At 34.5% G+C, this 144,179-nt stretch overlaps 8 protein-coding genes and 1 long non-coding RNA gene across 15 annotated transcripts; 7 read left to right on the forward strand and 2 right to left on the reverse strand.

Annotated features, from left to right (window-relative positions):
• Positions 1-3,431: 3,431 nt before the first annotated feature.
• Positions 3,432-4,508, forward strand: LOC114174095 (uncharacterized). The gene is made up of 2 exons (XR_003602657.2): positions 3,432-3,737; positions 3,812-4,508. It is a non-coding gene; the product is annotated as an uncharacterized LOC114174095 (long non-coding RNA).
• A 4,672-nt stretch (positions 4,509-9,180) lies between these two features.
• On the forward strand, positions 9,181-14,164 carry URH2 (uridine-ribohydrolase 2). The gene is made up of 9 exons (XM_028059491.2): positions 9,181-9,448; positions 9,665-9,780; positions 9,888-9,947; positions 10,369-10,554; positions 10,644-10,748; positions 10,851-10,947; positions 11,627-11,734; positions 11,810-11,945; positions 13,805-14,164. Exons 1-9 carry the CDS (start codon positions 9,394-9,396, stop codon positions 13,911-13,913), a joined length of 972 nt encoding a protein of 323 aa, XP_027915292.1. The 5' UTR covers positions 9,181-9,393; the 3' UTR covers positions 13,914-14,164.
• Positions 14,165-43,428: 29,264 nt separating this feature from the next.
• LOC114166364 (ribosomal RNA small subunit methyltransferase J) lies at positions 43,429-49,169 on the forward strand. Its single transcript, XM_028051086.2, has 6 exons — positions 43,429-43,981; positions 44,075-44,173; positions 44,805-44,982; positions 47,594-47,691; positions 48,392-48,453; positions 48,697-49,169. The coding sequence occupies exons 1-6, from the start codon at positions 43,526-43,528 to the stop codon at positions 48,806-48,808; spliced, it is 1,005 nt and encodes a 334-aa protein (XP_027906887.1). The 5' UTR covers positions 43,429-43,525; the 3' UTR covers positions 48,809-49,169.
• Positions 49,170-54,544: 5,375 nt separating this feature from the next.
• Positions 54,545-55,000, forward strand: LOC146888229 (uncharacterized). Its single transcript, XM_085670017.1, has one exon. The coding sequence runs from the start codon at positions 54,545-54,547 to the stop codon at positions 54,998-55,000; it is 456 nt and encodes a 151-aa protein (XP_085526143.1).
• Positions 55,001-58,977: 3,977 nt separating this feature from the next.
• On the forward strand, positions 58,978-60,934 carry LOC114173079 (Pentatricopeptide repeat (PPR) superfamily protein). 2 transcript variants are annotated; one of them, XM_085669690.1, is made up of 2 exons: positions 58,978-59,205; positions 59,294-60,934. In XM_085669690.1, the coding sequence occupies exons 1-2, from the start codon at positions 59,072-59,074 to the stop codon at positions 60,681-60,683; spliced, it is 1,524 nt and encodes a 507-aa protein (XP_085525816.1). In that variant the 5' UTR covers positions 58,978-59,071; the 3' UTR covers positions 60,684-60,934. The 2 variants fall into 2 exon arrangements, with proteins under 2 accessions (XP_085525816.1, XP_027913100.1); XM_028057299.2 differs by having other exon boundaries at positions 58,978-60,934.
• Positions 60,935-65,555: 4,621 nt separating this feature from the next.
• Positions 65,556-72,324, forward strand: LOC114173061 (PKS-NRPS hybrid synthetase cheA-like). 5 transcript variants are annotated; one of them, XM_028057270.2, is made up of 7 exons: positions 65,556-65,753; positions 65,887-65,943; positions 68,680-68,783; positions 68,846-70,041; positions 70,197-71,355; positions 71,442-71,640; positions 71,794-72,324. In XM_028057270.2, the coding sequence occupies exons 3-6, from the start codon at positions 68,721-68,723 to the stop codon at positions 71,589-71,591; spliced, it is 2,568 nt and encodes an 855-aa protein (XP_027913071.1). In that variant the 5' UTR covers positions 65,556-65,753; positions 65,887-65,943; positions 68,680-68,720; the 3' UTR covers positions 71,592-71,640; positions 71,794-72,324. The 5 variants fall into 5 exon arrangements, with proteins under 5 accessions (XP_027913071.1, XP_027913076.1, XP_027913079.1 ...); XM_028057278.2 differs by having other exon boundaries at positions 65,557-65,943; positions 68,846-69,688; positions 69,794-70,041; XM_028057272.2 differs by having other exon boundaries at positions 65,588-65,666.
• Positions 72,325-73,912: 1,588 nt separating this feature from the next.
• LOC114173350 (uncharacterized) lies at positions 73,913-102,912 on the reverse strand. 2 transcript variants are annotated; one of them, XM_028057675.2, is made up of 8 exons: positions 102,715-102,912; positions 102,320-102,601; positions 100,956-101,099; positions 98,634-98,703; positions 87,444-87,700; positions 75,727-75,843; positions 75,153-75,204; positions 73,913-74,498 (listed from the first exon to the last, which is right to left on the reverse strand). In XM_028057675.2, exons 3-8 carry the CDS (start codon positions 101,040-101,042, stop codon positions 74,083-74,085), a joined length of 999 nt encoding a protein of 332 aa, XP_027913476.1. In that variant the 5' UTR covers positions 101,043-101,099; positions 102,320-102,601; positions 102,715-102,912; the 3' UTR covers positions 73,913-74,082. The 2 variants fall into 2 exon arrangements, with proteins under 2 accessions (XP_027913476.1, XP_027913477.1); XM_028057676.2 differs by lacking the exon at positions 102,320-102,601 and having other exon boundaries at positions 102,715-102,910.
• A 10,800-nt stretch (positions 102,913-113,712) lies between these two features.
• Positions 113,713-116,698, reverse strand: LOC146888230 (DNA-directed RNA polymerase III subunit 1-like). The gene is made up of 6 exons (XM_085670018.1): positions 116,573-116,698; positions 115,762-115,975; positions 115,545-115,632; positions 115,298-115,451; positions 114,286-114,396; positions 113,713-113,811 (listed from the first exon to the last, which is right to left on the reverse strand). Exons 1-6 carry the CDS (start codon positions 116,696-116,698, stop codon positions 113,713-113,715), a joined length of 792 nt encoding a protein of 263 aa, XP_085526144.1.
• A 24,846-nt stretch (positions 116,699-141,544) lies between these two features.
• LOC114173007 (uncharacterized) lies at positions 141,545-142,751 on the forward strand. The gene has a single exon (XM_028057189.2). The coding sequence runs from the start codon at positions 141,610-141,612 to the stop codon at positions 142,393-142,395; it is 786 nt and encodes a 261-aa protein (XP_027912990.1). The 5' UTR covers positions 141,545-141,609; the 3' UTR covers positions 142,396-142,751.
• The last annotated feature ends 1,428 nt before the right edge of the window (positions 142,752-144,179 follow it).

Genomic DNA, 144,179 nt, shown 5'->3' on the forward strand with positions numbered 1-144,179 from the left:
ATATAATTTATAAGTTACTAAATTATCAATTCATATTATTTGCGATATTCTTATGATAAAGTCTAGAACTGTTCTATTTTCTTTATTTGTATATAAATTTATTACTATTATTTGACATGTGTTTTTTTAGATATCAAAGAAATATATAAAGAAAGGGATAGTGTATTATTATGTGTGTATAAAATGTTACAGGAGTCGTGTTATATATACATACAAAACTAACCTTAAGAGTCACAAGTAAATGGACTGAAAACATAGGTCTATGCTAACATTCCCTTAAACTCACAGTGATATGACTAAATGCATTGAAACTTTGTCAAATACAAATCAAAAGCGTAAAATGGAGTGTGATTTGGTAAATATATTTGCAATCTATAGAGCCGGAGGAACAAATGGTAAAGATATAGTATGACGTTGAAGATGATGACGAATAAAATGACAATCTGTTTCGATATTATTGGTTGGTTCATGAAAAATAGAGTTGCGAGCAATATGAATAACATTGTTATTGTCAGAATGTAGAGGTGTATGATCTTTCAAATAGACACCCATATTTGCATGTAACTAACGCAACCAAATAACCTCATAGGTAGTCAACGCCATGGCGCGATACTTAGCTTCTATGGACGATCAAGACGTAACATCTTGTTTCTTACTCTTTCATGATATAAGTGAATCACCAAGAGAAAATACACCCCCCCAATAGTGGATTTTCGATTACAATCTGCATCACTATAGGCACGCAAGTCTAAAGATGATGTAGAAGAAAGCAAAAGAGACTAAAATAGAGTGCTCTGAACATACCTAAGAATACGAAGAATAAAACCCTAATAAACTATTGTGGGAGCTGAAACAAACTGACTAACAACATAAACAACATGTGCAATGTTTAGACAAGTCACAATGAGATAAACCATACTCCCAACAATAGTTTGATATAATGTAGAATTAGTCAAGGGAACACCATTAGATGGGGAATATCGTACACTTGTCTCAAGAGGAGTATCAACAATCTTGTTGTTAGTAAGCCGAGCATGCTCAAATAGGTTAATAATATACTTGGATTGAGACAGAAAATAACCTTTAGGAGAAGAAACAACCTCAATACCCAAAATGTAACACAATACACCTAAATCGTTCATAGCAAAACGATTTGATATTGTAGTTTTTAAATATGCAATTCCATTAAAATCATCACCAGTAATAATCATATCATCAACATATAAGGATAGAAAAATACATCATGCATTGGTTTCCCTGACAAATAATGTAGAATCATGATTACTAGTAACAAAACCAAGAGAGACAATTATTGTAGAAAACTTTTGAAACCAAGCACGGGGTACTTGATTAAGACCATAAAGTGTTTTTTGAAGTTTGCAAACTTCACTAGATTTATGAGAGACACCTGGTGGTGGAATGATGTAGACTTCCTCATGTAGATCCCCTTCCAAAAGGCATTATTCACATCCATTTGAAAAATCTACCATCGAAAAATAGAAGTGACAATCAAGGTATAATAGTCATCTTTGCCACATGAGCAAATGTTTTCTCATAATTCATGCCATACTCTTGGGTATATCCTTTAGCAACAAGTCTAGCTTTATACCTTTCAATTGAACCATTTGATTTTGTCTTGATTCGGTATACCCAACGAGATCCTATAGGACATTTTCCTAGTGGCAATGGAACTAGGTCCCATGTATGAGTCTGGTGTAGAGCAGTAAGTTCCTCAACCACAGCATTATGTCAAAGTTGATCACAAACAACCTCTCTATAAGGTGAAGACTCATGAAGACGATGAATAAAGACAATAAAAGCAGCAAATGAACCAAATTAAGAGGAATAAACAAAATTTGGTAGTTGAGTAGACTTACGATTATGACTAGGTCGAACAAGTGGCAGAGGAACTACAACCTCAAGAGATGATTGAGTAGGCGTAGTAAGGGAATCAACAAGTACAACCTCTGGTGTTGTGTCTGTAATTGGTGTTAAGACAGGTTCTAAAGTTGGTGCATAAGTAGGTGTAGTGTCATCAATATAAAAAGGATCAATTTTAATGACATCAAATTTATTCAAATAACGTGAGCTATCTGAAATAGAAAAGAATGTACTATGTTCTAAAAATACAACATGACGTGAGACATACAATTTTTGACTAACTAGATCAAAGCAATGATATCTCTTTGGAGCAAGACCATATCCCAAAAAGACACACAAAGCAAACTTAGCTGATAATTTAGTACACTCAACATATGGTTTTATAACAAAACAGGTGCATCCAAAAACACACAAATCAAAGTAATCAAGTGCAAGACCATTCAATTTTTCAAAAGAAGACAAACAAAAATTATATGAAGTCAGGATCTGATTCACAACATGAGTTGCAGTAAGAATAGCTTTCCTTAGAAGACACTTGGAACATCGACAGATAACAAGAATGATCTTGCAGTCTCAACAAGATCACAATGTTTTCTTTTAGCAACGTCATTTTGTTTAGTGTTAGAAGTCTGATGTATAATTCTAATAGAGGCAAGTAAAGTGGTAAAATCATTAGAAGTGTATTCACCCTCCAAGTCACAACGAAAGGTTTTAATGGTAACAAAGTGTTAGGTCTTTATAAGAGCACTAAATTTTTGAAAATTGTGAGATAATCATACCAACGTTTCATAAGATAGATCTAAGTGAAACGAGTAAAATCATCAATGAAATAGACATAATATCTAGAACCTTCTTTGATGGATTGGTAACATTGTCGTTGACGTGATCAAATTACCACTACTTAATTATAGCAACTTCAATATTGGCAAGATAGTAATGAACAAACTAGATAGGGTTAAGCTAACCCTAAGTCGTCTCCTAACGAACACATAATTAATTTTCAATATTTGATTATAGTAAAAATTCTTAGACTCATATGATTGTTATGTTATATAGATTTAATAGTGTACTAACTTACTACAATGTAAAAATCATTGCTTTTACTAGATTAAGAATCAAAAGACATAGATGAAAATAAATCACAACAAGAATCAAAAGAACACAAAATTTATTCATCTAACCTCAAAACTCAGTTAAGAAATTATAGTAGAATCAACCTTTGAAGCTTAGACCTCCATGGATGAAGTGGAATACATGATAGATGAAAAGAAATATATGAAAAAGGGAATCGAAAGAAAGAATGATGTGACGGATGGTAACGACAAAAACTAGAGAGATGCTAAGTAGTGTCTTTCTTATGCTCTTATGGATTTCTTTATATAAACCTTGATTAAGACTTTATTTTCCCTATTAAAATATTTTATTTTTTGATATAATATCTTTCAAATAATTAACAAATTTTATTGATTTTGAAAATATCTAAAAGATATTCTTAGTTGATATTATTTAATTAATTATCTAAAAATACCTAAATAATTATCGATAACTAAATCTTGTTCAAAATTCCAATTCAATCCTTGTGACCTTGTTACAATACAAATTTGTTGAAAAATTCAAAAATATCAATGTTTGTGGTTTAACCTCTCTTCCTTTAATTAACTTTGACGAGAATTTGAAATCTGAACCAAACTTTGACGGACTTTAGAATTTTATACTTTGATCATCCAATGTGAATCTGCCACGTGGCAACTCTTTCTATATCTCCCTCGAGGTTTCCACGTGGTGGGTGGACGTTGCTGATTGAAGGTATAGGTTGAAGACGCGGTTGACGACGTGGTTTGGGTTCGCAAGGGCTTGTGGGTTGCTCGTTTTATGTTTTTGGTTCTTCGATGTTGTGTTTCTTGCGCGTTTGATGGTTGATTTTGTGCAGATCTGCGAATGGTGATGGATTCACAATGCATGTGGTTTACGTCAAGGTGCAGATGTTGGTAGCGCTGTTCAGGATTCGCGAGGGCTACCATCATGGTTGTTGTGATTTGCGTTTAGGGTTTCATGTGGAAAGGTCACGTTCTGTTCTGCTCCAGATGCAGGCACTAGTGGATTCCAACATTGAACTACACTTCATCGCAGGTACATGTCTGTGTTGTGGATGAAGTGTTGCTTCCATGGTGGCTGCTGCTTCAGGCGCGCAGTAGGTGTTGAATGGTTAACGTGTGGGTTCGAACACAGGTGCGTTGTTGTTGGCGTCATTCTTGCTGATTGCGATGGCTGTCCTGTACATGATTATGTCTTCAGCGTCGTCGGTGGCGGCGAGGTCTGATGGAGGCACTGGATTTCTCGTGGTATTATGGTTGCAGGTGGCATGGTGGCTAGGGTTCAAAATTTGCAGGTTGTGTTGGGAGATCGAAGATGATGATATGCCATGATGTGATTGGTTCATATATTTGAGTGACGACTGATGATATGGTGGGTTTTGATTGGACAATTTATTGAGTGGAGGATACACAGGTTGAGTTTAAGTGATAGGAGGGGTGAAAGTTAGTAATTTAGGGAGTATAATAGTGAAAGCTAATTGTATGACCCAATTATGAAAAAATGAACGTATATGTAATTTAGAAGTGCATTTAGCTCATGATTTATTTCTTTTCAAAATTTATTAATTTTGGTTTTATTTTGCAACTTGAAACAATTTAATTTCACACCAAATTACTTCAGCTACATCAACAAACGTTAAAATATCTAAGAATATTTTATGCAACTAAATCACTTTATAATTCATTTTTATCTCACAAACTCAATAAGTCCAATTATTACAAATCCTCATTAAATCAATCTTTTAAGCACAAAAAATTAATTAAATTTCCAAATTTAAACATTAAATGAGGTCAAGAGTAGGTCACACATCAGAATGCACAACATTAAAAGGAGCAAGCGAAGAATAAACAATTTTATTAAAAGGTAAAGTGGAAAAATTTTCCAGTTTACAACCACTACAATAAGAAATATCAACTTTCTAAACTTTCTAGCGTATCCAAGACGTATACGCTAAAAATTTTAAACGAAATGTAGAAACATGACCCAAACCAGAATGCAACAAATAAAAAGGTGAATAAGAAAAAAACAAATGAAACAAAGATAAATCCATATTAGATGTTGTAACTATTGATTTCTTGAACTGATTCAAGACATAGAGTTTATCTTCCCTATAGTCTATCTCAATCACCTTCTGAGATGTGTGGTCATGTACAAAACATTTAGATGGAGAGAAACACACATTATATCCAGAATCACATATTTTCCAAACAAAAGAAAGATTCATAACAAAACCAAGTATATAGTAAACATCTGACAGAGACAAAGATGTGCGATAATGGAACCAATACTAGATAATGGAACTGAATCACCGTTAGCAATTGCAATTGACATGGATGAGTTAGGTGATAACGAAACAAAAAAAAAAAAGACAAATGATGTGACATATGATTAGTGACATTTGAGTCAATGATCCATTTGTCAAATGATATATTTGGTGATGACGTACCTTGATATTGCAAGGCTACGTTGGCATATGGTTGGGAAGCAAATCTAATTTCCTATGCTAATAATAAGTGATATCATACCTCATTTGCTCATTTGTAGTATGATATTTTGTCAATTGAGCGCCAATCAAGTGTGTGACAAAATTATTGACCAGAATTATCAACTTCCAATACCTCTAAAGTAGTAGCATAATCATCGGCTTTGGTGTCAATCGGTTTTGCCTTAACAACTGAAATATAATCACATACAAACCTAATATTATGATGCAGAACCTCCAAAATTGCCTCAAAGCAGAAAACAAAATTGCGATCTTGAAAAATTGTGAAAGAGGCCTAAGGCTTAGAGCTTAGGAAAGAGGAACTATGACAAGAATTTCTTCTCAATCATAAAATTTGAAAAAAGAAGAGTCTTAGAGCTTAAGAAAAATGAACTACTACAAGAATGCCTTCTCAATCATGGATTGTTTGGAGTCTTGATACCATGTAGAAAACACAAAGAAATATATGAAGAAGGGGATTGTGTATCGTTGAGTGTTTGTTTGGACTCTTGATACCATGTAGAAAACACAAAGAAATATATGAAGAAGAGGATTGTGTATCATTGAGTGGGTATAAAATGTTATAAGAGATATGTTATATATACACAGAAAGCTAACCCTAAAAATCACAAAAAAATGGGCCTAAAACATTGGTATATGGTAACAATTTTTACTTCTCCTTTCTATAACATGAATAAGATTGTCTACGAAACGATTTTGTTAAGAAGTCAAATTTACATTATAAAGTTAATGATAATAATAATTTTGGTAGATATCACATGTATCTTGGTATCCCTATGAAAAATGAGTATGTATTTCTATACTATTTTATTATATTTTATTAAGTTAAATAGTTAATTCTGTTATGAATTAATGGCCGTCCATTGATTTGATACAATTACTCATATGATTGGTATGATTGATACTCATATGATTCATTACTCTTTATGTAATATTTTGTATTAACTATTTGATTTATATCTTTTCTGGGTTACTATGTTGTATCTATAAATAAGACTCGTTCTATCAGTAATAAGACACACATACAAACAGAAATTGCTCCCCCTACCCTCTCACTCTCTATTCTTCCTCTCCTTCTTCTCTCTCTTATTAGTTTTATTTTATAACAAATTCTACATAATAATAGTAGGCGTATGTTATTCTTAATATAATAAAAAAATATTATTAATACAATGATTTTAATTCTGTTAATAATACTTAAAATTTAATTCATTAGTAATGAATATAATTAAGTACAGTTTGATATTTAATATTTACTAATGCCAATATTTTAAATTTATAAAGAAGAAAAAATAAAAAGTAAAATATTTTTCTTAATGTTAATTATATATTAAAATTAATTTTTTTCCTTAATAAAAACGATAATTATTAAATATAAAATACATATGTAGTTGCTTTAATTATTAATAATGTTTAAATAAAATTTAAAAAATTAACATTTTTGTCTTAAGAGAGCGATTACAAATTAAATATGTTAAGATTGCTATTTGTAACACCCCATTTAATTTATAATCATAATTAAAGGAAGCGTCACACAGAATAATATAGAAACACAGTCGAGGAGTTTAAGCCTTACTCCTTACAATTATCCAAAGGAAATTCGAATGGGAAAATGGCACACCACGATGCCAATAACAAGTACAATGATAAAACAACAGTGTTTGGAAATAAATCCCAAGGGGCAGAATCACATGGGCCATAGCTCTAGAGAAGGGCCCAACTAACAGAATCCACCCCAACAAGTTATGCAGCGGAACCATTACCTCCCTATTGACCACGGGTGTTCCTCGCATCTGCTCACATCAACGAGTTGATGATCATCACAAGAAGAGAAAACCACACAACAGAACACACACAAACAAAAGGGTAAGCTAGAGTAGAAAAACAGTTTGACACCCAGTTACATGCTAATTCACAATCCATGAAATATAAGTCACCCAAACATGTTATGACTTTTCAAGCAATACACTAAGACTCAGACTCGACTCATCCGGATACATATAATTTAGTCGGATTCAGTGGATGCTTGCACTTGTGGTGGATTTCCTTGCTCACCCCCGAGCTATGTGTTGTAGTGTCTCAATCCCCCACACACAAGGTTAGCCCTTAATGAGTTTCAGGCCTCCTGCTACTCTCACCACAAGAGTCAGTCCGCTCTATATGAGACTAACTGACTCCTTAGAGTGTTAGGATGCAACCTTACCTTGAATCCTTACTAAATTATATAGATGGGGCACCACCATGACTCCCACTAACAGGAGTCATGGAATTACGTCCCGACCAACTGAGGCACCACCCTGAAATCTCACCTAGAGATTTCAAGGAATTACGCCTAACCACACATAAATCATATTCAACTAACCGAGTAATATTTATCATGCATATACATCTCATGCCAACCTTTATATCCAACCTTCAATCATTTCCCATTCCAAAACCATACCAAAGTTCATCATTTTTAGTCCATGAATCATCTCATACGTACGTCATACCCAAATCAAGTTAAACTCATAAGCCACAAATCATAATTCATCTTATTCATACAAAGTCACTCAATTCATACTTTAAAAGGCATAATCAGTCTAAACATATGATCAATATCCAAAAACAAAGAAACCAAAGAGCAACTCAGCCCCTCGCTCAAGCATAAGGGCCTCGCTCAGGCGAGCTTGCTTCGCCTAGGCAAGGGCTCGAATCAGAAATAGTGGCGCTGTCGCGCCCTCTCGCTTAGGCGAGACCTCCTCGCCTAAGCGAGATGGGCTCTCGCTCAAAGCAAGAGCTCGTCGCCTGAGCGACAGCTCGCGCAAGTAGCCTAGGCGAGTTGTTGCTAATCTCGCCTAGGCGAGACACACTCGCTTGGGCGAAAAAACTAGAACCCTCCACTGTTTGCGCAGGCACATGCATCCAAATCGAACCAAACCATATTTTTAACAGCTCCCGGACAATTATAATGGCAACCAAACATCAAACTCACGAGACAAAACCCAAGTAGGTGGGAAAAACGCAATAAAACAGTAAACCCTAACTTCCCCTTACCTGGAAAGGGCTAGAAGAAGAGTTCGACTCCAACAGCGGAACACAATAGCTCTAGGGACAAATTAACGAGCTGGAAAAGAATAGCGAAGCGAGTTTTAACATAAGCTCACGACAAAACCCTAACTAGAAATCTGAACATACGAACGGAAAGGAGAGGTATGAGTTGTAGGAAACTTACACGAAGCTAAAAGACGAAACTGAGCTCATTGGATCGAGATTGGGATTAAACCCTAACAGAGCTTTGTGGAGAAAGGGAGAGTGTGAGGGAACTGTTTTTGCAAGAATAGGGTTTGGCTGCCTTAGGAGCCTTGAACACCCTATGCGCCAACCCTTAGGCCCATTACCTTTGGGGCAACCCCTTAAATATTAGGGCCGAAAAAGAGGGCCTTATACTATTTATCTATTTTATTAATAATCTATTTGGTTAAAATTCTTCTGTTTGTTTGCCTAATAAAGGAAGATTACTTTGGTTGGATAGGTGACATAAATAAAAGTTTGGTACATAGGCATTTGAGAAAGTACAAAGGGCAAAGTTTGAGTCCTTTTCTCTCACTACCTTAATTTTCACTACAAAACAAAACAAGACCCAACCCAACATATCACCAAAGGTTAATCTCTTTTGATTTTTAATATTTGTGTTGATTGCTCATTGCAGTGTACGATATTATTTTATGTTTTTGAGACCAAACAAACACATTACATTCCCGTAACATCATGCTTCTTTACCCATCGCATGTGGATTACCTTGGTAATTAGAATAAATAATCATTGGCATGTTTATCTTTGTATTCTCCACTCCAATAAGAGATAATAGCATCAATTTCAATTCTGAATCTGATTTGGCTCTGAAACATCTCAAGTAATTAGTTCTGACAGACATGGCACCTGATATGGAACCAAAGAAGATCATAATTGATACCGACCCTGGCATCGGTAACGTAACACACATATCTGTCTTTCAATTTGTTTCTTTTTTCCTTTTAACTTTGTTGTATTTTTGCTAATCCAAACCAATTTGAAGTCGTGAGTTTCCGTTTCTCCGCTCTGATCTCAGAACAAACTTTGACTCTTCTTTTATCAATTGGGCACTTTGTCTGCTTGGTTTATGCAATTCCTTGTTTCTCTGAGAATTGCCACCGGTTTGTGTAGATGATGCCATGGCAATATTCGTTGCTCTACAGTCACCAGAGGTTGAAGTTATTGGACTCACAACCATCTATGGAAATGTTTACACCACTCTGGCAACCAGAAATGCCTTGCATTTGGTAAGAACATTGGTACCGTTTCTCAAAAGGGTTTGTTCTCTGTGGTGAATGAAATTGACCCTTAACTTATTAATGGTAAAAGCCTCCTACTCTACTTGCATATGCAGTTGGAGGTTGCTGGAAGAACAGATATACCCGTGGCAGAAGGATCACATCTGACATTAACTGTAAGTCTGTCATACTTTGATCTTTATCGCTTTTGTTTTGGAATTGCTTTGAATGTTATATGAGCATTTAGAACTAATATGTATTTTGATCTTTAATTGAATGCCTATACAATAATCGTATAATTTGGGTACTTTATACTATTTGTATTATATTGTCAGCACACTTGAAATTTTCAGTGAAGAACAAATGCGTATTACTAATTTGTTTACAGTTTTATCACTTTGCTTACTTACTACGGATAAATAAACTATTTTTGCTGTCTTTCGATATCTGTTTTCTTTATTTTGGAATGCACTGTAGTTTATCGCCTCACTGAAAAAGTAGAACCATGTTAGCAGTATGAAATTAAAAGTTCTTCTTCTGCAGTATTTCATTGCACTTGACTCTGCTAACTGTTGTCATCCATGTCTCTTTATGCAGAAAGGAACAAAACTTCGTATTGCAGATTTTGTCCACGGTGCAGATGGACTTGGCAACCAAAATTTTCCTCCACCAAAGGGGAAGCCCATTGAAGAATCAGGTCCTGCTTTTTTGGTTCGTCAAGCAAAACTTAATCCTGGGAAAGTCACTGTGGTGGCATTGGGCCCGCTTACAAATATTGCTTTGGTATGATATATCTACAATTTCCCAATAAGGCATTTTCATGTTACTCATCATTCTGTGTTTCATTTCATGACAATATTATATTTTTGCAGGCTGTGCAGCTGGATCCAGAATTTGCAAAGAACATTGCCCAGATTGTTATTCTTGGGGGAGCTTTTGCAGTAAATGGCAATGTGAATCCAGCAGCTGAAGCCAATGTTAGTGTTCCATCCTGTATTCAAATTCTTAATAATTTCCATAAAAATATTATATCATTCACAACTCAATCTGTCTAACTCATTGGTTTGATTTGGTTCTAGATATTTGGTGATCCAGATGCTGCAGATGTTGTATTTACAAGTGGGGCAGATATACTTGCAGTGGGGATAAATGTTACCCATCAAGTTATACTGACAAGTACCCCTTTCACAAATTCCCTTGCTCGTATTTTCTATACTTGTGTAGTCATTTTATCCAAGTCAAAGAAATAACTTAATAAGTTTTCTCATATAAACTTTAGCTTAGCCTAACCTAGAGAAATGTGCTGGATAAATAGTGAAATAGATTACTGTATAGTACATTTACTTTCTATCACACCCCAAAATTTTTTTGAGAATAAGTTTTTTTCTATTGAAGCATGTTGTGTTTTCCCCAGGCATCGGAGGGAGTCCTATATTTAAAGTATGAGATTCTAGTATGGGGTTTATAAGGCCTTAGGCCCTTGAACTATGATAGCTAGGTTTTGTGGTGTGGTTCTCCTAAGGTTCTTATGACATTCCAAAAGCTGTGACTAAGTTCAACAACCTCTTTTTCTCCTTTGATAGTCATCAATGGCCATCTCTTACAAAGTTTAAACTTTTTGGTGAAGGTTTATGAATGATATCCATCCACAATATTTGGAAATCATGGTTTTGTGAAACCTACTCTGAAATTTGCTGTTCTGTTACTTACACATTTTAGTATTGATTAAAAGCTAACATAGGATAAACAGCATCAGCATGGTTCTATTTTAATTATGTTGTATGTCATTTAACTTTCTGTGGCAGCAGACTGACCATTGTTCTGGTTCACTCATCGAAAAAACAAAAATTGCCAGGTTCTGATAGAGAAATTTTGGCAAATTCAAAAGGAAAATATGCTCAATACCTGCACAAAATCTTAGATGTATATTTCTCTTACCATCTGGAGTCATACAATACCAAAGGTTTGTCTTCATACTGCTTGCAGAATTGGTAGAGATCTAATAATCTGTTACTAATTATTGTTACTTTGTATACAGGGGTTTACCTTCATGATCCAACTGTGGTTCTTGCAGCTGTTGATCCTTCACTTGTAACTTGTATAGAAGGTGTTGTCAGAGTCCAAACGAGTGGCATTACAAGGGGACTCACAGTACTCTTCAACAAACAGAAAAGGTAGAAACCACATGAAAATGGATCAAGTTCCTATAGAACTAAGTCTAATTTTCATGCGTTTTGTTTTGTTATTTCTTTATACGGGTTTCATGTGTGTTGCAAAATGATTGATACGTGCTAAGATGCTGACTTAGTTAAGATCTTAGACTTGTGTAGTGATGTTTTTGCACACCTTTTTGTTATGGAAAAAAGTATAATTTAAGTTATTTGTGTTCGTCTGCTTGCTAACTTTGACTTTGTTGATAGCTCTAATACTTAAATCATGCAAAATAGCTTGTTAAGTTAGTATTAGATTTCTTATTGTTCAGAATGTTTTTCTCAAGAACATCAAAATAGTGCAGAAATGAACTTTTCTATATGTTCCCTTCTCATCTTTCATCAGGATTCTTGGGCTCGTAGCATTACCTTTTGAGCTTCTATTCTTAGTTTCAAAAGAACTCTTCAGTCCTCTCATGTTTTAAGCCTTTGTTCTAATATTTCTTATCTTGCACTTATCAGTTTACTCTTAATCCTTCTCATTTCAAGCCAAGGATCTGCACTTCAAAGCATAACATAAACTCACAAGACTAAGCCAAAAAAACATCATCTCTGTGACAGCAAAACTTCAATAATTTGTTAATCTTCATAACAGCATTCAAAACCATTAATCATAAGGGTTTTGGACCTTAGGGTATTAACATTTCCAATTATGTTTCTAATTTGTCAGATTTATGCACTTGATATTATGCTTTTGATGTCCAAAATTTTTTTAAGAGTATCCCTCCATTTTAGATATCTATAGAAAACCCCTTTGTAATTTTCAATGAATTATACTGATACTACTCATACATTACACAAATCTCCCTTAATTATTACAATGTGTACTCCTATAAGAATATTTGTTTTAAACATTAAAAAACATGAGCATTATGTGCAATTCAATAATTATGAAGAGGTGTTATTGTAATTTGTTTGAAATTTATGTTGCTACAATGAACTAAGGTCAAGAAAACTTGTTGGTCCCAAATGGTGTAAATCATCAGTAAAGATTTATTTTCCCACATAATCTAATTTTCTTTATTTGTTTCATGTAGAACATAGCTTTGTTGAGGATTGCTTGAAAATTATATTTATTAAAAGGGTTTATAAGATTAAGTAGTTATCTGTAATGACCCTTATACTTGTCCCATCAATATACATGTGCAAGTGGTAATGTTCATACAATTAATATAATATCTGTACTATTAATTCACCTTTCAATTAGTATATGGAAAATTATTTTTTAACAAATTTTTGTTGACAAACTTTTGACTATGTATACTTGACAGCGCCTCAATGAATGAAAGAAATGTTTGATGTGATTTGGAAAGAGAAGAAAAAGCTTTATTGTGTGCTAAAAAGCTAATTTTGTCAAATTTTGTCAAAAAAAAGTTTGTTAAAGTATTAGAGTCCGAGAAATAAATTCTCCTTTGCTCTTCTCTCTTCCATTTGGCCCAGAAAATATCTTCCTTTCCTTTTCCTTTATACTCTGTTAATTCTCTGAATGAACCCTTTACTTGATCATCCGAAGATTAAGCCGTCACCATATTGGTACTTTGTGTCACCAATTCAGTCTTCACAAGGATGAACACAGTGGTTTTTTAGATTTTTTAGGGAATAATTTAGTGACAAACACTTCAAAGAAATAATGAGGAGGCATGCTAACCTTTGGAGTACCTTGTAGAAGGTCTTTTTGATTAAAGGCTTTCAACAATGAAAAGAACAATGTAATGGATGGTTAATGAAATGGAGTTACACAATCATTTTTTGTGAATGTTTTTTTCTTCACCATGTACTACAAACTCAGTTAATTTTTTCATCTTTATTCCTTTCATTGCCAGGTTTGGTGAAATCCATGAATGGTCGAATAAGCCAACAGTAAAGGTAGCTGTGACAGTTGATGCTCCTAGAGTTATGAAACTGGTAATGGATCGCCTTTTGGACTCTTGAAGTAGCCATGAAGCATTCAAAAAGCTCTTTAGTTTATCCTTCATATTATATTTGTGTTTTATAGCTCTTGAGCTCTACTTTGCATTTCATTTCAATTTCAGTGTGAAAGGGAAAGTTCTATTACTTCATTGGTTAAATTTTCATTTGACTTTCAATTATAATATATGAGCAGCACTTGTATTTTACTTATTGAAAACAGATAAGAACAGAATGAGGAAACTCTTTTAAATGTACCAGTCCAATTAGTCCTAGTCACAGAATCTTTTCATCAGAACACCAGGTTAATTTTCATAATATCTCATTGTTGCACCAACCAAGGTCCAAAGCTATATGACGTAATTCAAAGAAAATGATCATTTTTTACTTTTAGTAGTTGAACTTTTTACCTTATGCAAAGGTGGTTTTGTTGGTGGCTTGCTCTTCATTTTCCATCGTGATGTTGGATCGATTTCTCATGTTCTACAAAGAACTAACTGTAAGTGGTTAACTCTGATATCAAATGAAATAAAAAGTTATCTCCAAAAGGGGGGTTGAATACAACTTGTAAGTCATTTATTAGACACTCAAATGAGGTTGTCTAATAGTTTGAAAAAGGTTCACAAATATTTTTACAGAGCATTTATAAAAGCCAAATAAGAGCTTGTGCACGAACCATAGAAACAGCAATGTAACACTTCTATTTTTATTCACTTGAGTTACATTATATCTAGTTCTTTTGTAGAAACTGTAAATAATTCCACTAATCAAATTGATTAAAAGTACACAAAGTTAATCTTGGTAATTTGCTTTGTCTTGCCAAAGATAAAATGTGACTACTACGTCAACTATTGGTTGAATACACAATGTAATTCTTGGTAATACAATAAAAGTTGTTTAAAGATTAGAAGAAAATTCTCACAAAAAGTATTGCTCCTTGTTCACGAGGCTGATTTAGAATTTACAAAGAAAACTTTCTCTGTTAAAGCCGTGCAATAGACTATTATATTTCAAGACTTAGAAGTTTTTTTTATTCTTTTACATGTAACAAATTCAATTCACATAGAATCATGCGTAGAACATTAGTCTTTTATGCATGGAATGTCTTCTATTTATGAACGTCCATTAAAGGATCTTTTGGAGCTTGTATGATTGTTCATTTGTCCTTGTGCAATGCTTTTCAAAGCATGTTTGCCTCTATGTCAACACATTTTCTATAACATTCAACATATTAGGCGCAAACAAATTTGGAAATTACTTCGTGCATCCCATCATTTTCTTCCTATATCTCATCACTTTCGGAATTTATTTTCTCGATAAGTACTTTTGGAAAATTTGTTTAGGAAGTCAAACATCCCCTCCTTTAATGGAAAGCATTTTTCGAAAGTTTTTGATAGGGTGGGAGAAGAAATTCTATGAGGTGGAGAAATCAATTGCCAACAAATTTCTCTCCAAAAATTATTTTGTAGTATTGACAACACTAAAATGATTATAAAAAGTCAAAAAGATGATTTGTTATACAGTGCCATCTTTAGGATGTGAGTCAATACATATATACGAAGATTAGACGATCTCACAGTTCAAAGTGTTATGTGAAAACAACATGTATAACGTGTCTACTTCACTTGTTCTTGTCGTTTGATCTTTTTGTAAAGTCCATTTTTACTTTATACTTGTAGTGTGTCTAGCGCTCTTATTTTCATCTAACGTTTTGTTTGGCTTTGTCTAATGCTTTACACTTATATTCTTTTCACACTTCTCTTGACTTTTTCCAATGTTTCATGCTTATCTTTGTATAATGCTTCAAATATGTTCATACAAGCTTTAAGTGGTCATCTAACTCTTTCCGTAGTTTCATTTAGTGCTTTGGTAAACTTCATTTATGTTTTTCCTAATACACATTTTAGAATTTTAGAGTTAGACTGTCATCTATTCATGTGAAATCTCATATGTGCCTTAACACTACTTACTTATTATTTTGTTATTAAATTGAAGCTACGTCTTCATTTATGAATATGTATAATTATTATTTTGTAATTAAGTTGAAATAACTTCTTCATATTATTAATATGTATTAATTTTTTGTATTGAAATTTTTTAAAGAATACTCAAATTATGATACACAATAACATACTATTGATCAATAATTTTATTGAATTTAGTTGTTAAAATATAATGTTAAATTTTAATAAAAACATCCAATTTATGATAATGTCCATGAGTATCTTTCTCATTCTTTTCAAAATTTTATGGTTTTTCATGACATTCTTCATCAAACCTCTTGTGCATACACCTAAATAAAAATGGGGAGGCTGAGCACAAGAATGAACATCTTGTTAAAATAACTCGCAAAATGTCAATCCATAGTGAGTATTTTTGGGATGATGCTATTCTTAGTGCATGTTATCTCACTAATCGCATGTCATATTTGGTCTTAGATAATAAAGTTACTCAATTTATTTTATTTCCTCATAAACCTCTCCACCCTTTACCACTTAAATTTTTTTTGGATCTACATGTTTTGTTCATAATTTTAGTCCTGATTTTGATAAATTATCCCCTAGGTCACACAAATGTGTCTTTTCGAGATTCATTATATCATAAAAAGGATATAAATGCTTCTCTACCCTTAATTATTATTTTATTTCAATGTTTGTCACCTTCGATGAATCTTCCCTTTACAATAAGTCTCTTTCTTCTCCTCATATGTATCCATATGCTATAGTCATCATCTCTATTATTTGTGATCCTCTTATGTCTAGTGCACCTTTGGATTCTTCACCTCTACAAAATGACTAATTTCAAGTCAGGGGCGGACCATTGTATTGACAAGGGGGAGCCACGACTCCCCCAACGTTTTTTTATTTATTTTATTTTTTATATATTTTTTAAATATATATATATATATATATATATTATTTATATTAATTTAGTTTAAAAGACTTTTTTATAATTTAAAAATCACGTTTTATATAATTTCTTCTACTTTTTAATTAATTTCTCTCTTTTTCGTGCTTCCATCTCTTTCTCTCCTCTTATTTCTATCTCAATTTTCACCATCAATTTCTTATTATTTCTAAAATCAAATTGCACCACGAAAAAATTAAGGAGTTAAGGATCATTTAGACCAAACAATTTCTTCTTTTGAGTAAGTTTATTTTTTACCTTTTTTTTAAGCAATATGTTTTTCTCTTGTATGTGACTTTTCTACACTCTAGGCATATCTCTATCTATTAGAGATCATAAAATCATGTTTTAATTGTTGATCAAACTCTTCTTTGTGTAGATAGAGTTATTTTAGGCTTTGAAGTTGTGTAAGGTAAGAGCAAGATTAGGAATCTACTCTAAGGTAAGGGAAGCTAATCATTTAGAAGTTATTAGTTTTCTTAAAATATTGAGTCTTAGTTTTAAAATTTAATTTGGGGTAGTCATAATTTTATCTTTTTCTAGAGAGTTGACAAATTTATATTAGAAAAATTATGGTAAAGAGTAAAAGAATTGATTCTTTTTTCAAGAGGAAGGCTAGTGATGAAGATGGAAAAAATGCATCTATGTCATCAATGGCGGAACTTAAACAAAAATTACTATAGCTACAACTAAAGGATCTACCGCTACAAGTAAAAGATCTTTTCTGTAATAAAAATAATCAAGAACAGGTTGAGAAATAAGATGAAGACTGAATTTTTAGCAAGCACTATGATAATCTATATTGAAAGAGATATTGAAACAAGCTTCAGTTCTGATTCAATTATTGAAGATTTTAAATCATTCAAAGAGCGTAGAGGAGCATCTGACTAAAGGTAACTTTTGCCTTTTTGAATATGAGTGCTTGTTTTGAATAGAGAAAATAATTTGAGGAAATGAAACCCTTTTTTAATTAGAAAATAATTTATATATAATAATATAATTTGTCCCCCCTAAAATTTTAGTTCAAGTTTCGCCACTATTTCTAGTGCCAACTACTCTATCTCTTTCGACTTCGACAACCGAGTATAAACTTCCAATTGCCTTTCGTAAAGGTATACACTCTAAGCATAATCCATCAAATCATTACACTGCATTGAGTTACCACAATTTATTTTCAACTTTTTGTACCTTCCTTTCATCTATTTCTTCTGTGTCAACTCTAAAATTTGTAGGTGATGCCTTAGCCCATCTTGGTTAGCATTAAACCATGCTTGATGAAATAAGTCTTCTTTATAATAGTTAAACTTGAGAGTTCATCCCATTACCATCTGGTAAATTTGTTGTTGGTTGTATGTGGACATTTTCTATCAAAGTTGGTCTTGATGGTACTATTGATCGTCTTAAATCTTGTCTTGTGGCCAAAGGTTACACACAAATTTTTAGTTTACATTATGGTGATACTTTTTCTCTAGTGGAAAAAATAGTTTTGTTCACTTATTTATAGCCATGGATGCTCTCAACAATTTCCTTTTTACCAACTAGAGGTAAAAAAATGCTTTTCTCAATGGGGATTTGCAGGAAAAAAATCATATAGAGAAACCTTTAGGTTTTGTTACTCAAGGGGGGTCTTATGGATTAATATGTCATCCACGCAAAAATTTATATGGTTTGAAACAGTCTCTTAGGGCTTGACTTGAAACAATTTGGTATGACTCATACTGAGATAATCATTCAGTCTTTTTCCATCACTCAAGTGTTGGGTATATCAATTTAATAATATGTTGATGACATTGTTCTTGCATGCAGTGACCACCACGACATCTCCCAAATAAAACAACATCTTTGTCATTACTTTGCGACCTAAGATATTGGCAAACTCAGATATTTTTTGGGGATTGGGGTAGCATAATCCAACAATGATATTGTTATATCTCAAAGAAAATATGCATAAGATATTTTGGAGGAAACTGAATTGATGAACTCAAAATCTGTTGACACATCTATGGATACAAATACTAATCTCCTACCTAATCAAAGTGAGCCTTTATGAAATCATGTGGAGTACAAAAGATTATTTGGAAAATTGAACTATCTTATTAGTATTTGTCCTAACATCTTCTTTGCAGTTAGTGTGGTGAGCAAGTTTCTCAATTCCCTATGTGTAGATCATTGAATTGGAATCATTCGTATATAAAAGTACATTAAAGGATCTTCTGAAATAAAGTTTGTTATATGGTCATAATAAACATACTAAAGTTGTTGATTATTTAGATGCTAATTAGGTAAGATTTTCTTGTAATAGAAACTCAATTTTTGGATATTGTGTCTCTATTGGTAATAGAGCTATCAAAACGGGCCACTCGGCCCGGCCTGACCCACCACGGGTTGGCCACTTAGTGAGCCAATCCAACCCGACTCACTTATTAACGAGCCAAAAAAATTCGAACTCATCCTGACCCACCACGGGTTGGTGGGCTAAACGGGTTGGCTCACTAGCTCACCTAATTAAAAAAATACAATTTATTGTCTTCAGTCCCTAAAAAACTAAATTATAGTTGTGATTAAAATCTAAATAAAATTTTATACAATCCAAATATAATCCAAAATAATCAACTGCAAATACAAACCAAAATCACAAAAATATTAGATTTGCATTTGTCAACTCAATATGTTGGCAAAAAAAAGTGCCCAACCCAACCTAAACACAAAAATATTGTGTGGCCCTTTATCTGCGGGTGGGTTGGTGAGCCTACCTGGCTCACCACGGGTTCAACTTGGGTGAGTCAAGTTCTTGATGGGCCAGGTCAAAAATTGACTCGTACTGAAATTTGTAAAACAATTTCAACCCAACCTGACCCATCACGGGTTCGGGCCGAGTTGGCCCACGGGTTTTGACCCACTTTGATAGCTCTAATTTGTGATAACTTGATCTCTTGGAAGAGTATCAAGAAACAAAGTGTTGTGATAAGATCTAATGCAGAAACAAAGTATAGAACTATGATCTCAACCATTTGTGAATTTATTTGGCTTAAACAATTATTTAAAGAATCGCAATATGAAGATCTCATTCAAATTACACTTATATGTGACAATCAAATTGCTCTTCATATTAGCTTTTATCCTATTTTTTCATGAAAAGGACTAAACACATTAAGGTTAATTATCATTTTATTCGATAAAAGATGTATATGGAGACATCAAGACTGAATTTGTTAGCCCAGGTGATTAATTAGTAGACCTATCAAATTGGCCCTTCTCATAGTACTTGACCTTGGCCCATATGGTCTGGGGCCAAAAAAGCCCACATGGCCAAAAAATTCCTTATTAAAAAATCTAATAGGGCTAAAATATCCATAAAGCCCCATGGGTTAAGGCTAGTCCATGGGCCTTCCTTGAAATAATACATTTATAGTCTAAACTATAAATTTAAGGTTTCTTGTGATGACACACATAACAAAATTACAAAATATTCAAGAACAACAAATGAAACAATAGGAGAGTTATATAAGATGAAACTATTTTGCCCTAAGTTAGTGAAATTAACATAAGGTTTCCCATTGCACAATATAATTAACACAAAATTAAAACATGTGTGCTTCCAACTCTTTTGTATCACTCCACATGATAAAAATAGCCTAAAAAACATAAAATAGTTTATCCATTGCTTCCAATTTAGCCTCACTGTTTCTTTTCTGCAAACTTGTCCAAGAATTCAATTGTGATAATTTGAAAAACAGTGCAATTTTATGTCAACATTAGACATATTTCAAACAGCGTATAAATAAGTTTATCACAAAGAATTAAACACCATAAATATGGATTTAAAAAGTAAAAGTTGAGTGATATTCAAGGAATTTGTCTTTTTAAGACAATTAAATTTTGAAAGTGATTTCTCAACTTCCAATCTTAATAGGGCTCCTACTTTTCTTTCCATGTGACACTCACCTTATATCCAACTTCCTTTCATTTTTCTTGTCTTACCTCTTGTGAATATGTTTGGGGAAGATCCTCAACAACTCCTTATATTAATCTATTTTAAAAAATGAAATGTTTGACTTAAAGAAATAAACACCAAATATATTGAGATAATGGACTAAGTATATAATAGAATCGAAAAAAAGTGTCATTGTTGGTGACTTTCAACATCTTCAAGAAGTTTAGACTCATTAATGATTCCTTCATGACCAAAAATATCTTTAACAACTCCATCTATCACATAACCAATTGAAATACAATCAAATCACTAGTTTAGAGTTAATTATTTAATGTAAAGTGATTTTAAAACTAACAACGAACTTACCACTTTGATTTTCAAAAAATCCATGTAACCAATTTTGAGTACAAATAAACATTTGCACATCATTAGGAAGAATGAAGCTTCTATATTTAGACAGTACACACCCACCTTTACTGAAAGCTGACTTTGATGCCATTGTAGTAATGGGAATACTAAACACATCTCGAGCCATTATAGACAATATAGGAAATTTTTTCTCTTTAGTCTTCAATATTTGAGCACATCAAAATCTTCACTGTCTTTATCATTTTCTATTGTTAGTTCATCTAAATAAGCATCTATCTCATTCTTGCCAACGATAGATTTTGATTCATTCTGATACATTTTAAAATCATGCAATGCATTACATATTCATTATCAAAACGAAACCAAATAAAAAATGAAAACAATGAACACTAGGTATAAAATGCTTATGAAAATAATCCTTAATCTCTTCAACTTTTTCCCTTCGGTATTGGATTGAGACATCGAGATGGATTCAATAGGTGATTAGGAAAGAGAAACACTAGGAATAGACAAGTTCTTTATGTTGACATGTGAAGCCAAGGTGGTATGCTTCTTGAAGATTTGATGAAGGTTTAATGAAGCCCTTTTGAACTATCTTGAAGTCATTACCATTGGAATGAAGCCTACATTGATGAAGGAAAGAAGATTTAACGATATCCATGTTGATCAAGGCTAGAAAGTGTGCTCTCCACATGGTTACATCATTAAGAAAGTGTACTTGAAGTTTATAATTCATATTGTAGACCTTGCAACATTAATTAGATGTATTTGGTCTTTGTTATGTTTTTTAATCTGTTGAATGGTTTTTCAACAGGTTAAAATGTCTCTTTTAATCTATTGAATGGTTTTTGAACAAGTTAAAAGGTTGGTTGCAGTAGTCTTAAACTTCAACAAATTTAATCAGTTGATTTATTTTTTAATCGACTGATTTCACCTAAGTCAAGTGAAATCAACCGATTGATTTGAAAATCAACTTGTTGAATTTCGTAACAGTTTGACTATATAAGTTATGATCTTCGAAAAAGAGGTTTGTTGATCATTTTTTAGCGCGAAATTGTTCTGGAAACTTGTGGAAACTCTCTCATTCATGATCATACAGTTTGCAATAGTTGAATATTGATCTTGGATAAATTCTTGGAGCCTTTGGCTTGGTTTGAAGCTTGGAGAAAGTGGTTTGTGGTAGGCTAGGCTGTGCTACCACTCAGCTTTGATCTTTCTCAAGCTTTGTGTGTGTCTGCAAGAGGGTTCTTGCTGTGTTGGTGTGACTCTGGTGTGATTCAAGAGTCTTTTGTGTGGTTTTTGCATATTTTGAAAGTGTAAAGGTAGATACTTTGTAAATCTTTTGAAATAGTGCAAAGTCAAGCTCAGGTTGTCTTGACAAACTAGATGTACCTCAGGTTTCAGTGAACCAATATAAAAATCTTGTGGTCTCCTCTCTTCTCTAACCTTTCTCTCTTGCATATTCATTTTAAAGTTTAAAGAACTTGTGCTTTAATCATCTTTTTCATGTTCTTGCATGTTTTCATGACATCTGCAACATTGAGCATGTTTTCATAATCATTTAGTACCTGTCTTGATCATTCTTGTGCATTGTTCCTGGTTTAAAACTCAAATCTGCATTTCTGCATTTTTCCTAGTATTTCAGTCGACTGTTTTTCTGTTTCAATCGATTGATTATACCATAACAGAATCTGTTTAGTAAAATCACTCTGTTAACTCTGTTTTTTATCAACTGAAGGGGGTTGATCAGCACCTTTTGCATCCTAACTTGGTGATCTAATTGATTCAATTAAAGGTGGTTTTTAGCTTTCAAAGATAGCCTAAATTTTTAACTAGCTAATTCAACCCCCTCCCCCTTCTTGGCATTTCAACCATTTCAAAACTAACACTTTACATATTCTTTAAAAACCTCTTGAACTTCTCTAACACTTTCTTTGTTTTCTCTCTTTACGTTAAAGGATCCAATTTTTTATAACAATACATTACAAAATCAACCTTTAGTCGTGGGTCTAGAATAGCTCCAAAAGCTAACACAATACTATACTCCTTCCAATATTTTTGAAACTTATCTTTCATATTCAAAGCCATTTCCTTTAAGGTGACATCTTCATTCAAGAAATTCTCTTCAATAAGATGAATTTTCCAAATTTGCATAAAATACAAGTTTGAAGTGGGATAAGATGAATCAGACATCATGTTTATAATCTCATAAAATGGTTCTAAGAATTGACACATTTTCTCTCCCCTATTCCATTCCTCAAAAGATGGCCAATTTTTATAATTTCTATCAACCATTTTGAGAATTTCAAAAGCTTTCTTATATTTGATTGCACTTTCAAGCATAAAATAAGTCGAATTCCACCTTGTAGTTACATCTAATCTCAAACAAATGCTCATATTTATGCCAACATCACTAGAACATTCTTTAAATTTGAGAGTTCTTCCATCTGATGATTTAACATACTTAACACTCTCTCTAATATTATGAAGTGCTTTGTCAATGACCTTTAAACTATCTTGAACTATCAAATTAAGGATGTGAACAAACATTGTACATAGAAAAACTCACCATCACATAATAAATTTCTATGAACACATAAATGGCTTTTTAAAAATGTCTTGCAAGATATTATTAGCAGAATCATTGTCTAAGGTAATTGAGATAATTTTCTTATCAATACCTCATTGCTTTAGGCAATCAAATACAACATTGTCTAGTTCAACACCCGTGTGTGGTGGTTTCATTCGACAAAAGTTAAGAATCTTGTAAATTTCCAGTTGTTATCAACAAAGTGTGCAGTTAGGCAAATATAGCCCTCAAAAGTAATTATAGTCCAAACATCAAAGGTTAAACAAATTCTATAAGGAAACCTAGACATGTTTTGCTTAACTTTATCCATCTCTTCCATGTATTCCTTTTCCACATTTAAAAAATTAGTGTTCCTACATTTCATGTCAACATTAGGATTAATGTATTTTATCCACTCTCTACTTTTTTCATATTCAACAAAGTTATAAGGAAGACCATGTTTAATTATGGCTCTTACAAGTGACTTACGATGAATCTTTTGATTGATTTTGTGTCCCAAACTTTCTTTCTTGATAAAGATTTAGATCCACATTTAAGTTTGGAATACTTTTACACACATTGACATACTGACTTAAAGGTGAAGTCCCATAATTGTTTTTAGCAATAAGGGTTTTTCCAACGTTGTAGTTATTGTCACAATACTTACAAGCCTCCTTTTCAATACCATCCTTGTCTTTTCCTATTTTTATGAAAAATTTTCAAACATTTGAGACTCATTTTTTATTTGGGGTTGCACTTTCAAATGGACCAGGAGTTTCAAATACAAGATCATCAACCAAAATTAAAGGGCTACTCTTAGAGTGGCCCACATTTAAAAGTTATTGCACACAACTACATAGATAAATGAATAATAATTTTAATAGGTATTTCTTCTATAGATCATCAATCAAAGCATTATCCATTTGCAATTTAAGGAGCAATCAAGGAGAAAAAAGTCCAGGATACGAGTTTTCTTTTCAAACCACAACAATTCTTTTCTATATATACACTTAACAATACTTATTTAAACTCAAAATTGTTAGAGAAAATAAGAACTCTTCAACCTACTGTCTAAAACTCGAATAAAAATTGAAACGTGAGGTCACACAGGAAATGTAACAAGTAGGTAAGCATTTGAAACAATAAACAAATTATCATTACTTTGGTATCTATTAACCCAACCAAGGACAGAAGGAATAAATAAATAAATCTACAACAGTAATGTGCATGAAGCAAAACAAAATAATTTACTGCCACGAAAATAAAAGAATAATTATATGGTAAAAATATGCTTCAAAATTTTCAGCATACCTTAAAATATGCTTGCTCGCATGACCTTTTGTCCTCAAATTTTATCACAATGAGTACATATAAGAGGTGGTTAATTACATGAAAACAAAAAGAGATCATTCATTTTCCAATTACAGAGTAGGTTTTTATCTGGAAACTAAGAAATAAATCAATCTTAAGATTAGCCATTACAACTTTTTCCTCCTATCGTCTCTGACCAAACCCCTACTCATTTTCCCTTAAATTGGATGTTTCAAATTGGATTTTATCAAGTTTGGCCTTTAATAGGAAATGGCAGACTTAGAGAAAAGCATAAGGTAAATCATATGAGAAGCCTAATAAGTTGTGTTAGTAGTTGAATGTTACCTAGTTAAACTATCTCTCTTTGGAATTGTTACTGAACTAGTTTAATTGCTCCTTGGTAAAAGAGGTGAATAACCTAGCCACTTTCATCTCACCCTATTCAATACCAACTCCTTTCAAAAATGAAGATAACATAAGGCCTCGTCCTCATTCATTTTTCTTTTCTAGAAAAGAAAAAATTAAAAAAGGAAAAAAATTGTTGCCTCATTCCTCCCATCTTTCCACAATAACTCCATTCCAATCAATGTATATATGACTTTCCCAATAGGTAAAGAAGGAAATTAACAGAGGAAAATAATGTGTTTCGGGTCCATCATTTACACACTTGTGCATCACTGAAAGTAATGCGTTTATGATACAAGCCATTAAGAACACGCCAAATTACTGGAGTGTACTTCTTGGTGGAGAGAAGCAACACCCTAAGAAACTTTGTCATTGTGCTAAATTGGTCTAGACTATTCAAGTTGATTCGCTTGAAAACCTTGGCAAGTGTTCTTGAATGGAAGCCTTCAAATTCTTAGCAACCAAATGTCTATTGTACTCCACCAAAGAACCTATTTCATTCTCCTTCTAAGAAAATACAAAAACCCTAGGAGCTTTTAGTGGATATATGTCAAGCTCTATACACAACGAGACTTCCTTATAATAGTTAATGCTTCCAACCTATCACACAAATAGATATATAAGCGATGCTGACTGATGAGAAGCCTCAAGCCAAGGGACCTACAACAAGAGCCATGGCTAGGAAAATACAAGAGGAATGGGCCTTAAATGCGCATGCAAGGCCCAAGATGAACTTCACATGGGCCAAGGAAGATGTGAAGACCTAGCCTAGGACATTTTGCTTGTAAATACTAGATTAGGATTTTATTTTGGGCTTTGTATTTTGGGCCCAGTAGAATAGGATTTTCTTTGGGCCATGTATTGGGCCTTGGAGGAAATTGGGCTTTAGAAGTAATTTTGGACCAAAAAGGGGAATTGGGCCAAATGGGCCAAGAGTAGTGTGTCTACTCTAGAAAAGCCTAGAAGCTTCTCAAACTTGCTCTCCAAGGATGAGAGTTAGCTTCCCATGGCAAGACAAGTGTGACTTGCTTAGGTGGCAAGTCACACCTCCCACATGCTCCTTTTTGGCTCCAAAATTCAACTTTCTAGACTCCTTTTTCCCTCCACTTTTTGGAGACCCCTTGGTCTCATTTTAGCCTATAAATAGAAGGCTTAGGAGATGTATTTTTCAGCTTGAAATTGAGTAATGAATTGCTGCCCAAATTTGTGCACAAATCTCTTTTGAGCTCACCTTAGAGTAAACTTTTCTCTAGTTTACTCTAGTCTTCTTCCTTAGGAGTTGGCCTCACCTCTCTTAAGAATCCTTTCACCTACACCAAACTAAACACCTTAAGCTTCTTTCCTTCATGCTTCCGCATCCAACACCATCCATGGAGCCTCCATTCTTCATGCAAGCTTCAATGGAGACAAGAAGAAGCCATCATGTGGTATCATGAGCCTTGGTTTTAGTGAGTTAAGTGCTTCTTCTCCATTTTTTTTTTCAATTCCGTGTTGTTCATCACTTCTCCTACTTGTCTTGCTGTTTTTGTTCATTTTATTTTGAGTATTAATGTCTTTTTACTTTGGTTCATCTTCATTTGCTTCATCTTGAACCATCCTTGTGTGTTTTAGGTGTTCTATTTGGTTTCTACCATTTACTTTTCATTTTAATTGAGTATTTGTTTTTTTTTGTTCAGTTCATTCTCTTGATTCTTGAGTTTATTTTGATTTTAAGATCCATATGTTTTGTCTAGAGTCATGTTTAGTCCATATATGTCATTAATTCCTTGTTTAGCTTTTAATTTTCTTTGAATTTGTTGGTGATGTGTTGCTGAATTTTTTTTCAGATTTGAGTGCAGTTTTTAATCCTTAAAAATTAACACTCTCTTCTCTCTTTGAGCCTTGGAAATGAACCTTCACATCTAGATAACCTTAGTTATCTTAATGTCCAGTGGGAATTTTCCTTGTGCTTGCTTAAAATCACCATAAATCACACTAAATTTCCTTTCAATTAATTGTGCTTTGGTGCTTTTTCATTTCTGTTTTTGAGTTCAGATTGCTATTTAGATCTTAGCAATGTCTCAGAGTCAATTTCCATTGTGTTTCATTGTGTTTCATGATCTTCTTTTGATTCCTTTAAGTTTCCTTCTCCTTTGTGCTTTTTGTTTCCATTAAAATGCAAATGATCAAGCATAGTGTGGTGGTGATTCTGTTTTGTGGTGGAAACTAGCTGTTGTAAGAGCTATAAAAAGAAAGAAAAAGAGCACAAAAAGAATACAAGCAAGTGCCAAAAAGAATCAAAAGAAAAGATCAAAAGAAAGTGGCAAAAGAAGTACACTAGAATCACTACCATCACTTGAGTTTGAGAGCATTATTTTGTTGCATTTTACTGCTGTTCCAGTTTCTGTCTGACTGCACACTGTTTGTATTTGATTTATCATAAAAAATTGGCCGGTGCAAATCCAAATCTAATTTTTGCCTCTTTTAGCTAAGACATAGACGAAAAAGTGAAAAAAAGAATCATTGAAAAATGTTGAGAAATGAAAAAATGAAAAATATCTGAAGCAGAGGCCTGAATTCACGTTTTTGGACTGGCAGTGAGTGAAAAATCAAATTTCAGTGCAGTTTTCTAGCTTATTTTGGTTGTTTTTCATCTATTCTAGTGCCATTCATTAGGTAATTCATTTGAGTGCTTATCTTGTTTCTTTACCTTATTTCTAGTTTGTCATTTCTTTGGTAATCCTTTGAGTTTGTCATGGCATTATTCACTTTTGGTTTAGCAATTATAATTTTGTGCTTTTCTTGCTTTATTTCTTGACCTCTTTTGGTTTGGTTTCTATATTTGGTGCATACTTCTTTTTGGAGGTGATCTAATTTTCCTAAGGTAGCATCCTAGGAGGTGGAGTACCTAGTCCCGAAAGAGAATCCTCTTTGGTGAGATCAAGAGGAAGTGCAAGAGTGAAACACTTGTGAGGACCAAGCCAAGAAGACAAAGCCAAGAAGACCTTTTACATTTTGCGCACTTTGATTGTATTCAAATTGAGTTGTAAAATTGTAATGCTTTCCTTCTTGTGTTCATGGCCTAGTTAGGTGTCTTGGGGGAGTCTTAGGTACTCAATCCTAGGGATGGCAACGGGGCGGGGCGGGTACGGGTATCATGATCCCATCCCCATCCCCATAATAAAAATTCATCCCCATCCCCATCCCCATCCCCAAACCCAACGGGTATACAACTTTTGACCCATCCCCATCCCCACCGGGTAACGGGTATTTTCTTATACCCATACCCATACCCATTTTTTTATTGTTCCATATATCATTAAATATTTTTTATAAAAAAAATTTAAAAATCACACCAACGGAATCATGATACTATCAAAATATTCAATATTAAAATAACATACTCTTTTTGATTTTCATGATGTCAAATATTAAGAAAAATATTATAATAGTATAAATCTCAAATTAAAGTATCAAATAACAACTAAATAAAATTCAAATAATTATATAAAAGCTAAAAAATTACACATTACTAAAATTTTATAATAACCAAAATATTTATTAATTTTACAAATGATCAGTGGTTTCATTTGCATTCGATCCACCTACACATAGAAAAAAAATGAAAAATTAGATATGATATAATAATTGAAATTGAAAATTTTAATTACTAGAATATAATGTACCTTCTTCATCAGATTCATTTTCACTCATGAGAACATCTTTTCCTTTTAATTTTTTAACACCTACAAACACCAAATGTAGAATATTAGATGAGAATTCACAAAAAATACTAACAAAAAATATTAATAAATTTGAGTAACTTACCTAGATGGTTTGAGTTCCATATCCAACTTCTTGTACACATCAAAGCCTCTATAGTAATATGATGAAGTCGACTACGGTGAGAAGTTAATATCTGACCACCAGTACTAAAAGCAGATTCAGAAGCTACAGTTGTTATTGGAATAGCTAAAACATCCCTTGCAATTGCTTGAAGGGTTGGAAACTTTAACCCATTTGTTTTCCACCATGATAGGATATCAAATTCTTGTGTAACCGACAAATTATCTTCTTCCAAGTAATAATCCAACTCTGTTTTCATAACTGTAGTTCTAGATTTTTTCTTTTTTGCCATAAACTCTAAAAATTCATTCGCATCATTATCAACATCCTTTCCCAACTCCAATGATGTAGCTCTATAAGAAGAAGTTTCATTCTTTTTTGATTGATATTCCAAAACCAAATCATAGCACATTTGACGAATCCTACTAAGTTTCAGATCAAAATCATTACCATACAATTTATAAAAATAATATTCTAACATGTCCATCTTGTACCTTGGATCTAAAACTGAAGCAATTGTCAATATGTTATATAACAAAAAACAAAGAGAATGAGAAATATGTTATATATATATATATATATATATATATATATTATATTATATTATATTATATTATATATTATATTACTATGTATATATATATTATATGTGTGGATATCTTATGTTTATATATATATAATTATTTATATATATTATATTATATTATATATTATATTATTATTACTATGTATATATATTATATGTGTGGATATCTTATGTTTATATATATATATATATATTTTATAGATATATATTTATTTTAAGTATATATTATATTATATCTATAACTATATATAAAGGGGATTCTCTCTTTTGTGTCCATATTTCATAATTCCAATTTTACCCTTTACAATTTAATTATTTATTAAATTTTTAAAAATTAACGGTTAATTTTACAAGTTTTTATAAAACTATTTATTTATCTCCTTTTTCTTTTTTCTCATACTATTCATCAACAATTATTTTTTTCATATTTTCTCCATACATTTCACTTTAATTTTTATAAATATACTTTTATTTTGTTCATTAACTTAATAACATTACAATATCATCAATTATAAATATAATTCGAAAAATGCATACACGCAGGCGCTATGGCGCCTGTGTTTACACTAGTTATATAATAATATAAATATAATAATATATATTATATTATTATGTATATATATTATATGTATATGCGTAGATATTTTATGCTTTTATATATATATATATATATATATTTCTTTTAAATTTTTATAAATTTGTTTATAAAAAATCTCACTAGTTAAATGATTAATTTGTTTTATACGTATATATTATATATATTATATTATATTATTATGTATATATATTATATGTATATTATATTATATTATATTATATTATATTATATTACATGTATATGTGTAAATATATATATATATATATATATATATATATATATATATATATATATATATAAATATATATATATAAAAGTATATTTTATTTATATGTATATATACTATATTATATTATATTATATTATATTATATTATATTATATTATATTATATTTTATGTGTAAATATATTATTTATTTATATATATTTTTTAGATTATTTAATAAATTATAAATAGTTTAGTAATTTAAGCGGGGACGGGTATTTTGGCGGGTATATATATATCCCCATCCCCATCCCCATCCCCAGTTGAAAATTTCGGGTATTACCCATACCCATACCCATACCCAGTCAAAGCGGGGATTCCCCGTCAAAACGGGGACGGGTTCGGGTGATACCCACGGGCACGGGTTTATTTGCCATCTCTACTCAATCCCATCTCCTAACTAGAACCTCTTCTATACATTAGTGAAGCGCTTTTAGTGGTGAAGTTTGAAGGTTCCAAGTGCCTTCTACTTCTACCAAAACTTAGGCCGCATATAGCTTATAATCTTTCTTGTTTTTAATTTTCTTGTTTGATAGTTTAGTGTGTGTCAACTTAGTCTTTGAATTAATTTCATTTAAGAAGTTTTGTACAAAAGTTTCAAGTTCCCTTGGCTAGGAAAGACTTGGTATGTAAGCAATCCAAGTGATTCACCTCTCTTTCCTGGAGGAGAACTAAAAGCTTTTGCTATCTACTTCTTCTTTGAAATTTTCTTTTAAAGATCAAAATCTTAAAAAAAAAATGTCTCAACCTCCTTCTCAATGTATAAGTGCTTCAAATGAAGAAGAAATAAGTTTGAAACGAATTGCCTTTGATTTGAGAGCACTACTACGTTGGAAGGAAGATGAAATAATTGCAAGGGAAAGGGAAAAACAAGAAAGAGATAGATTTCATCAACTTTTAGATGAAGAGAGGAGGGGAACAAGAAATATGGAAAGGTTGCATGAGAGGATGAGTAATAGGAGTCAACATTTGTACTCCCACACTCCAACACTAGTCACACACTATGAAGAAGATAGTAGACTAGTTGACAACTTCTATCAACCTCCTCCTCCTCTAAGAAGAGAAAGAAGAGAGCCTAGGGAACCAAGAGCCATTAGAATAGACCTCCCTCACTTTTATGGGAAAGATGATGTTGAAGCTTATCTTGATTGGGAAATGAAGGTTGAGCAACTCTTTGCTTGCCATCAAATAAGTGAGGAGAGGAAAGTACCCTTAGCTACCCTTAGCTTCCAGGGCAATGCTATGTATTGGTGGACTGCCCTCGAAAGAGATAGGAGAATCAATCAAAGTCCCGAGGTCAAATATTGGAATGACCTCAAAGGAGCCCTTAGGAGAAGACATATTCCCTCTTATTATCATAGAGAGCTAATGGATAAGCTCCAAAGACTCCATCAAAATAAAATGAAAGTGGAAGAATATAGACAAAAGATGGAGTTATATATGATGAGGGCTGGGATTAGGGAGTCCGAGGATACCACCATTGCAAGGTTTCTTAGTGGTTTAAGTCTTGAGATAAGAAATAGAGTAGAATTGTTGCCCTACCAAGACTTAAATGACTTGGTTCAACTTTGTATAAAGGTAGAGCAACAAATTCTAAGGAAAAATTTTCGAAATGACTACTCTAACTCTTATACCAAGAAAGAATTCAAGAGGGAGGGTAAACAAGTCAAAGAGGAACCCTCCAAAAGTTTCAAGGAAAAGGACAAACCAAGGGTAGGCACATCTTCACACACTCGCACTAGTGAAATCAAATGTTTCAAGTGTCTTGGTAGAGGTCATGTTGCATCTCAATGCCCCACCAAAAAGACCATGATCTTAAGGGGTGTTGACCACTATAGTAGCCAAGATGAGCAAGAAAGTGAGAGTGAGACTTCTAGTGAGGAGTCTAATGATGAGGCTAAGGAAATTGCCTATCCTTGTGAAGGAGACCTTCTAATGATTAGAAGACTTCTTAGCAACCAACCCATTCCAAAAGAGCCAACACAAAAAGAGAACATCTTTCATACAAGATGTAAAATTTTAGAAAACACTTGTTCTCTCATTGTTGATAGTGGTTCATGTTACAATTGTTGTAGTACAAGGTTGGTTGATAAGTTGGCTTTGACTATCATTCCCCATCCAAAACCTTACAAATTGCATTAGCTTAATGAAAGTGGGGATTTGACAGTCCAACATCAAGTGAAGGTCAAGTTATCCATAGGGAAATATGAAGATAGTGTGTTATGTGATGTAGTACCTATGGAAGCTTGCCATGTTTTATTGGGAAGACCTTGGCAATTTGACAAGAAAACCATGCATAATGGTCTTACCAATGAAATCACCTTCACTCACAAGGATAGAAAATTTGTCTTGCATCCTTTATCACCATCCCAAGTGGTAGAGGATCAAATCCAAATGAGAAAGAAGTTGGAAAAGGAGAGAAAAGAGGATAAAAAAAAAAAAGTCCTCCCTCTCTCCCAAAAAAAAGTAACTAAAGATGAATCTGAGGTGGGAGAGATTGGTGTTCCTTCTCCCAAGGTCATTCAACATGAGAACATTTTGACTATAAAATCTTTGAACCAAGTTCTCAATGATGAACAACCTTCATGCCTCTTGTTGTGTAAAGGAACACTCACATGTATTGCCACAACTCTTGAACGTAAGAATCTACCTCCTAAAATTGAAAATCTTTTGAAAGAGTTTGAGGATATATTCCCTAAGGAAGGGCCTATTGGGCTTCCTCCCTTTAGAGGAATTGAACATCAAATAGATTTAGTGCCTGGGGCTAGTCTACCAAATAGACTAGCCTATAGGAAAAATCCTCAAGAAACAAAGGAGATAGAGTCTCAAGTCCAAGAGTTGTTGGAGAAGGGTTGGGTTCAAAAGAGCCTTAGCCGTTGTGTTGTGCCTGTTTTGTTAGTACCTAAAAAGGATGGGAAATGGAGAATGTGCTGTGATTGTAGAGCCATAAATAACATCACCATTAAATATAGGCATCCAATCCCTAGGCTTGATGACATGCTTGATGAGTTGCATGGGTCCCTCATGTTTTCTAAAATTGATCTAAAGAGTGGTTATCACCAAATAAGAATCAAAGAAGGTGATGAGTGGAAAACCGCTTTTAAGACCAAATTTGGACTATATGAGTGGTTAGTGATGCCCTTTGGGCTTACTAATGCACCTAGCACATTCATGAGGCTAATGAACCATGTCCTTAGAGAGTGCATAGGAAAGTTTGTGGTTGTCTATTTTGATGATATCTTGATTTATAGCAAGAGCTTGCATGAGCACATAGACCATCTAAGGTCTGTCCTTACCATCCTTAGGGTAAATAGTTTGTTTGTTAATAAAGAGAAATGTACTTTCTGTGTAGATAGTGTAATTTTCTTAGGTTTTTTTGTGAACAAAAATGGGGTCCATGTTGACCCTACAAAAATAAAGGCCATCCAAGAATGGCCTACTCCTAAAAATGTTGGAGAGGTTAGGAGCTTCCATGGTTTGGCAAGCTTTTATAGGAGGTTTGTTCCTAACTTCTCTACTTTGGCTTCACCTCTCAATGAACTTGTCAAGAAAGATGTATCTTTTAATTGGGGTGAAAAACAAGATTCTGCTTTTCAACAACTCAAGGAAAATCTCACCAATGCACCCATTCTAGCTTTACCAAACTTTTCAAAAACCTTTGAGCTAGAGTGTGATGCATCCGGTGTAGGAATAGGTGCTGTGTTGTTGCAAGGAGGGCACCCAATTGCTTATTTCAGTGAAAACTTGGGAACACTACCTTGTGTTAGGGCCCTTCAAACTTGGGAACACTACCTTGTGTCCAAAGAGTTTGTCATTCATAGTGACCATGAGTCGCTAAAATATTTGAAGGGCCAACATAAGCTGAATAAAAGACATGCTAAGTGGATGGAATTCTTGGAACAATTTCCTTATGTGATAAAGTACAAGAAGGGCAAAAGTAATGTGGTGGCTGATGCCTTGTCTAGAAGGCACACCTTGTTTTCAAAATTGGGAGCCCAAATTCTTGGATTTGATCACATTCCAGAAATGTATAATCAAGATTCTGAGTTTTCCTCTACTTATGCTGAATGTATGGAAAGACCTCAAGGAGGTTTCTATGTGAATGAGGGGTATTTGTTTAAAGAAGGAAAAATTTGTATTCCCCAATGTTCACAAAGAAAACTCCTTGTTCAAGAAACACATGAAGGGGGATTAATGGGTCATTTTGGGGTAGAAAAAACCCTAGGTCTTTTAAAAGAGAAATTCTTTTGGACCCATATGAGGAAGGATGTCCAAAGGCATTGTAATAGATGTATTTCATGCTTACAATCTAAGTCTAAAATAATGCCTCATGGATTATACACCCCCTTGCCTGTTGCTTCAGCCCCTTGGGAAGATATAAGTATGGATTTTGTCTTAGGACTCCCAAGAACACAAAGGGGTTTTGATTCCATTTTTGTGGTGGTAGATCGTTTTAGCAAAATGACACACTTTATACCCTGCCACAAAGTGGATGATGCTAGCAACATTGCTAGGCTTTTCTTTAGAGACGTGGTCAAGCTTCATGGTATACCCCGCACCATAGTTTCTGATAGAGACACCAAGTTCCTTAGCCACTTTTGGAAAACACTTTGGTCAAGGTTAGGAACTAAGCTTAATTTCTCTACTTCATGTCACCCACAAACTGATGGGCAAACTGAAGTTGTTAATAGGTCTCTGTCTACTATGTTAAGGGCAATTTTGAAAGGGAACCACAAATCTTGGGATGAATGCCTTCCCCATATTGAGTTTGCCTACAATAGAGTAGTTCATAGGACTACTAAAATCTCTCCATTTGAAGCTGTTTATGGCTTTAATCCTCTCACTCCCATGGACTTGCTACCACTTCCTACATCTTTTGATTTTATTCATAAAGAAGGGGTGGCAAAATCTGATTTTGTTAAAAAAATGCATGAAAAGATTAAAAGCCAAATCCAGCAACAAACAGAGAGGTATGCTAAGTACAACAATAAGGGGAAGAGGGAAATGATTTTTGAAGAAGGGGATTGGGTGTGGCTACACCTTAGAAAAGATAGATTTCCTAAGCAAAGGAAGTCTAAACTTAGTCCTCGAGGTGATGGTCCCTTTAAAGTGCTGAAAAGAGTAAATGATAATGCGTATAGGCTAGAGTTGCCTGAAGGCTATGACGTGCATGCCACCTTTAATGTTGCTGACTTAATACCTTTTGCAGGTGGTACAGATGATGAGGCAGAGACTACAGATTTGAGGACAAATCCTTCTCAAGAGGGAGGGGATGATGAGAAGCCTCAAGCCAAGGGACCTACAACAAGAGCCATGGCTAGGAAAATACAAGAGGAATGGGCCTTAAATGCGCATGCAAGGCCCAAGATGAACTTCACATGGGCCAAGGAAGATGTGAAGACCTAGCCTAGGACATTTTGCTTGTAAATACTAGATTAGGATTTTATTTTGGGCTTTGTATTTTGGGCCCAGTAGAATAGGATTTTCTTTGGGCCATGTATTGGGCCTTGGAGGAAATTGGGCTTTAGAAGTAATTTTGGACCAAAAAGGGGAATTGGGCCAAATGGGCCAAGAGTAGTGTGTCTACTCTAGAAAAGCCTAGAAGCTTCTCAAACTTGCTCTCCAAGGATGAGAGTTAGCTTCCCATGGCAAGACAAGTGTGACTTGCTTAGGTGGCAAGTCACACCTCCCACATGCTCCTTTTTGGCTCCAAAATTCAACTTTCTAGACTCCTTTTTCCCTCCACTTTTTGGAGACCCCTTGGTCTCATTTTAGCCTATAAATAGAAGGCTTAGGAGATGTATTTTTCAGCTTGAAATTGAGTAATGAATTGCTGCCCAAATTTGTGCACAAATCTCTTTTGAGCTCACCTTAGAGTAAACTTTTCTCTAGTTTACTCTAGTCTTCTTCCTTAGGAGTTGGCCTCACCTCTCTTAAGAATCCTTTCACCTACACCAAACTAAACACCTTAAGCTTCTTTCCTTCATGCTTCCGCATCCAACACCATCCATGGAGCCTCCATTCTTCATGCAAGCTTCAATGGAGACAAGAAGAAGCCATCACTGACTTAAAAGAATCAATAAAATAGGATCATGGCTAAACGTGACTTTAGACACACTTTGATGTCATATCTATATAAGTTATCTGAAAATTACTACTAACTTAACACATGTATATAGGGGTGTCAAGCCAACATTGTCAAGTGATTCTAATCATTTTCAAAAGTTCAAAAATTAATGAGGAACATAACTAACAAAATATTTCTTAAACTATAACCAAACATATTTATGTCTACAGGTACCAAAAATATATCCAAGCCAATTAGAAGTTAAGTAAGAACCTTTACAACTCCCTGTAATGTATTGACAACTTCCTCTATAGTGGACTCAAAGTATTGGATATTCTATGATGCACTTAAAGGTCTATAAGACAACAAAATCCAAGCAACTTTTCCCTCCACCTAATCGTAGAAAGAAGAAAAATTACAATAACATATACCATTATTCTACTATTGATTTGTAGTCAAAGTTATAGTTTCCCTCAGTCAACACCCCCCAAGAAGAAAATTCATCAAACAACAATTGCATATTGTAATAATAAAAGTCTAAATCTGATAAGAAAAAGTAAGATATTTTGCATACTGATAAAAAGAAACAAGATGGGGTAGAATTTAACGAACCCATTTAAGCAAGGATCATATGAATTGGAGCAATAGGTTAAGGAGAAAACATCATTGAGGTCAACCTTGCACTTTTTGGAAGCACAGTCACTACTCAAAGATGATGAAGAAAAGAAGAAAAAGGAGTCCACAACACTCAAAGATGATGGAGGAGGTGTGCCCCTTCGTGCCGTCGTGGAAGAGAGAATCAAAATTTGGACGAGTGAAACGAAAGAGAGAGAACAAATTAATTTAGTTTTAGGGCCAGCCCCACCTTAACCCTATCCCAACCCACTTTACATGGGGTTTAAGGGGTTGGGGCTTTAGAAAATACCCCTTTTGAGTGGGTTAAAAATATAGGGTTTAGTTTCGAAGAGGGTCAAGGCCAACATGTGGGTGAAGGGCTCAAATGACATACGTATCAATTAGCATATATTTTCATTGAGTCTTTATGAAGATCTAAAATTAATTATATTTGTAACAAACTTGATACATATCATTTATATGGATTAACTTGAGGGTGAATGTTAGACATAGTTAAGATATCATTAGATATTATTAGTTACAATATTATGCATTTGTTTTGAATGTAATCAACTTAGGCCTAATTTTTTGTGTTTCTTAGTTATAAATGCATGATCATATATGCTTAAGAACATTATGGATTCATCCTATGTTTTTTTTTTCTTTTAACATAATGTATTGATTTTAAATTATAAGCTTAAATACCTATTTGGTCCCCATTTTCATAGTGTTTATTGTCGTTGGTCCTATTTTTTTCAAATGTTTAAAATGGTCCTCATTTTTGCAATTTGTGTTTAATTTGGTCATTTTGTGTCACGACGTTTAAATGAGTAACGGAGCACCGTACAAGTGGCAATGTTTATATTACGTCTTCCATTTTGTTTATTACGTGTATAGTGAAGTGGAGAAATTAGTTTTAATTTAGGGATTAGGGATTTGGGGAAACCCTGTAATTAGGGATTTGGGATTGAAACCATGTCTCTCCTCACCTTCTTCTTCTTCCTCTTCAATCTTCAACCCTTTTTCTCCCAACATCAATTCTCATCCTTCAACATCTCAAACTCTTCATGGCAATCATCTCAAAACAGAACCATTTTCTCTCCCAACAAAAACTTCATTGTAGGCTTCTCTCTCGTGCCAAACTCCAACAACCTTTTCATCTTTTCCATTTGGTATTTCAAAGTCCCTAAAATTGCTAACAATCTTACAGATTGACATGGACACAATAGAGAACAACCTTACTGTATATAGGCTTTGGTCTATTACGAATTTTTCCATGTCTCTTCATTAGACAAGGCTAATTCAATGTTATACCTAAATACATGGATGAAAATTTTCCTTCTGTATTAATCAGTGTCTTCATCTTTCCTATAGTCAAATGCATCCTCTACATTTTCTGAGGAGATAGCACCATCACTTCATCGAACATTCAAGTTGTTACCAACATGCAGAAGTAGCAACTATGAAGAGAATTTGTTCCTCTCCTACTCCCAAAATCCCTAATTATAGGGTTTTCCCCAAATCCCTAATTATAAAACTCATTTGTCCACGTCACTCTGTTCACAAACAGTCCACGTAATTAAAAAATGGTAGATGTAATGTAAACAGTGTCACCTGTACAGTGCTCCGTTACTTATTTAAATGACGTCACATAAAAGAACCAAATTAAACACAAATTTCAAAAATGAGAACCATTTTAAACATTCCAAAAAAATGAGGATCAACCGCAACAAACTATGTGAAAATGTGGACCAAAGAGGTATTTAAGTCTTAGATTAAAAGATTAAAAGGTTTCTTCATTACATTCAATGCACTGAATGCAAGGAACATAAAGGGAGCATTTGTAGTAGCTACCCTTGTTCAACAACTGTCTAGGTCAAAAAACAAAATATTACAACTGGCAAGACAGAATCCCATTTTGTTATAATAGAAGGAGAAAAATCAAAATAGAAATATATTCTATTCTAATATCCCCCCTCAAACTCAAGGTGGAGGGTTGGAAGATAAACATTGCATAGTGAGTTTGCCTTGAAGAAAAGAAAATCTGGCTTGAGAGAGAGGCTTTGTCAAAATGTCTGCCCATTGATCTAAAGCTGGAATATGATAAACAAGAAGCTGCTTGGACAAAACCTTTTATCTGACAAAGAAGACATTGATCTCCATATGTTTGGTGTGATTGTGGAAAACAGGATTATGCGCAATGGCGACAACACTTTGATTATCACAAAGAAGACGAGGAGGAGAGAAAGGAACCTGAAGTTCCTATAACAGAGCTTGAATCCAAGTTAGTTCAGCGGTGGTTTGAGCTAAACTGCGATATTCAACCTCGGTATTAGATCTAGCTATTACCGGTTGCTTGCGAGACCACCATGAGATCAAATTAGAGCCTAAGAAAATGGCAGAGCCAGATGTGGAGCGTCGATCATTAATATCAGAAGCCCAATCAACATCACACAGAGCTGTGATAATGAAAGGTTGCCCAATAGTAACAGGTTTCATGAGAAGGCCGTGAGACAAAGTACCTTTGAGATATATGAGGTTTCTTTTAACTGCCATCCAATGAGTATCAAGAGGGTTGGCCATAAATTGACAAACTTTATTAACCGCAAAGCAGATATCAGGCCTAGTAAGAGTTACATACTGTAAAGCCCCAACTATAGATCTAGAAATAAGTCACTAGTGGTTTTAGAGAGTTTGTAGGAAGAGGCCATAGGTGAAGAAATAGGATGAGCTGCAGCCATATTGGTCTTGTGAAGAAGGTCGCGAATGTATTTGCTTTGAGTGAGGAGAAGGGACCTGTCAGGTAAGTGCTTAAGCTCAATTCCCAAGAAATACTCCAGCTGACCAAGGTCTTTGAGAGGGAAGGTAGAATGAAGCTGAGTAATAAGTTGTTGGATGAGAGAAGAAGTGTTATCGGTGATGATGATATCATCCACATAAACCAGAAGAGAAACAATTTGAGAGTGCTGCTTGTAGATGAACAAGGATGGATCACATTTACTAGCCTGAAAACCAAACTGAGTGAGAGTAGTTTTGAGTTTGTCAAACCATTGGCGTGCTGCTTGCTTCAATCTATAAAGAGCTTTATTCAATTTGCACACAAGAGATTTATCAGCAACCTCAAATCCAGGATGTTGAATCATATAAATTGTCTCTTCGAGAAGGCCATTGAGAAAAGGATTGTTGACATCTAACTGAAACAACTCCTAATGATTAGATAGAGCAAGAGCAATGACAATTCTAATAGTAATAGGCTTAACAACTAGAGAGAATGTGTCATGAAAATCAAAGCAAGGGACTTGATGAAAACCCTTAGCAACTAACTGAGCCTTGTACTTGTTGATGGATCCATCTACATTTTCTTTTATTTTAAACACCCATTTACACCCTATTGCTTGTCGAGCAGGGGGCAAGGGAACTAAATCCCAAGTGTGATTTTTTAATAATGCAAAATACTCTTGTTGCACAGCAGAAAACCAAGTTGGATCAGATAGAGCTTGTTTAATTCCTTTGGGTTCAGTATGAGCCAACAATAAAGAAGGATGAATCCGAGGACAATGAATGCTTGATTTGAATATAGTTTGCATAAGGTGATTATTAATAATGTTGGGAACTGGTTCAATATGAGCACTGGACTCAGGAGAAGGGGGAGTAGGGGGTGTAGGTTGTGACACAATAGGTGACACAAACAAATCAGGATTTGGATTAGGAGGGGGACCAGTATGAGAAGATACAGGAGACTGGTGTGAGGAACCTACAGCTGAAACAAAAGTTGGAGGCATAAGAGGGGTGGGGGACAGAGGTGATAGATCTAGATTAAGGGTAAAGTATTGTGAGAGAGAAGAGACGAGTATAGGTTGTTGTTGAAAAATATCATAATAAGGAAATCTGTGTTCATTGAAAATCACATCCTTGGAAATATAGATTTTACCCAAAGAGGAGAGACATTTATAACCTTTGTGAGATGAAGAATATCCAAGAAAAACAAACTCCTATGATCTAAAGTTAAGTTTGTGAGCATTGTAAGGACGGAGAAATGGAAAACAAGCACACCTAAAGGTTCTCAAGAACATGTAATCAGGTTGTTTTTGAAATAAAATAGTAAAAGGAGTATTAAAATTTAATGATGCAGTAGGTAATCTATTGATGAGATAAACTGTAGTAAGAAAGGCAAAGTCCAAAAAGGCAAGAGGCAAAGATGCATGATGAAGGAGGGTAAGTCCCAAATCGACAATACGTCTATGTTTCCGTTCAACCACATTGTTTTGGTGGTAAGTATGAGGGCAAATTAACCTATGAGTGATGCCAAAGGTATTTAGGAAAGCAATAAATGGTTTGAATTCCCCTCCCTAATCAGATTGGACACTTTTAATTTTTGAGTTTAATTAAAGTTCAACCATAGCTTTAAATTGTTGAAAAATAGTAAGTGTCTCAACTTTCGATTTTAAGGGATAAATCCAGGTGAATCGTGAATATGCATCAATAAATGAAACATAGTAGAGATATCCAGAATGGGAAGGAATGTGAGAGGGATCCCATAAGTCTGTAAAAAATAATTCCAATGGCGTAGTATAAACAGTGGTAGAAACAGAGGAAGGAAGTCGATGAGACTTTCCTACACAACAGGACGAACAAAACTCAGGAACATTTTTATTGGAAGAGGAAACATTACACTGATGTAAAACAAGTTTAAGAACATGAGAGTGAAGATGGCCCAATCTAGAATGCCACAAAGAGGGGAGACTAGGGGTCATCACTACATTATTTACATCATTAGTCTTAAAAGCAGAAGGAGAACTAAAGGACAACTCTGCAGAAGTGGAAGGTGGTGCAGCAGAAGAGGACAACAAGGTAGACAGTGGATGGAGCTTGAGGTTGGGAAAGCAATATAGCCCATCAACACCAACAACACCTTGAAGTAAAACTTCATTTGTTCCCTGAGATTTAACAAGACAATGATCATAGTGAAATTCAAAGAAAACACAATTGTCTTGGGCAAACTTGCTAACACTCAATAAATTTTTGGTAAGAGAAGGAACATGAAGTAAATTGTTTAATTTTAAAGCAACAGTGGAGTTAAGAGGGGACAAGAAGGAGGAAACACCAGAATCAGTAATAGGCAAACCTTGACCATTTCCAATAAAAATTTGGTCTGGCCCGTCAAAATGACCCAACTGATGGATATTCTGAGATTCACCAGTAACATGAAACGAGGCATCGAAATCAGGGATCCAGGTAGAATTGGTAGCATTCTGAGATGAAGTAAGTAAGGCAATTTAAAGCCATTTAAAAAAAAGTTTGGGTATCCAACCGGAAAAGAAGGCTCTGATACCATCTTAGATTAAAAGATTAAAAGGTATTCAATGCATCGAATGCAAGGAACATAAAGGGAATATTTATAGTAGCTACCTTTGTTCAACAGTTGTCTAGGTCAAAAAGCAAAATATTACAGCTGGCAAGACAGAATCCCATTCTGTTATAACAGAGGGAAAAAATCAAAACAGAAATATATTCTATTCTAATATTAAGCCTAAATTATAATATGAAAAATATAAAAGAATGTATATCTAATAAAAAGAATGTCTATTAAAGAATATCTAATAATGTTAAGTTTAATTAGACCTTCTAGTGTCTAGAACATATAGAATGTAGAGTACTTTTGTCTTAATCATTTTAGTAATATTTTGTTATTCATTTTCATTAGTTATATATATATATATATATATATATATATATATAGAATATACCAAATCCCATGTTATATATTTCAACTGTTTTCTTTCATTTTTATTCTAATGTTTTTCATACCAATCCAACCACTAACATGATCTATGAATAAAACAAGAGAAAAAAAAAGGTGCAAGACTTAAAAACATGACCTAGGGAGATGAATTTCTCTTAATTATAATTTCTATCTTATTTTAGATTAGTATTTGGTGATTTAGTTTAATTATCAATAAGAAAAACATATGTCATGGGAAATTTTCAATACTCTCTCAAGTTCATTAATATAATCCTACTCTAATTTAGTTAGAATTAAAAGGAGAGAATGGAGGAATGAGGCCAAGTTAATAAAATGCGGAAAATAGAATTAAACCTAAAGAGAGCAGCCTAGGTGGGACAAAGGGGAAGCAACCTAGTGGCGAAGGCAGAACACAACGAGGATTGAGTTTTGCCACAACACAATGGCTTTTACTTCTTGTTCCATTGCTTCTCGGTTTCTCCCTCCCAGAAAACACTCCGCAATCCCTTTTCAGTTAACAAAATGCACAACTTTGGCATTTCCCACTGTTCTCACTCCACGACACCCACCGTTTTCACTTTCTTCAAACTCCGGAACGTGCTCGGCAACGCCAAACTCAAACAACAACGCCACTTCCAATTCCATCAAAAACCAAGAGAAAGAGAAGGAAGTGGAAGTAGAAGTGGAGGAGGAGCTGCCCTGGATTCAGGAGAAGGCTTTGGACCTCGTCGAGTTCACCGGCTCCGTCACCCAAGCCATTCCCGGGCCCAGAGTGGGTCCCACCTCTCTCCCTTGGATTCTCGCTATTCCTCTCGCTTACGCTTCTCTCACTTTCGTCATTGCCTTCGTCAAGACTGTCAAAAAGTTTTCTTCTCCCAAAGCAAAACGCCGCAGACTGGTCTCTCATACTCGTTATTCCCTCCAATCCACCGTTTTTTCTGTCTCACCTTTGCGCCTTGTACTAACTTTTTATGTTCCCCTTCATTTCCAGGTCAGTAAAAACGCCACCTTGTGCAAGTCGTTGGATGATTTATTTCAGAACGGAAGAGACCAAGTTACGCATGAAGCTATCGTCCAAATTCAGGACAAGGTGTGGTGCATCATTCTTATCTTCTACTGTCACTTTTACTCCTTCAATTTTACCATTTCATATCGGGATTGCAATGGAAACATTAGAGACATTGTGTTTTCTCTCATGTCTTAAACGTGCAAGGTTGAGATGTCTCTTTAATGACTGTTTTCTGTTATAGGTTTTGGTTTTTTTGTGCATGCCTTATCATCTGCCCGGAGTCCATTCTTCATTAGTTGGTATTATATTTTAGTTTACAAAATTAATGTGAGCAATGATCCATCTGGTTGACGGTAAATGCTGTTCTTGTAATGTAAAATAATGGCAAACTTTTAATTTATCCTGATAATATTGTTTATACTTCACAGACTAACTAATTACATTTTTCCTTGTATGACCCTAGAAAAAATAAATTATTGGTGCTTGTTTCATCCCTAAGCATGATACATGCCAAGGTGAAATTGTTTGGAGTTTTCGAATGTGAAGGATCTTACTATCAGTCTTGGTCAGGAAATATTTCCTTGCCTTCCATTTGCTTGCTGGGGAAAATCTCATGGGAAAAAACAGTTTCTTTTTACTTGACCTGATAACTTTTGTGTGCTTGTGCATATGTGTCATATGATTTTAAGTAACAGCTGTATATCACATGCAGACAGGTTTTGGTTTGGAAGAAATTTTGCGCAAATATATCCGCTATGCTCTAAATGAGAAACCATTCAATCCTGACATGGTAGCTGATTTAATTCAGCTAAGAAGAGCTTCTATGTTAAGTGATTCACACGTTGCTGAGATTCTGAATGAAATTTCACGACGAATTGTGCGAGACAAAGGTAATGTATTTTTAACATTGGGCTTCATGTTTAGTTGATCACTCTTGGTGAATGGTTGTATGTTTTGGATAAGATCTAGGAGAAGTAATGTAATTCTCATACTCTGTCAAACAATTTATTTTTCTCTTTGTTATGTATATTCAGAAGGGTTACTATCCCAGTATATGGTGTCAAGTTAAACTTCACACAGTGGTGGCATGTTAATTTGAACCTGTGACCTCCGGCTTCTACAAACCAATCCACACACACTAGCTTAGTTAATGGATTTCAAATGTGAGAAGAAGTGTAAAACAGAAAACCTATTCTTAATTGTCGTAATTTCCTTCTAGGCTTCTTGCCATTGTTGATGTTATTTGAAAAGCGGCCTAATATATAGGGGGCCACGTAATAACAGAGGAAAATTTATTTTATGTTATTTGAATTTTTCTTTGGCTTATTTGACATTGAATTGAAGTATAAATTTGTCATTGAAAATAATTCTGTATTGTGTAAATGGAATAGTTTTTAATAGTAAATAACTGGACGGTTATGGAGTAAAAGAATGTACTTGTGCAAAAAATATGGACTAAATAAGCTATCCTCTTACGTGGTAGGGACTCTAAACAATGTCTGGAGTTGCGGATGCCATTTTATCTTTTCCTTCCACAGACACTATCTAAATGCCCTTTTATCTTGTTATGTGCTATTGTAATTACATAAAAGAGTGTATGGTTACATATTGATGACTTTCATGGTTTCTTTCTTTTGACTAACTATCTCCTAAAGGAGTAAGCCTTGCAGAGATTCGTCGTACTAAAGATTAGACAAGAAAATATGGAATAATTGTATTTTCTGATTGATTTAGGGGGTCTATATATACACAACTATAGGCTAAAAATAATGAAAGTATTAAACTAAATCTAAATATATGCCTAAGTATGTTAGATACATCAACTCTCCTAAACGTAGGTTATCTAGAGCACTCGGGGATAACAATTCCTAACTTCGAATGAGCTATCTCAATTACAAAGACATATCACAACTGACCATGCAAGTATGAGTGACATGACATCTATAAGATCCATTAGGCTATGGGAAGTGATGTGACCAAATTATAGTATATAAGTGGGTAAAAATCTTATTTTACAATCTGATTTTTGTGATGTTAAATTTAAAGTCACTTTCTTGCCATAAAAGCCTATTCTAACAAGGGTTGTTGAGCTTATCATGTCATCTGCTATTACGCCACTATCGAACTACCCACAAATATCTAGTCCTATACTTGAGATGTCCATTCTCTAGCATGAGGGGATGTGTTCAATATCCCCCATCAACTAAACATATGATCAAATTATAACATATAAGTGGGTGTAAACCCCACTTTACAAGTCAAAATTTTGTGGTTCAGTTATGTTTAAAGTTTATTTTCTAAGATAGTATCAAAGTCTATTTGTGTTGAAGATCTCAATCTCACATCGACAAGATATAGACCAAATTATACCTTTACTAAATAAAACACTTGGTGAGTAAAAGTTTGAGAAGTTGGGTGTACGATACTATGGTTCTCATCAAATGTAAAAGGAAAAAATGCAGTAACTTGCCAATACAAGCTGCTTCCTGCCAGTAGTGTGTGCTCTGTTCACCCAGGTTTCCCTGTATCATTGTTAAAGAGAGTCCACTATGGTTCAAACCTCTTCCTTCTTCTTTGATAGATGACTTGGAATTATGAGTCACCCCTGAATCTGTCCCCGTTGCCCATCATTGTCCTTCAGGAAAGTAGAAGTCCCGTTCATTGGTGTGATCTGCCCACTTGAGAGGATTCTTGATAATTGTTCAGTGTCATAAGAAGCAATTCCCGGTCTTTCACACTGAGGGCAATGTAAATATTTTGAAGGGGTGTATTGTTATGCCCCCAATTAATAAATTCTATACCGTAGAAGGTCTACATGGGCCAAATTAGAGACCTCCAACGCTGCTGTGATTAGCTGAATAAAGAATTTGGAAAAAGGGGGATAGTTACAATAGAGAGGAGATAACCAATTTGAAAGGGCATCAGTTTTGATAGTTGGAGAGTTTGCTCAATGATAGGGTTTTTTTAATTTCCCACAGTTGTATCTCATTCTTTCCACTGGACGAGATCCTTCTTAGAAAGTCTCAGAGCAGTAATGCAGATCCTCATGCATTCTTTTTCTTTATTCATCCTTACTTAGCTTTACCAGTACCTTGCAGCTTGCCTTAGTATACCAATATTTGTGGTAATTTGTTTTATTTGATTTAGCATCGTATTTTTCTGCATGATCTTTTCTTATATATTTATTCTCTAATTCTTGAAGCCTGAATTAGAGTTCAAATTTGAAATAGCTGCTCTTATTGTGAAGTTGCAAAACTTTTAGAAAGTGCTGTTTCTAAGATAGCAGCTATTTTGAGCCTAACATGCTTTTAAATAATAGTAACTTGAGAGATAGAAAGATCAGGTATTGACTATGACAGAGTAGAGAACTGATCTCTCCCCATTCAAATTTTTTCATTCAGTCTGAGAAATATATTTCCTTACAAATGTAATTAAATGAATCTGTTTAAATTTCTGGACCCATTATTTCTATTCTGACTGCGATAACATTTGAATTTTTAGGCCCTATTGTGATGGATAAGTCAGGTTATACTGAAAAGGGTTTCAAGAGAAAAATAGCTGTCCAGGCCCTTTTTGGAAAGGTCTTCTATCTGTCCGACGTAAGTGACCGAACTGTCAATTTGATAGAAATTCTGTTTGTCTACTTGTTTATCTATCATAAAATAAGCACTCTTAAATGTCTTTGGTACCATTGGATATGGTTAGTTTTTTTTGGTTCTAGGATTTCTTAAACAAATATTTGGAAACCATAACACTGAAATTAAGTGTTGTATTTTTACAGGAAAATTTATTTTTTTGTTTTTTTCTTAATTTAAAATGTGTTCAGGAAATTCCTTAAAGGTTGCACCTAGTTTAATTATGGTTTCAGGAAGAAATCTGGTATGTAATTATTGGGTATATATTAGCTTAATATTGGGGTAAGTAATTGCTTCCTGCTCTGAAAGTTTGAGATTATATTTTTCAATGTTTTAATGTAAAGAGGCTCGTGACAGGTTCAATCTTGGCACAATGTTAAGTCTGTTGCCTTGTGACTTTGAATACATTTTTTGTCTTTCAATTTCTTAATGAAAAGGCTCACGAGAGTGAGTCTTGGTACAAGGTAGGATTGTTTCCTTATGTATGACCTTGAAGCCATGTGTTAGAGTCTTAGAAACGGCCTCTACACTGGTGGAAGTAAGGCTGCATCTATCATACAATCTTGTGCATTTAAAAGGCATTTAATGACCATACTTGTAATTTGTCTGTTATGAGTTTAATGTATGACCTGATTAAATTTTTCTCCTACTAATCTGTTTCCAGCTGCCAGAGTTTTGTTCAAGAGATAGCTCCTTGGTTGTAAAGGAAATCTTCGGTGTTACAGAGTATGCTCTATATGCTTTCTTTTATGGTCGTTTCAATCAATATTTAGAATCTTGTTTCTTACCACTCTTTCACTTGAAGTTTATTGACATACTTGATAACTCTATCAGCATGCTAGAAATCCATTTGAACATTTTTTATTTTATTTTATGAACAAACTGCCTCTGTCATCAAAATAAGAACATAGGAAGTAATGACAAACCATTGTATATGCTAAGGGAGAATGTTTTGTTTTCTTTTCTCAGTGAAGATGCTGACAAACTCAGAATCCACACGGTCTCTGAAGCTGGGAGTCTTGATGCACTTGAGAAGATGGTTGATGGTTCAGATTCAGAGCATGCTAGTGATGACGCTTAATCCGAGGCCTCTCAGTGCAATCATATGGCAGTGTTTAGCATTGGAAATGGCTAAAGAATTACTTGATGCTGAAAATTAATTGTACAAAATCAACGGCCTCCATCCAAAAGATAAAACTTCAGAGGAAATGCAGTGATTGTCATTACTTTGGACTCTACTTTTTGTACTTTTCAGTGCAACTGCTTACAAACTTCCAAGATCTATCATATTTGCATGATATTTTTGTTATAACTTTTATAACTCTTATAGGCCAGTCTTAGCGGCATATTGTTGTTTTAGACTGGACTCTCAAGGGAAATTGGCTAACAAAATTCTTAGAGATATATTTGGGTATAGATATAAAATCATACATGTTCCTTTAGTATCACACTTCGACACAGCCAATTTCGTGTGCTGATTTCAGTTTCAAATGGTGTGGTTGAGCCCCGCTTTCTTTGATTAGTCACCTCTTCGTTGGACATGGAACTGTCTTATATAGTGTGATATGGCTGAGCTATTTTTCCTTGGATGGTTATCGAAGTTATTCTCAATGGAGTAGTCTTTCTTTAACCTTCTAAACCTTAATGAATGAGTGAGAAATGGCCTTTCGTTTTAAAGGGGAATTTCTTATTTCCTGGGAGAGTTGCAAATTATGCAATTCAAAATAGATTTTAGATTTGAAAATAATTTTTGAATTATCTGAAAATTATATTTTGTATAAAATAACTTTTGAATAATGAAAGAAGAAAAGAATTCTAAGGAACTTATCATTTGACACAAATTTAATCCATAGAATTATACAAATGTTGAAGTTTGCTTCTGAAAAGAAGAAAATGGATATACACTTGCTACAAAACATGGTGGGCGTTATGAAAAGAAAAGAATGAAAGAAAGAGATTTGAATTGACAGAAGAAGTTTTGAAAAAAATCCATTGATATTATCCAAGATAAGCTCAAGAAAGAAGATCACTCTTCTTTCAAAGGATTTCAGAAATACTTTAAAAATCTCACTCAACTCATATATTTCGAAGTTCTTTTAAAAGTAAAATTAAATGTTATTTATAGCAATCTTCTTAATCTAGATGAAATGTAAATATGTAATATCTTTATTTTTAAATAGTTAATATTGTGAAACCCCTTTTAACACTTCTTCCCCCTCTGTTAGAAGAAAACAACCTTTCCTCACTTCCTCATCCTTTCTACTCCTCAATTCTTTCCCAACCTCTCTTCTCAAACTGCTGCCATCTCACTGTCTGCTTGATTTGTGCCCAGATTCTGGATAAACCAACCCAACAGGACCCTTTACAGCTTCATCCCTCAGCTCCCTTCCTCCTAGGTAGGTTTCATCTCTGTTCGGTTCAATTCCAACTAGGATTCACTATTTAATCTCTAAATTTTGGGCCTAATTGTGGGATTCTTCCTTCTCCATGTCTTGGCGATGAATTCTCCAAGTTAAATTGAGATTTCTGCCTTCTTGCAATTATGACTCCACCAAACTCAATTCTTAGAAAAAAGGTAAGGGAAGTTAACTCTTTACTCAATTTTCGTGTAAAAAGTGTCTCTGAGTACTTAGATTGCATGATTATGTGTTTAATTGATGTTTGGAACTGCTTGCTGTGTGAAATTGAGTTTTTGTGTGAATTGCGTAGATTTGCATGTGAAGAAGAGATTGGAATCCTGATAATTTCGCCTAGGCGAGCAGCTCTCACCTAAGCGAAAGTATCAGAGAGTCGCATCTGTCACTACGCGAGGTCTCGCCTAGGCGAGCTGGGGTCGCTTGAGCGAAAGATCCTCTCATCTAAGCGAACGAGCTTAGCCTGAGGGAGAATTCGCTCGGATTTTTTAGTTGCCCACTATAAGTGGTCTCGCCCAGGCGAGATCCTCTAGCTTGAGCGAGATTCACTGCAGAATTGGATTGTCTTCTTTGTTTTAGATTAAATGAAGCTATGCTAAGTGGATTGATGTGATAATTGTCTATCATGTACGTGAGTTTTATGAATAATAGTATACGTGATGGAATTGTGTGAGTTTGGTTCATTAGAGAATGTGATGGAATTAGGATTTCAAGGGAAATTCTAAAGATGATGGCTTTAGTAAATGTAAGGACATGAGGACTCATTTTGGTGGTATCCTGACGCTCCAATAACCATTAAGACTCATATAGAGTAATGGATTATGTCGGGAGGAGTAGCAGGAGGTCCTAGTCTATGGACCTGATCCGTCATAGACGTGAAGGGGACTTACCCTGGGAGTGGTTGGGTGAATACCCCTTGTGCCCAAAACTCTACAGAGTTTGGGAACCGTCACAGGTGCAAGCCACCAAGAGCTCCAATGTCTCTTACATAATCGAGATATCGAGTCTAGAATCATGAATGTGTGTTATGATTGTGGTGATTTGAATAATTCTGATAAATGTGATAAACCTTGATTGATGCCTAATTAATAAACTACATGATTACTCTTAATTAAGTTAGCTTACCCTTCTTGCATATGTTTGTTCTTTTGTGTCTTTCTCTTTTGCAATGATCGCCCTTAAATGATTGGCGTGAGCAAACAAAAGTGCAGGTGAGGACACACCCCTCCTGGATAGGAGTTAAGTTGTGGCTCGAGCGTTCCAACAGTAGTAGTTACCCTTGTTTAGTTTAGATGGATGGGTGTTTTGTAACCCTTTTTCAGTATAGGCTGTGTTGTTAGACAATACATGTATGGTTATTTTTGGATGATTGTATTGATACTTTATATCAGCCTATTCTTATCATCTGCTTTGAATTATCATAATATAATGTTCTGTTTGATAGCGTAAAAACTATTAAAACGGGATGTTACATGTATTTTATCTTTATTTCAAACATAAGTATTAGAAATTATACTTAAATCCATTAAAATATCATACTAAAAGTTCACAAAAAGAAAATAAAAAATTTCTAAAAATTCTAAAATGGTAAAAAAAGTTTAATTAAAATTATTTGGAAAAGGATAATAAAAACTATTTTTATATTAATCCTTTCTTATTTGTATTTTATTAACATTTCATTTATTTTATGTTTTGTTCTCTTTCCTTTATTTTTTATACTTTTATTATTTACTTTATCTACAATTATTTTTATGTTATTTAATTTATTTTTTGTTACACACTAGTTTTATTTATTGTTTTCTTATTTTTAATTCTTATCTTATTTTATTTTAGATTAGTTTATTTTCTATATTTTTTATGATTCAAAGAAATACATATAATATAATATAATATAATGATAAAAAAATTAATAGAAGTAAATTTAAATTTTCATCACTTATTTAAATTTTTTTTATTTTTTTGGAATTGTGTACATAAATTATTAGTTGAGAAAAATATAAAATTATTTTCATCATGTTATCAGTGTCTTTTAATACATTTTTATTTACTTTTTTAAACTACTCTTAATATGTATTTAAATATGTAATAATTTCATTTTCCAATACTAAAATAAATATTTTCATATAATATTGTTTATTTTATTTTATTTTAATAATATATATGTACTACACCTAGGCGGCTTAGCCTGACTATAGCCGTAAAATCCGTCTACATAACCCCCAAGGACGCAAATAATCACCATATATGCTGAGCGAATAGGAGTAACCGGCCTAAGCTGCTAACTTAAGAAAATTAAACGAGAACTTGACAGACTCAGAGCATTACCAGCAAAGCCCCTAGGGCCCACAATGATCGAACCAAAGGGCCTGACCTAGGCCCAGGCCCACCTACGGCCCAAACAGGGGCCCATCCCATGACGTGGCTAGACATAATTAATAATCTATAAATATGCATGGACCCCTAACAATTAAAGGTACGCATTCATTAATCCATTAATCACGATATTTGACTTTGTGAGAGTTCTTTGCTGACTTGAGTGTCAGAGTCTTCTCCGCAGGTAACCCCTCTCGAATCCAAACCGGTCCAAGCTGAGACATCAATAGATAGCATATTCCAGCCGGAAGGAAGCCTACTGAGGAGATTGCGGATTGAGGTAAGGTAACGTTTGTGTGTGACATCTCTTATTTGTTCTCCGCAGGAACAATTGGCGCCCACCGTAGGGCACAAAGTAATACTTTACGGATCAACCCACATTCTCTCAAAAATGGTCTCTACTTGCAGCAGAGCAGGAGTTAACAAGCAAGCTGAAGCAGGTCCTGTAGCACCTATTACTACCACCTCAGACTTGGTCGCTATCCTAGAAGGCCAAGCCAAAATGCAACAAGAACTAGCTGATTTGAAAAAGCGTAGTGCTGATGAAATGGAGGCACTATGACAGGAAAACTCACGTCTGAGGAGAAAGATCGAGGTCGATCCCACTCAAAAGGGAAAGGCTAAGGAAACATATGACGTCGCAAAGTCCCCAGCTTTCCAGCCTATTGAAGAAGAAAGCGAGTACAATCCTACCTCGCACACCTTCACCACCACTCAACAAACTCCCATCCTCTCAACCCATCATACACACTTCCATCCCACCCTCCCAGGAAACACTGCGGCACCTACCCCCGCTGCCACCCTCCCCACCACCCACATCCCACCTTACAACATCCCTCCCACCCTCCCCACCACCCATATCCCACCTCACAACTTTACATCAACCTTTCCCACCCTCGTCCACCATCCCATCCCCCATCACCCGCTACCATCCACACAACCCAAACGTCGTCACCCTTTTACTGATTTCATCGCCAACACCCATCTCCCTGCCCAGTGGAAACCTTTCACACTGGACCGTTATACAGGCGAGACTACACTTCTCACGATGCCGTTTTCTGCAAGGCCTTCCCTACCACCCTCAAAGGCCCCACCCTCGAATGGTTTACCACCCTACCACCATACTCCATCGACTACTTTGACACCCTCTCCCACATGTTCACTACTCACTTTGCCGGCAGCCGCCCACATCAAACCACAACCATCTCTCTTCTTAGCGTTAGAAAGGAACAAGACGAGACACTTCGGGCTTTCATCGACCGCTTCAGTAAGGCTACCCTCCGCACACCACACCTCAACCAGGAAATGATACTTCAGTGTATGGCACTCACTCTTAAACCCAGCCCCTTCGCCAACAACGTCTACCTACACCCACCCGCCTCCATGCATGAATTAAAGCTTCGTGCCGCGGACTACATCTGCATGAAGAGATGCAAACTCTCCACACAAAATTCTGCAACAACTACACACCCTCCGCGACAACCCCCCCTAAACAACCTTCATGACCTGATCCTAGACCCAAGGAACCCCGACAACCTCACTTCACCAGATACGCACCCCTAAATGTTCCTCGATCCCATCTCCTTGATGAAGCTCTTGAGGTCGACCTCATCCCACCATCACGCAAGACACCCACTCCCCCCAACGTCGACATGACTAAATATTGCCGCTAGCACCGAAACAATGGCCACACCAGAGAAGAATGCAAAGCACTCCAAGACAAGATTGAAGAATTGGTTCGTGTTGGCCATTTCTACCACTTCATCTGCAGAGATGACCACCCTCCACGATCCGACCATCGATGTCCTCTCCGCGATTCTCGCCACGACAAACATCCTAGCCAACCCACTAGCCATGGTCCCCAACATGCTCGCACTGATATTGCCCCGACCGACCCCCCACTACGTGACACCATTAACACCATCTCTGGTGGCTTCACTAGTGGAGGATCCACCTCATCAGCCAGAAAGAAACATCTCTGCCACCTCTAATCCATCAACCACATAACCCATTCCCACCACAAACGCTGCATGCCTCCCATAACCTTCACAGACGATGACTTCCATGGCCTTGATCACCAGCAGGATGACCCTATGGTCATCACAATTGAATTGGAAAACTATGTTGTCAAGAAAGTTCTCATCGACCAAGGCAGTTCAGTCGACATCCTCTATTGGGCGACATATCAGAAACTCCAACTCCCCACCACTGCCATGGTTCCCTACGATGAACCCACATATGGCTTCTCAGGGGAGAAGGTCTCCACCCGCGGCTACATCGACCTTCATATTGTCTTTCGCGATGGCGCTAAAACCAAGACAATCCCTATTCGTTTCCTTGTCGTAGACGCGTCTACATCATACAATGTCCTTCTCTGTAGACCATCCCTCAACACTCTCGGTACAGTTGTATCAACACCTCATCTAGCCATGAAATTTCCATCCCCATCCGGAGACATCCTTACCATCCACGGCGACCAACGGTGAACACGAGAATGCTACATGGCCAGCCTACGCCCACAACTTCCCATCCTTCAAACCAACCATATTGAACGTCCACCTGGCTCTGACATAGCCTTATTTGGAGACGATTTGGACCCCAGAGTAGGCTAGGATGCCTGCCTCGAGCCGGTCGATGAAACTATACCACTGGAACTCCTTAATGGACGCACCATCAAACTAGGCACTGGTTTACAACACGAACAACGCGAGATCCTTACACCTACCCTCATCAGCAACACTGACCTCTTTGCCTGGTCTGTCGTTGACTTACCCGGTGTTAACTCTCAAGTCGCAGCCCACAAACTCTCCATTTACAAGGAGGCCAGATATGTCTCCCAGAAGAAACGAAAGCTTGGTGAAGAACATCGACTAGCGGCCAAGACCGAAGCCGACAAGTTGCTCAACATAGGGTTCATCGAAGAAGCCCACTACACCATCTGGCTCTCCAACGTAGTCTTGGTCAAAAAAGCTAATGGCAAATGGCGAATGTGCGTCGATTACACGGATCTCAAAGATAGGAGTACAGTTCAGCCACGACTTCAGCAATCGCGACCACCGGAATATTGAGTATTGTGTTCGCACATCCACTGCAACCCACTCGTACCTCGCCTTCGCTGGCCAACTACTCTCCGCCAACTCCTCTAGCGGATCCTTCCTAACTTCAACTGTTCTCTCCATAGGGATCCTCCCTACATTTCTCGGCTACTCCCTATAACTACTACCTGACTGACTACTTCCACTCCCCCCTGACCGCACACTACTCAAACTTGACAAGGAAACCTATCACTACTACTAAACATACCTATTCTTTTTTAGGATGACGGTGGAAATAAGGAAGATATCGGACAACTCTAATGCACACAAATAACTGATCTCAGATTTCTTACAAATGAAGCAACGTGAGCACACTTTCAACAACATCCTCATTTATAAACATGAATCCCAAACGCTACAACATTTTCCCGCCAAAAGTCATAAGCCATATGAAGCGTCATAACGCACACCAAGGGTCACCAACCTTAAAATGATGGCGCAATACCCATTTGACTAGACCTCTGACATTTGCCACCCCTTCACTTGTCACAAACCTATTTAAATTCCAAGCCTTAACATTATTCATCACACTTAAAGGCTGGGGGACTGGTGTACTACACCTAGCCGGCCTAACAAAACACACCAACACTTTTCATCCTTTGCCATTATAGATACACCGACAAAGGCTAGGGGACTGGTGTACTACACCTAGGCGGTTTAGCCTGACTATAACCGTAAAATTTGTCTACATAACCCCCAATGACGCAAATAATCACCATATATGCTGAGCGAATAGGAGTAACTGGCCTAAGCCGCTAACTTAAGAAAATTAAGCGAGAACTTGACAGACTCAGAGCATTACCAGCAAAGCCCCTAGGGCCCACAACGATCGAACCAAAGGGCCTGACCAAGGCCCAGGCCCACCTACAACCCAAACAGGGGCCCAACCCATGACGTGGCTAGACATAATTAATAATCTCTAAATATGCATGGACCCCAGCAATTAAAGGTACGCATTCATTAATCCCTTAATCACGAGATTTGACTTTGTGAGAGTTCTTTACTGACTTGAGCGTCAGAGTCTTCTCCGCAGGTAACCCCTCTCGAGTCCAAACCGGTCCAAGCCGAGACACTAACAGATAACATATGCCAGCCGGAAGGAAGCCTACTGAGGAGATTGCGGATTGAGGTAAGGTAACGTTTGTGTCTGACATCTCTTATTTGTTCTCCACAGGAATAATATAAATATTATTTTATATCTTCATATTATATATATATATATATATATATATATATATATATATATATATATATATATATTAAAAATTTTAATAAAATGAACTTGAATAAAATAAATTACTTATATGCTTTAATATTATTTTTGTTATTTTTTTTGGATGGTGTGCATAGATTATTTGTTGAAATAAATATGAATCTTAATTTATCTTAATTGTCACCATGTTAATAGTGTCTATGTCTGGGAAGTGTAAGTTTAATACACCGTGAAATAAAAGCCAAGAATCGTTAAGGAGCCTAAGAAAGTATTTACTAAGTAGATAAATATTTAGATAGTTCAAAATGAACTAAGAGATTTATAGGTCAAACAGTCAAATTTGAGACTATCTGATACCTACTTAACATCGTTAGGGTTAAGTAGTGAGTATATATCGTTTCATGTGGTTTGACAAGTGATTAATATTTTTGAGAAAACTAATTATAATTATATCAATATTTTTTAATGAGAAATACTCGTTGCCTACAAATTTCTTAAGAAACTTTTGATTTTCATAGTAAATCATCAAAAATTGAATATGAATTCATATGTTTGATAAAGTGAGATTGAGTTTTATAATTGTAGGTCAAATCCTAGGTTCCATTGTGATGAGCTCCATTAGAGGTGGAGGAGTGAATGAAGTCCATGGTTGTAGCATAAATCAGTCGAAAAGAGAGTGGAAACAAGATTTGGAGGTCCTTGTAGCAATGAGAATGAATAGCACAAGGTGGAAGGCATGGAATGGCTTAAAATCATAGGGGAAGGTGGCTAGAGGAGCTTAGGGAGAAGCCTAGCTAGCCATGACTCTATCTTAGGTAAAGGCATGGAGTTATCTCAACATAGGTTCTTTACCACTAGAATTCAAGAGTTAGTTTTACAAGGCATGAAGGCTCTTATAGTAAAGAGTCCTCCTAAATGAAACGCACCTTGAAATGAGATGCAAATGAGCAAGCCTATGCATAGGATACATGTTCAAGGAACCTTCTCGGCCAAACTTTCAAATGGGCTTAGATGTTGCCCAATTTGGAAGCTAAAGAAAATTGTACGTTGGCCCTTTATTGGAAAACAATTGTCTAACATTTGCCCAAAGTAAATATATACTACTGCTCCTCTTGAAGTATCTTCACATCTCTTTGGCCAATGAAAAAAAGCATATGAAGCCCATTAAGCCTATTGGGCTTCTGTGGATCTAGGCCATGTTAAATCTTCTTCATCATACTTCCCGTGATTGGGCTTTTTGATGGGCTTGGGCCTGGACTAGAGCTTGGACCTTGAAGTTGGCTTGGACTTGATTCATCACATTGTTTATAATCGTAAATCAAATTTTAGACTCCATTGTTTATTATCGTATGTCAAGTCCGCACAAAAATAATAAAAATTTTAATCATGATAATGATCATGAATAACATATATATAACAACAAAACCACTATATATGTTAATACAAATAGAGTCACATACATTTATGTTTATTGGAGAAGCTAACAAATAGTAAAGATTTATCAAACAACAATTATAAGATGAAGAGAGACAACTTATTTGAAAATTCTTTAAACCAAATTTTTTTGATAAATATTTTCCAGAAAATCTTCGAAGGAGTAATGAAATAGAATTCCTTAATCTTTGTAAAAAACTTAAAAAATCACAGTCATTTGAATTTTAATTTTATATTAATAATCACTACAAAAAAATAAAATTAATAAACTTAACTTAGCCTTCTTCTTCTTTTTTAATTTTAAACATATTTTTATTTTTATCAAAATTATTTATATTGTTATTACTTATTCAATTGATCATTAGTCCTATTAATATAATTACTTTTTTGAACTACTTTTAACATGTATTTAAATTTGAAATAATTCCATTTTGCAATACTTAAACTAAATATTTTAATATTTTATTTTAATAATATTTAATATTATTTTCTATCTTAATTATACATATATCAAATGTCAAAATATGCACAGTTAAAATAAAATTTCCCGGTTACATTGTCTATCTTACTCCTACAAATTTTCTAAACAATTTTTTTTTTCTAATTATCCAGGAAACAGTTCAAAAGTAATTAATAATGTTTGAAAATTCCAACTTTCTAATTTATTTTTTAAATATTTAAAATTTGCATATGGTAAATAATTACAATGTAATATGAATTTTGTTTTGATGGAAACAATGAGAGAGGTGAACCTGAACAACAACAGTGGCATCTATGAATTTGGCATTGAATGGGAAGGTGCGTGATGTTAGGCCATGTCTGCAACGGTTCTTCTCATTGCTTCCAAGATCAGAGCATGCAGATGCAGAGCAGCTGCTTTGTCGTTGCTCCAATCTGAACCATCTTCACCAAACTCATGCCTTCATGCTTACCAGAGCTCTCGACAAAGACCACATTCTACTCTCCCGATTTATACACGCCTCAGCTTCTCTTGGCTTTCCCTCCTTCGCCTATTCCATTTTCATCTACAACCACCCACCCACCATCTTCCTCTACAACAACCTCATCTCCACTCTATCTTCACACAATCCCACTCTTGCCATTTCTCTCTTCAAGGCCATTCGCTTCCACGGCTTGCGACCCGACTCTTACTCTTTCCCTTTTGCTCTCAAGGCCGTTGCTTCTTCACCTTCCCTCCGTCTCGGCCGCCAGATTCATTCTCAAGCCATTCTTTCCGGCTTCGCCACCCATCCCACTGTCCTCACCTCCCTCATTCATATGTATTCCTCCTGCGCTAACGTTTCCTCTGCCCGCAAGCTATTTGATGATGCCGCCGCTTTCAAACACGTTTCTCTCTGGAACGCTATGCTCGCAGGTTATGCCAAACTGGGTGATCTATTCAATGCCCGCAACCTGTTTGAATCTATGCCTGAGAAGTATAGGGATGTTGTTTCATGGACTACTCTTATTTCGGGATATACGCACGCTCACAGTCCTCAGCAGGCTATCACGCTTTTCCGCACTATGCTGCTCCACGATGTGCAGCCGGATAAAATTTGCATTTTGGCTGTGCTCTCTGCGTGTGCTGACTTGGGTGCTCTCCAGTTGGGAATGTGGATTCACAACTACATTTTAAAGCATAAACTGCCTAAGATTGTATCTCTTTATAACTCTCTCATAGACATGTATGCCAAATCGGGTGACATAAGTAAAGCACGCCAACTGTTTGAGAGTATGGAGCGTAAAACGATTATAACCTGGACAACCATGATTGCTGGACTTGCTTTACATGGTCTGGGAAAGGAGGCACTCGAGCTATTTTCTTGCATGGAGAAGGCTGGAGTCAGGCCAAATGAAGTGACCTTTATCACCGTCCTTTCTGCTTGTAGCCATGCTGGATTGGTTGAACTGGGCCGCTATTATTTCACGTGTATGAGATCCAAATATGGAATTGAACCAAAGATAGAGCACTACGGGTGCATGGTTGATTTGCTTGGCCGTGGTGGCTATCTTGAAGAAGCAAAGGAGCTAGTTAGGTTGATGCCGTCTGAAGCCAATGCAGCTGTATGGGGATCCCTTCTTGCTGCTTCGAATAGATACGGCGATACTGCGCTGGCAGCGGAAGCTTTGCGTCATCTAAGTGTGATGGAGCCCCAGAATTGTGGGAATTATTCTCTCCTATCCAATACTTATGCTGCGCTTGGGAGGTGGAAGGAAGCTGGTACGGTGAGGAAGGTTATGCGGGATACGGGTATGGAAAAGGTGGCAGGTGTCAGTTTTGTTGAAGTGAACAATACAGTATATGAATTCATCGCCGGAGACAGATTAAACATCAAATTTGTTGACATTTGTCATGTCCTGCAAAGCATAAACGGGCAACTCAAGATTATTGATGTGAAATGGGAACAATCCATAGAAGTATATTGATGAAGAGTTTAAAGCCTTGTGATTTGATGCTTCTAACTTTGAGTATAGGTGGATGGTGAAATTGTAGTTTGAGTTGTAATATTTGTATTTGATATTGTGAGTTATCTTTTTTGGTTTTGATCGTGTATAGGCTGTGTAGAAAAAATAATTTTGAAGTCTTTTGTTTAAATTCAATTTTAGAGTGAAATTTTAATGGATTATGTCCCTGTGGAAACAATAACAAAATATCAGGGAACACAAATTACATCTTACCCTAATCGCTGACTTTTCGGACCGATCACTCCTTGGTTTGGATGTGCTTTCTCCTAATGTTGGTGGTTGGCGGTTTGAACCCTTAAGGGGTTACTTGCAGAAGGGACTCCATAGATCAAGTCAGCAAAGACTCTTAAAAAGTCAAATATCAGATTAGTGAATTAATGAAAGCGTACCTTCAATTGTTGGGGTTCACGTGTATTTATAGAGTCATTAATTATGTTATTCTTTTCTTATGTGTTGTGCCTTCTTTATTATTTTGGGCTAATGTTCAGGGTTTTAAATGGGTCTAGGCCAAGCCCAAGTCCCATGTTAGTGAGTTGATACTGGAGACCTCGCTGTAATTTCTTAAGTTTAGGGTTAGCGGCTCTTCCTTATGCACTATTTTTCAGAGTAGGCAGCCTAAGCCGTTATGTGTGTTGTCTTGTTAAGTTAGCCATCTGTCTATTCTTTTTATAATAGGGCTAGATGTGGGCGGTTCAAACCGAGTAGTTAGCTAGGTTTGCCTAGGTATAGTACACCAGTCCCCCAGCATTTGGCGGGATAAGTCACGTCGAAGGTTACATGCCGTCAGCTTGAAACAGGTGGTTAACCATACCAGCATTGGTGCTATAGGTTCAATACTGTTGGTATCGCGCAGCGGAATGTTTGAGCGTGCAGACAAAAACTAAGAGGAGGGTGAATTGGGTTCTTAATAAAAATTGTGCTTTTAATATTTTCCCTTTTTGTATCAAAGATCAATTAAAAATCTTTCCTTTATTTTAATAAACACAATAAAATAAAGAGAGTAGAGAAGAGAAAATTGCACAAAGTATTTATACTGGTTCGGATCAAAAGACCCTATGTCCAGTTGTTAATCTTTCAAAAACGAGATTAACTAAATCACTAAAATAAACCAAACTTACAATCAATGATAAGAAAGATTAGGGTTTAGAAAACACCTCTCTTGAATCACACAAGAGATGAAGACACCTCCCTTGAAATCCACAAGGGATGAAAACACCTTCCTTGAATCACACAAGGAATGAACACCTCCTTTGAATCCCACAAAGGATGATCGGCTTCTCCTAGCAACAGCAGCAGCACTCAATCCCTCAAGATCCCACTTGATGAAAGTTATCGCTCTACCCACACTAGGTTTTTCAAAGCCTTCCCACAAAGAGTTCTCAAGTACTCAGACTTCTCTAACTTCTGTTTTTTTACAATGGAAGCCAACCACTCTATTTATAGAGGCCTATTTAGAAATTAGGTTAAGAATATGAAAGGTTAAGTCACAACTGCCATAGATAATCGATTATCATAAGTGATAATCGATTATTCCATAACAGTTTCTGAAAAACATTGTTTCGTACTGATAATCGATTATCCTCTGAAATAATCGATTATTTCAGAGCAGTTTCTGAAAAATTTAAAAGAAAACTTATGATAATCGATTATCATAAGTGATAATCGATTATCACAGTGCGTTTTGTAAAAATAAGAATTTTCTCTCAGTGTTTTGTTGTTTGGGTTCTGCCTTTTGACTCTTGACCTACTATTTTAACTATCTTAAATAATGTACACATATTACAAGACTTTAAACAACTAAACTCTTAAGTCTTCAATTAATCTCTTGAATCGAAGCATTCTTTTAAGTCTTCAACATTTTCCATGCATCATCATCAAGTCTTCCATACTTCTTCATAAGTCATCATCATCATCAAAATTCCTTATTAGAGGAAGATGTTCATCTTCTTCTTTTTGTCAACAAATACATCCGTCCGCCAATCTTTGGCAAGATAAGTCATGTTGGAGGTTGCATGTTGTTAGCTTGAAACGGATGGTTAACCATACCGGCATAGATAAGTCATGTTGAAGGTTGCATGTTTGTTCTAATAATTTTTGCAAGAAAAAAATGCTTCTTTCTTGGTACTCTTAGGGGGTATGGTAGTCCCCTAGTTTTGAGAAGTAAGAACGTCGCTAAGATGTCTCAGAAGTGATGGGAGTAGGTGAAGAGACGCTAGTTGTCAAGGGTCTCACTAGAGGGGGGCAACCAATTTATATTCGTGACGCTTCACATTTGTTGTGATGTTTCACATTCACATTGTTTAGACAAGAAAACTTTATGGATGCGTGGATGTTCTTATAAATAGACGTTGAGAATGGGATTTGTTTATTCTGCTTCATTTGCTAAAGTCTGAGAAAAGTAACTCGATTGCTTTTGTAATTTGTCCGATATATTCTTGTTTATGTCGCCATCCTAAAAATACTCTAAAGGTATGTCTAGCGATAGTGATAGTGTGTCGTCATCTGATTCGGGTAGTGGGAGTGGAAGGTCAGGGGATGAGGGTAGTGGCCAACTGGCCGGTGAGGGGGAGATTCAAAAACTTGTTAGTGAAAAACCAACACGGCAAGTGCACCGGTCGCACATAGCAAGTAATAAGTATGTTATCGTTCTCTCCCAAGGGACTTGTGCAACACATGATAACTCTGGCAATTCACGACTCAATTAAATACAAAGTTTACACAAACAATATGGAAACTCTTTTTGTATTTTATGAAACAGTTGGTGTGCAACAAGAAATTAACATAGTGTATTTACAATTTGTCAAGATTAGACTTCAACCATTTCATTCTCATGCATTCTAAATCTCAATTCCATATTCATGTTAAAATCAATTCACAAGAATACTCAAATCCTATTCCTAGAGCCTTTGAGCCTATGATTACTCATCAAGTTTCAATTCCTTTAATCCTCAACAAGTGAAATCATGCATTAGTTTTAAGAATCTAAGATTACTAATGAACCAAGTTCTATTCCTAGATACAAGCATCCATTAGGTATTTAATTTCAAATCTAGATTCTAAAGATGTTTCCCAACACCTTAAGAATCACAAATCAAGCATGGGAACAATCCACATCAAGCATTAAGCAAGGAAATCAAATACTAACATGAATTGGAAAAGCATATAAATTAACAACACAATTTTACACAAGAATTCAATGTTTTACATCTAATCTCAACAAATAGAAATTGCTCTCCATGGTGGAGAACCTAGGGTTTTACAAAATTGAAGAATAGGGAAGAAATTGGAACCATAAAGTAGAAACAATCCCTCTCCCAAGGTTCTTGAATATTTCTCCATGGTTCAATTGCGCCTCCCATTCGCATCTCCGCCTTCAATTTTGTAGCCTATCATCCTCTCCAACCCAAAAGGGGTAAAACCTCCATGGATGAAGAAGGAAACCCAAGAAGAAGAAGGGAGAGTTTCCCAACACCCCTAATAGCCTCAAAGAGTCTCTCCCAAGCACCCAAGGTGTTTCTATTCGTGAAAAATGAGGAATCCCCTAATACTCTCGTAGAAACATGATTAAATAACCATATTCGCGTAGTGGGGTCGATATTCTCGCCCAACAGCTTCACATTAGCCCAGTGAGGCCTAAAATCGACGTTCTCGGACATGCAACTCGTTGGGCAAGCCATATTTTCGCCCAGCGACTCAAATACTGCAGTTTTGGTCTGTCATTTTCGCCCAGCGAGCTACCAGCTCGCCCAGCGAGTGACCCTGGCGCCCAATGGTCATTTTTTGGCCTTCCAAGGTTGGTCCAAGGCAGTATATACATATAGGTGAGTCCTTTCTCGATGTTTGCAATGCTGGACTTGATCTCGGTGCCCCTCGACATGGGTATTTGTGTAAAAGTCAATCTTTCATGTCCAATCATGTTTCCTTGAGTTTCAACTTGTTTTCCTCCACCAGAATTGCTTCCTATGTTTTATTTCACACACTCATAATAGAGATTAGAAGTAAAAAAACATAAAACAACTAAAATACGAAACAATGCAAAAACAACATAAACTAGAGGATTAAATAAGATAAAAGTTAGGTAGGAGTTGATTTTATTCACAAAACTTAACATCAATAAAAGGTAAAAAACAACGTTATCAAGATTCCAATGGAGGTGACTGTTGAAACGAGAGAGGATCCGACGGAGGAGATAGCCAAGAGCAGCTTGTCGACAAAGACCGGGTATGAGTGGGTAGCTGCAGATGTGCAAACCCAATACTATCTTTTTAGATAGTCGTGCATACTAGATGCCAGGTTGAACTGTGTTCCTATTCTTGAAAGGGGTGCTCGGCGGAGCATGGTGTCCATGGAAAGAGTGAGCGACATTGATTGCGTTTGTCACAGCCGATGAGTCAACAATTATGCGGGGTAGGCCAAACATTTTAGTCCGCATTTAAAATGCGGGATGAGGTGGGCCGGTCCGCATTGTGCAGACCAAATACGGGTCGGGCCTAAACAGGGCGAGCTAACCCGCGTTGCCACCCCTAATTAAAAGTTTATAATTTGAGGAAAACTTTCAAATCAAAAAAAAAAAACACATATTCATCCTATATTTTACTGTTTATAGTTTTATTTTCTAAATTTTTAAGCCAAACATATTTAATTAGTTAACTGCAACATTCAACATTTTAAAATAAAATAAAAAATGAGAAATAATTAAAAGTTAAATGAAAAAAATTATGAGAAATAATAATAATAAGCAGAAATTAAGAATTTCACAAACATAATGAAAAAAAGAGAAAGAATACATACATGAAAACTTGCTTTTTTTAATCAGGATAATGATTCATATGTTAATCTCCTCTAACAAAGGGAGGAGGGTTTGGTTGTATCAAGAAGTAGGGTTTGTGTTGCAAAGCGTATGAAAGAGACGGGAAGGGAAAGAGAGGCATCAAGGCATCAAAGGTAGCATACACAGTGGAGTAACTTGTGGCCTTCAATCTATACAATCCCGATATTCTTCCAGATCTCAGAAACTAAGTCAACGACGGGGTTCCTTCTCCCTCTGTTTTCTCTATGTCCAATTCGCTTCTTGTTTCACTTTTTCCTAAATCCAAGCAAGACCAGGGTTTCCCGCAATGCACGTCTATGTCAAAGCCAAATAACATTTTCTTTCTATTGATAGGGTTCATCGCAAACATACAGCCTGGATACCAATCTCCGCCTTCTTCGCCTTTCGCAGGTACTTATCATCTTTTCATCTCAATGAAACTTCTTAATTGATTAATTGTGAGTTGCCAGTGATAGTTTGATAATCGATTGCTACATCTTGGACCTGAGAAAATGAGTTCCCAGATTGTGACCCGCATATTGGTCAAGGTGTGGTTATTCGTTTCCGTGTTGGCTGTGACTGTTGTTTTCAGACTGACTGCGAGCAATTGGTTGCATTTCTTTTGGCGTATCTATCTGCAATGAACACCTTAAAATGGTTTCTGAGCTCGAGATTGTAATTATCACTGTTGTTTAGCCTAGTCCACTTTCTGCTGGCAACATACTTATACTAAAACAACACATGCTTCACTTCCCTTTGATGTGTTGACCAACTAGATTTATAAATTAGACATTAGTAGGGTCAGTTTTAATTTGTCTGAAAGCATGGAGGGTCTATAATCTGGACGCCAAGTAATTAAGTGATGACATCAATTATAAAAGGCACTGATACATGGTGTTTTCTATACCCAATAATAAACTTGAAATTAATAATTTAGATGTTTTTTGGGTGTTCTAAAGCACTGAAAATTGTATTTTATGATGTTGAGAAAAGTTGGAAAGGAGAAAGAAGTGGCCAAGGAAAAGGTTCAAAAGTATGATGTAAAAATTAGATTAGATTTTGTCATGTGGACAAATATAATATGATTATACTTATGCATGTCAATAACATAATTTGTTGTTGGGAGAGTTATAACAGGACACTTGTGGCCTTGTTTTTGGGGCTTTGTTTATGAACTTTTGTTGCGAGGTTAGAGGTGATGTGTTAATGGTAAGTACTAGAGAGAAACAAAAGGGAAAGAGTGTATGATCCAAAACATGTTTGGTTGAACTAACATTAAAATAATGATGGAACCAAACCACACTAAAATGGGGCTCTGCTGAAATAGAGTGAAACGAGAGGGATTTCATAATTAAGATGCCACACAACCTGGGGTGGGTATAACAATAGAATATATATATATATATATATATATATATATATATATATATATATATATATATATATATATATATATATATATATATATATATATATATATATATGAAGCTACAATTGAAACAATTGGAACAAAAAATGATACTGGCTGTAGGAATATAGAGGGTGAAATGTAGGAGAGAGGAGAGCTGAATCACTTAAGGTCAACATAACAAAAGAGGGCAACAACTCCAGGTGAGTTGTTTGCTGCCAATGGCTGTTCTGTTTTGCCCCTCTGATCCAGTATATGTAATTAACGTTACTAGCTTTAGTTAATTACTGTTAACTGGTAGTGATATCTGGCCAGCTGTACATGACACCATTATCAATGAGATACATGTTAATCCGGGCTCACCCTGCCATAACCATGTTGTTCCACTTAATTGGAAAACAGATTGAGTAATAATTGAAGTATAAACTATAAAGTCATACAAGTACATATTAACAGAATAGACTACACACAGACCTGGACATCTTTATTTCTTTTTTCTCTATAACTATTGAAAAGAGAAAAGGAAGCGGGAGAGAAATAACTTATTTCAACTCAATCTAGTATGCTTGATGTCTTTTTCTTTATTTTAGTCTTACAGGAGGGAAATGTAGTTGTGGAAAACACTCTTAATTGCAAATTATACGACCTCTATTAGAAATTTGATGGTTGTGATCAATCATTTATCTCTTTTCCTTCTTGTAGCTTTGTTAGTATGATTATTTTTTTCTGATCATAGGTTGTACTCTATAAAGCTGAATTCTATACTAATGATGGTGGAAACCTTTTTGGAGCAAATTAAATTGCTTCTTAAATAGGTTGCCTAACATAGTTTCTGTATTGGAGGTGGACTCCGCAGACTGTGAATTGCCTCACTTTAAAGGTTTCTCTGCGTGATGTGTGTTGAAGTGTCACCTCTATTAAATTCCATCCATTATGTTTAGCTTCTCAAAGTGGAAGATTGGGAATGGGGAAATCGAGTTGTTATATTTTGTGAATGTGTTGTTGCCGACTTATTATATTTTATGTTTAAATGTCTAAAGTGCTAAGTCTCACATTAACTAGCTGTAAATTTTGGCAATCTGGTTTGATATTATATAAAGATGTGGATGTAATTGTGTTCTTGATATTAACATAAAGTAAGCCTTCTTTCTTAAATGTTATCTGCCTTTGATATGTTGTGATGTTCCTTTGTCACCTTTTTTCAGCTGTCATGTCATTCTCTGTCAACTGGTTGTGTTTCTTCCTCTGTTGATTGGTGCATTTCGTAACTGACATTTCCAATCTTGTTAAATTTGGCATGCAGGCAGATTCCATATATTTTATGATAGCATTATTAATCATAGGAAGCTTGCTATAAATTTTTTGATTGCTAGTTCAATTCCACATTTTTAAACTTCTCTATAGTGACAAATTTATCAATTTTACATAGTGGACAGTGCTTTCTCAAGACACAATTTTTATTTCACATTCTATTGTAGGACAAATTAATTTGTTTTGTTAAGTGTCATCTGCTTATTCTTTTTAATATAGGTGGGAATCAAATTCTTTCTCTCTTCCCCTTTTTATTGCACTTTTTTTATAATGAGCTGCATGGGGTGGGCTAGTTTCTAAATAGACCCTAAATCGGCATGTTCTCTTTATGTTAATATTTTCAAATATAAATTTCTTTGACAACTTTTGCTATAGCTTTTTAAGATGTTACAGTTTTATCTTTAATTTTTACTTTTATTTGTCGCCAGAGGTAGAAGACCGTGTTGATAAGATGTCTAAGTAGGTGAATATGCAAATTGTTGGAGCAACAAATATGTCTGTTGATTGTAGTGATGCATTTAACACTACAGAGGTAACTGAACATTAAATTATTTTTGTTAAGTTATTGCCTTGTTAAATTATTTCTATTTGCAGGTTTTTCCTTCTCGAGATGTAATGTTAAATTGGGCTCGAGATGTTGCAAAAGAGAATGGATTTGTCCTTATTATTTTGAGATCAGAGACATCTACAAAATCTACAAGAACTACAAGACGTAATCAAAGGAAGACATTTGTAATTTTGGGTTGCGATAGAAGTGGAAAATATAGAGGACCATACAAGAATGCGTTATCCCGAAAGGTAAATGGTACTAGAAAATGCGAGTGTCCCTTCAGGTTAAGAGGAAAAGCTTTGAAAAAGGCCGAAGGATGGATTGTTAAGGTAATGTGTGGTTGTCACAATCATGAATTAGAGGAAACATTAGTGGGTCATCCATATGCAGGTCGGTTGAGTGCTGAAGAGAAGTCTTTGGTTGATGATATGACAAAGAACATGATGAAGCCAAAAGATATACTATTGACATTGAAAGATTATAACATGGATAATGTCACTACTATCAAGCAGATTTACAATGCTCGACAGGCTTATCGATCCTCTCAAAAAGGTTTAGAAATGCAATACCTTCTGAAGTTATTGGAACGTGAGCAGTACGTGTACTGGTATAGAAAGGTGGATGATTCCAATGTTATCAGAGATATGTTCTGGACACATCCAGATGCCATTAAACTTCTGGGTGCTTTCAACACTGTCCTGATAATTGATAGTATTTATACAACCACTAGGTATCCATTGCCACTGCTTGAGATTGTTGGCGTTACTTCTACAGAGTTAACATTCTCTGTGGCTTTTGCTTTTGTGGAGTCTGAGCGAGCTGACAACTTCACTTGGGCACTACAAAAGTTAAGAGGCTTGATTGTTAAAGACGAAGACATACCTCAGGTGATTGTGACTAACAGAGACATTTCTTTGATGAATGCAGTGCAAGTTGTCTTTCCGAGCTCTTCTAATTTGTTATGTCGGTTTCATATCAACAACAACGTGAAGACCAAATGCTTGTCAATAGTCCATCCAAAGGAGAAACAAGACTTGGTGATGGATGCATGGGATGTTGTTGTGAATTCTTCTAACGAGAGTGAATACATGCAACGTCTGGCATTATTTGAAAAAGTTTGCTCAGCTTTTCCTAATTTTGGTGAATATGTGAAAAATATGTGGCTGATTCCGTACAAGGAAAAGTTTGTCGCTTCATGGACAAATCAGGTGATGCATTTGGGTAACACAACAACCATTAGGTATGCCTAAACTTATATTTTAATAATTCATCATGAAAAATACATTAAAGGTATACTAATTATTAATTTAGTTCTTAGTATCTTTGTTTTGTCAAGACTATTATAATTATTAATCTACTTATTATGTTAAATATTATTAGTGTTTTACCTGACAGGGTTGAGGCAACAAATTGTAAGTTAAAGAATTTGCTTCAAGATAGCAAGGAAGATATGTGTAGTTATTGGGATGCTATGAATGACATGATTACTTTGCAACTCGCAGAGATTAAGTGGTCGTTTGAGAAAAGCATAAATGTAGTTGATCATATGCATAATAATACTTCATTATACATCAATCTGCAAGGACTTGTATCAAGGAGTGCATTGAGTCATATTACTGACGAGTATGACCGAGTTAAGGCTGTTGGTACTGATAGTTCTAAATGTTGTTGCATAGTTAGAACTACACATGGTCTTCCTTGTGCATGTGAACTTGCTAGGTACAGTACAATGTGTCATCCTATTCCCTTGGAGGCAATTCATGTTCATTGGAAGAAGTTAAACTTTGACCGAGGAATGAATGACAAGGAGTCTGAGTTATCGTTGCAACCTGAATTGGATGCTTTGCTCAAGAGATTTCAGGAACTTGATTGTGCTGGGAAAATTATTCTAAAGGCTAAGTTGTATGAACTAGCATTTCCTGATACAATTTCAAAGTGTCCAACTCCCACAGTGGTAAGAATAAAGGGTGCTCCAGGGTCAAAAAGAGACAGATCAATTCATTCTGATCTTTCACATCGGGAGCATGTTGACGCAATGCGTCCTGTGCATAGTGGCACTTCATCTTGCCCTTCATCTCATCAACTGGTCCATGAGTCTAAACGAAGAAGGGTTCTGTCAATGATGGACCAATTTCCAATTCAGATCCATCCGTTTATTGAAGAAATTATTGATGTGAAAGCAGATTCAAATTGTGGTTATCGGGCTGTTGCAGCTCAACTTGGTATGGGTGAGGAATCATGGGCTTTAGTTCGTCAGGATTTGATTAGAGAGCTTCAACAGTGGCAAGATATGTACGCTAAACTCTTCGGTAGCAATGACCGAGTGGCTGAACTGAGGCAATCTTTGTATGTTGACAAGGAGACGTCTATTAAAAAGTGGATGACCATACCAGATATGGGTTATGTAATTGCCTCAAGATACAACGTGGTTCTAGTTGCTTTATCGTTGAAGGAGTCCATGACATTTTTCCCACTTAGAGGACGGCCACCACTATCTCAGTCAAGGCACCGCCTTATTGCCATTGGGTTGGTGCATGATTGTCACTTTGTACAGGTTTGATGTGATTAATTTTATTTGAAATTAAATCATTAATTTAATTTAAGTTGCTGACTTTGTTTTATATTGACTAACATATATAGGTTGCTTTGAAGGCTGGGTCTGCAATACCTCCCACTGCTTTGCAGTGGTCGAGATACTGCAGTGCTGAATCTCGTTCTTGGGAAACTTCATATGTTAATCGTATGGAACATTTTAGGTCATTGTTTCCACAAAAAAAAATGATTATGTAAATGTTTTTGGGGACTAATTAACGTCAAATTCGCCACTAGTAACCTCCAGGTTAGGTTTCGTTTCCCTGCGACATGAAATGTCTTTTAATTTACTTTTCCCCGACCATAACTCATTAATTTGTTATCTGTACTGACTATACAAATTAATTGTTTCATGCGTAAGAGTGACATCACATGGAAACATTTTGTTCCTGTTGTGCAGATCACAGACTAATTATTACAAAAGAGGCGTTGGTAGGATATCTTAAGAAATGTAAGGGTTTTGGTACATATGTTTGGGCATATTAAGGAAGAGTTTCAGTATAGAAGAAAGCCCTTAGATTTCTGAGGATATCCTAGACTTGTTCATAATACAAAGCATGTATTGAATGCCACAGCATCGAGTGCCGTCCAATCTGCAGAAGTACAGAATAGATGAAAAGCAAGCCAATTTTTATAACTTGGAAACAACTTTGAAAGCCTTTTATTTTTTTTGTACAAAGGGCAATGGAATACACTATTTAAAGTTATCAATTTTTCTATGATGATTCTACAATGATAATGTGCTTGAGATTGTATCTAGCACTTTATTTTAGCTAATTACATATACTTCAGGTGGCAACACACTTCGCAAAACATTATTCGTTACTGCTCGTAGAGCTAGAGAAATGATCTGCAGATAGAAATACTCTTACCTTGTGTTTGGATGGAGCATTTCAACAATGCTAAGAAATTGAAATGTTTTGCATTTGAATTGCTTGCAATTAAATTTTCTTCATTTTCTAAATAACTTGTTTGGATAAAGAAATTAAAATACCTTACATTTCAATTTCTTGTTTGGAAAAAACAATTGAATTTGGGAACGGGTTCGACGACTCAGATGGACCGAGCTAACCCACCCGACTACCCAACCAAATTGGTCTGACCGACGACGCAGACGGGTCAGGCCGACCGGAAAACCTAGACAGACTGGGTCGATCCGATAATCCAGACAAGCTTGACGGCCTATACCTGTCGGTCATGCCTGTCAAGTTCATCAACCTGGCCTGACACGACCTAGCCTAACTTGGCCTGTTTGGGTCATTGGCCCGGCTTGGCCCCACTAGGTCATCAAATCAACTAAACCCATCTGGGTTGTCGGGCCCGTTTGTGTCATCGGATTCAACCCAACCTGGTTTGTCTGGGTCGTTGGGCCAGCTGGACACATCTTAGTCGTTAGGCTCGTCCGAACGGTGTGGGTTGTCAAGCTTGACCGACCTGTTTGAGTTGTCAAGCCTGCCCGACCCGTATGTGACATCAGGTTACCTGATCCGTCTAGGTCATTGGGCTTGCCCGACCCGTCTAGATTGTTGGGCCTGCTTGACCCGTTGTCAAGTTGGTATGATCCGTCTGGATCGTATGGCTAGCTCAACTTGTCATGGTTATGAGGTTGAGTGAGAAGAATTTCAAATTCCACCTTTTTTTAGGGTATTTGAATTTCTTCTAATTTAGCTAATTGAAATACTTCAAAAAAATGCATACATTTTAAATGCTTTTTAATTTCTCTATCCAAACAAAGCATTTCATTACAAAGAATTTCAAATTCTTCAAATAAATAAATCACCCTCTTGAATTGTCTCATCCAAACACACCCTTAGTTTTATCACCTAGATATTGGATCACTTTTAAGTTTTAATTCATATTAAAGTATGGTGGTCCTAAGCCCTTCTAGACGGTCTAATACAGCAGACCAATTATGAGTTTTATGATAACAAATACTATGACTAGTTTGAATAAGAGTCTATTATCTAACTATTCTAACGTGTGTTTTGTTACAGCTGAGAAATTTATAAATCGTCCAATGATATTGCCAGTCACGAGACGTTCTAATAGACCCTATATGCACAATATGAATTTAAATTATATTAAGTGATAAATTGTGATAAAATATTCTAAAATGATCTATCCAAATAGTTTAAAAGCAAATTTAAATTTGAGTAGTAATCTAAGTTTTTAAATACCTATTGAATTGCATTATTTTAGAAAATATAGATCTTAAGATATCAATTTTATCATTCCTATATTATCTATCATAAGGTACGAGAAGATAATATTCTAAAATGATAATATTATTCTAAAATTTATCAGAAGTGATAAATTGTGATAAAATATTCTAAAATGGTCTATCCAAATATTTTAAAATCAACTTTAAATTACACAATCCAAATTATATATAATACATATAATGAGTAATCTAAGTTTTTAAATACCTTTTGAATTGCATTTGTTAGAAAATATAGATTTTAAGATATCAATTTTATCATTCCGATCATAAGGTACGAGAAGATAATATAGAGTCTCTATTAGAGACGCAGGAAACAATTGCATACCATGAAAGGCACAAGGTACAATGCGCTAAATTCAAAAAATAGACGAACCAACATAAGCTGTCCAAAAGCACTATATATAGCACGAAAAATATATTTGAGAAAAAAGAAATCTATGCTGAGGTCAAACATTGAATACAGAACCATCATTTGCATGATGCATGATGTTTCGAAAACTCCCAAGAAGACTGTTTAGTATCTGATAAAGGCACCCTCAAATTCAACACATGCCTTAACCATTTAATCCTGTTGACAAGTTCTTCCAAGTCTATGATTGCAGCTTCTATAGTATTGGAAGACATGGAATTAAGACAGAGACTTCTGTCGCTTCTCTTTGCGGGATACTCATTATATATACCATTGATGCTAGGTATTTCCAAATTCTCAACTGACGAATCCATGATGTGTAAACTTGAAACATTATCAGACTCGTCAATCTCCATACCATTTCTAGCACTGTTGCTTTGATTTCTCCTTGCTATGGATCTATCCGGATAGTCTTTCAAATTTAAAGATGAAGAATGCAACCTTACTGTATGCCGACCAATCTCATCCGTTACATCTGTAGCATGCCCACGAAACCCCAGGAAATAACAAAAAGGTTATACCGCAATGTTAGTAGTTATAGAACAATCTAAAATGGACAACAATAATAATGAAACCAGAAGACCAAGTTGTAAACGGGAACATGACAATTGTAGAGAAGGTTCCAAAGAGACAATGGAGGCTGTAACATTGATAACTGTCACATGCTTACCGGAGAAGTGAAGTCTGGAATGATATCAGAATTGGGGAAATAAAGAAACAAAAACCAGGCAAAGGTTGAGCAAGTCAAGGAACGGAAGGGATTGGGGCAAGTAATATTCAGATTTGTGCCTGAACTCCATAGTTATTTTCCATTTTGTCTTAACGGAGAGGTATCTCTGCTAGTGAGGAGCTTGGTATACATGTATTCCTTTCCTAATTTGCTTTAGTTTTATAAGGTACAACAGAAGGACAAAACAGGTCTTTAACAAAATAGTTTGAATTTCTGAATCCAAAACAAAATAGACCAATAACGATTACTTTAAGAAGCATGTATAAATGAGGACACTACACCATTTAACAAACAGCCAGAGAAGGGAGGAAAGGCTATCCAAATTAATTTTCAATTCAGAAAGCTTAGTTTTCATTCAAATGCAAAGAATCAAAAAAAGTATATCTTTGATAGTGCTACCTGAATTTGCTGGATTGATTATACGAGCACAAGGCTGCCTGCATTCATCACCCTGCAATTTTGGCAAGGAAGTTAATTATTCGCTGATAGAATAAAGAGAATACTAACATAAAGTTTGTATTTCTCATCTAAATAAATGATGAGCATAATACAATATTATATAGACTCCTAGGAGGTGCAGTCAACAACACTACTAATAGAATTCTTAGAAACTATATTCTAGAAGATCCTATTTATAACTCTTATTGTATCAAGTATGATTCAGGAAAATATAATCTATATTTCCGCAATATGTTTGAATTTACAATACAAAAATGCAATCAACAATGCATCAAAAAGAATTTGGAGACTAAAAAATGACATTTTCCACTATAAGCAAAAAATATCATATAATTTACGAATGTATTTAGTTTTTGCATAAATTTTAATATGTACAAGGACAAGTCAAATTGTTGGATTATCAGTAGAAGTGGCATAAACAAAATCTAACCAGAGAAAATTATCCATTTGAGAAATTAATTTATTAATTTATAAATACAAAGAGAAGTCAAAGTGTAGGATTAAGAGTACATACCACAGGTATAGGCACAGACCAACCTTTTTCAGGACACCAATCCAAAGTTGGGCGCAAATCCTTGCTTAATGCTTCATAAGATAACCCTTCACCCAGTGGGGGAGGTAGCAAGTTAATCTAGAAAGACACATACTATGTGTGAATTTAAGATGCTCACATAATACTAAAGTACATCCAAACAAGTATTGTTCAATAAACATGATACAAAGGAAAAGTTCATTAAAGAAGAAAAAGGCGTTAAACAAGGCACAAAGATGCTCACCTTGTGTGTGACATTGCCAAAATTGGCAGCAAAATGATAACAGCAACTACTAAATGAACCAAAATAGATGACGGAAAAATTGAGATAATAGATTGAACGGCCTTAAATAAAGTATTTTAAACTAGGCAAAATGGATCGAACAAAGTCAATGTTCAGTCGAAAATACTATATATATATATACATAAATTATTGGTCTCTAAATCCATTTTAATGGTTCCACCTATAAATTTCTTGGTCTCTAAATCCATGAACAACCTTCATTTGATCTACTCTACATACTAGCTTTATCATAAATCTTCTCCACACAAGCCAATCTACTAAGGCATGTTCCTACCAACAAACTTCCTAAGCATAGGTGCCACTTCAACTTTTTCTTTTCAACAAATTCATCTTCCGTAGCATGGCTGCTTAGCATACAAAATATTTCAATCAATCATGCACTGAATTTGTTCTTTCGTTGGGTTTTTCCCACCTAACAACCAGTTCACAAACACCAGAGGTCTTAGTAGTACAGTAAAATATTACCCAACGCTTGAATGATATCCTTTTGTCACTTAGCACTCAAAACCCTACTCCATTTCATCCATCTAGCATCAATCCTACGATTTACATGTAAATCTATTTCGTTGTTGTTTCGAATGATAAACTCTAGAAATTTTAAGAGTTGTGGAAAAAATTGTTCTTTGCTCTACCTCTAAATCTGGGTATGATAGACATCTACACATATCAATCAGAATCTGTTGGAGATCAACACATATCTACTAGAATCTGTTAGTATACTATAGTTGACTACAGTTGACTTGTATAGGTTACTTTTGTTTTATACAGATGTAGGTCACTTTTAATGCTGTTTTTTTTTTCTACTTGTAATGTACATGATAGGTTATTTGATTAAAGCCTGATTTCGTAACTCACACTCACACCATTTGGGTACTCTTTTTATTGATTCGAAAACAGCCCAAAAACAGTACACGATCTGGGGGTAATGTTCCCCTCCTCACAGGACACTATGGATCCCTCCCCTAGCAAAACAACCTTGTTCTCAAGGTTGAAGTCTGGGAATTGATATTTAATGGTGGCGATATCCTCCCATGTTGTTGTCTCAGGCCCTCCATCCTTCCATTGAATCAGAACTTGGTGCATTGGCTCCCTTGGGTCTGACTGCCGAATACTCCTTCTCTAACACCTTGTTAGGGAGACAAACTGAAGATCTTCCGTAAAGCTCCCCTGGCAACTCCTTTTGCACCTGTTATGCCCGTACTGCTTGTTTCAACTGCGACACATGGAAGGCATGGTGGATCCGTGCAATCTCAGGCAATTGCAGACAAAAGGTCACTGGTCCAACTTGTCGCAGCACCAGAAAAGGTCCATGATATCGGGCTGATAGTTTAGGATGAAGCCTTGAGGGCATTGAGACTTGTCTATGAGGCCGAATCTTCAAAAACACCCAGTCCCCAACCTTAATTGGTGATGGCTTCCTATGTTGATTAGAAATGAAAATTGAGTTGTTTAAGGGCTTCATCCTAGTCATCAACTCTTGGCTGCTCCTTGGAAGCTAGTATTATACCAATACTCTGCCCATGGAATGAACAAAGACCACGTTTTAGGTTGCTCAGAATTGAAACATCTTAGATATATTTCTAGGGTTCTATTTAAAACCTCTGTTTGGCCATCTGACTCAGAATGGTAAGTTGTGCTCATGTTGAACTTAGTACCCTGTAGCCAAAATAACTCTTTCCAATATAGGCTCAAGAAGGTAGGATCTCTACCGCTGACAATGGGGGCTAGGATTCCATGCAATTTAACAACCTTTTACAAAAATTTCAGCTACGGTTTGGGCTGTATAAGGGTGTTTGATTGGTATAAAATGGCTGTATTTGCTCAACCTATCCACTACTACCAAGATAGTATCATATCCATGGGATTTGGGGAGATTGACTATGAGGTCTAAAGTGACATCTTCCCACACCTTGTTAGGTATGGGTAGAGGTTGTGACATCCCTTGGGGTGAAGAGGACAAATAGTTATGTTATTGGCAAAACAAACAATTTGCTACAAACTCCGCTACCATCTTCTTCATGCCAATCCAATAGAGTGATTTGCCAATTCTCCTGTATGTTTGAAAAACTCCTGAATGTCCCCTTGTAGGAGTTGTGTGGTGTTCTGTCAGCAGCTTAGGAATCTAGGGAGAGGTGGCTGATATCACTGGTCTGCCTTTGTGATGCAGGAGACCATGCTCCAGGATGTATTGGCCATGTGACTCAGGGGTTGGCCATCAGATCTTCTATAATTTTCTGTAAAACAATATTCCCCTTAACCTCCTCTGTGATAGATTGAAAGTCCTGTCAGAAAGGTTTGGACAACACACACATCTCCTTGTCCTGTCACATTTTGTAGCCTCTTGGAGAGTGCATCTGCCACTCTATTTGAAGCACCCGTGTTATAGACAATATCAAACTTGTACTCCAATAACTTGGCTAACCAATTTTGCTGATTCTAAGTCGTTATCCTTTGTTCTAGGAGATACCTTAAGCTCCTTTGATATATATAAACCGTGAACCTCTCTCCAAACAAATAAGGCCTCCAATGTTGGATAGCCAACACCAAAGCCATCAACTCCTTCTCATAAATGGACTTTGCAAGAGATGTATCCGACAAGGCCTTGATGTAAAACGTGATTGGCCTTTTATTCTGGGATAACACTGCCCCAATCCCATTACTTGACGCATCACATTCAATGGTAAAAGGCTGGCTGAAATCTGGCAGTACCAGAACTGGTGCAGTAGTCATGACTTGTTTCAATCTTTGTAGTTCCTCCATACTCTGCTTATTCCACTCAAACTTTCCCCTTTTTCAGCAAGTTGGTTAAGGGCTTGGCTATTTTCCCATAATCCTGTATAAAGCGCCTACAATAACGCAACCCCTTAAAGCCTTGATTGTCTTAGGTGTGGGCCACTGATATATGGCTGCTAGCTTCTCGGAATCCATCTCAGCCCCTTCGTATGAAATAACATGGCATAAATACCTCACTTCTTGCTTCCCAAATTCACATTTCTTTCTATTTGCAAAAAATTGTTGCTGCTGTAGCATTCCCAGCACTTGTTTGAAATGGGTTATATGCTTCTCCCATGATTTGCTGTTAATGCATTTCCCATCAAAGAACAGCAACACACACTTCCTCAAGAACGCTTGTAAAATGGTGTTCATGGCACATTGGAATGATGCTAGGGAATTGGTTAGCCTAAAAGGCATAACCAAAAATTCGTAATGCCCATGGTGAGTGCGAAATGTAGTCTTCGGAATATCAGCCTCATTCATTCGGATTTGATGATAGCTCGCTTTGAGATCCACCTTTGAAAAAAATTTGGCTCTGTGTAATTCATCCAATAACTCCTCAATAACTAGTATAAAGAATTTATCCGAATTTGTGGCCTTGTTTAGAGCTCGGTAATCTATGTAAAATTTCCAACTCCCATCCTTCTTTCTAACTAAGATCATTGGGCTCGAATACGAGTTGTTACTAGGCATGATTATACCCGTTTTGAGCATCTTAGAAACTTACTTTCTATCTCTAATTTCCGTAAGTGAGGGTACCTGTATGGCCTCACATTAACTGGATTTTCCCCAGCCTTAATGGTTATTTTGTGATCCATCTCTCATCGTGGTGGCAGCTCTACCATCTCCTGGAAAATTCCCTTATACTCCTCCACCACTCCCTTTAGCTCAAGTTGCTGTTTAGGAGTCAACTCACTTTCTAATCTCTCGCCATTATCACCCTTTGTTACTCCTAGTTCCCACACCAATGACACTAATTCTATCTCTATTTCTTTCAGCAAAGCCTGAGGTGTGACCATTTCTTTTGTGAGTAGGATCCCCTTTTACTTGAATCTGCTGACCCTCTACCATAAAACTCATGGTTAAATCTGTTGACCTTTACTTCTCCTAAGGATGCCAACCACGTCACTCCTAGGATTAAATCTACCCCTCCCAGTTCGAAGAGGAAGAATGTTTCCCTCACTTTATATCCTTCCCGTTGCACTTCTATCCCATTAAAAAACCAACTCGTTTTCTTCTTACAGCCATCTCCCAATTTAACACAGTATGGTGGTGTGCCCTCCACCTGCAAGCCTAACTCAGACGCTAGATTTGTGGAAACAAAATTGCAGTTGGTTCCACTACCTATCAAGATTAGGACTCTTCTCCCCCTAACCCATCCTGTAGCTTCATTGCATTAGTTTGAGTCAACTCCATCCTTAACATGATTGGGTGTGTTGAAGAACCCACATCAACTAGAGATAAGGCCACATTACACTATAAAGAGGGTGCAAATCTCACCATACAAGTCAGCTTTGCATGATTAAGTTAGATTTAAAATCCACTTTCTTTACAATAAACAGATCAATATGGGATTTCCAACATACTCCCTCATGGAGAGAATTGAACAGTTAAGCATGGGAATAGATATTTATGGATGGTCCTATTAAAAACTAATAGTAGGTGGCCAGATAAGTCCAACGACATGTGCTAGCATAGCCTCTAATACCATATAAGTAAAGCGGACAATAATTTTGCCTAACATAACCTCACAAAATCAATTAACTTGCAAAATAAGGTTTGCATCCACTCATACTATAATTTCAGCAGTCAACCTAGGATCTCCAACACTAATAACTAAATACTGATGGAATTTAGTGGGTTTCCTCTAACTTTCAAAGATTAAACCTTAAATCACTTCAAGGACTGTGATTGGGCCACTCTGCTCCAACACTACAATGGTTGCAACAACCACGATTTCAAAACACAACACAATGAAATTGCTATTGTACTATATTATTGCTACAACAACTATTGACTACCTAGATTGGTTCCCTAATGGAACTTTTACGGATCTATGTGTCAGAACCTTCCACGTCACTTCTCTTCCACTTTGTTGCTCTTTTTATCTCTTCTCTTCCACTTTGTTGCTCTTTTTATCTCCCAGCCGCAGTTTGCCATTTCTTCTCTTGGTCTCTTTTGTTCAAGTTCTTGGTCTTCTTTCTCCACCTTGCTTTTTCTGCACTTGAGACTGAGACTTTAAAATATATAAGTAGTGGACAACTGTACCACTCTCCTCCTCTTCTATTTATAATGAAGTAAGTACATATGAAAAGACTACTCTAAGATACTAGGCATGATTACATGCAACAGTAGATACGGCAGTAGATAGTTTCCCACACTCAACACCCTACACATAGGGTTAATGATACAATAGGTAATAATTCTAACACTCCCCCTCAAGCTGGAGCATACAAATTGTATGAACCAAGCTTGGAACAAATGAACTCAATCCGAGGTCCCCTTAATGACTTGGTCAACACATCTGCAAGTTGGTCATTTGACCCAACGAACTCAGTACAAATTTCCTTGGTCATCAATTTTTCTCAAACAAAGTGGCAGTCAATTTCTATGTGTTTAGTTCTCTCATGAAACACTGGATTTGATGCAATGTGGAGAGCAGCCTGGTTGTCACAGTACATCTTCATGGTCTGAATTTCATAGAAGTTAAGCTCTCGAAGAAATTGCTTTACCCATATGAGTTCACACGTGAGAGACGCCATTGCCCGATATTCAGCTTCAGCGGTGGATCGAGCCACTACATTTTGCTTCTTACTTTTCCAAGAGATAACATTTCCACCAAGGAGGACACAATATCCCGTAGTAGAGCGTCTGTCAATAGGAGAGCCTGCCCAATCAGCATCACAGTACCCAGAGATTTGAACATTTCCTTTATCTTCATATAGCAAACCTTGTCCTGGAGCCTTCTTGAGGTACCTTAAAATACGGATGATGGCATTCCAATGTCCAAGACATGGAGTCTGCATAAATTGGCTAACAATTCCAACTGCGAAAGATAGATCAGGCCTCGTAATAGTGAGATAAATTAACTTTCCAACGAGCCTCCTATATCTCTCTGGATCGGAGAATAATTTGCCTTCTTCTATTGTTAACTTCTGATTTGGGTTCATAGGACTCTCTACTGGTCTACAGTCAATCATACATGTTTCTTGTAATATATCAAGAGCCTATTTCCTTTGAGAGATTACAACTCCATCTTTTGACTGAGCTACTTCAATGCCCAAGAAGTATTTGAGGCTTCCGAGATCCTTGGTTTGAAAATGTTTACACAAGTGCTCCTTCAGTTGAGATATTCCAGTAGTATCATTTCCTGTAATAAAATATCATCAACATATACTATTAGGTAGACACATTTCCCAGGAGAGGTGTGTTTATAAAAGACTGAGTGATCTGCCTCACTGCGTCTTAACCCAAATTTCTGAACAATGGAGCTGAATTTTCCAAACCAAGCTCGTGGTGATTGTTTGAGGCCATATAAAGATCGATGTAATTTGCATACCATACCAAACTCCCCCTGAGCAACAAACCCAGGAGGTTGCTCCATGTAAACTTCCTCCTCAAGATCACCATGAAGGAAGGCATTTTTGATATCCAATTGATGAAGCGGCCAGTGACGAATTGCTGGCATGGCAAAGAAGAGGCGAATAGTAGTCATCTTGGCCACGGGAGAGAAGGTATCACAATAGTCAAGGCCATAAACCTGAGTGTATCCTTTTGCAACCAATCGGGCTTTGAGTCGATCAACCTAACCATCGGGGCCAACTTTAATTGCATACACCCATCGACAACCAACAGCTTTCTTACCCGAAGGGAGGGGCACGAGCTCCCAAGTATGATTGCTTTCAAGAGCCCGCATCTCTGCAATCATGGCTTGTCGCCATCCAGAATGATCAAGTGCTTCATTCACATTTTTGGGAATAACAACAGAAGACACTGAGGATAAAAATGAACAATAGGAATGCGATAATCGGTGATAGCTAAGAAAATTATAAATGGGATGTGGATTTCGAGAGGAACGAGTACCTTTTCTGAGAGCAATGGGCCAACCTGAATCACCTTCACCAGGAGTCGTGGGATCAAGAGACGAGGGAGAAGAATCTGAAGTAGGGGATTCACCATGTTCTTGAACAACTGGACTATTCGTCGGCGTCCTGTGTTGGAGAGAATCAATAGGTGGAGATGATGGCTCAGGAGGACTTTGGTCGAGACTCGGAGGGACAGGGACATTGGAAATATTGTACTCAACCACGGGAATAGGAAGAACCTACTGTATGACATGGACATCTTGAACAGATGGAGAGAAGTAAGGGGTCTGTTCAAAAAATGTAACATTGGCAGACATGTAATATTTCTTGGTTTCAGGAGAGTAACATCGATACCCTTTTTGAAGTCGTGAATAGACCAAGAAAACACATTTGAGAGAGCGAGCAGAGAGCTTGTCTAACCCGGGAGACATGTCATGAACAAAACATACACAACCAAAAACTCTAGGAGAAGTGTGAAAGAGAGGATTTTCTGGAAACAGAATGGAGAAAGGGACCTTATGATTGAGAGAGTTAGATGGCATCCGATTAATAAGAAAACCTGCAGTTAAGATGGCATCTCCCCAGTGATGGACAGGAACATTGGCACTAAGCAAAAGGGTACGAGCAGTTTCAACTAAGTGTCTATTTTTTCTTTCTGCTATACCATTTTGTTGTGGCATATGAGGACAAGTAGACTGGTGCAGGATACCATGGGAACTCAAAACATTAGAAAGAGCAGACGAAAAATACTCTTTGGCATTGTCACTTCTTAAGATTTTAATTACTTGACCAAATTGATTCTTGATTTCATTCAAAAAGGATGTGAAGAGGGATAATAATTCAGAACGATCTCTCATAAGATAAACCCAAGTACATCTCGAATATTCATCAATGAAAGTAACAAAATACCTAAAGCCAAAAGATGAGACACGACTAGGTCCCCAAATATCGGAATGGATGACAGAAAAACTAGAAGTACACTTTGATTGAGACCTTTTAGGAAAGGTAGATCTAACATGTTTTCCTAGTTGACATGACTCACATTCTAAAGTCTGGAGACGACTACGTTCAGGAAACATTTTCTTTAACTTGGACAGGTGAGGGTGACCAAGCCGATCATGTAACATTTTAGGATTGGGAGCTGCAACACATGACACACGTGGACGAGATCCAAAATGGTATACTCCGCCCGCTTCATATCCTTCTTCAATCTGTCTCCCCGAGCCACGCTCCTGTATAACAAAAGATTTGTTATCGAAGGTTACAGAGCAATTCAATGTTTTGGTTAACTGACTTAAGGAAATTAAATTGAAAGGACAATTGGGGACAAAAAGGACAGATTTTAGATTTAAGGACGGAGATAAGATGGCTTGACCGACTCCCTTTGAGGATGTTTTAGAACCATTTGCGAGGGTTATAAAATGAGATTTTTCTTGGAATGAAATGGTTGAGAACAAGGAGGTATGACCAGAAATGTGATCAGAAGCACCAGAGTCAATTACCCATGAATTGTGACCTTCCATGGAATGAGAGATGCAAACAGTTGATGTACTTGGAGCTTGAGATGACTGTGCCAAGCTGTTGGATTTGAGGCGTTGGTACTCTTGATATTCGTCCTCAGTGAACTTGGAGTCAGTAGTCTCTGCCTGGGAGACATTGGCTGTTTTGGCAGGAAATCCATGTAAAGTGTAACAGTTTTCTTGGGTATGACCCATCCTTTTACAATACGTACACTGAGGACGCCCACGACCTCCACGTCCACCTCCTCTAGTTCCACGACCTCCTCTTCCTCGGGTGGCGACCATGACAGATGGTTCCATTACAACAAGAGTTTCTGTAGTTTGAAGAGTTGGAACACGTATCATGCGGGAGATCAAAGTTTCCATGGAAGGAACCTCATGAGAGGTCAAAAGCTGATCTCGGATATGATTAAAGTCTGGGTGTATAGCGCGGAGGATCATTACCATATAGTACTTGTCAAGCTTTTTCTTCATTTCATCTAGAGAGTCGACTTCCAAGAACATTCGAAGTTCTTCCACAGCAGCTTGAGCGTCATTCATGAATGACATCATATCATGGTTAGTCATTTTCATAGATGCCAACTTGTTCGCCGAATCATAGAGGCGTTGAATATCATTTGCATAGATATTCTGAGTTCGCTTCCAAAACGAGTGGCAAGTTTTGAAGGCCCGTAGAGACATCAAAAGTCGTGGTTCCACCGACTGCCACAATAGAGCACATAGTTGGAAATCTGCTTGTTTCCACTGTTCAGCTTTTTCAGAAGGTACGTGGCTGCCATCTTTCTCAAGGTGTTCGTGGTGTCCTTGACCGAGAAACCACATCTCGACGGCAGCGGACCAAGATAAGTAATTTTGGCCATTTAGTTTCTCGGACGTGATGCAGGGGCTTCCGGAGAATGAAATAGCACTCCCAGTACCTCCAGTGGCCATGATATGATCAAGAGAATAAACAAAAACAGAAAGGATCTCGGAAAACAGTGAAACAGTGACGATTTTCGAATTTGAAGGTGTCGATTTCCACAAGAGGTGCTACTGGACTTCACCGGAATAGAGATTTAAGGGTCAAAACGGGTAGAGGAGGCTCCGGCGACGGCGACTGAGGTGGCGTGACGACGAACTGGTGACTGGAAGGCGGCGCGTGGGCGGCACGCGCCTGGCTGCAGCGAACAGAGTCGACGCGCGTGGAGGCGCGTGGCGACGGCGCTGCCTGCGACACCGGCGGGGTTGGCTATCGCGCGGAGAGGCGGTTCAGATCCGGTGGTTTCCTGACGGAACTGCGTCGGTGGACGGCGGCGGACGGCGGTGGACGGTGGCGGACGGCGGCGGACAGTGGCGGACAGCGGCGGAGGACTGCAGACAGTGGCGGACAGTGTTGAAATGTTGTTTGACAGTGTTGGGTAGTTCAAAAACGAGGTTAAACGAACTTGGACAGCCGCGGACAGCGGCGGTGACTAACGTCGATCGACCGCGGACAGCGGTGACTGAGACTTTAAAATATATGAGTAGTGGACAACTGTACCAACTCTCCTCTTCTATTTATAATGAAGCAAGTACATATGAAAAGACTACTCTAAGATACTAGGCATGATTACATGCAACGACAGTAGATAGTTTCCCACACTCAACACCCTACACATAGGGTTAATGATACAATAGGTAATAATTCTAACATCTGCCATTACTATTCTACCATTACTATTCTACCATCGCCAGCCGCCATGCAAAAAGTGGTCGCCATGGGTCACCTCGAAAAACCCATTTCGCCATAGCCTTGTGGCAGCAGGTTGGGAAACCATTACCGGTTTCTGCCATGGCACCACCGTGGCCGAAATTTGATAACACTACTAGGATGGCGTCAAAGACTTGTCAAAAGATTGAATTATCTCAATCACTAGACTAGATATCACATTTGCAATTAGTATGGTAATTCAATTCATAAATGCTCTTTGTGATAGATGTTGGGATGTTGCCATGTATATTCTTTGATACATAAAGAATGCTCCAAATCATATATATGAGTACAAAGGCGATACCAAGATCATTTATTACTGATGTTGATTGGGTAGGATCACCATTATCAGATAGCAGGTCTAGTTATGGTTATTTTGTTCTACTTGAAGGAAATTTGATCTTATGGAGAAGTACAAAATACAATTGCTAGATCTAGTGTTGAAGTCAAATACTATTTTATGGTAGCAATTGCATTTGAGATGACATGGCATAGGTAACTTCAACAATTACAATTTAGAGATACTTATGAGGCTAAATTGATTTGACACCAAACACCATACACATTGCATCTAATCTAATCTTCCATGCACAAACCAAACACCTAGAGATATATTATTGTTTGTTAGAGAAAATATGCTTTTAGGAGAACACCGACTTTGTTAGTTCCACTTATCAACTAGCAAACATTTGACAAAATATCTCACAATTCTTGAGTCGACTACTTTTACAACAAGCTTGGCTCATGATAATATATGCTAAAAAGAGTGAGTGTAAAAGATCTTATTAGATATTTGTAAATAGGAAAACTTTTAATAAGGATCTTTTTAGATTTCTTCCATGTATTCCTTATTTTCCTTTCTTGCAATTGGCAACCTATAAATCTAATATGGAATAATAATTGTTGTTGAGCCAACCAAGCATCTATTATAAGGCTATTAATGAGTCTCCAAAATCCGATCATGCAAACTTTATGAGATGCCCACTTAGCATGAAAGAGTATGTTAAGATCCATTATTAACTAGCGGTACGACTAAAATAATGTACATAAGTAGGGGTCAACCCTCTCTATATGAGTTGGCTTTCGAAGTTAAGTTAGGCCTCAACGTAAACTAGAATAAAAGGAGACGTAATTGAGGAGAAAATCTAAAGTGTAAAATCTATTGCATAAATAGGGCAAAACTCGGAAATAGTGACAAATAATTTCTACTCTTGCAGTTATACCTCGAAAAAAATACAAATAAGATATTGAATAATACAACACAACTTGAAGACAAATAGTATTACCTGCACTTTATCATTCCCCAATAATTTAGTCACACTTCCAGACCAATAGCAACCATCGGTATACCAATCTACCAAATCCCCAACTTTCCATGTGTTGTTAACAATAACAGTCACTTCTGACCTGCCATTCACATCAGGCTTTCCACTTTCCCGAGAGAAAGTAGGGAATGAAGGTCGCAACATCAATTCCTTGTTCAAGCCCTTTGACTTGCCAATATTACTTAGAGGCTTTTGATACAACTTGATCCAACTTGGCTCTACAAACAAGTAATGCAATAATTGTAACTTCAAATGAATTATTACCACTTCCAACTTTAATAGTAGTTATCAATGTGAGTATGGGGGTTTACTTACAAACTCCAAGGATTAGAGCTCTCCTGAATTTGTTAGAAACACTTGTGTAATTAACATATTTATCAATTTGGATAGAAAAACATGGCAACTAACAATTAAAACAATATAGAAGGATACCGTTAATAATAGACAATAGACAACAATTTAACTATTCAATTAATTCGTGAAATAATTCTTGTGTTCAAAGTTTGCTACAATAAAATTGATTCAATTGATAGCCCTAGCACAGTTATCATGCAACCTCATTTCATTATGGATTTATTATGATATAAACACAAATAAAATAAAAGCCATTTATCATATTTATTTCTTCAAATCACTCAGTTTTCTCTCTTGTCCAACTTTCCTTCAATTGTTATTCATGCAAATGTTGACAATGTATTATAGAGATTTTGTTTTCTAAACATACTCTCTTTAGCTTCTAAAAGAAATCCATTCTAGTATCAAATATTTTCTTTTGCACCTACCACCACATTTACTCAACCGTGTTCCATTATATTGCATGAGAAGAAAATCTTTCAAAAGGAAGAGCAATTTGAACCATATGAAGTCAACAACATTAGAAATTTATTCTAAATCCTCAAATCCTTCTCAAGGCTCCCAATGAAGAAGATGATCAAGCTGAAGGAAATGTCAATCCAATGTTGAAAGTTGGACAGTCTACTCTTGTCTAAAACCACTAGATAATATATATGAATGAATCTTTGTGTTATTACGTGCTATCCTCTTATGTTCGTGAATCTTCTGATGTGTGTTCTATGAAGTTGTATCATCACCAAACCTTCTAAAGGTCATCAGGTTCAACCATGATGGTGTCTAGCGCTTCTTCAATCCGAGACAAATAGAACAGGATTAACTCACTCTAATACCAACTTAAGATTAATAGTAGAGAAAAAATATTTTTTGAGGACTTAAAACACCTATCATCAGATATCATATCTATAATGACAAAAATCTTATACAATGAGAAGATGGAAGATCAAAAAGGCTAAACTAGAACCTAGGTAAAAGACTAGGTACAACTCATAGGTAGAGAAAAAATATTTTTTGAGGACTTAAAACACCTATCATCAGATATCATATCTATAATGACAAAAATCTTATACAATGAGAAGATGGAAGATCAAAAAGGCTAAACTAGAACCTAGGGAAAAGACTAGGTACAACTCATAGGTAGTAGTTCTCTACACAACTACTTTCTACCAAGATTTAATATTTATTCTAACAATATACACAGCTGAAGATCCTGCGATTTACATAGTATTTCCGATTTAAATCTGACGCATAATTGGCAAAGCAAAATCACCAGGATTGTCGAAAAAAATTGTAAAATCATGTGGATCGCCATTTTTTATAAATTCTCCGTTGCACAACTTGTTCACCTACTTGGGTGAATGGATTCAGGTCAAATAAAACCTAAACCTAATTAAAAGTTAATGCAATTAAAAACCCTGGTTATGTGTGTTGTTAACCGCAACACCACCAAATTGAAATTTCACCGTTTTTTTGCAGCCACAGCACATGTTCACTTTCCTGGTGAATGGTGGTTTTAATTAAAACAAAAATCCAAACCCAATTAGAAATTAAGGGTTTTCTATAACACCCTTCACCTTTTTGATTGAATGGGTTTCAATTAAAATAAAACCCAATTAAGGCACCTATAACTTACAGGTATCTCTTCTCCCAGTATAACTTGGATTAGTTACGTGCAAATCATCTCTTCACCCACCCAATCCAATTGAATATAAAATTTAGAACTTCAAAAATGGCACTGGTTCGCCTAACATGCATCTCTTCTTACAAAATACAAAATTCGTAGTCGCAAACCCAAGTGTTCATAGCGACACTCATAGACTAGAGCATTGGCACACTTTTGCCTACTTCTCCTTAATCGCTGGATAACATTCACACTCACACACTCAAGGCACCTACACAGTTTTGTTTCCGTCTCTCCTTGTTTGCCTGAAACCACTCGTACTCTCAGACTCATGAAACAGTTTTCTTTTTTATCCCTTTCATTTTAGAAAACAAAATGCAAAAGCACTGTTAACATTATAATGGCATCTAAGCCTTCTAACCCTACCTCTAGTGATGATGTTGACAACTCACAAAAAATGTTCACTTTAAAAAAGTTGTAAAAAATGCTCTGGGTTGTAGAACAAAATTCGCTTGGAAGCATGGAATGTGTATTAATGGCAATCCAAACTAAAATTCAATGCAAATTTTGCCAAAAGACTATAATAGAAAGGGTTTACGTAATTCCTTAAACAAATGTGTATAATGAAGTAAGAAAAGAAATGTTTTCTCGTTATCTTTGTGCCTAATGTACACTTGGTGACTCGATCTCCAACTTGCGAGTCTAGTCCGAGTCAACCAAGTCTGAGTGAGTCAACTCCGAGTCTAGTGAAAAACGAGTTTGTGAATGAGTCAACTCATGAAAGGGAACCAAAATCGTAAACTCATACAAGTTTGCAAGTTAAGTTGCGAGTTTGATAACCATGCAGACCACAATTAATCAACTATTCAAGAAGGATCAAATAGAAAGTACTTGTAGCAAAGTTTTTCAATGAAAATGCCATATTGTTTAATGTGTCAAGAAACAAAGTGTTAGACTGTTTGATATTATTAAGATATTGTTAATCACAATATCAAACAATATCTTCTTTTTACTCTATTTTTCCAGTTACTCTTTTTAATTATACACAAGGAAGATTAATCTTAAACCCTATTTTCTTTATTCTAAACATGGTATTAGAGCTTAAGGTATTATTTTCATCGCCCCTGTCGCTGCAAGAGTTGTTGCCGCCGTCATCGCCATCGTCGCCTCCGCCACCGGAGCGTCAGTTCCGACCGGCGACCACACGATTCTGATCATCCCAACCAAGCAACCTCAACGCTGCCAGAATCGTCGCCATCGGAGCAGCGATGCTCCCTCACGCACCGATTGTCTCCAACAGCGATCAACTGCACCGGAATCGTCTCGTCTTGCTCTTTCTGGATCTATTCTTGTTGATTCAATCAGACCTCTCTTCTCTTCCCCCATGGCGACTTCCGCTGCCTCTTCCAGTTCTGAAATCTCTTCTGGTGTGTCTGACCCATCCATCTACACTAACTATGTTAATGTACACTTATCTGATGACAAGTTAACTGACCCTAATTATGCCACATGGTCATTAGACGTCCAATTATGACTTAAGAGTCAGAGGTATCTTGATTATCTTGCTCGAAATCACCTACTCTCACTCTTGTTGAGGATGACCGTTGGGAAACCATTGATACTCAATTATGTGTGGTTCTCAAGGGTACTCTTGATCCTTCGTTAAAGCAACTTTTTCATTTCTACAAAACATGTGCTCAAATGTGAGAACATGCCAAGTTATTATACACCAATGATACTCAACGTCTCTATGGTGTCTGTTCTAAATTTGCAGATCTTATTTCCTCTAAACATCAAGCATCTATGATTGATTATATTGACAAAATTCATGCTCTTTTTCATGAGATTAATGAGTTAATGCCTCCTTCCCTGTCCCTGCCATGGAGATCGAGCAACGCTCAAAGTTCTTCATGCTCGGAACATTACACGAACTTGTTGATAAATATTCACATATTAGTGATCAAATTTTGGGTTCCTTGGTTGTCCCTACCTTGACTTCGACCTGCTCTAATATTTTGCGTGTACCGAAACAACCCAACACTGATACACTTGCTTCTGTTGATGATTTTTCTGCATTGGCATCTCACCGTGATGACCGGACTCGCCCTCACAAACAGGGAAAAGGGCATCCTAAGTGTGAACATTATGGCATGCTCAGTCACAAGATTAACAAGTGTTATGCATTACATGGTCGTCCTCCTCGATCTGCAGCAGTTGTTCAAACCAATCTCTCCCCACCTTTGTCTACTGGGGTTCCTCCTTCTATTTCATCGATACACCTGCTATGTTCAACAAATTTCTCAAATAGTATAAGGATCAAGAGTCTTCTAGTTCCATTGCATCTGTTGGTCTGACTTGATCTTTTTCTCCTAGTCCTTGGGTTTTTTATTCAAGAGCCACTGATCATATTACTAGTAACAAATCTTTGTTCTCTTCTTTATCCTCTCCTAATCCTTTACCTTCTGTTACACTAGCTGATGGTTCTAGAGTCTCATCTCATGGTGTTGGCACGGTTAAACTTTTCCCTTATTTAACGATTAATAATGTTCTTTATGTCCCTGAGTCTCCTTTTAACTTGTTGTCCATCAGTCGTCTAACTCGTTCTCTTGATTGTGTTGTTTCTTTTACCAACAATTATGTACGTTTACAGGACCGAAGTTCGAAACAGGTGATTGGCACAGGATGTGAGTCTCATGGTCTTTATCATCTTCGTCCCTCTACATACGTTGGTGCAGTTATGGAGTCTCCCTCTCTTCTTCATGCTCAGTTAGGTCATCCAAGCCTTGCCAAGTTACAGCAGCTTGTCCCTGCCTTGTCCAAGTTGTCTTGTTTGGTGTGTGAGTTGTGTCAATTAGGCAAGCATAGTCGTACTTCCTTTCCTCATAATGTCACACGTGATGTTTCGTCCCCTTTGTATTGGTTCACTTTGACATTTGAGGTCTTAGCCGCGTTAAGTCTATTTTAGGTTTTCAAAACTTTGTTACTTCCATTGATGATTATTCCAGATGTACTTGGTTATTTTTAATGAAAAATCATTCGGAATTATTTCATACCTTTCAATCTTTTTTTAACGAAATTAAAACTTAGTAAGGTGTTTCTATTAGAGTTTTGCGTAGTGATAATGGCCGTGAATATCTTTTTCATTCTTTTAAACAATTTATGGCTTTTCACGGTATTCTGCATCAAACTTCTTGTGCTTACACCCCTCAACAAAATGGTGTAGTTGAACGTAGAAATAGACATCTTATTGAAACAACTCGCACTCTTTTAATTCATAAAGGTTCCTGAACATTTTTTAGATGATATTATTCTTACTGCCTGTTATCTCATTAATCGCATGCCTTCTTCAGTTTTAAAGAATAACATACCTCATTCCATTTTATTCTCTCATGAACTCTTCATCCCTTACCTCTAAGAGTTTTCGGGTCTACATGTTTTATTAATAATTTCAGCCTTGGTCTTGACAAGCTTTCTCCTAGATCACATAAGTGTGTTTTCTTAGGGTTTACAAGATCACAAAAAGGATACAAATGTTTTTCTCCTTTTCTTAACTGTTATTTTGTGTCTGTAGATGTCACCTTTGATGAGTTCTCCGTTTATTTTAAGAGTCAATCTTCACCTTTGTCTCCATCCAATCCTGTCAACACTCCTAGTACCTTTCATGTTCCTATTTTTGTGACCCTCTTACTGTGTCTCCTCCACCATCGATTCTTGCTTCACAGTCAACTTCTTCTCCACCACCCCTTCAGGTTTATAGTGGCGAAACCGATCACAACCACCACCATGTGACTCCACTAAAGTGCCAACTATTATGTCTCCTCCGGCTCTGACAACTGAGTCTTACCTTCCCATTGCCCTCCGAAAAGGTATGCGTTCTACCCGTAATCCCTCTCCCCATTATCTTGCTTTGAGTTATCATCGATTGTCGTTACCTTTTTACACATGTCTTTCCTCTCTTTCTTCTGTGACCATTCCAAAAATTGTCCGTGAAGCTTTAACCCATCTTGGTCGACGTCAGGCCATGACAGATGAACTAAGTGCTCTTCATAATAGTGGAACTTGGGAACTAGTCATGTTACCATCTGGGAAATCTATTGTTGGTTGCAGGTGGGTGTTTGCTACCAAAGTTGGACCTGATGGTACTAATGATCGCCTCAAAGCTCGTCTTGTGGCCAAAGGTTATACTCAAATTTTTGGATTGGATTATGGAGATTACCTTTTTTTCCCGTGGCAAAGATGGCTTCTGTTCGTTTATTTATCACCATGACTGCTCTTCAACAATGGCCTCTTTATCAATTGGATGTTAAAAATGCTTTCCTCAATGACAGTGTTATTAAATTTCGGCCATAGCGGCGCCATGGCGGAAACCGGTAACGGTTTCCCAACCTTCCGTCACAACAAGGCGGAGGCGAATCGGTTTTTTCATGGCGGCCCATGGCGGCCGCTTTTGGCATGGCGGGTGGCGGTGGCGCAACGGTTGTGGCGAAAAATTCGGTCCCAAAAGCAAAAACCATTACCGAACAAAAAGGAAGAATGGTGAACAATGGTGAACAATGGTGGCAGAAGAATGACGGCGGCAACAATGTGGGAGGAGGAAGAAGATAAGTTGAAACCCTAACTTATCCTTCTTCTGGTGTTTAATAAATTGGGCCTGACCCATTAAAATACAAACCTCTTCTGATTTCTTACAATTTACTCTCATTTTTACCCTATTTTATTATTTCACTTACTTACTGCAGCCACATAGCAGTAAAATTTATTTACCCTAAAATTTCCTTACTTTTCTTTGACCCAAAAGTCCAAAACACATTTTTCCTTCCCATGCAGCCACCACCCCCAGCTGCTGTCACCGTCAGCCGCCGTCAGTTCCCACCACCGGCCGCCACCACCGGCGGTGGCCAATGCCAATATTTTTTTTCATTTTTTTTTCTATTTCTCTACTTTCACTATAACTATTTTACAAATAATATACCTATTTTCCAGCAATGGCAGATGATCATGATACTTCTAGAACATTTCACATAAGTGACATTTGTTGGAAATATTTCCGATAAATGAATCAAATTTAAATGCAAATTTGCAATTATTGGAGAAAAGTTATGAAATGAGAAGTTTATAGACATAATATCTTTACTTTTTCATTAAAAGTTATGTGGTGTTATTATATTTTTTTTTACCCCAATATTTCCGCCATAACCCGTTATAGATTCCGATATAACTTTATAAAGGTTTTTTGGGTTGCCGATATTTTCCGATATTCGATATCAATAACACTGCTCAATGGTGATTTGCAAGAAGAAATCTATATGGAGCAACCTCTTGGGTTTGTTGCTCAGGGAGAGTCTTCTGGGATGATATGTCATCTTTGTAAATCCCTATATGGCCTAAAACAATCTCCTAGGGCTTGGTTTGAAAAGTTTAGCAATGTTGTTCAACAATTTGGTATGACTCGGTGTGAAGCAGATCATTCTATCTTTTATTAACACTCGAGTGTTGGATGTGTTTACTTGATAGTATATGTTGATGACATCATTCTTACAGGGAGTAACAACCATGGCATCTCTTAGTTGAAACAACATCTCTGTCACCATTTTCAGACCAAAGATCTTGGCAAACTCAATAATTTTTTGGGTATTAAGGTGGCACAGTCCAATGATGATATTGTTATATCTTAGAGGAAGTATGCCATGGATATTCTGGAAGAAACTAGGTTGGTGAGTTCAAAGTCTGTTGATACGCTCATGGATCCCAATACTAAACTTCTACCAAATAAGGGGAAGCCTATATCTGATCCTGAGTAGTATAGAAGATTGGTTGGGAAATTGAATTATCTTATTGTTACTCGTGCTGCCATTTCCTGTGTAGTCAATGTGGTAAGCCAAATTCTTAATTTCCCATGTGAAGATCATTGGAATGTAGTCATTCGTATCTTGAAGTATATTAAAAGATCTCCTAGAAAAGGATTGTTATATGGTTCTAACCATACAAGAGTTGTTTGTTGTTCAGATGTCGATTAGGCAGAATCTCCTAATAGAAGATCTACATATGGGTATAGTGTCTCCATTGGTGGTAACTTGATCTCGTGAAAAAGTAAGAAACAGAGTGTTGTAGCAAGATCTAGTGCAGAAGCAAAATATAGAACTATGGCCTCAGCTGCTTGTGAACTTGTTTGGCTCAAGCAATTGCTTAGAAAGTTAAAATTTGGAGATGTTACTCAAATGACACTTGTGTGTGACAATCAGGTTGCTCTTCATATTAGCTTTAATCTTGTCTTTCATAAGAGGACCAAACACATTGAGGTTGATTGTCATTTCATTCGAAAAAAGATCATGCTGAAGACATCAAAACTGAGTTTGTTAACTCAAGTGATCAGTTAGCAGATATTTTTACTAAGTCTTTACGAGGGCCTATAATCGATCATATTTGTAATAAGCTTGGCACATACGATTTGTGTGCTCCAGCTTGAAAGGGAGTGTTAGATATTGTTTAGATATTGTTTGATATTATTAAGATATTGTTAATCACAATATCAAACAATATCTTCTATTTACTTTATTTTTTCAATTAATCTTTTTAATTGTACCTCTACTATAAATAAATTACCCTGTGTGTGGTTTACACACAGGGGAGATTAATCTCAAACCCTATTTTTTTATTCTCACCACAAAGCATTTAGGAAAATGATTGATTCAATTTCAAATTATGGCCCAAGATTTAACCCACCTTCATGCCATGAGATTAGAGTAAAGTGCTTGAAGGAAGAAGTTAAGATAACAAAAAATGCTTTGGAGGTTCATAGGACTGCATGGAAAGATAGACTGCACAATAACAATAATGATTAATGGGTGGATTGACAATAGGAGAAGGACTATATTGAACTTCTTAGTTAAGAGTTCCAAAGGGAATTCTTTTTCTAAAATATGTTGATGCATATGCTATTTCAAAAAATAATAAAATTGGTAAGATGCTGGGTCTGTTTGATTAAAATGTTTACTAGTGATGAATGAAAGAATACTCATTTTGCAAGTACAACGGATGGAAATTTAGTTAAAATGGTGGTTTTGAATAGAGAATTTTGAGTATTGTCATATGTTTGAAAGGTGTTTTTCTTATAATGTAAGTGTTTAAAATTGTAGATTCTAATGATAAATCAATCATGTGTTTCATCTATGAGGTAATGGATCGAGAGTGCATTTGAGATGGTAAGAACATAGAAATTATGAAATTACAATTATACTGAATTAGTAATTGTTTATATGTTTGTATTTATATTTATTAGAACCACACAAAGAGAAGAAATTGTTTGAAACAAGAAACTATGAATGATGTTGTTTGTGTCATGGTTAATTCTAAATTGGCTGAGAAAGAGGAGGGTAGAAGAATGGCTGACAATCCGAAAGAATTCTGAGGGAGGGGTCATTTCATTTTTAATCTAGAATAAAAAGAACTTCAAGAAATGAGAGAATTAACAATACCCACTAGAAACACTAATCCAATCCATAATGATGTACTGAAAAATAGAAAATTTTTGTTATTTGACCAACCTTCAGGAGAAGCAAATACGACAGGTACACTAATCAATAAAATAAATGAAATAGCAATTAATGCAAAAACAGCTAATTGGAAAGCAATAGTCATGTTTCTATTTGAGGATTTTGAACTTGATGATATTTCGTCCGATGATGAGTGGATTATGAGATATGTTGAAGGAAGAGACTTTGAAAATATAGTTCAAAAGTTTAAATGATCTCCTAATTCATATACAGATGATGAACACTTGGTTGAAGGTTAAGCCCAAGGTGGTGGGGAAAAAGATGATGTTCATGCTATTCCACCTAAAGAGGAGGCGAACGTTCTTAATGATTTGCTTCAAGAAGGAAATAGAGCTAATGAAGATCCCTTTGGTTTTTTGCTTTAATTTGAATGATTTTATTTTAATAATTTGTCATTTTCATATTTATATCATGTTTTTGTAGGAAGTAAAATCTACAATTCGTGTTACGATCCCACGATTTACAATTTTGTAAACTTTTCACGATCCTAACCATAATCTTGATTTTACTCGATTTTAACAATCTTGGATCCCTCACAAGATACATTGGAGGAAATATTATCTCTCGGAAGGCAAGAAACATAGTGTTATTGCCTGATCCGATATGGAAGCTAAATATAGATTTATGGATTTGTCCACTTGTGAACTTGTATGGACTAAACTCCTTCAAGAATTGAATTTTTGTGAAGTTGAGCAAATGAACTTGTATTGTGACAATCATGCAATATTGCATCTAATCTTGTGTTTCATGAAAGAATCCAAGAGAGTTACTTTCAAAGGAACTATGTACTAGATTTTATTAGCTATAACGACCACCTTGCAAACATTCTCTCTAACTCCTTGAGAAGGCCCTAGAATTCAGTTTATACATTTCAAGCTTGATGGATACAATTTATATGCTCCATCTTGAGTGTGAGTATTAAGATTATGATCACTACAATACTTTACAGCTTGACTAATCCTTGCCATGAGAGGGCCTAGGATTCAGTTTATTCATTTCAAGCTTAGTGCATACCATTTATAAGCTCTAGCTTGAGTGTGAGTATTAAAATTATGTTCGTTACAGTTTACATAAAGCTGTTACATAAAGCTTACATAAAGTTGTTTTTGGGAGAACCTAGCTTTAGGTTAAGGAACATCGGTTGTAACCTTCCACTTTCAAACATATTTGTACTCATCCCTTTATATATATACAAATACACTGGCTGAGCATTAACTCATGGATTTTTCATCACATTTAAGCGCTACAATACAAGTTCCTTGGTTCCTCTTCAAGCCTATATACAATAGAATGTAAATGAGTCAACCAAAGAAAATCCAGATGGCAGTATCAAAGAAAACATTGACTGGTAGCAAAGGGATTTCACCATCAAAGCAGCTTGGACTACCCTAGCCCTTCTCTCTAGTTGTCAAACTTGTGACAGTTCATATAAACTTCAACTTGGCACTTTCACATCAAAGAAGGAATGTAAAATATTGCATTTAACCCACCCAACTATATTACACTTAATCAAGAAAATGAAATGTTAAAACCAAACCAAATTGCATTAGAACATTCATTCTACTTCGTTCAATAAATAAGCTAATGGATTTCTAGTTGAAATTTTAAAACAGAGCAAGAACATACTTTGGTCAGTGTAGTCAAAATACTCCAATAGATGGGATATGACAGCATTTTTCGTGCGGATATCTCTAATCTGAAAGAATCATAAAATAATTTCAGGCCAAAATAATACCAGATAGAAAAATTTAATACTCAATAAAATGATAGACACTGGTTGAGCATTCTAGTCCTTTACTAAACAGTAGCAACAGTACAGATATGTGACCAACCAATGCATATACAGGCAGATTTACCAGATGGGCAAAGAAGCCTGCATGAAATTATTCTCAGAAACACGAGTTTTTTTTAATAAAAGGACAATGGAATGGGAAGGGGTTTCAATAGAAATCATGAAAACAAAATTTCACCTCAAATAATCCAGCATTAATCAGATAAAAAAAGTTGCAGACTTGCGTTAATAGTTATTCTAATTAGTATTCAACTAAGGCAAAACCTATACATATTTAAAGGGAGGATATACAAGTATTTTAATGCTAACAGAAACTAAGTTTTTTAATAATTTATATTAGTATAGATTAATGAATTTAATTTCTTTAATGAGCTAATGCACTAAGCACAAGAGGTAAAAAAAGTCAAATTGGAGAGCCAAGTAACAACAATAATATACAATTCGGTTACTTGATCAGCTAAATTTTTTCCAATTGAATTGAATACAAAACAGACAGGTTACCTCAGAAAACCAAAACTGTTGTTCATAGCAGACATTGTCTGATAGAAACCAGGCCCAAGAGAAGGAGAGACCAGGGAACAAATTACTAAAGTGTATGAAAGAAGAAAGTGGAAACCCATCATTTGGGGGTCCACAAGCATGAACATGTGAGGTGAGGGTGCTAACGGTTTAGCTGAGCTGGCGGAATGACAGAGAATAGAGGATCTGTTAGAGGGAAGGTGAGGGAATAAAGAGAGGGGGAGAGCTGTATAGGGGAAGGGGTTTTGGAAAGGATTTGGGCTGAGGTGTCTTGGGCACTCGTGAGAGTCAATGTTTTTCCTTTAACAATTTTCGTACTTCATAATAATAATAATATACAGTCATTCCAGTAATCCCTGTTTCATTGATTCTAAGTTGGTATTTAACAATTGGTATCACCAAATTTGTTAGAAGTGTTTAACCAAAGGGGTCTCATTCAAATCATAAGTTAGTGTTTGAAAAAGATGTGAGAAAACTTGGAGTAACCATGTCTAAAGAACATTTAATGAAAGGGAATAGTCTCTTAAGTTTGAACAGTCAGAGTGTCGTGTTAGGAATAAACCGCTCCAAAAGCACCTATAGCTGAAGAAAATATCACAGAAAAATAAATTGATTTTTTCTACAAGCTAAAATTAGCTTATAAATAAGTTAAGATCAGCTTTGGATAAGCTAGTAAGAGAAAGTTTCTATAAATTAACATACATATGTACTAATTTTAGTTCTGGAAAAACTTATTTATTTTTCTTTTAACTTTTATTTGTTATAAGCATCTATAGAGAAGTTTATCCGCACAGACATTGTATAGTATTTTTCAAGACATATATGTTTCTATCACTGTCATAACCAAAACAGCAAAACCAGCCGCCATGAGAATAACATAATACATTACCACAATATTGTTGTTTAAAAGTACGAGTTAAATAAGTGTTTGATACCTCCAAATTGGTCTATATTAAAATTGGTACCTCCACAAAAACCTCAATTTTCTTGAAACCCAACATTTAATAATGCGGTCTTAAGAGTAACCTTATTACTCTTAAATTAATGATGTTGACATGTAATCATCCTAGTCAGATATTTGCAGGTATGTTAGTATGTGATACTCTCAAAATTAGCATGCTAACACCATTAATTCAAAAGTAACATATTGTCAAGGCCAAATTAGCATATTGGTTAAGGAAAATTATGTTTTAACAAAGTTTGATTGACAAACTTTTGACTATGTACACATGGCAGCTCAATGGATGAAAGAAAGGTTTGATGTGAATTGGAAAGAGAAGAAAAAGGTTTGGTGTGTGTTAAAAAGTAAACTGTCAAACTTTGTAAAAAAAAAAAATTGTCAAAGTATCATAGTCCATTGGCTAAATGTTGGATATCAAAAACACAGAAAAAATTTTAGAGCTGCCAATTTCAAGACAGCTAAATTTTGGACATGCCAAAAACTCATTGAATACTAAAAATAATGATTCAAAGAACCACAAATTTCACAGAACCTTGGTTGTGTTTTTAGTAAAATGCACATTTGATAAAATTGTCTAATAAGAAGCCAATTCCAATCTTAGAGTCTCTTTCTTATTTTAGTTCCTATGCTTGTCACATTGACACCACAAAAAATAGAGAAGGAAAAATTTTCATACCTTGCAACGAAACCATGCACCACGAAAACCACTTTGAAAGGACTTTGACTCAGCCAAATCCCCAACTTGGAATGGAAGATCAGGCATCACTGTAGGTACTTCCACTTTTTGCTTCTTTAAAACAAAAATCTTGATATAATAAGGCTGAAAAGATTATAATATAATACAATTGTTAAACAATCATTTTTCAGCTTTTCAACTTAAGTAACTAAGTAGATTGAGCTCTTGATAAAATAGTGCATAGACATACAGGACAACAAAGTAATAAAAATTATATGATAAAACTATATGTGAAATATAATACTTTACACATTAAAATGCAACTTTATCATATATAGTACAAGGAAACAAAAAGAAAGTACTCATAAAAGGAAGATAACAATGACTTCAAAAACTAAATCCTGATCAGTGATGAAAGTAGCTTTTCATATTCTTTGAGAACACAACAATGTTGAGATGATGGGCAAAGGATAAAGATCCTAAATTCCCCAAGTAGCACCATCTCCACACCTTGAAACAACAATACCACATACCCTAATTAAGCTACAAAAGGATCAAGACAAACAAGCATTAAAAGAAATGGCAGCCTCAGAGAATGCAGAATCTACTGTCTACTATATCAACTCATGGATAAAGGTATGAAAAAAGAGAATTCATATCCACTTTAATTTACATTTTCTTCAAAAAGAGTTCATAAAGTAAAGTAATCAAACTTGACGATGAACGCAGGGATGATAACTGATCATATATGGTTTACTTAGTTAGGAACGACATTAGAGGTACACATACTTTACATATCACAAGCCGGTAACAAGGTTATACATTTTGAAGCAATTAAAAAACTACACAGAGAGGTCAAGTTACTCCAAGTGTAATTCTAAGTACTCCTTGCCCTAATCATTAGTAACTCATTAAGTTACTAATCTTAAACGAAAAAAATAAAAGGGGAGTATCTTTAAAGTCATTCAGAGAATAATATCTATATCTATCTACCCATGTTTATATATATATATATATATATATATATATATATATATATATATATATATATATATATATATACACACGCGCGTACCCTAGTGAGTTAATCTTACCCATGTGAGAATGCATTCCTTTCATATCAGTTAGAAGAACGAAAACATGAAAACTACTATGTTCGAGGATAGGAGAGAGGAGGAAAAAACTGTAAAATGGACCAGAAATCAGTTTTGACTGGGAATCTTTGGCACTGATTAGGGAAGATTAAACGGTCTGAGAAACCTCTACCGTGAACGCTATGTAGGAAATTAATGAAGGTAGACGAATAAGGTTGATAAACAACTAGCTAGCAACCGGTAAAATAGCATAAAGAAAGAACCACATACCAGATTCTCAGATGGAATTGCACAGTATAGAACACATGTACACCATGCAGTAGCAACGAAAAACTCACGGAAGAAGGTAGACGCACCGACGAATTGTTTGTCCGTAAACCCCGTATTATTCGTTGAGCGGAAAAGTAATTTGTTGTTCTCACAAAACAAGAAATTTATACACTTCAAAGTTTCAATTACACTCAGTTTTGGAATTTGAAGAGTGAGAAAAGGATCTCAAGATCTCTGTTATAACTCTTTTACAGGGTCCAGAGTCAGGTTTTTTTGTTCTAGCTGTTACAAAAACAGAACGTGATTGTAAAAGGGTAGGTATATATATCCCATCTCTTTTTCTGGAGGTAATTAAAAATGTAATTGAATCTTTCAGTTTGAGTGTGAAAGCGTACCTGCGGTGACTGTGAGTCTCCGGAGTAAGTGGACCAGTGAGATCGGTGAGTGTGTGGAACGTGTGAGTGGCAGAAAGTCTAACCCTAACAATCATTGAACCTGGTCACAACAACCGGTGCACTATGAGAAGAAGCGACGAAGACTTTAGTGAGAGAATGGAAGGTTTGGGATAACACCCCGTTTCATTTTGAACCTCCAAAATGCCTATTTGAAACAAAAATATGTTTCAAATATATTTTTAGTAGATTTATTTTGGAAAATGGTATACTGACTGTCAAAACAGGTAATTTGGTCCGATCCGGCTTGATCCACTACGGGTTGATGATAGAGATGGCAAATAAACCCGTGTCCGTGGGTATCACCCGAACCCGTCCCCGTTTTGACGGGAAATCCCCGCTTTGACTGGGTATGGGTATGGGTATGGGTAATACCCGAAATTTTCAACTGGGGATGGGGATATATATATACCCGCCCAAATACCCGTCCCCGCTTAAATTACTAAACTATTTATAATTTATTAAATAATCTAAAAAATATATATAAATAAATAATATATTTACACATAAAATATAATATAATATAATATAATATATATACATATAAATAAAATATACTTTTATATATATATATATATATATATATATATATATATTTACACATATACATGTAATATAATATAATATAATATACATATAATATATATACATAATAATATAATATAATATATATAATATATACGTATAAAACAAATTAATCATTTAACTAGTGAGATCTTTTATAAACAAATTTATAACATTACAAATTTATAAAAATTTAAAAGAAATATATATATATATATATATATATATATATAAAAGCATAAAATATCTACACATATACATATAATATATATACATAATAATATAATATATATTATTATATTTATATTATTATATAATATAATATAATATATACTTAAAATAAATATATATCTATAAAAAATAAATATATATATATATATATATAAACATAAAATATCCACACATATAATATATATACATAATAATAATAATAATATAATATATAATATAATATAATATATATAAATAATTATATATATATATATATAAACATAAGATATCCACACATATAATATATATATACATAGTAATATAATATATAATATAATATAATATAATATAATATATATATATATATATATATATATAACATATTTCTCATTCTCTTTGTTTTTTGTTATATAACATATTGGCAATTGCTTCAGTTTTAGATCCAAGGTACAAGATGGACATGTTAGAATATTATTTTTATAAATTGTATGGTAATGATTTTGATCTGAAACTTAGTAGGATTCGTCAAATGTGCTATGATTTGGTTTTGGAATATCAATCAAAAAAGAATGAAACTTCTTCTTATAGAGCTACATCATTGGAGTTGGGAAAGGATGTTGATAATGATGCGAATGAATTTTTAGAGTTTATGGCAAAAAAGAAAAAATCTAGAACTACAGTTATGAAAACAGAGTTGGATTATTACTTGGAAGAAGATAATTTGCCGGTTACACAAGAATTTGATATCCTATCATGGTGGAAAACAAATGGGTTAAAGTTTCCAACCCTTCAAGCAATTGCAATGGATGTTTTAGCTATTCCAATAACAACTGTAGCTTCTGAATCTGCTTTTAGTACTGGTGGTCAGATATTAACTTCTCACCGTAGTCGACTTCATCATATTACTATAGAGGCTTTGATGTGTACAAGAAGTTGGATATGGAACTCAAACCATCTAGGTAAGTTACTCAAATTTATTAATATTTTTTGTTAGTATTTTTTGTGAATTCTCATCTAATATTCTACATTTGGTGTTTGTAGGTGTTAAAAAATTAAAAGGAAAAGATGTTCTCATGAGTGAAAATGAATCTGATGAAGAAGGTACATTATATTCTAGTAATTAAAATTTTCAATTTCAATTATTATATCATATCTAATTTTTCATTTTTTTTCTATGTGTAGGTGGATCGAATGCAAATGAAACCACTGATCATTTGTAAAATTAATAAATATTTTGGTTATTATAAAATTTTAGTAATGTGTAATTTTTTAGCTTTTATATAATTATTTGAATTTTATTTAGTTGTTATTTGATACTTTAATTTGAGATTTATACTATTATAATATTTTTCTTAATATTTGACATCATGAAAATCAAAAAGAGTATGTTATTTTAATATTGAATATTTTGATAGTATCATGATTCTGTTGGTGTGATTTTTAAATTTTTTTTATAAAAAATATTTAATTGATATATGGAACAATAAAAAAATGGGTATGGGTATGGGTATAAGAAAATACCCGTTACCCGGTGGGGATGGGGATGGGTCAAAAGTTGTATACCCGTTGGGTTTGGGGATGGGGATGGGGATGAATTTTTATTATGAGGATGGGGATGGGATCATGATACCCGTACCCGCCCCGCCCCGTTGCCATCCCTAGTTGATGATTTAGTAAACCAACTCAACTCGGTTTACTTTTTAGCGAGTCCAAAAAATTCGAATCTGGCCCGGTCCACCACGGGTTGACGAGTTAAATGAGTTGACTTACGGGTTCACTTAATTAAAAAATATATATATTTTTTTATCTTTTTTCAGTCAAAACTAAATTGTAATTTTAATTAAAATCTAAATAAACTTTAATACAATCCAAATACAAACCAAAATAAAAAAATACAAATTATTTATGTATTGGATAAAAAAAAAACAACTTAACATGACCCAAATGTAAAGCCCAACTTAATAAAAAATAAATAAAAACACTTGTGTGACCTTTTTATTTGCGGGTTGGTGAGCCAACCCGACTTACCACGGATTCAACCCGAATGAGCCGAGTTCTAAATGAATCGGGTCAAAAATCAACCCGTATTAAAATTTGTAAAAAAATTTCAACCCAACCCGGTCCGAACCCGTGGTGAACTGGGTTGGCTCTAGAGATGACAAATAAACCCGTGCCCGTGGGTATCACCCGAACCCGTCCTCGTTTTGACGGGGAATCCCCGCTTTGACTGGGTATGGGTATGGGTATGGGTAATACCCGAAATTTTCAACTGGGGATGGGGATGGGGATGGGGATATATATATACCCGCCCAAATACCCGTCCCCGCTTAAATTACTAAACTATTTATAATTTATTAAATAATCTAAAAAATATATATAAATAAATAATATATTTACACATAAAATATAATATAATATAATATAATATAATATAATATAATATAGTATATATACATATAAATAAAATATACTTTTATATATATAAATATATATATATATATATATATATATTTACACATATACATGTAATATAATATAATATAATATAATATAATATACATATAATATATATACATAATAATATAATATAATATATATAATATATACGTATAAAACAAATTAATCATTTAACTAGTGAGATCTTTTATAAACAAATTTATAACATGACAAATTTATAAAAATTTAAAAGAAATATATATATATATATATATATATATATATATATATATATATATATATATATATATATAAAAGCATAAAATATCTACGCATATACATATAATATATATACATAGTAATAATAATATAATATATAATATAATATAATATATATAAATAATTATATATATATAAACATAAGATATCCACACATATAATATATATATATACATAGTAATATAATATATAATATAATATAATATAATATAATATAATATATATATATATATATATATATATATATATATATATATATATATATATATATATATATATAACATATCTCATTCTCTTTGTTTTTTGTTATACACTTTGTTTACTCTCTCAATTGTCTGGTTTGTTTTTCAAGATTTAATTTTGAAGGTAATTTTTCTTCTTCTTATTACATAATTTTTACTCTCTGTACATGGTTATGTTCAAATAGGTGTTCCTCAATTTCATTCTATGAAATAATTTTTAGGTTACACATTTGATTATCTTTATTTATTTATTTATTTTCATGAAAATGTTTGACTCTTATTTTGTAGCTCTTCTTTTTGTTACTTTGGTTATACACTTTTTTACTCTCTTTTAATTGTTTGGCTTGTTCTTTAAGGTTTAAGCAGATCTTCAAGGTACTTTTCCTTTTATCATAATCTTAATTATACATTTTTTTTTCCGTTATGTTATGTTCAAATGGATATTCTCAAATTTGGGTCACACATTTAATTATCTTTACTCCTTTATGATAATTTTATTTATTATTTATTTTTTGTTTCATGATAATGTTTAATTCTCAATTTTAAGTGCTCAATTGCATAAATCCTTAATTTAATTCAAGATCAAAAGATGAAGAATCTATGTTTAAATTTGAATTATTATTAATTTAATTTTGTTATTTGTGCTATTTTGTTTAAGTGGTATAATATAAATTTTTAATAGTATAAAAAATATTTGAAATATTTTTAAACTTGATTATTGGTTTTCCTTTTATATTTTGTTAAAAAAGAAATTAACCTTTTTACTTTGTTTGATTTTTTTTGTTACGTATGTTAGTTTCTAGAGAAAATGAGCACAGGAGATCAAGATTTGCAGGTACCAAGTCCACCACAGTGTTCACAACAACCAACTCCCTTTCAAAGTTCCAATAATGACAGTCAATCTCCATTGAATCCATCTACGCAAACACCTTCAGAAGTTCATGATGAAATACATTCAACAACACAAGTAGAGCCTGAGAAAGGGAAATTGAAAAGTGTTGTGTGGGAACACTTTGAAAAGATAAAAGTTGATGGAAAATACAAAGCTAAATGTAACTATTGCAAGAAACTGCTTGGTGGAGAAACAAAGAATGGAACAAAGCACTTGCACCATCATACAAACATATGTATTCAAAAGAAGGCTTTAGCAAAAGGAAAAGGGGGACAAAAAACACTTTTTTCTAAGATTTCAAGTGGCAAAAAGGAATTGGCTTGTGGAGCTTATAATGAAGAAAATGCCAAGAGGGAACTTGCAACAATGATTATATTGCATGAATATCCATTGTCAATAGTGGACCATATTGGTTTTATTAGATTCGTGACAACAATTCAACCATTATTTCAACTTCCTTCACGAAATACGATAAAGAAAGAGATACTCGGCATCTATGAACATGAAAAACAAGTTGTTATGAAGTTGATAGATACAAATAAAGGAAGAATAGCAATTACATCGGATATGTGGACTGCAAGCAATCAAAAGAAAGGGTATATGTCTATCACAGCTCACTATATTGATGACAATTGGACATTGCAAAATATAATTTTGAGGTACACCTTTTTTAATTTATAAATTTTCCAGTAATTTTTTTTATGCACATCTAGAAAGATTATATGTCTTACAAAATATTGCTTAATTTATAGGTTCATTTATGTTCCCGCACCTCACACAGCTGATCGACTTTGCAATGTATTAGTTGATTGTTTGTTCGATTGGAATATTGATACAAAATTGTCTACTATCACTTTAGACAACTGCAGCACAAATGATAGCATGATTGAAAAAATTAAGGATAAGTTGAAGTTGGACACACTCATTAAGAAAGGGTCTTTGCTTCATATGCGTTGTTCAGCACATATCCTTAATTTGATTGTGAAAGAAGGGTTAGCCGTCCTAAAAGAAGGGGTGGAAAAAATTCGAGAAAGTGTAGCATATTGGACAGCAACTCCTTTCTTTCACTAAAAAGTTAAGTTTGGATTGCCCAACTAGATGGAATTCTACTTACAAGATGCTTGATATTACCATATGTTATAAGGATGTGTTTTTTAGGTTAAAGCAACGTGAAGCTCAATACACTTCTTTGCCAACTGATATGCAGTGGGAATTTGCAAAGGATGTTTGTCGAAGGCTAAAATTATTTAATGACATCACATAAATCATTTCTGGCTCCAAATACCCAACTGCCAACATCTTTTTCCCAAAGATTTGTGAGATCAAGATTGCAATAAATGATTGGGTTAAATCTCCTGAGATAACCATTCAAAATATGGCAATACAAATGTTAAAGAAATTTGAAAGTTACTGGAGTGTTATTCATGATATATTGGCAATTGCTTCAGTTTTAGATCCAAGGTACAAGATGGACATGTTAGAATACTATTTTTATAAATTGTATGGTAATGATTTTGATCTGAAACTTAGTAGGATTCGTCAAATGTGCTATGATTTGGTTTTGGAATATCAATAAAAAAAGAATGAAATTTCTTCTTATAGAGCTACATCATTGGAGTTGGGAAAGGATGTTGATAATGATGCGAATGAATTTTTAGAGTTTATGGCAAAAAAGAAAAAATCTAGAACTACAGTTATGAAAACAGAGTTGCATTATTACTTGGAAGAAAATAATTTGCCGGTTACACAAGAATTTGATATCCTATCATGGTGGAAAACAAATGGGTTAAAGTTTCCAACCCTTCAAGCAATTGCAAGGGATGTTTTAGCTATTCCAATAACAACTGTAGCTTCTGAATCTGCTTTTAGTACTGGTGGTCAGATATTAACTTCTCACCGTAGTCGACTTCATCATATTACTATAGAGGCTTTGATGTGTACAAGAAGTTGGATATGGAACTCAAACCATCTAGGTAAGTTACTCAAATTTATTAATATTTTTTGTTAGTATTTTTTGTGAATTCTCATCTAATATTCTACATTTGGTGTTTGTAGGTGTTAAAAAATTAAAAGGAAAAGATGTTCTCATGAGTGAAAATGAATCTGATGAAGAAGGTACATTATATTCTAGTAATTAAAATTTTCAATTTCAATTATTATATCATATCTAATTTTTCATTTTTTTTCTATGTGTAGGTGGATCGAATGCAAATGAAACCACTAATCATTTGTAAAATTAATAAATATTTTGGTTATTATAAAATTTTAGTAATGTGTAATTTTTTAGCTTTTATATAATTATTTGAATTTTATTTAGTTGTTATTTGATACTTTAATTTGAGATTTATACTATTATAATATTTTTCTTAATATTTGACATCATGAAAATCAAAAAGAGTATGTTATTTTAATATTGAATATTTTGATAGTATCATGATTCCATTGGTGTGATTTTTAAATTTTTTTTATAAAAAATATTTAATTGATATATGGAACAATAAAAAAATGGGTATGGGTATGGGTATAAGAAAATACCCGTTACCCGGTGGGGATGGGGATGGGTCAAAAGTTGTATACCCGTTGGGTTTGGGGATGGGGATGGGGATGAATTTTTATTATGGGGATGGGGATGGGATCATGATACCCGTACCCGCCCCGCCCCGTTGCCATCCCTAGTTGGCTCGCAGGTTCCAACCCATTTTGACAGCTCTAATATTGACTACCCATTTTCACTACTTTTTGACTACCTTACGTGGAAAATAGTATTTAGTTTATTTTAACTTTAGGAAAATGGGCTGGGACGTGATTGAAGGAAAATTTGAAGTTAACTTACCATTTTCCAACTTGCCGCGTCACCTACAATAAACATTGTTGCCGTCAACGTGAAAAAAGAAGCAAAAAGTTATTTTTGAAAAAAACTTTGCAGATCCTCGTCGCATATCACCGTGCCTCCCAGACCAAAGGCAAATTTCTTCTCTATCGTGCCTCCGAAGTGGGGAAGAAGGTGACTACCCAAACAACAGACCCCAATTGATATTTTTGTACAAAATGATATGGCAGGTCACCACATAATACATCAGGGGTCACTAGATTATTCAGTCAGTGTTATGATGTTTGTGCTCAAGCACTTGTGGGCTAATTATTCCCCACCTTTTTTGTTTCAGGAGTATATTTACCTATTATAATTGTCATTGAGGTATTCCCTAACAGCCTCAAGGTTTTAGTTGTGGATCTTTACAACATAACAGGGGTGAATAAGTTGTGCAAAACGTTCAAGGAAAGTCACCACTTATGAATTGTGTGGTCACCATATATTTCTTGCAGACTTAATTTATGTGTGGTGGATTTTGTGGACCAATTATGTGACACCAATATTAATTAGGTTCAACATACCTTGCACACATGCTTTTATGGTCATTCTTGTCACTGTAAGTGGGGAAGAACTTTACTACTCATATACCAGACCCCAATTGATATTTTTGTGCAAAATGTTATGGCAGGTCACCACATAATACATCAGGGGTTACCAGATTATTCAGTCAATGTTATGATGTGTGTGCTCAAGCACTTGTGGGCTAATTATTCCCCACCTTTTTTGTTTTAGGAGTATATATACCTATTATAATTGTCATCGAGGTATTCCCTAACAGCCTCAAGGTTTTAGTTGTGGATATCCTTACAACATAGCAGGGGTGAATAAGTTGTGCAAAACGTTCAGGGAAGGTCACCACTTATGAATTGTGTGGTCACCATATATTTCGTGCAGACTTAATTTATATGTGGTGGATTTTGTGGACCAATTATGTGACACCAATATTAATTAGGTTCAACACACCTTGCACACATGCTTTAAGAGTCATTCTTGTCATTGTAAGTGGGGAAGAACTTTACTACTCATATACCAAACCCCAATTGATATTTTTGTGCAAAATGTTATGGACAAGTCACCACATAATACATCAGGGGTCACCAGATTATTCAGTCAGTGTGTGCAGAAATATCATATGCAGTATGATTTTATCATTGAATGTGGCTTAAGTGAATAAAAAGGTCTGCATCACAACAACAATGCCAGACACATACTACATTTCTTTAACCAAATATTGTTTGATAGTTTAGAGTACAAACAACAACATTCAATACTTAATCAAAATTTAAATAGCATAGAAATAAAACACATCAAATAGTTTTGAGCTAGCTAAGTGAAATATTATCCAAGAACAGTGGACTTCATCGTGGTGGTGGACTTTCAAAGGGGACGGAGAACTTCGCAGGTACAGAGGACTTCGAAGGGATGGTGGACTTCGGAGGCACAGTGGAAAAGAAAAGTACCTTTGGTCTGGGAGGCACAGTGATATGCAACGAGGATTTGCGAAGTTTTTTTCAAAAACAACTTTTTACTTCTTTTTTTCACGTTGACGGCAACGATGTTAATCGTAGGTGATGGCATAGGCAGGGACGTTGTTCCCAAGTTGAAGAATGTGTTTTCTTGAAGTTGAAACCACACAGGCAGCATTCAGTATTAGCTCGCATCAGCCCAAAGTTGTCGGCTCGATATTATGGACCTTTTGAAGTGCTAGAACGTATATGGATGGTGGCTTATCGCTTAAAACTTCCTGCTACCTCGAAGATACATCCAATGTTCCATGTTTCACTTCTTAAAAAAGCTATTGGAGACTATAAGTCTCAAACAAAATTGCCAAGAGATCTAGAGAGGGAAGGAGTCGAAATAATTGAGCTGCTTACTATTCTAGCTTCCTGCAACATCATGAAACAAGGAGAAAGAGTAAATCAATGGTTGATACACTGGGATGGAAAATCTGTAGAAGATTCCACATGGGAGGATGAAATTGTGATTAGGAGTCAATTTTTGAATATCAGGCTTGAGGACAAGCCTGTTGTTGAAGGGAGTGACATTGATGGAGCCCAACATGGGTATGGGCTGAAAGAGTCATTGGCCCATGAGGGGTCCATGACACCTAAGGTGTGGAAGGTTTATGAGCACAAGAGAAAGAAGCAAAACGTGGGAAGCTGAGGTGGCGTGAGTTAGTGGGGGAGATTATTAGATGTGAGAGAGTATTTTCTGTTATTTAGCTTGGGCGCCAATAGGGGTGAGGGCATGCGGAAATTGTTATGCTTTTCTGTTATAGGAGCTATGCTCCGGATAATGGGAGGTTTTTTTCCAATGGTAGATCCTTTTCATTGCAAATAATATACCATTCACACTGCCCTCATTTTTTCTCTATCTCTTATATCATAGTTTTGTTTGGTTCGTAACAATGGTGGACTTCTTCTATGCAGGTGAAAAACATTTTCTAGTTTGAACCAATTTCTGTTGGTATCTTGATTATGCACACTTATGTTTATAATGTATGAAGAAGTTGACTCTCTACATCTCTTTTAAATACAATATATCCGTTCTACATCTACGCCAACTCTGTTGTTAAATAGAATATGCCTCTCTCTGCATGTAGCCAAATTAGGTAGTGGTAGACTAAACATTTGCCTAATATATATTAGGCTTCTTTCTTTGTCTATGACAAAGGAACACGTTTCTGATTGGAACTATGTTAGAAATCATGAATTGAAATAAGAAAGAAAACAATGTTTTTTATTGAATAAAATGAAAACAATAAGAAATAGGAGAACACTCTCTCCTCAAGGGGTTTCCCCTACCAAAATTTGTGTGATATTTAAGTTTCCACTTTGTTTAGGTTTAATAGAATGTTTTCTCACATTCTTCTAGCATTAAACTTGTTTTCCTATTAAACGATTTTTCAATAAAATATATTAATGATTAATATAATTTGAATATAATTATTTTGCCAATATTAAGTTAATATATATATAGTATACTAGTATTACATAAGTAAACTATTGAAATGCTATATTGTATTCTAAAACAAAATTGAAGCTTTAAAATTAATTGCAATTTACTATTAAGGCTGCTATTTGAACTATCACTACGTGTTATTTTATTTTACTTTTAAATATTTCATATTAAATAAAATTTATAAGGTTAGTATAGTGCAGTTTTAAAGACGTGGTTGTGTATAAACCATTTAGTGATGATTTAAAATTGTCGCGAAAGTATTCATTGTTACCTTGTTTTCATTGTCTTTTCATTATTTAATTTCATCATTTTTATAATTAAATGAAATTTATTGTTTTAAAAATATATTTTCAATGGTTAATTGTTTGTAATTAGAAAAATTTCATAAACATTTTGAGCATATAGTTAGAGTGGCAATCACTTGTTGAATTGAGAAAAGACATTGTGCTTACACAAATTAGTAACATAAAGTAGTTTAGAACAAATTAATGTAAGCATAAAAATAGAAAGTGATTGAGTGGTTTTCCATTTCTTTCTTCCAAGCCTGCTTGATCCATGCCATCATCTCTCCTCAGTTTTTCAACCTGCAAAAGACACAGTTAGAAGAAAAAAATAATAAAAAAAGGTTAAATATATATATATATATATATATATATATATATATATATATATATATTCTTTTAAACTATTTAAGAAAATTGTATTTTGATTTAAACATAAATTATAAACCTATTTTTTTTCGCATGAGAATCAGGTAAAACATTTTTCTTAATAAACCGTATGTAAAACTTATATTATGTTTTATTAAGAAACTTTTATTTTATTGTTGAGAAAATATTTTAGATGACTTTTGTATGAAAATAAATTAGTGAAGACTTGGTGAAGTGTTTCTTTTGAGTTTCATATCCAAGTGACAAACAAGTAATAGTAGCCTTGATTCATATGCCATCAATTACTCTAGAGATATTACCTGGTCTTAATAGTTCATATAATTGAATTAATTTGTTAAATTAAGAATAATATATGATGCATAATTTATTCAAATTCAAAATAAGAACCTTTCTGCTATATATATTATCAAGAAGCTCTTCTCGCGCTCTCATTGAATGGAAGAAAAACTCAGTAACCGACAATCCACGGTAAAAGGGGTTAACAACAAAACCTTTAGCCTGCACCAAGATCAGCACAACAATATTCAATGTTAAGATATTCAACAAGATTGATATTTTCACGTAATGACCTAATACTTCTATCAATTATACCAATGTAGCACTAACCAGTATGTTCTAACACCTTCATAGCCTAAAGCACCTTCCATATTCTAAAACTAAGCAACATAATGATCTTTAGAGCCATTTTCTGCAACAAATGGTTGAACAACTTTGCTGTAATTATAGAGTTGTATGCATACAGGAGTGATTTTAAATGTTATACCGGGCAAAAGCACTATTCAGGTGCAATTTTTTTAAAAAAATTATCTGAGATGAACAATTTTAAAGAAGTTACAAAAATCAATGAGTCATGTCAATGTAGTACGATTTTTACCATGAAAAATCAAATCGTGTTAGAATGACACAATTTCGAAATAAAGCATTTTTAAAGTAAAACTTTTGTCAAGATAATACAATTTTAATTAAGAACATTTTAAATTAAATTCATATCAGCCATGACTAAAATTGAGTGTCATCTTGACATGATTTTAGTTTGGAATATAAAGAACTATCAACTTAAAAATAAAATAAAATTGTACATAATTCACATGAACTTTCATTTCTATAATTTTTTTTTTTCAAAAATGCTCATTTCAATAATTTTGAAAAAAAGTTACTTGATGCTTTTGCCCATCTGTTGTGACATGTTACAAAGTGATATATATGAAACATGAATCGCTGGTCTCAATTACACTAATAGTGAACAAATGTAAATTAAATCATGAATGAATCACGGGATCATGATAAAAAAAGCAAACCAAGAAAATAGGAAAGCTAATCTAAATCAACAAGAAAACAACTTAAGGTAACAACAATGATCGAAGATGGAGTTGAACGTGTTATTAAGAACAGAACATACATCAGAGTGTTTTGGACTTTTAGGGAAATCAGAAAGGCTTTGATGGCCAACACAGACAAGCTCTTCGTATTTCCTATAAATGTCTGAACGTATTTCATGTGTCTTTTCAGTCAGCATCTTTTGTTGTTGAAAATCATCATGTTTTGTGAAGCTCCTAAATCCAACCATCCAAATGCAAAATACTAATCAATAAAAAATATGGTTTTGAATTCAAATATTTCGTCTACCAATAAAGCAAACACTTTACCTGAATCTAGCCAAACGATTCTTGCAGGATGCAGTTGCATCTTCTTTACAGTCTCTCAGTATCACAGAGAACAGTCCTTCCTTATTTCCTGCACCTCAGTATTAATTTTATCCAAACATATACAATTGAGAATCTAAGTTTATGTGCAGTTATAAAAAACAAAAACATGTAGTAATATTAAAGGAAATAGAAGGAAGTTAATTTTACAGTAACTAACCCAAAGTAGCCTTTCCAATTTGACCAGATATCAACTCACTGTTACGAAAGTAAACAAAGGCATCATTCGGACACAGTGTTTTCACTTCTCTTTTCTTGTCATCAAGCTTTGTGTATGTTTCCTCCTCAACAGTAAGATCAACACAGGCTCCCACATTCGCTTGTGCTCGCAGTAGAATGTTAAATAGCTGCTTACCACTCCAAAGTTCAACAGGCTGCAAACAATCATGAACTACATAAATTACTAAAATGAATATCCCATTCTGAAACATCGTTATCATTCCTGCCAACAAAAACTGTTTGAACCTCAAATATGTTCACATGGTGAGAATACGTGTGAGTCTAAAGCGAATGTTAAGTAAAAATGAAACAATTATGTATATCAAAAGAAGAAGATATCAGAGGCAAAAATTGATCTTAATGTCTGATTCATACGAGTTCATGCTATATTGAAATTATTTGATGAATGACAACATAAATAAAATAATATTTGTATTTTAAAATATATTTACTAGAGAAAAAGTACGAAAGAGATTCAACTTTATAAAAAAAGGATTATGATATTTTGACAAATTTTTTTAATAAAATTTGATAAAATTTATTTTTTAATATATACAAAACATTTTTTTCTCTTTTCAAGTCATTTGAAACTTTTTTTTACCTATTGAAATATTATGAGATGTGTATTGTCATTGTGAACAAAACTTTATAATTTTCCAAAAAGAAATTACTAGACACTTGTATTCCTTCCTGAAAACTGAGAGAACGGAAAATGAGTAAATGCATGTGACATTAATAAGCTGGAGTCTGACCTTAAGAATTGCAGGAGTTGGCAAATCAACAAAATCAATGCGATGGTGTATGTAGGAGCAAACAATAAGTGTAAACCTAAAACGATCATAAAATATATCTTTACTGGTTATGAGAACAGAAGCCATTAAAAGGTCTCCAAAATCAACAAACGGAATCTCGCCATGTTTTCGTTTGCATAAATTGTTTCGCAGCTGAAAACAAACAAAATTTCGGTAAGAAAGCAATGTTAGGTTCTTCAAAAGCTTAAACCATATCAATAATAAACTATTAATATACACCTATATATTTATTTTATCATAATATAATATTTTTAAATTTTATTAACATTTGTTTTTTTTTAAATTATTTGTTTATCATTTAAATTAAAGTATAATAAGATCTTTATACATTTTCCGACTAATTTATTGAATAGATAGAATATTTATAAAATCATCAAATAATAGATTTTTCAAGTGATTTATTAGCATAATATTTAATTTAGATAAAATATATATAATCAGATAAAAATAAACAAGTGAAAATTTTAAAACTCTAAATCCGAAATCCTATACTTTGAATTGAAAATAATCTTCTCTTTTTCTTTTTAAATAAAACTTAAAAAGTTGCTTTTCATTTAATTTTTCTGTAAAAGCTATGCAGATCTTTCTTCAATAAAATAAATTCTTATTATTAAACCTTATAGTCCTAGTAAATTTCAACCAAAATTTCCATGAAAAGAAATTTAATTTATTAATAAAAAATTTATAAACTAAATCCAACGTTTTAAAATCTAAAAAAAATTAACCTGTAAAATAGATTTTGAATAGTAATTTTAAAAAATATTTTTATTATTATTTTTATTAAAACTTAACCATATAACTAGTGTAAACTTAGTCAAAGTGTTTGTGTATCACTATTTGTTGTCAGAGTTTATGTTATATTTTTTACACGAGTCTGATTTGTTTCATATTTAATGTTTTTTTTTTCTTTTTTATGTAGTTTTTCGTGCAATGACATATGATAGTTGAATTTTAAAGTTCTAAAATGTAAAATTTCATATTAAACTCTATATTTGAGGCTTTTTATTTAAATGTGGATTAGTTTTGAAAATGGTTGGTTGACAGTTAAATTATAAATATGGGTGAAGTGGTGTTGATTCATGGTAATTTATAGTGATTTCTGAAGTGAAATCATTAGATATGTAAAAGGTGTTATTGAAAATTTTCAAAAAGGTAAGATCGTCATGTATCATGACGATTCGACTCCAGTATTACGATTTTTAATTGAAACGGTTCACATTCCTATAACGACTTTAGTTATTCCGGTTAAAAGTCATTAAACTGAAGTCATGTTTGCTTTTTTGAAAAATGAAGGCGATAGTTTGACACGATACTCTCATTTTAACACTCATAAAAATTAATATTTTATGTAAATTAATATTTTATTAAAAAAAATTTGTGCCAAATGATAGTTATTTGGAAATAATGGTGTCAAAGTAATTTTTTCTTTTCAAAAAGAAAGGTGGGAGTTTGACACCAATACTCTCATCTCATACTCATATAAATTAATATTTTATTTAAATAATAACATTTTATTAGAAAAAATATGTGTCAAATGGTAGTTATTTAGAAATAGTGGTGTCAAAGTAACTTTTTCTTTTGAGAAAGGAAAATGGTAGTTTGACACCAATATTTCTATTTGACACTCATATAAATTAATATTTTATTTAAATAATAAAATTTTATTAAGAAAAGTTGATGTGAAATGGTAATTATTTAAGAATAATGGTATCAGAGTAATTTTTTCCTTTAAAAAAGGAAGGAACTTTTTCCTTTGGAAAATTACAAAGAAACTGGTCATATATCTAATGACTTTACTTTAGACGTCGAGGCAACATAACTTCACCCTAACACTTTTCTGTAATTTACTTCTGAAACTAACCCATGTTGGAAAAAAAAGAGCCCTATATTTGATTAAGTCATGTTTATTTTATATGTTAAGAACTTATGCAATTATATACTTCTATTTTGATTATGATATTGTCTCAACTTTAACCTAGAGCAAACAAGAAGTTTAAAAGTCATAAACATAACCTTGAAAAAAAAAAAAACTTCTTTTCAAAACCAGAACGAAAGGCCAATTTTAAATACTAACTATTGTATCAGGATAATCATATCAAAATCTCAAAAAACAAAATGCAAAAATAAAAGCACAAACATAAGAAATTAGTCAGAATTCAAAAAGATGTGGAGAAAGGAATTAAAGGGTACCATGTGAGGATCCAACAAATCACCGTGGTTCTTAGAGGAACCTGATAACTTGGTGAACTTCATCTTCTTTCTGCAATGAAGAAAGAATAAAGAAACAATATCTTTTCAAATGTAGACGAATCATGAATATTGTTTGAAAATGTCTAAAATTAGATTAAAAATAAATAAATTGTGATGAACCACTATGCAAGGAGGAAGGGAATGAAGACGAAATTATCAGAGGAAATCACCTGCAACGAATTTCAGTGATTGTTAGGGTTACATTATTAGGGTTTTTGAATAAAAAATATGCATAGTGATAAAATAGTGATGTATGATTATGATTCCTAGAAATAAATAAATAATAATCAAGTTATTAACGTATTTATAATTGTACTTCAAAATATTAGGAGAAACACCTGTTACTGATAAGGAAAAAGCTACATTGAAAACAACCTTTCTTTATTTAAAACCACCAAATGACAACAATTTTTAACAAGAACAATATTAAACTAATATATTTAATTAAAATATATATTAAATATAATAATAATAATAATATTATTATTATTATTATTATTATTATTATTATTATTATTATTATTATAAAATCAGTATCATATGATTTTATTTGAAAATTTTCACGGGTCAACGTCAGTTAAGTTCTTTACTATTTTAAAATATGTAAATATATAAAAGGAATTTTAGCTACATTGTCACGTTTTAGTATTTCATGTATTTTATTGAAATTAAAATAAATTTATTTTATTTCACAGCAATTATGGTCTCATAATTTTAAATATTTGAACAATAAATTGATTTATATAAGTATATCATTACTACTATTATTATTATTATTAAAAATACATGTGTAATTTTTACTTTTCTTTTATGATAATAAAAAAATATTATTTATTGTAAATATACAAATAAATATAAATGATTTTACAATTTTATTATAAATGTTTATTTTAATTTTAAAAAATCGTTAAATTATAAAAATGTTAAACAAAAAATATCAATTTTAAAAACAGGTTATAAAATTGATAAAGTAAAAATTTTAATTTAAAAGGTAAATTTTTAAAGGATAAAAATGAAAAATAAATGTGTTCACCAAAATGGAGAATCTCGTTATATAATAGTATAGAAGTATAGACTGTTGTTGTTGTTGTTGACATGAGAAACCAAGGTGGTATGCTTCTTCAAGATTTGATGAAGATTTAATGAAGCTCTTTTGAACTATCTTGAAGCCATTACAATCGAGTGAAGCCTACATTGATGAAGGAAAAAAGATTTGATGATATCCATGTTGATCAAGGCTGGAACATGTGCTCTCCACATGGTTACATCATTAAGAAAATGTATTTGATGTTTGTAATTTATATTGTAGATCTTGTAGCATTAATTAGATGTATTTGGTCTTTGTTATGTTTTTTAATCTGTTGTGTAACGTCCCATTTAATTATTAAGCGAAATTAAAGGAAAACGTCACACAATAATAATATTGTAGCGTAATCTTGGGGTCCTCAACACAACCCCTACAAAACTAGGGCACACCACGATGCCAAAGGAAAGCTGAATACAGGTCTAACAAAGAATGTAGAGTAGAAATGCACAAAGAGATACATGGGCCATAGCCCTAAGAAAACATGAAGAAAACTCCAGCCTAGATAGCTAAGCAGCGGAATCACCATTCCCTTGTTGACCACGAGAACTTCGCCCATCTGCTCCCATCAATCGAATTGATGATCATCGCAAGAAGAACAACCACATACAATACGACCATACAAACAAACGGGTAAGCTAGAGCCAATACATATTCATCATACAGTCAAATGCATTATCATCATCCCATATCCATGTACAACCAAGCATGTTATGACTCCTCATTCAATACACTACGACTCGACTCGACTCATCTGGATTCGTATAACTTAGTCGGATTCAGCGGATGCTTGCACTTGTGGTGGATAACCCTGCTCGACCCTGAGCTGCTCATCTCCGAGCTATGTGTTACAAGTGTTACGATGAATCAAATCTCCCTCACCACAAGGTTAGCCCTTAATGAGTTTCAGGCCTCCTGCTACTCCCACCACAGGAGTCAGTCCGCTCTAAGTGAGACTAACTGGCCCCTTAGAGTGTCAGGATGCAGTCCTTACCTTGAATCCTTACCTAGTTATACAGATGGGGCACCACCATGGACACCCACTAACAGGGGCCATGGAATTACGTCCCGACCACTGAAGCGCGCCCCTGAAAGTCTCACCTAGAGACCCCAAGGAATTATGCACTGACACATACAAAACACAACCGCACAACCAAACTGATATTCACTACGCATGTATATGTTAATTGTACCAACCTTTAAGCCAACGCCTTTCATGTTCCAGGCCCAACACATTTCATCTCGTTATAACCCATTCATGTACCAAGGACTTCCAATTCATATCGTTATCATGCCTCTTTCATACCAACCCTTTCATTTCAATCTCATGCAAAACTCATGTCCACCCTTTATACACGATTCACAACTTGCATTACTCTATCATACTCACACATAATACTCAAAACCAAGCCAGCATTATCCATACAAAACCAAGAAAAACATCCCACATTGCACTGTCTCGCCCAACACCTCGCTCAGGCTGAGGGGTCTCGCTCAGGCGAGACAGTCTCGCTCAGGCGAGTTCCCCCTCCGCCTAGGCGAGGGCACAAGATCAGGGGCATGAGCAACGCGGGATCTCGCTTAGGCGAGACCCCTCTCGCCTGGGCGAGTTGTCTGCTCGCTCAAAACGTTGAGCGGGTCGCCTGGGCGACCTCTCGCGTAAAAGGAGTTTGGGCGAATCCCTGATTGTCTCGCCTGGGCAAGATTAACAGGTATTGCCACTGTTTCACCTGCAACAACCATGTTTTTCGAACCAACCAAGCATACAAGGCATCCTCACACATCAAATCGAAGCATTCATTCATAAAATCAGTAACTAATTCAAGAACGACCAAAGCAACATCCAAAAACTGGAACCCTAACTTCCCGTACCTGGTTTAGCTACAGCTTTGACACTCGAACAATGAAGATCAATAGCTCATGGGACAGTTTTGCGAGGTGGGACGGAAGAACGAGGCCGAGCTTGCAAATGTTGTGACGACTCCAAACCCTAGCAGAGCTCTCTCTCACGGAGTGGAAGGGTGACAACTGATTTCTGAAAGAGTTAAAGTGAGTGTGGAATTAGGGCAGACCTAAGGACATTATACGTTGGGCCGGCCTTAGGCCCACTTACAAGGGCAGCCCACTAACTTTAGGGCAGAAATAAAAATGGGGGCCTTACATGTTGAATGGTTTTTCAACAAGTTAAAATGTGTCTTTTAATATGTTGAATGGTTTTTCAACAGGTTAAAAGGTTGGCTGCAGTAGTCTTAAACTGCAACAAATTCAATCAGTTGATTTATTTTTTAATCGATGGATTTCAATTAAGTCAAGTGAAATCAACCGATTGATTTGGAAATCAACCCATTGAATTTCATAACAATTTGACTATAAAAGCTGTGATTTTCAAAAGAGAGGTCTGTTAATCATTTTTTAGCGCGAAATTGTTCTGAAAACTCGTGAAAACTCTCTTCTTCGTGATCATACAGTTTACAGCAGTTTAAGATTGATCTTGGATCAATTATTGGAGCTTTTGGCTTGGTTTAAGCTTGGAGAAAGTGGTTTGTGGTAGGCTGGATTGTGCTACCATTGAGGTTTGATCTTTCTCAAGCTTTGTGTGTGTGCCTGGTGGTTTTCCAGGTCTTCAAGAGGGTTCTTGCTGTGTTGGTATGGATCTTGTGTGATTCAAGAGTCTTTTGTGTGATTTTTGCATAGTTTGAAAGTGTAAATGTGGATACTTTGTAAATCTTTTGAAATAGTGCAAAGTCAAGCTCAGGTTGCCTTGACAAACTGGATGTGGCTCAGGTTTGAGTGAACCAATATAAAAATATCGTGGTCTCATCTCTTCTCTAACCTTTCTCTCTTGCATATTCATTTTAAAGTTTAAAGAACTTGTGTTTTAATCATCTTTTTCATGTTCTTGCATGTTTTCATGATATCTGCAACATTGAGCATGTTTGTATAATCATTTAGAACCTGTCTTGATTATTCTTGTGCACTATTTCTGGTTTAAAACTCAAATATGAATTTTTGCATTTTTCCCAATTTTTCAGTCAACTGTTTTTGTTTTTCTGTTTCAATCGGTTGATTATACTAGAACAGAATCTGTTTAGTAAAATCAATCGATTAACTTTGTTTTTGACTGATTGAAAGTATATAGTTCAGTAGTGTTTGCATCCTAACTTGGTGATCTAATTGATTTAATTAAAGGTGGTTTTTAGCTTTCAAAGATAGCCTAAATTTTTAACTAGCCAATTCAACCCCCTTCTTGGCATTTCAACCATTTCAAAACTAACAATTGGTATCTTGAGCTAGGTACTGGAAATTTTCTCAAGTAAGGTCCTAAATTTGTTTTGAACTACTTGAAATGGCTGAAAACAAGTTACCCTTTGCTAAAGGTGCCTCAATTCATAAACCCCCCTATGTTTAGTGGCATTAATTACCATTTTGGAAAATTAGGATGAAAATCTTTATTGAGTCAATAAATCAAGGGATATGGGATGCAATCATAAATGGACCATATACTCCTAAGCGTACGATTGAAAATGTGCAGGTTGATAAGCCATGGACTCAATGGACTGAGGAAGAAAGGATGAGAGTTAAATATGATTGCAATGCAAAGAATATCCTCACTTCATCTTTCAACAAGGATGAGTTTTTTCGTGTTTCACAATGCAAGAGTGCCAAGGAAATGTGGAAGGTCCTTGAAGTGATTCATGAAGGAACCAATGATGTTAAGAGAGCAAGGAAACATGCCTTGATTCATGGGTATCAGCTATTCAAGATGAAGCAAGGAGAACCTATAACGGATGTGCAAAAGAGATTCACTCATATAGTCAACCATCTCATGGGTTTGGGTAAAGAATGACAAAGAAGAGTTAAACATCAAGGTGCTGAAGTGTCTTGATAGATCTTGGCAACTAAAGGCCACGACTATCTCAGATCTAAGCCTTGCTAGTGTCTTAAACATCAAGTGATTGAATGGTTTTCCATTTCTTTCTTCCAAGCCTGCTTGATCCATGCCATTATCTCTCCTCAATTTTTCAACCTGCAAAAGACACCGTTAGAAGAAAAAAAATCAAAAAAGGGTTATATATATATATATATATATATGTATATTCTTTTAAACTATTTAAGAAAATTGTGTTTTGAGTTAAACATAAATTATAAACTTATTTTTTTTTTCAAATTTTATGAGAATCAGGTAAAACATTTTTCTTAATAAACCGTATGTAAAACTTATGTTATATTTTATTAAGATACTTTTATTTTATTGTTGGGAAAATATTTTAGATGACTTTGTTGTTGTTGTTGTTGTTGTTGTTGCTTTTGTTGTTGTTCTTGTTCTTTTTCTTGTAGTTGTTCTTGTTATTGTTGTTCTTGTTGTTTTTGTTGTTCTTGTTCTTGTTGTTGTTGTTATTCTGGTTGTTTTTGTATTTTTATTTTTATATTATTTTTAATTTTACATACTTATTTAAATAAAATATATGCATTTGTACTTTGTGTAATTTATAATTTAAATTAAATAATATTTGAGATAAAAAAAGGATTTATTTGAAAGAAAGAAAAACTATATATACTTTGTAGAGTAAAAATGCATGTACACTTGTTTTTAGATGATAAGTATTTTATATTTATTATTGTTTTTTCTCTACTCTTGTATAAATAAGATAACTAGAAGGTTGAGCTTGTTATAATTTTAAAATATGACTAATGGTAAAATAAAAATAAAAATACATATAAATGTATATTGTTATTGATATAATTAAGAATCTAAGTTTCTTCTATGTATGCAAATATGGATATTGACCTAAAAATCAAATGAAATTCCACTAATCTAATCTATATTATACTACTATATATTAATGAATGCAAATTTATACCCTTCTTTAATCTGAAGTTTGACTTCTTAATTAAATTTTGTAACAATCTAGTTAATAGTATAATATTACTAATTATCTCATTCCACCAATGGTATAAGGAAACTAAAAAGAACAAATAAACCATCATTATAGACATGTAGACATATACATAACATATGTAAAGTCCTCGTTAATATAATAGTTTTTTTTTCAAAATAAAAGAGAATTTATAATCAAAGAGGACCTATATACAAAACACATTCATATTCTAATATAAGATTTCTTCTTTAGAAACAAGTTGTCCTTCACTATTATCTATTGCTCATAGCTGAAGAAAAACACAATAAAAAAAGAGAGAGGGTAAGTTAGTGAAATTAAGAAATTTATAATCTCAAACAACACACTGAATCAACTAACAATATACAACATAATATATCATTCAAACTGATGATTTAGGCCCAGCGAGAGGCTCAATCACTAGGAGCATGATTATGACTAAAAAGAAACAAAAAAAGTTAGGAAGACACTAATGCAAATGGGCCTAATGGGCTTAAGCTATTGATGACATGGGCCAAAGAGGATGTCAAGATTTGATGGACTTGTACTTGGCTCAGTAAAATAACATTTATTTTTTGGCCATGTACTTGGGCTTTGTTTTAAAAATTCGGCTTCAACTTGGGCTTAAACTTGGGCTAGGATCATGTGAGATCACATAAGATTTTAATTGGGCTTCTAAAGCTCAATGACAACCTAGGTTGTCCACTCTTGGCCAAGAAGCTCTCACATTTAACATAATTTGCACATGTTGCAAAGCATGTAAAATGTGAGTGCAACATGGCACTTGATCCATGAAAGGCACCACACATTAAACACATTAAGCATATGGTACAAAGCATGAAAAGTGTGAGGTGCCACTTGTCCTTTGATCCATGATGTGCGGTTGTAGATAGGAGACATGTGATGGAATTCTTTTTTAATTTCCCTCCATCCTTGGTCAAAACTTGGAGACTCCATCCACTATATATAGGAGTTTCCACGCGATTGTAATTCACTCTTGAATGTTTAGTAAAACTCTACTAAGATTACTTCACAAATTACTTCTTTTGACAGTCAGCTAGCTAGAGCTTCCTCTAGCATCTTTGTAATTTTCTAAAAATAAAATTCGTCTAATGATCATTAATTTTTCTTGCCTAGTGACTCAGGTCCTTATAGATAGTTTAATTAAGCTTGTCCAACGAGCTCTGACTTGCTCAGCGAATGAAAGGACCTAGAACTCTCTATGATTCTATTTTCCACTCTCGCTCGATAGAAGTTGGGCTTATTCAATGAGAGTTTGGCATATCTAACCAATCTGCATAAAACTAGAAACATGATGAATCCTTCTCCTTTATGAAATATCAAATAACTTTATTATTAACTTTTGAAATAATGAATGTCAAACTTTAATTTTGAAATTAAGACTAAAATAATTCATTTAATTAAAATAAAATTCTTTAAATTGTCATACTACTCAAAAGGATTTGACGAAATTATAATTTAAACTTGGATATTTTAAAATTTTAGTTTTTACATTTAAGATAATTTCTTTTAAATAAGTTTTCTTGTTAAGATTCTACGTCTATGTGATACTAATTTTTTATGATAATTTATACAATATATATAATCTTTAATAAAGGTACTTTCAATTTGATGCTCAAACATTAAAAAAAGGATAAAATAAACTTTCAATGTAATTTATTTTATGTTTGTTTATAATGTTCTGCTATTATTATTTATTAAATTCATATAAGTCTATTCTGAATTATTTCTCCCAAAAGTTTGTGTAATAGTCCTCTCTTTGTTTCTTACAAAGAATAAAAATTAGAAAAAATAGTTAAAATTTAAGATAATTATTAAAATCATCTTATTGATTCAGAGTCCAATGTCCTCACCACTACACCATGGGACCTTTGGGTTTTAACCTCTATTATTGATTATTTTATAGATAATTATTAAAATCATGCTACTTTTACTAGTTGTTCTCTTTAATTTTTAATATGTGATTTATTTTATTTATACGTTTACACTTTTAGAAATTAAGTATTCTGGTATAATTTTGAATTTTACATACTTTTTAAATTTTAAACCAATTGAATATTAACCTTAACATAATTATTTTACAATAAAAATAATTTAATAGATTAAAATAAAAAAAATTTGTAAAATTAAAGTTTTCATAAAAGTTAGGAATATTTTTAAATATTTTAATTAAAAATGTGAAAAAAGAAAAATATTGTAGATAAAAATTAAAAAGTCAAAACAGCAATTTAATATAAAAGTATTATAATATCTTTAATAATCTTACACCTTAAGGTAAAATGTATATAATAAAGATGACAATATAGCTTGAACCGCTTCATTTTTCTTCTTGTACATTAATTCATGAGTATATAATTCCAAACATACTACGTCTTTCCAGTTCCTATAATAATTCATTTGAACTCGTTTAAGGAAATATAATAATAATAATAATAATAATAATAATAATAATTAAAAAAATTATGCAATCATCTAAAATTTTGTTTAAAAATATACATTTTACATAATAAAAAGAACAAGTAAAGCTGGTTAGGAGGAATATTTTATTCTTGTTCATGACAAAGATAAAACAAAAATAACTACAATCACATTCAACAAAAAAAATCACATTTTTTTCTCTCTCACACACACACACACATATATATATATATATATAAATCAATTTTGTTCAAAAAATAATTATATATTCAATATAAAATTTTTCTTATAAATATTGATTCACCATGTTATATAACATATTGCTAAACCAAATCTTGGAAAGAATTGGTATCTTACACGGGAAAATTGATACTTTTGATCAATTAGAGAGATTACTATTTAACTTGCTCCTCTCATAACACATTACATAAAAATAACAACATAATTTATGTTGACAACAAAACTAACAAGAAACAAAGTGCTTTCCTAAAATTTAGGATTTATTTAAAGAGAAATGACTCTTCAACAAACTATAATAAAACCTTTTTTATTCTCTCTCTTAAACCAGCTTGAAGACTTTAGTCTCGTACCGAATCAATTCAATTTCTCCATCCTTTACAAGATCTCTTAAAAAATGAAAACGCACTCTAATATGCTTCTTCTAACCATGCATTACTGGATTTTTTAAGAGTTTAATTGTTGAACTATTATCACACATGATAGCAGTGCTTTTGTCTTATGCATTGGGTAAATTTCTCACAACTCTCCCTATCCACATTGCTTGACAAGCACTAGCAACAAAAGCAACAAACTTTGCCTTAGTGCTTGAAAGAGTAATGATTGGTTACTTTTTAGACATTCATGACACTGTCCCTAAACTTAACAAGAAAAGGTAACCATAAGTACTTTTAGAATCGTCCTCATCTCCTGCATAATCAGAATTTGTTAATGCAAACAAACCTTCTTTTCCTCCCTTCCAGTAGAATATCCCATAACTAGCTATGCCTTTTAAACACCTTAATATTCTTTTAGCAACTTGCAAGTGTAACCGTGTTGGTTTTGACATATACCTGCTAATGAGACTTACATTGAACATTATATATGACCTTGTAGCTATCAAATACATTAAGCTTCCTACAATTTGTTTGAAGTAAGTGTCATCCACAATCACCCCATCAACATCCCTATTCATCTTAATACCTAGAACAATGAGACTCTTCACATGTTTACTCTCGGACATTGCAAATTTCTTCATAATATCATTTGGATATTTACTTTAGCACATAAAAATTCCTTTTGAAGCGGATATCAGAACAAGATATAAGATCGATTGAAGCGGAACCGATTTAATTTAAAACGGGGTGGCAGTTTTATAAATACTAGAAAGTATTTTAAATCGATTATAGGGGGAACCAATCTAATATATACACATTAGATCGGTTATAGAAATAACCGATCTAATATGTACATATTAGATCGATTAAAAAAACCAATTGATCTAATATGTTTTCTGCACTACAAACTGTGAAAACCCTTTTCACTTTTCAAACTTCATCTTCTCTATTGCGCCTCCATTGGTCTTCTCTCTCGTGCCTCCATTGCTTCTTATTCTCTTCCAAGCACCATTGACCATCGTCGTCGTGCCCTACCACCATCGCACTACGCTTCAACAAGCTTCTTCTTCTCTTCCATGCCATTCATCAACAACCAATGCAACAAGTTAGTGTTTTTTCCCTTCATTTTCTCATGCCTAGGTGTCAACACCCAATTTCGTCCGGTTAAAAAATAAATTTTAACCTAGATAATAATTAGGAAGGAAGTAAAAAAAAACCAAAAAATGAATATTTAATTGAGCATATATATATATATATATATATATATATATATATATATATATTTAATGGTCACTGAATCCTTTCAGATATAGACTCTCTTCAATGGAATGGTCATTGATCTCCTTATGTTCACATCAAGGCCCTTTCCAATGGAATGGTCATTGATTCTTTCTTTACATCAAGACCCTCTGCAAGGCAATGGTCATTGATTTTTGTGTCACATCAAGACCCTCTCCAATGGAATGGTCATTGATTTCTTTCTTTACATTGAGGCCCTCTACGAGGCAATGTTCATCCATTCCTTTACATCAAGGCCCTCTACAAGACAATGATTATTGATTTTTGTGTCACATCGAGACCCTCTCCAATGGAATGATCATTGATTTTCTTATGTTTACATCGAGGCCCTTTGCAAGACAATGGTCATTAATTTATTTGTAGCATCGATATCTTCCCCGTAGGACTGGTCACCGATTTCCTTACATATAGGCTCTCTCCTTGGGATTGGCTAAATCTTTCTTTTGGATCACGACCCTCTTCTCTGTCTAAATTGGTCATTGTATCTGTTTGATTTGTTTTTCTCTTTTTTCTTCAAAATCCGGACGAAATTAATGTCTCTATCTTTACCTATATTTTACTATGATATTATGAAAGTCAATTTTCATATTATCTAGTAAAATCTAAGTAAAGATGGACAGTTGTCAACACCCAATTTCGTCCGGGTAAAAAATAAATTTTAACCTAGATAATAATTAGGAAGAAAGTAAAACAAAAACCAAAAAATGAATATTTAATTGAGCATAATATATATTTATACTTTTACTTTTTATCTTATTTTAACTTTATTTTCATCTTGTTTTGTTTTAAATTCGTTTTACTTTATGGTTTTTATTTTACTTTATTATTATTATCTTATATTATTTTTATATCCATTTTGACTTATTTTCTTTATTTTTATTTTGAATTTTTGTCTTTTTCTTTCTTTCTCTTTTTATTTGGTTTCGTTTTTATTTTATTTTTTGGAAATGATATTCAAACATTTATTTTGAACTCAACTTTGACATGGCTGACATGGCACACTATTTTTTATTTTTACATTAATTTTCTTTTAATGAAAGGAAACGGTTGCACGTACGGGAGTTACAATTTTTTTTTTGCCAAAACCAAAGTATTGGTGTTAGAGAGAGAAGGCATAGATAGGGAGAGAGAAAAGGCAGATGGAGTAAAGTGTTGATGTTAGAGAAGCAAAGACGCAATGTTGAGAAAGAGAGAGAAAAGGCATAGAGAAGCAAAGAAGTGTTGTGCTTGCCGGAGAACACAACAGCCACTAGAAGTCATCTACGGTGACGGTTCCACCAGTTTTGGGTTTCATGTGAAAGCTGTGTTTGGAAGTGTTTGCACAGAGAATCAAAGAAGCATCGATATAGGGTTTTTAAAGACTAGGGCTTACATAAATCTTGAAGGGAAACATTATCACCTCACCTTGGTGTAAATCAAATTAAATTACACGTCTTAAATTCTCAACAAAATTCGTTTATCATCCTTACATGGAATCTATTCAAAATTAAAAATGAAATACTGAATCCAGAAGTGGGGAGTGTTGAGATAATATGTGGGGAGTGCCCTCAAAGATATTGGTGTACAGATTTTCAAATTAAAAATGGTACAAACAGCTTTACCCTAACAACATCATCACCTCACCTTGATGTAAATCAAATTAAATTACACTTCCCAAATGCTCAACAAAATTCCTTTATCATCCTTACATGGAATCTAATGTAATTTAAAAATTAAATTCTGAATCCAAAAGTGGGGAGTGTTGAGATAATATGTGGGGAGTGCCCTTAAAGATTTTGGTGTATAAATTTTCAGATTAAAAATGGTACAAACAGTTTTACCCGCACAACATCATCACTTCACCCTGGTGTAAATCAAATTAAATTACATGTCCTAAATGCTCAAAAAAATTCCTTTATCATCCTCACATGGAATCTATTCAAAATTAAAAATGAAATATTGAATCCAAAAGTGGGGAGTGTTGAGATAATATGTGGGGAGTGCCCTTAAAGATATTGGTGTACAAATTTTCAAATTAAAAATGGTACAAACAACTTTACCCTAACAACATCACCACCTCACCTTGATGTAAATCAAATTAAATTACACTTCCTAAATGTTCAACAAAATTCCTTTATCATCCTTACATGGAATCTAATGTAATTTAAAAATTAAATTTTGAATCCAGAAGTGGGGAGTGTTGAGATAATATGTGGGGAGTGCCCTCAAAGATTTTGGTGTACAGATTTTCAGATTAAAAATGGTACAAACAACTTTACCTGCACATCATCATCACCTCACCTTGGTGTAAATCAAATTAAATTACACGTCCTAAATGCTCAGCAAAATTACTTTATCATCCTTACATGGAATCTATTTAAAATTAAAAATGAAATACTGAATCCAGAAGTGGGGAGTGTTGAGATAATATATGGGGAGTGCCCTCAAAGATTTTGGTGTACAAATTTTCAAATTAAAAAATGTACAAACAGCTTTACCCGCACAACATCATCACCTCACCTTGTTGTAAATCAAATTAAACTACACTTCTTAAATGCTCAACAAAATTACTTTATCATCCTTACATGGAATCTATATTCAAAATTAAAAATGAAATACTGAATCCAGAAGTGGGGAGTGTTGAGATAATATGTGGGGAGTGTCCCCAAAGATTTTGGTGTACACATTTTCAAATTAAAAAAGGTACAAACAGCTTTACCCGCCCAACATCATCAGCCCACCTTGTTATAAATCAAATTAAACTACATTTCCTAAATGCTCAACTAAATTACTTTATTATCCTTACATGGAATCTATTCAAATTTACAATTTAAATTCTGAATTCAGAAGTGGGGAGTGGCATTAAAGAATTTGGTCTACAGATTTTCAAATTCAAAATGGTACATACATCTTTATCTGCACAACATCATCACCCGACCTTCATGTAAATCAAATTAAATAAAACTTCCTAAATGCTGAACATTCCTTTATCCTCCTTACTCATATTTATTTTATATTTAAGAATGAAATACTGAATCCATAAGTGGAGAGTCTTAACAAAATATCTAGGGACTGACACCCAACATTTTGGTATACAGACTTGCAAATAAAATATGGCACATACATCATTATCTGCATAACCATGAATAACTGACAACATAAGTGGAGACTATTGTCTAAGAAACTGAGGACTGATCATTAACATTTTGGACTATTTGATGGAATATGACATCTTTTAACAACCATATTTTCATGACAAGTAATATATAGACAATCTTACTTCCATATCCATAACAATTAAATGGCCACAACTATTCTTTATAAAAGCATAAACACAAGAAACACAATTAAATGGCCACAACTGTTCCATATCAATATTTGAGTCATTCCATAAACACAAAAGGCCTACTAGAGTCAACATATAATTTTGAGTAGCGCTACATTGCAGTTAATAAAACCAAAATACAGAGTTCCAAGTAACTTTTCATCAAAAATTCGACAGTAGCTCTGAGGTTGAAGTGGGGACCCATTTCAAAATTAGTGGGGATCTACCTTACGGTTTTGTACACTTATATACTTCACTATAACAAAAATATTTTAATTCAGTCATGTAATTCATTGTGCATTGTAATAAGTATTCAGATCACAGATCTTCACCACGACCTATTGTCTAATAAACAAATCGTAGTACTCCAACACTTCTTGCTTGTGAATGTTGTCAACATCTAGAACCCAAATCCAAATGTATTGTTGCTTGATCTGTTGTAGTTCTTCCAGCAAAAGAAATATGCACATTCTCACTCAATTCATCACATTCAAATAGAATATGTAAAAACTAACTTCTTCAACTTTCTTTATCTTACATTGGTGTATTTGGTCATGCTATTGCCATCAAATTTCTTTTCACCATCCCACAATTCCATCATTTGAAGAACAATAATGCCAATACCTTCTCATGACATCATAATTTACTAGCCATAATGTTTTCGTATGTTACAACTGCAAAGAATTAGGCTTCCATGTCATAGTAAAAAATAATAAGACAAATCAAACAACATTTTTAACACAACACACAATAACACCAACAAATTATAACCAATCAAACACTAACACCCATCTCGTGAAACACCAAAAATTGCTATTGTCCGTCTCCCACCAAATTCCACAACCATCAACTAAATGAACAAAAAATTTGAATAAAATCAGCAACACACAGCCACCAAAATTCCTAAATCCCCAAATGTGCTCGTTGAAAAATTTGGTGTTGCCCAAACACCCACCACTATAAAACACCACAATACGCGAATACACATATGGCCACTACAAAACCACATGACACTGCGTACAACACCACCAACTCAGTAAAACAAAGTTCCACCAAAAATGAAAAAAAAAGTTTTTCCAACAAAGCTCAAAACTTTTCCAATATAAGCAACATTAATGGTGAACGAAGACGGTGGGGGAAACAAATGGGACACAATAACAACAAACTTACAATAAAACGGGCTTGCAGAAGGGCTCGTAACGAACGATGCAAGTCGCTTCAGGTGGAATCGTTGTCGTTGACTCGCTTCTGGTGGAATCGTTGCCGTCGACTCGCTTCCGATGGAATCGTTGTCGTCTAGTATCGTCACCAGTGTCTCCTGTTAAGAAAACAACTTCCCTCTTTGCTTCTCTAACACCAACACTTTACTCTGTCTGTTTTTTTTCTCTCTCTCTTTGTCTTTGTCTCTGCCTTCTCTCTCTAACACCAACACTTTGGTTTTGGCAAATAAAAATTTGTAACTCCCGCACGTGCAATAGTTTCCTTTCATTAAAAGAAAGTTAATGTAAAAATAAAAAATAGTGTGCCACGTCAGCCATGTCAAAGTTAAGTTCAAAATAAATGTTCGAATATCATTTCCGTTTATTTTTATTTTGCTTTGTTTTATTTTGTGCTGTTTGAGTTTAGTTTATTTTAGTGTAACTTTATTTTATTTCATTTTTAGCTTATTTTTATGTTATTCCTTTTCTATTGTTATAAGTTTTAGTCATTTGTTTTAAAAAAGAAAAGTGATGATAAAAAAAAGGGTTAATGAATGGTGCAAGTGATTAAGGTGTCTGCACCCGCCACCAAGTCCTACAGGCATGCGCCATTTTATTTGGTGATGATTAGCTATGTGCAGTCTAGCAACCTCTAATCTCATAGGGTGGCTGAGATGCAGGAAGTAATAGCATGACAGGGGCAATCTTGCTTTTTTGCTTGAGGACTTATGTTCACATGGTTTGAGGATTCAAAAAAAGGGGAGTTACAATCGGATACAAAAGGATGATCCCAAATAGTAATGGGGGACTTTCATTCTAACTCAACAACAATCTAAAAAAAAGAAAAACAAATGAGAGGATGAGAGATCACTGACCGGAAAGGAAGCTTTTGTAAACAAAGAGAATAAAAGAGCTCAAACAAGAAGAAACCAATATTCACACGTTCTCTCAAAAAAGGATATCAGGCAACCGTGAATGAAGATTCGAGAGGTAAGTGTCATCATGCTTTTCGCAACAGAGGAAGAAGAAATGGCCTCGTGCATTAAAGAAAAAAGGAAGAAAGAGATGTGTCACCGATGAGTGGTGGTCGGCATCGTCGCCAGTGTCCCTGGCCCGCCGGAATAGGTGCGACGTTGATGATGGTTGTTGTTGGTTTTGTTTTTGAAAATGATATTCAGACATTATTTTTAAACTCAACTTTGACACGGTCGACGTGGCACAACTTTTTTTATTTTTACATTAAATTTGTTTTAATGAAAGCAAACTGCTGCACGTGCGGAAGTTACACAAATTTATTTTTCCAAAATCAAAGATTTGGTGTTAGAGAGAAAATGCAGACCGACAGAGAGAGAGAAAAGGCATTGTTGTTAGAGAAGCAAAGAAGCAGAGAGAGAGAGAGATAAAAGGCAGAGAGAAGCAAAGAAGTGTTGTGGTTGCCGGAGAACACAGTGGGCACTAGTAGTCATCCACAACGACGCTTCCACCATTTTTTGGTTTGAAGTGAAAGCTCTGTTTGGAACTTTTTGCATAGCTAATCAAAGAAGCATCAATACAAGGTTTTTGAAGACTAGGGTACCCAAAGTATGGAAACATAAATATTTAAAATTGGGGTTATTTAATTTTGGATGTCTTTAGTACTATTGGAACATTTATAATTGTCCTAATGTGTGGTTGTTGTTGTTTTTATATGCTTAAGTATTGTACTGAACGTCATTTTGTATTAAAGTTACAAATTAATCAACAGATTTAGAAGTGGTGAGTTATGTACCAATATATGGGGAGTGGAAGTGAAGATTTAGGTACAATGTAATACACAATGTTTTTGCTTCTAAGTCCAGACAACATTATAACGTTACGGTTAATGAAATTCAATTACACTACATAAATACTGTAGCAGTGGGGAGTCTTCACAAAATTTGTGGGGACTAATACCCAACATTATGGTCTACAAATGTCCAAATTAAATATGGCACATACATTATGATGTGCATAATCGTCAATAACTGCACAACATCATCACCTTAAATAAAACTTCTCAAATGCTCAACATTCCTTTGTGATCCTTACTTGGAATTCTTTTAAAATTACAAAATGAAATACTAAACCCAGTGGTGGCGAGTGTTGTTAAAATATGTGGTGAGTACCAGCAAATATTTTGGTAAACAAATTTCCAAATGAAAAAGGGAACATACACCATTATCAACACAAGATCATTACCTCACATTCATGTAAATGAAATTAAATAAAACTTCTCAATTGCTCAACATTCCTTCGTGATCCTTACTTGCAAGCCTTTTAAAATTACAAAATGAAATATTGAACCCAGAGGTGGGGAGTGTTGTTAAAATATGTGGAGAGTACCAGCAAATATTTTGGTAAACAAATTTCCAAATGAAAAAGGGAACATACACCATTATCAGCACAAGATCATCACCTCACATTCATGTAAATGAAATTAAATAAATGTTTCCAATTGCTCCACATTCCTTCGTGATCCTTACTTGGAAGCCTTTTAAAATTACAAAATGAAATACTGAACCCAGATGTGGGGAGTGTTGTTAAAATATGTGGGGAGTACCAGCAAATATTTTGGTAAACAGATTTTGAAATGAAAATAGGAACCTACACTAGTATCTGCACAAGATCATTACCTCACATTCATGTAAATGAAATTAAATAAAACTTCTCAAATGCTCAACATTCTTTCGTGATCCTTACTTGGAATTCTTTTAAAATTACAAAATGAAATAGTGAACTCAGTGGTGGGGAGTGTTGTTAAAATATGTGGGGAGTACCAGCAAATATTTTGGTAAACACATTTCCAAATGAAAAAGGGAACATACACCATTATCTGCACAAGATCATCACCTCACATTCATGTAAATGAAATTAAATAAAACTTCTCAAATGCTCAACATTCCTTCGTGATCCTTACTTGGAATTCTTTTAAAATTATAAAATGAAATACTGAACCCAGATGTGGGGAGTGTTGTAAAAATATGTGGGGAGTACCAAGAAATATTTTGGTAAACAAATTTCCAAATGAAAAAGGGAATATACACCATTATCTGCACAAGATCATCACCTCACATTCATGTAAATGAAATTAAATAAATGTTCTCAATTGCTCAACATTCCTTCATCATCCTTACTTGGAATCCTTTCAAAATTACAAAATGAGATACTGAACCCATAGGTGGGAAGTGTTGTTAAAATATGTTGGGAGTACTAGCAAATATTTTGGTCTACACATTTTGAAATGAAAAATGGAACATACACCAGTATCTGCACAAGATTATCACCTCACATTCATGTAAATGAAATTAAATAAAACTTCTCAAATGCTCAACATTCCTTCATCATCCTTACTTGGAAGCCTTTTAAAATTATAAAAAGAAATATTGAACCCAAAGGTGGGGAGTGTTGACAAATATGTGGGGAGTAGCATCAAACATTTTGGTGTACATATATCCATAATCAAAATGGTAGATACATCTTTACCCGCACAACATCATCAACTCACCTTCTTATAAATGACCTTAAATAAAAGTTCCTAAATGCTCGACATTGATTCATCATCCTTACTTGGAATTCTTTTAAAATTAGAAAATGAAATATCGAACCCAGATGTGGGGAGTGTTGTTAATATATGTGGGGAGTACCAGCAAATATTTTGGTCTACAAATTTCCAAATGAAAAAGGGAACATACACCAGTATCTGCACAAGATCATCACCTCACATTCATGTTAATGAAATTAAATAAAACTTCTCAAATGCTCAACATTCCTTCACCATCCTTACTTCGAAGCCTTTTAAAATTACAAAAAGAAATACTGAACCCAGTGGTGGGGAGTATTGTCAAAATATGTGGGCAGTGCCAGCAAATATTTTGGTCAAAAGATTTCCAAATGAAAAATGGCATATACACCATTATCTGCACAACATCATCACCTCACCTTCATGTAAATGAACTTAAATAAAAGTTCCTAAATGCTCAACATTCTTTTATCCTTCTTACTTGGAATTTCGTTTATATTTAAAAAAGAAATACTGAATGCAAAAGTGGGGAGTCTCCACAAAAAATATGGGGATTGACACCCAACATTTTGGTCTACACATTTCCAAATTAAATATGGCACATACATTTATGTTTCCATACTTTGGGTACCCTAGTCTTCAAAAACCCTGTGTTGATGCTTCTTTGATTATCTGTGCAAAAAGTTCCAAACAGAGCTTTCACTTCAAACCCAAAAATGGTGGAAGCGTCGCCGTGGATGACTAGTAGTGCCCGCTGTGTTCTCCGGCAACCACAACACTTATTTGCTTCTCTCTGTCTCTTATCTCTCCCTCTCTCTCTTTCTCTGCTTCTTTGCTTCTCTAACAACATTGCCTTCTCTCTCTCTCTCTCTCTCTCTCTCTCTCTCTCTCTGTCGGTCTGCGTTTTCTCTCTAACACTAAATTTTTGATTTTGGAAAAATAAATTTGTGTAACTTCCGCACGTGCAGCAATTTGCTTTCATTAAAACAAATTTAATGTAAAAATAAAAAAAAGTTGTGCCACGTCCGCCATGTCAAAGTTGAGTTCAAAAAAAATGTCTGAATATCATTTTCGTTTTGTTTTCGTGTGTGAGAGGGAAATAGGAAACTCTCGTGGTCTCTCTTTCGAGAAGAAAGGGGTTAAAACTGCCTCCTTTTCTCTCTGTTGCCACACCCTTTTTTATTTTGTTGTATCTGTTTGTTTGTGTTTACTCATTACACCTTCACTGTTTACATTTACACCCTTCATGGCTTTGTTGATTGCACTTGTTTTTCTCGGTTCACACCCTCCATTTATTTTCACTTCATTTTCATATTTTTACTCATTGCACCCCATTGTTTACAAGCCTGCACCCTCCTTGCATTTTGTTTTCTTTTTCAAATAGTTTTTCATTTATTTATTTATTTAATCTCACATTCATTTTATACACTTTATTTTCCTAAAAACCCAAACATATTTGAAAATCATAAAAATTCAAAAAAATAGAAAAATAGGAAAAATAAAAAGTACTAAAAATATTTTTTTTCTCTTTATCGTGTTTGTCCGGTCACCCGCACCATGTGACACTCTTTTTTTAAAAAAAAATATCGAAAAAATATTTTCTTTTTTCTTTTGGTATATGTTCGGTCGTTCGCGTCGTATGATACCATTTTTCAAATAATCTCAAAAACACCAAAAAAATACAAAATTTCAAAATACAAAATATCAACATTTTCCAACAAATAAGAACTACGCGATCCTTGATTCTCCATTGTGAGATACGTAGGAGCAAGGTCAGGCCTTGTCAGGTTCACCTCCAAAAAAGATCAAATCATTTTCTCAAGTGTTTTCGAAATATCTTCTAAAGAACTACGTAACCTTGATTTCTCATTTCGAATGAGAATACGTAGGACCAAGGTCAATCCTTGTCGAGCCCAAAAAAAATTAAAAAAATATTTTTGTTTCTCTTTTGCATTTTTGTCTTATTATTTTTGGGGGAAATCAACATTTTGAAAACTACATCGACTTTGCATTTTTAATTAAAGGTATCGCCCTCAGGCGGGCGCTAACACCTTTCCTATGCGTAACCGACTCCCAAATCCAAAATCTAGTTTTTCGCAGACTTGTCTTATCTTTATGGTTTTTCATAGTTTTCTAGAATAATTATGGTGGTGACACTAGGGTTTTGTTTTTGGAGAAAGCTCTCTTTGTAGTTGTCTTTCTCGATGCTTGGTGCTTTCATCACTCCTTTGCAAATGAAGCAAATTTGTGACATCGCTGCTTTACCAAATGTGCGCCGCTGGTCCCCATGGTGTTTCGTGAAGTCTCTTAGTCAAGTTTGTGGTTGGGGTACGATGTTCTCCATGGTGGTTCGTTGGTGGTTCACTTGTTGGTTTGTTGGTGTTGGTCCGTGGAGGTTTGTTGATGGTCTTTGGTGGTTCGTTTTCTCCTTTGCCCCTTTGCTTGGTTACTATTGAAAATGCTTTTTTTTTTCTTTTCAGTAAAAGATATTAGAGTAAAAGATATTAGATCGGTTGTTTTAGAACCGATCTAATATGTCTTTGACATATTACATCAGTGTATATTAGATCGGTTGCAGAACCGATCTAATATGTGCTCCAGAACTGATCTAATATACCTATTCTGCACTAGTCACCAAAATTTATTATAGGTTAAATTAATAAAAAAATATATGAAAAACATTTAAAATAATTTAGGAATAAACATGTAATTCATTAAGTTTTTTCTCACTCTCACAATTTATTTCTTTTCAACCTATCCGAGACTTAGATTCTGCTGCAACTGCAATTGGATGAAGTAAGTATCAAAACAAATAAGTAGCACTTTCTGGAAGATTCATAATGCTTGTTTTGTTTCAGAGGTAAAATAAAACAATGGTCAAAATACGAAAGTAGATAAAAGTGGGAACAAAAACAAAACCTCCTTAATTATTCTTGTTCAGCTAGTTACTTTATTCTCCTCACTTTGTTCTTAAAGAGACAATGTAGAATATATAGATTCTCTCCAATCATTCATCTCGCCTACTACTCAAATACCACTCTCCTCGTGGCACGTGTCAACACTTTTTTTTTTTTCATTTTTCATAATAAACTTCTTCGAGTTGAAGAAAATTATTATAAACAACCAAATTTTTATATGATTATTTAACTTAATTATATTTCTAATATTCAAATTCAGTTTCTATGATATATTTCTGCGTATTGGAGTTGTAACTTTAAATGTCCACGGAAGGTAACCCATTTTTTTCTCATAAAAAACACGTTAAAAATAAGTGATGATACATAAATACTACATTTTTTATTCTACACATTCAACATTAATAAAAGAGCTTTTTTATTTTAAAATATAAAATAAATTAGGATGAATCAAGTACAAAGAAATTAAAACATAGTATTTTATTAAATGTTACAAAGGTGTAGAAAGATTACAATGTGTATGTTTATAATTTTCCTAAAAAAATATGCCTAACATTGATCATTGTATATTTTGTCGTAACAACTATTTTCTTTTTTTTTTGTTTTTTCGTACTTAAAATTTGTTTTCTTTTTTTGTTCTTTGAAGTATCCATAAGATTTCAAGACAGTATAGAAAAAGAAGTGATATAGCTTCATGATAAAGAAATTTTTTGAAACTAAAATTTGTCTTCATGAAAAGCCTATATCCAATTGTAGTTAGAAGGTTTAAAAGCTATAAAAGTTAAATTATTGGGATAAAGAATTTATGCCTTCGTTCTTTCCTTCTTTCAAAACTTTAGGTTGCGTGCCTGTCATGCCTCGTAGGATCACACATCCACGCTTTCATTCTCCGGGTCATTACAATATTCACAAAATTTATTCTCCTAATCTTTCAAACATTAGGTTTAAGGTTAATTAAGAATATATATATATATATATATATATATATATATATATATATATATATATATATATATATATCATCCAAAGAAAAGAAAAGAAAAGAAAAACCTTGGGATATATTCTCTTGTGGGGCACAAGACCTAAATAATAATATGCCTTATGTCTGCCTCTTTCTCTCTTCAGGCATGGATTCCCTTCACCTCACCATATTTTTCTATCTTCACCATCACCTTCATCTCCTAATAAAGACCACAAATTAATTCATAAAATTCTTTGGTACCTTTCAAAATTTTAGACTTCTAATGTTTTATCTCTCACCAATGACTTGACATATATAAAAGAAAGTTAGGAAGTATTTTTTTTTTAAAAAAATATAATGAAATGGAATACACAAACAACACAACCTTGTGTGTATATATAGGTTTCCCACCATCACACTTCACTCCAAAAACTTTCCTAAACAAACATAATCAACTCATCACATTCAAATTAACCATGTACACTTCATTCAAGTCCAATTCCCAAAACCCTAAGCACCATCATGATCACCATGAAACAACGCCCAACAAGAAATTCAGCGAGATATCTCACTTCGGCCACAAACAACACAAGTTAACGTTCGACTACTCCGAATCCCCCTTCCAATGTGACGGCTGCAAGGAACTAGGCATAGGCTCACGCTATAGCTGCTCCCTCTGCGACTTCGACCTCCACACTCACTGTTCCATTCCTTCTCCTTCACTCTTCCACCCTTTCTACCCCAAATGCTCCTTCCACTTCCTCTCTCACCCTCCCGGCAACACTCCCCGCTATTGCAACGCCTGCCAGAAGCCCGTTAAGGGTTTCCTCTTCCACTGCTTTTCTTGTGGTTTCGACCTCCATCCTTGTTGTGCCAAACTGCCGACAGTTATTGGCAGTGACGACAATAAGGATGATAGCGACAAAAATGAGGTGAGACTACTTTTGTACCGGACGGTGAGGTCGGCATGTCACCGGTGCGGGCAGAAGGGGCGGGGGTGGAGCTACAGGTCGTCATGCAAGAGGTATAACTTGCATGTGGCGTGTGTGAGGGAGTTGGTGGTGGAGAGTTGGCATGAGGGTGGGGGATTGAAGACTTTGGTTGAGAGTGGTTGCCACAAGGGAAGAGGGGGGAAAGGTGGTAGGGTGAGGAGGTGCTGTGAGGTGGCCGGAGTAGCCGTGCAGGTGGCGGTGTCGGCGGTGCTTGGTGATCCCACCGCTCTTATCGCCGGCATCGTCGGATCGTTGGTCTCGCGAGCTTGACATTTGGAAGGAGAAATTGTTATACGGTCTGCTATACCATATCATCTTGTTTTACATGTGATATATTATATATTAAATCTTTGGATTTGTGTAAATTCAAAAAGAAATGTTATTTGTAAATATCGTTGAGATGGATTACGTTGTGCTCAACCATACAATAATTTCTTGATTCCCTGGAAATTGAGAAGTGAGGTGATGTTGTATATATCAGTTCAAGTGTGGTTCAAATTAATTGTTAGGGAAGAAATTAATTCAGTTATGAAGAAACTTAGTTCATTAGTCTTTTTGAGTAAAATACAAATTTTTATTATCTCTATCGATATATACAAATGTCAAAATTAAGTCTTGGTTTAGAATTGCTTTCTGAGGATTGTCCTGCTGGCATGTGATGCAAAAGACATTATATTATCATGTAATGTTTTGGGATTTTATTTTATTATTTTGATATTCGCATTTTTTTATATTGTTGTGGTCGTGCTCATAGTTACAGTGTTATTTCCAACATTTATTTTTCTGAAAAACCTGGAAGCAAACACACCGACGATGACTTTTTTGTATTTCACAGTCCCTATTTAAAAATTGTAAAATGGGATTCGTTAATTTTTTTTCTTTAAATGGATCAAGTCGTTATCTGGGAAGACGACTTTCAGGTGAAGTCGTTCTTAGAAAAGTGAAATCGTCGTGTAGCATGACAACTTCACTTTTCATTCTTTTTTTAACTTTTTAGTTTTTCAATTTTAATTATTTCTTATTCTTTTTCCTTATTTTATTTTTTAAATATTTCAAATTTCTTTTTCTTTTTTTTAATTTAACGGTTTTACTTATTTTTTTAATTTTTCAGTTTTGATTAATTTTTCTTTTAATTTTTTAGTTTTCGTTATTTTTTTTAAAGTGATTAGTTATCAATATTTTTTGAATTTTGAATTTTTTTTTTCAAATTTTGTTAAATATAAAAATTATATTGATTGTATCTGTAATTATTTTTAGTTTATTTTTATTATGTAATTTTTTATTATCTAATTTATTTTATTAAGTTCATTTTATTGTAAGAATAAAAATAATTACAAATGCAATCAATATAATTTTTATATCTAACAAAATTTTAAAAAAAAATTAAAAATTCAAAAAAATATTGATAACTAGTCAGTTTAAAGAAAAATAACAAAAACTGAAAAATTATAAAAAAATTAATCAAAACTGAAAAATAAAAAAATAAGCAAAACCGTTAAATTAAAAAAAAAGAAATAAAATCTGAAACATTTAAAAAATAAAATAAGAAAAAAGAAAAAGAAATAATTAAAACTGAAAAACTGAAAAATAAAAAAAAAATGAAAAGTGAAGTCGTCATACTACAGGACGACTCCACTTTTCTAGACTTCACCTTGGAAGTCGTCCTCCCAGGTAACGACTTGACCCATTTAAAAAAGAAATCAACAAATCCCCATTTTACAATTTTCTAGTCAAAAAGATCCTGAAGTAAAAAATACCTACCAATGACATATATATATATATATATATATATATATATATATATATATATATATATATATATATATATATATATATATATATATATATATATTAGGCCTTGGGATCGAAAATTATAATTATAATGACAACCTTTTTTTCTTCCTCCATCTCCATAATATTGAAAATGACTATTTTACTTTTTTGAACAAGGCTTTTTAAATCAAATTTAATGCGTTGTAAAATGAGATTTTCAATTCTAGAAAAAATTCTCCCTCTCTTCTTTTCTTCCTTTGCAATGTATGGGGTCTAGTTAG

The sequence above is a fragment of the Vigna unguiculata genome, chromosome 2 (genome assembly GCF_037176805.1).
Source record: "Vigna unguiculata cultivar grain cowpea cultivar isolate G323 ecotype 2 chromosome 2, ASM3717680v1, whole genome shotgun sequence".
Classification (NCBI taxonomy): Eukaryota; Viridiplantae; Streptophyta; class Magnoliopsida; order Fabales; family Fabaceae; genus Vigna; species Vigna unguiculata.

What these genes read in the sequence shown, in the direction of transcription:
- URH2 (XM_028059491.2), top strand. Translation starts at nt 9,394, where the DNA reads ATGGCACCTGATATGGAACCAAAGAAGATCATAATTGATACCGACCCT. An exon ending in GGAGTCATACAATACCAAAG is followed by an intron (nt 11,735 to 11,809) that starts GTTTGTCTTCAT and finishes CTTTGTATACAG; the next exon opens with GGGTTTACCTTCATGATCCA. An exon ending in CTCTTCAACAAACAGAAAAG is followed by an intron (nt 11,946 to 13,804) that starts GTAGAAACCACA and finishes TTTCATTGCCAG; the next exon opens with GTTTGGTGAAATCCATGAAT.
- LOC114166364 (XM_028051086.2), top strand. Translation starts at nt 43,526, where the DNA reads ATGGCTTTTACTTCTTGTTCCATTGCTTCTCGGTTTCTCCCTCCCAGA. An exon ending in AGGTCTTCTATCTGTCCGAC is followed by an intron (nt 47,692 to 48,391) that starts GTAAGTGACCGA and finishes ATCTGTTTCCAG; the next exon opens with CTGCCAGAGTTTTGTTCAAG. An exon ending in GAAATCTTCGGTGTTACAGA is followed by an intron (nt 48,454 to 48,696) that starts GTATGCTCTATA and finishes TTCTTTTCTCAG; the next exon opens with TGAAGATGCTGACAAACTCA.
- LOC146888229 (XM_085670017.1), top strand. Translation starts at nt 54,545, where the DNA reads ATGCCTCCCATAACCTTCACAGACGATGACTTCCATGGCCTTGATCAC.
- LOC114173079 (XM_028057299.2), top strand. Translation starts at nt 59,031, where the DNA reads ATGAATTTGGCATTGAATGGGAAGGTGCGTGATGTTAGGCCATGTCTG.
- LOC114173061 (XM_028057270.2), top strand. Translation starts at nt 68,721, where the DNA reads ATGCAAATTGTTGGAGCAACAAATATGTCTGTTGATTGTAGTGATGCA. An exon ending in ATGCATTTAACACTACAGAG is followed by an intron (nt 68,784 to 68,845) that starts GTAACTGAACAT and finishes TTCTATTTGCAG; the next exon opens with GTTTTTCCTTCTCGAGATGT. An exon ending in GGTAACACAACAACCATTAG is followed by an intron (nt 70,042 to 70,196) that starts GTATGCCTAAAC and finishes TTTACCTGACAG; the next exon opens with GGTTGAGGCAACAAATTGTA.
- LOC114173350 (XM_028057675.2), bottom strand. Translation starts at nt 101,042, where the DNA reads ATGCCTGATCTTCCATTCCAAGTTGGGGATTTGGCTGAGTCAAAGTCC. An exon ending in TTTTGACTACACTGACCAAA is followed by an intron (nt 87,701 to 98,633) that starts GTATGTTCTTGC and finishes ACTTGTTTGTAG; the next exon opens with AGCCAAGTTGGATCAAGTTG. An exon ending in GGTCTGTGCCTATACCTGTG is followed by an intron (nt 75,205 to 75,726) that starts GTATGTACTCTT and finishes CCAAAATTGCAG; the next exon opens with GGTGATGAATGCAGGCAGCC.
- LOC146888230 (XM_085670018.1), bottom strand. Translation starts at nt 116,698, where the DNA reads ATGGCTTCTGTTCTCATAACCAGTAAAGATATATTTTATGATCGTTTT. An exon ending in AAAGTCCAAAACACTCTGAT is followed by an intron (nt 114,397 to 115,297) that starts GTATGTTCTGTT and finishes ATCTTGGTGCAG; the next exon opens with GCTAAAGGTTTTGTTGTTAA. An exon ending in ATAATATATATAGCAGAAAG is followed by an intron (nt 113,812 to 114,285) that starts GTTCTTATTTTG and finishes TGTCTTTTGCAG; the next exon opens with GTTGAAAAACTGAGGAGAGA.
- LOC114173007 (XM_028057189.2), top strand. Translation starts at nt 141,610, where the DNA reads ATGTACACTTCATTCAAGTCCAATTCCCAAAACCCTAAGCACCATCAT.